At 38.6% G+C, this 110,040-nt stretch overlaps 2 protein-coding genes across 3 annotated transcripts; both read left to right on the top strand.

Moving 5' to 3' along the window:
• Window positions 1–40,052: 40,052 nt before the first annotated feature.
• On the top strand, window positions 40,053–67,488 carry Cpb1 (carboxypeptidase B1). The gene is made up of 11 exons (XM_034500859.2): window positions 40,053–40,167; window positions 40,259–40,334; window positions 47,384–47,508; window positions 53,379–53,478; window positions 53,571–53,672; window positions 54,499–54,600; window positions 56,124–56,234; window positions 56,316–56,406; window positions 57,272–57,474; window positions 64,929–65,013; window positions 67,124–67,488. Exons 1-11 carry the CDS (start codon window positions 40,103–40,105, stop codon window positions 67,309–67,311), a joined length of 1,248 nt encoding a protein of 415 aa, XP_034356750.1. The 5' UTR covers window positions 40,053–40,102; the 3' UTR covers window positions 67,312–67,488.
• A 3,633-nt stretch (window positions 67,489–71,121) lies between these two features.
• Window positions 71,122–92,568, top strand: Cpa3 (carboxypeptidase A3). Of its 2 annotated transcripts, XM_034500928.2 has the most exons (11): window positions 71,122–71,250; window positions 71,351–71,426; window positions 72,998–73,122; window positions 78,156–78,258; window positions 78,364–78,465; window positions 79,999–80,100; window positions 82,387–82,497; window positions 84,829–84,919; window positions 85,848–86,050; window positions 88,337–88,421; window positions 92,192–92,568. In XM_034500928.2, exons 1-11 carry the CDS (start codon window positions 71,183–71,185, stop codon window positions 92,377–92,379), a joined length of 1,254 nt encoding a protein of 417 aa, XP_034356819.1. In that variant the 5' UTR covers window positions 71,122–71,182; the 3' UTR covers window positions 92,380–92,568. The 2 variants fall into 2 exon arrangements, with proteins under 2 accessions (XP_034356819.1, XP_076788299.1); XM_076932184.1 differs by lacking the exon at window positions 88,337–88,421 and having other exon boundaries at window positions 92,192–92,360.
• Window positions 92,569–110,040: the final 17,472 nt, after the last annotated feature.

Here is a 110,040-nt window from a genome sequence, read left to right as displayed (position 1 = left end):
ATGGGACCTCAGAAAATTGCAAAGCTTCTGTAAGGCAAAGGACATTGTCAATAAGACAAAACAGCAACCAACAGATTGGGAAAAGATCTTTACCAATCCTACATTCAATAGAGGGCTAATATCCAATATATACAAAGAACTCAAAAAATTAGACCCCAGACAACCAAATAACCATATTAAAATGGGGTACAGAGCTAAACAAAGAATTCTCAACTGAGGAAACTAGAATGGCTGAGAAGCACCTTAAGAAATGCTCAACATCCTTAGTCATCAGGGAAATGCAAATCAAAACAACCCTGAGATACCACCTCACACCAGTCAGAATGGCTAAGATCAAAAACTCAGGTGATAGTAGATGCTGGCAAGGATGTGGAGAAAGAGAAACACTCCTCCATTGTTGGTGGGATTGCAAGCTGGTTGGTACAACCACTCTGGAAATTAGTCTGGCAGTTCCTCAGAAAATTGGACATAGCACTACTTGAGGACCCAGCTATACCACTCCTGGGCATATACCCAGAATATGCTCCAACATAAAACAAGGGCATATGCTCCACTATGTTCATAGCAGCCATATAGCAGTTATATATATATATAGCATATATATATATATATATAGTTATATATATATAATATATATATAGTTATATATATATATAGCAAATATATATATATATATATATATATATATATATATATATATATATATATAGTTATATATAGCAGTTATAATAGCCAGAAGCTGGAAAGAACCCAGATGTTCTTCAACAGAAGAACTGATACAAAAAAAGTGGTACATTTACACAATGGAGTATTACTCAGCTATTAAAAATAATGAATTCGAGAAATTCTTAGGTAAGTGGATGAAACTAGAAAATATCATCCTGAGTGAGTTAACCCTATCACAAAAGAACACACAAGGTATTTACTCACTGATATGTGGATATTAGCCCAAAAGCTTGAAATAGCCAAGATTCAACTCACAGACCACATGAAGCTCATGAAGAAGGAAGACCAAGTGTGGATGTCTCGTTCCTACTTAGAAGGAGTAACAAAATACTCAAGAGAGCAAATGTGGAGACAAAGCATGAAACAGAAACTGAAGAAGGGGCCATCTGGAGACCATTCCACCTGAATATCCATCCCAGGTACAGTCACCAAAGGTAGACTGATGTAGGTGTCAGAAAGTACATGCTGACAAGAGCCTGATATAGCTGTCTCCTTAGAGGTCTGCCAGAATCTGACATATTCAGAGGCATATGCTCACAGCTAACCATTGATCTGATCAAGGGGTTCCCAATGGAGGAGTTAGAGAGAAGACTGAAAGAGCTGAAAGGGTTGGTGGCCCCACAAGGATAGCAACAATACCAACTAACCAGAGCTCCCCAGGGTCTAAACCACCAGCCTGAGAGCACATAGGGATGGACCCATGACTCCAGCTGTATATGTAGGAGAGGATGGCCTTGTTGGGCATAGGTGGGAGAAGAGATCCTTGGTTCCATGAAGGCTGAATACTGAGTGGGGGAGAATTCAAGGGTGAGGAGGTGGGAGTGGGAAGGATAGGTGGGGCACATCCTCATAGAAGCAGGAGAACGGGGGGTGAAATAGGGGGTTTCTGGGTGGTGGGAGGAATGGGGTAAGGGGATAAAATCTGAAGTGTAAATATAATATCCAATTTTTTAAAAAGGAAAAAAAGAATATCCCTTTAAGGCAACATTTCTCATCTGGAAAGATTTAACTCTATGAGCCTAACTCTATAATGAATATTTTTGGAAGGATGGCCTGGAGAAAGGATCTGGAAAATACAAAAGATGGGTTTGTATTTTGCTGTACTTCTCATATGTAATAAACCATTTTATGTAGCTAAAAAAGATATACTTATTGACTTAACTATAAATTTGAAAGGATATTTAGGTATTCAATGGATCTGTTTTTCTAAAAATTATAAAAGCTTTTTTGTAAGTTTATATAAATGTATCACACATTTCATAGTTTTATCTGTTGCTAATCATATCAAAAGAAATATAGGTTCAGAAACTACTATAAGAGAATAATAAAATATTCTATAGATACTATAAAAAGTTTACAGTTATAAACATTACTCAGTGTTCTCTAAAGTGTATAAAATAATTTATAATATTGCCAACTATTTGACTTCACAGCGTTCACCAGTGACTACACTGTATAACCTTTTGCAGGAGCTTAATAGATTTATTAACTTAACTCAAGAAGTAACACTGCTCTTCTAACACAATTATTCCACAAAGCAGGTGATTTGAATAAAGTTTATACACAATGTAGGGAGATGGTAAGTGGGGACACTGGAAAAAGACAGAAAAGACACATTGTAGGTTATAAACTGGCACATTATCTCGCAAATGCATTGCAAGTAAGTCCCATGGCTTAGTGGCTTCCTCTTTCTTTTCTTCCCCAAGACTGTTAACATTGGCACTCCTGCTATATGAATTTGATGTTTTTCTTTTGTGTAGGATAGATCTATGTAATGTATATCTAGTAGTATCCCTGGCTTCTATATCCTGCATGTACCATTCACCTCCAAGTTGTCACAAACTTGCTTTTAGATACGGTAAAATATTACCTGAGACAGTTGTTTTGTTATTACAGTAAAAGTGATCAGAAGCATTTCAAGTTTACTAACCCATTGGATACTTATATTCGATAAAAATTTCTTGAAGATAATTATATTTATTTAATCCCTTATCTGTTGTATTAACAAGTATGAATGTCATGCTATATGTTTCACTTTTTAATTTTAACAAATTGCTCAGAGAAAATGGTAGTCTAATAGCAGACCTTTATCACTCTTTCTTTTTCATATTTAGTCCTCCAGTCTCATCCTCAGTTTATTAACAAACTAACAGTTAAGTTGCTGATTTATTATCTAGCTAACAATGTTGCCACTTCATTTTCAAAGAAATGTAGTAATTATCCATTCTATTTTACCTTAGGACATATTTTGTCTGAGAGTGGGGGGGGTCAGTCTTCCCATTTCTATTAATAATGGACTCACAGATTGTCTCATGTCAGAAAAATGACATTTTGTGTAGAAATGATTTTTTAATATATTCTTGTAAGTATGGTCACATATCATTTTCTTTTTATTTATTCTTTTCTGACTACGTTCTGACTACAATTCCCTTTACCTTCCCTCCCCCAAATTTCTCACCCCCTACCTCCCTTTTCCCATGGATCCTCAACCCCTTCACCTCCCATCAGAAAAGAGCAGGCCTTCCAGGCTCATCAACCAAATATGGAATAACAAAAGACAACAACACAAGGTACATATTCTTATATCAGGGCTGGACTAGGTAACCCAGTTGGAAAAGAAGGCTTCCTGAAGGCAAGCAGAAGAGTAAGATACTGCTCCACTCCTACAAGAACACCAAGCAACACAACCATAACATATAAGCAGAGGATGGAGGTCAGCCCATTCAGGGTCCCTGATCTCTGTAAGCACACTTGAGCTTAATTGATTCTGTGGGCCATGTTCTTGTGCCCTTGATCCTTCTGACTTCAATCCTTCCTCCTCCTCCTGTAGCTCCCACAGCTCTGCCTAATATTTAGCTGTGGAACAATGCATCTGCTTCCATTAGGTGCTGCATGAAGTCTCTCTGGTCTTGATTATGCTAGGCTCTAATGCCACCACATCCTGTAGGCATGACAAACTGTAGGTTGGAGATTTCATGGCTGGATTATTGGTTGTTTTTGTTTGTCAACTTGATGAAAGCTGGAGTTATCACAGGAAAAAAAGCCTCTCTTGAGGAAGTGCCTCCATGAGATCCAACTGTAAAGCATTTTCTCCATTAATGATCAAGGGTGGGAGGGACCATTGTGGGTGGTGTCATCTTTGGGCTGATATTCCTGGGTTCTATAAGAAAACAAACTGAGAAAGCCAGGGGAAACAGTCTAGTAAGCAGCATCCCTCCATAGCTTCTACATCAACTCCTGCCTTTAGGTGCCTACCCTATGTGAGTTCGAGTCCTGACTTCCTTTGGTGATGAACAGAAATGTAGAAATGTAAGCTAAATAAACCCTTTTATCCCCAACTTGCTTCTTGGTCATGATGTTTTGTGCAGGAATAGAAACCCTGACTAAGACAGTTGGCGTTCCAATCCCTCTACTTGAGGCCTGGCTGGTTATGGTTCTGGCTCCCTGCTCTCCATTACTAGGAGTCTTTACTACTGTCACCCTCACAGATTCCATGGGTTAGAGTTACTATTTCAAGACTCAGCCATACCACTACTGGGCATATACCTAAAGAACATTGCATCTTAACACAAGGACATTTGCTCAAGTATTTTCATAGCAGCTTTATTTTTAGTAGCCAGAAACTAGAAACAACATAGATGTCACTCAACAAAAGAATGAATTAAAAAAACAAAAATGATACATTTACACAATGTAGTATTACTCAGGTGTTAAAGAAAAAAGATGAAATCTGCTAGAAAAAATGAATAGAACTAGAAAAATATCTTGGTGGGTGAGATAATCCAGACCCAGAAAGACAAACATGCTACACACTCACTTATAAGTAGAAATTTGCTGTAAAGTGAATAGCTACAATCCTCAGCCCCTAGAAAGGCTAGTAGCAAGAAAGGTTTTGGGAGAGGATGCACAAGAATCTTCCTGGGAAAGGAAAATAGAATAGATTTTACAGGTGGACTTGGGTTGGGTGGGGATGAGAACAGGAGAAATCAGGTCATGGAGCTGAAGAGAGAGAATACTGGGAGTAACTACTGAAATTACAGAACACTTCAAGAGCAAGATAGAAACCTAGTGTGGTGCAAATGTCATTTTCTAAGAGAAATACACTATCGTGAATATATCAGCTATTAACATGGGTGTGCAAGCATGTCTATAGCAGGATACAAACCACTTGGGTATGTGTGCACGAGTGATATTGTCAAGTAATGCAGCCATCTCTTTAGATTTCCTTTGACAAGTCTCCAGACTGCATTCTCAGTCACTGCACTAGCATGCACTCCCCACAGCAGCATGTAAGACTTCAGTTCTCACCATAGCCATGCTAGCATCTGTTATCATTTGTGTCCTTGATGATGTCCATTCTCACTGGGGTGAGATGAAAGCTTAAGTTGGTTTTAATTTGAATTTCCATGATGATGAAGGATGTCAAGCACTTTTAAAAGTGTTTCCTAGACATTTGCATTTTTCTTTTGATAAGTTTTAATTCCATAACATATTCTGTAAAATTGGCTCCTTTTCTTTTAAAAATTTAACATTTTTGTGTGTATTCTAGAAACTAATGCTCAGTCAGATTAACAAAAAGCAAAGATCTTCTCTCATTCTGTTGGCTATCTGTTCCCTCTCTTCAGTTTCCTTTTTCTGTACAGGACTTTTTAGGTTCATGAGATCCCATCTGTCAGTCACTGATGCTATTAGAGTCTCATTGAGAAAGCCCTTACCTGTACTTAAAAATTTAATGGTACTCTCTACTTCTTGTGCTAGAAGTTTTGGGGTATCAGATTTTATATTAAAGTCTCTGTTCATTTGGAGCTGAATTTCTGCAGAGTGAGACATGAGGATCTAGTTCCATTTTTCTCTATGTTAAGCCATTGTCTATTTAATATGCTGCATTTTCTCCATTGTATGCTTTTTATATATTTGTCAAATCAAATAACTTTAATTGTATGGTCCTCACTAAATTTTGCTCTATATGTCCTTTCCTTATGCTGATATCATACTCTTTCCATTGCTATGACTCTGTAGTATGATTTGAAATTAGATAGGATAAGACCATCCACAGTATTTATTTAGTTAGTATCCAATGTTAAGTTTGTTTTTGCCTTAACAGTTGTTATTAATTGCTATTGTTTGTGCTTAAAGATGTTTATACTTTTAATATACTATGTTAGGTACAGCTGTATCTACTAGGGCCAATTTGACAAACATATTTAGGAAATTAAAGAAGATGGGTTTTAATATGATAAACACTAGATTGTGTATACATGCCTTCAAAAGTCTGCTTCACTGTGCTGGGAGACTAAGTAAGAGTGATGACATATGGAAGGAAGAGCCTGAGCATTTCAGTATACCATCTGTATGGCATTTCAGTGGAAAAGAAAGATTAGGCTGCATAATGTTAGGCAAAAAAAGTATTTTTTGTTTTTTATTAGTATATAAGGAATATATGTAATAAATGGTCTCATTACTTTTTATACATGCATATAATGTATTTTTCACCTTATTAATTCATTTCATCAAGAAGGGACAGGTTTTAAGTCACATTGAGGCTCAGAATTCCACATTTCAAACATCAATGGGCTTCCATTTTCAACCTGTCTTACTTTCAATGCTGAATTGACTTATCTGCAGTAAAACAGAAGAGCAAGAAGGTTAACTCTAATATCAATGGTGCTGATTACAATTCTAGAAGAGCCAACAGTGTAAAATAACGTAGAGATTCTAACAAATCCATATGAAAGCGCTTTCTATCTGGATAATTGATTGTTTTCGGCTTTTGTTTATTTCATAATGGAGATGATTCAAGATCTTCCCATATACTAACATGAATTTGATGAAGTACATTAAATTTGTTTCAGCCCAGGAAACATTGTTTTTATCCCAATGGTTTCTTACTATTAATAAAGAACTAAATAAACAGACCTCATGGAAGATTCTCCCTTTGAATCCTGTTTGGTCATGGGCCACCATTTATTTCCCAAGGAAGATGCTAAGAGGCAGATGATGCATACACAGAGTGAAAAAAATCTGTGCTGCCCACCCACCTCACGTCTCTAAGCCAGGACTGACGTTTAGTAAAGAATTGGATGCTAAAATAGTACAAAAATTACAGTTTTTTCAGTAGTGCTAAATCCTAAGAACATGAGTGCTTTTCCCCCTTCCATTTTGGTATACAAAATCTTGGGAGATTGAGTAGACATCATTGTAGGCTATTGTATTAGCATAAATAACATTACTAAGTGTTCTAGATGGTGCTGGCATATGATTCTTTCCACTAACTTGGTGTTTTAGTTAAATTAATTGCAATTTAAATGTCTGCTGGATAAGAATGATGTTAAGTAAAAGACAAGGTCTAAGTATCCCAGACCATTTTACAAGTCATTTTCAATGAAAAAGAAAGACATGATAACTATGCAAAACCTTAACCACTCATTCTGATTTTTATTTTTTATTAACATATATGAATTATAAAAGAGTTTTACTATGACTTTTCATACATGTATATAATATATTTGGATCACATCGACCACCTCTTGTGCTCCTCCCCATTTCTATTGAGCTCTTCAAATATATGGTTTCTTTGGAGACTCGGTTGTGTCATGTGATGTTTTTCTGGAAACTGTCTTTTGAGTGGATGTTTTGCTGAAGCAAACACATGAGAGGATGTTTTGATGAGAACAGACACGTAGTGTTTTTCTGTAAGCTGCCTGGAAAGGGGCCATGTGACATTTTGCTGGAGCAGATGCTTGAGAGGAGAAGTGATGTTTGGAAAGGATGTAAGTATAACTTAACAGAGCAACACTCTGGCATTGATTTGTCTTGTCAGTCTTTGCTTGTCTTCATTGGGCTTTACTGTGCTGATCTTCACTGATGACATTCTGACATTGGTTAGCATTGTCTTCTTTGTTGAATTTTACTTGTCATGACTTTGTTGAGAAAAAATGCACCAATGGACTTCTTGTGATAGTGACAGAGCCTCACAGTTTCTTTGAAGTGGTAGTAGATTAATCTGCTCTAAACCCGGCAGGTGTGCGTGCACTCCTCACTGCCCATCCAAATGTTTTAGATTCAGAATGAAACACACAAACACACACACACACACAAAACCTTATTTTTAAGCCTTATTTTTAATATGCCCTAAGCAGCTCAACAATTAAGCAACTCCCAACTTTCATATTGCAAACTCCTCCCCTATAATATTCCTGAATTATTATTTACTAAAATCTATATTTCATCTCTGCTACCCTAGGCCTAATTGATGAGGTGGCCCCTGGGGCTGCTCTTTCCCTATTCTTATATGGCTGGTTCTGTCTTCCTCAGCAATCATGCTTGCATCCTATTCTTTTCTTGGCATGGCGATTCTCCTCCTCCTTCATGATCCTTGCCAGGGAACCTCAAATTCCCCTCCTCTGTCTCCCTGCCAAGACATTGGCTGCCCACACACAACCTTGTTTACCAATTAGAACTACCTAGGGGCAGGGACTGTCAGACGTGTGAATTCTCATGTAATTTGGAAACCCAATTAAAGTAATATAAGCAATAAACCAAATCTATAATATTTCTTCTGGAGGGAACTGCCATTGCTGATTGGCAAATGGTGTTTGTGAGTGGATCAAGCTACTGCCGCTGATTCATGTGAACTAAACAGCCCCAGCAAGATTGTTCACCTGAGATTTATAATTATATATTTTTTATTAAAAGTATAGTGAGTGAATAGCGCTGAGATTTCTAAAAAAAAAAAAAGGGGGGGAGTAAATAAGACAAGTCACGTGATGTGACTCCAGCTTAGAAACTCTGAACCAGCAAAACTGCCTGCAGATAGGTCAGACAGGTCAGGCAGGTTGCCTACTACAAAAAGTTACAGGCTGTCCTGAGACAGAGAGCCAAAAGAATAGGCCTCCATTTTGATATAGATACAAATTTATACTAAAAAATAAGTTAGTTATCAAAGCAATAGATAGGCCAGGATCCCTCAGACACCTAGATTTAGTGCCCAATATAGTCACCTAGATAAATCTAGTAGAAGAATACCCTTCCCCCCATAAAAGCCTTTCTTCTGCAAGACCCTTGTAGGTTCTGGTCTTCAGGAGTGAAAAACAAGAGAGGACACCAGAAAAAAAAATGTTCCCTCAGACATAGGGACCCCATCAATTGATCAGGCTGTGGGCAACAGAGGGTTACAGAAGGTAAAGGACACACAAAGGCCCACGCCAGATCCCATTGATAGATCTTGTGTAAGAACATGAGACCCTACTAATTTTGACCAAGGCACATGAGGTTAAACAGGGAGACTAGAAGATAAGTCATTAAAAGATTTAGTGTAAGTTACTGAGAAAGTCTAGAAGAAAGGAGTGGAGAAGAGGAGTGAAGAAGGTTTAGTGTAAGTCTAGAGAAAAGGAGTACAGAAGAGGAGTGGAGAAGATACAAGGTCTAGTGTAAGTTGCTGAGACTAGAGAGAGGTGAAGAAAAAGAAAGGTAACAGGAAAAGAATCAGAGAAGAGGGATTCCTATCAAAGGGAATAAGAAACTCCTTGAAAAAGACCAGTGTGCACATTGCAAGTAAAGGAGCTAGCTTCAGGGTCCAAGAGGGCCCTAACAAATAGAAGCCAGGGCCAGGAAATCCCAGGCCTTGAAAAACACCCCAAATAGCGAAGATATTGGCTCTGTGTGAAGACAGCTATTGAGATAGATGGGTCGGCTTGGAACCACCCAACTCTTGATAGACACAGGGTTCTCCTTTAGGCCAATGGGCCAAAATGTATTCATGGACTACCCGAAAAATGGTGGAATAAGATGGGCTGGATATCCCATTCATTTATGGTCATCCTAGACTGTTCCTACCCATTGTTGGGTCGAGACTTACTCCCCCAAATTGGGGCCCAGATATACTTCCTACCCCACAGGCTGCAACTAGCTGACAAGAACTTATGGGTAGAGGAAAGGCTTCTCCTACTGACTCCAGCCAGGAGCCGAGGTAACCTGCTTTACAGACAGGAGCAGTTTTCTCCATGCTGGTCAGAGACAAGCCAGCGCTACTGTGGTGGACATGAATGTCATCTGGGCTGACTCCCCACCCCCAGGATCGTCGGTGCAGAGAGCAACCTTGGAACTTGGGTCTGACAAGAAAATCAACATCTGCATGGACAGCAGGTATGCTTTTGCCACAGCCCATGTCCGCAGGACTATATACCAAGAGAAGAAACCCTGATGAAGCCAAAAACTGTAAATATTTGTTGCCCAGGACACCAGAAGGAAGGAGACTCAGTGGCCTGAGGCAATAACCAGACAGATCAAGTGGCTTGATACAGGAGCCCTTCCCAGTTTTTGGCCTAAGAAACAGCCTCACTTAAAACACAGAGTAAGAGAAAGAACTCAGATTGCTAGCCATCCTGCCAGCTACTATCTAGAGGAAAAGAGGCAATGGTGCACACAAGAAGGGAGAACTATACTCCCCAGAAAACAAAACACTTACTAAGCTAAATGCACACATGGACTCATAAGATATGAGTGCAACCAAGCAGCCAAGAGATTTAAAACATATAATGGACCTCAGGTTTTGGGCCAGAGAAATAATATGACCGTGTAAGATATGCCAACAAGCAAAGGCTTATGAGACTTAGAGTAAATAAGAAAATACTTAGGAGAAAACAGACTAGAATAGGGACCTTCCCGAGGTTTCAAGTGTCCTAGGTAATTAAATCAGATAGCAGTTTTACTTTTGTTTTTAAGGTAAGTCAGGAATTGTCAGAGATATTAGAGACTAATTAGAGGCTCCACTGTTTGTACTGTCTCCAAAGCTCAGGACAGGTAGAGAGAATAAACAGAACCCTAAAACTAAATTGCCCTCAGGAACTGGCATTGGCTAGAGTGTCCCTTGTCCTTGTTCCACACCCAAAATGTCCCTTTTGTGTGAGAAATGATTTTTCAGGCTACTAAGAGACTGTTCCTGGCGCTGGTGACCATCTGACCTCCTTGAAGTTCACCAACACCACCTGTGTCCAATGCCAACTGAAGAACATCCAGAACAACCCCCTGTTGTTTAGCTCAAGGTCTTCTGCTATTCTACAAGGCCAAAGAACAGCAGGCCTTGACTCCTGAGACATCCCACCCTAGAGGCACAGGGGTAATGCTGCCTTAGAGGGTGGGGCTTAGGGTGTGTACACCCAAGGTTAAATGACAGCTTGTGATTCCAAGATTGAAATCGAAATGTGAATCTAGAGTTATATAGATTTGTTCCTTTTGCAATTTCTCTTTATTATATATGTGATTTTATATATATGTAGACAACTATGTGCCACAAAATATGTAAAAGTCAGATGACAACTTTGAAAGTGTGTTTAAAAAGAATAAAAACTTTTTGAGACCCCCTAGCCAATAAAATAGAGCCCAAGGACCCCTGCTAACAGATACTTAGTGCCTAAGATTGATAAATGGTGAGCTTGCAGTTCAAGATTAACCCTTTATATATCTACTTCTGTCTTAGATGAGGCCAAAAATTATTATATACTTGTCCAGCTAGTTCCCCGGTTTTACTGCCACCCTACAGGTACTCTTGAACTGAGTTTGAGATACACCCTAAACGCTTCCGCAGAGAGCCTATTTTCCTTGACTCTAGCTATTACATTGAGACTAGGAGTGGTTGCAGGTGTGCTGCTTAAGATGACTAGACTTGCTGTTTCTTAAAGAAGGAGGTCTGTGTGCTAATCTAAGAGAAGAATGTTTCTTCTATATAGACCATTCAGGAGTGATTAGAGAGTAAACTCAGAGAAAGGTTAGACCAGAGACAGAAAGATAGAGAAGAGCAGCAAAGTTGGTTCAGTAAGTCCCCTTGGATGTCAACCATATTACCCTCCCTTGCTGGACCTCTTGTGATTTTACTCTTGCTTTTAACCATAGGCCCTTGCATTTAAATAGATTAGTAACTTTTGTTAGAGGAAGGATAAGTGCTGTTCAGCTTTTTGTGTTGTGCCATCAATATCGAGCTTTAGGTCAAGAAAATGATAATTATGATGACACTGGAGTTTAAACTTTTCTAAAGATCCACATCAGAAAAAGTGGGGTGAGAATGGGCTTATTAATAATTGAGTTTTATGATTAAAAACATAACCAAATTGGAAAAAGTGGGGATATCGAGTGACAAATTATAAAGACCATTTTATGAAATATATACAGGCTTTTTCTTTACCATAGACCTGAGCAAAAGAATGCAAGTTCCAGAAAGCGGAACTGGATGTAAGATTTCAGGCCTTCACTGCCCTGGGACACATTCTAGGTGGAGGCCATTATCCCTGAATCAGAGGACACTTGTTGGATTAACATTCCTCAAGCCTCAAGGTGGGGAAGGCCCAAAGCAAGAAGACATTCCTGGCCACAGAGAAAGATGCAAGTCATCTGGGTGGTTCCAAGAACTAGCTAACTTTCCACTGTTCTTGGTTACCCCCCCCCCTTTGAGGTTTTCCCAGTGTTACAGTCTGCTTATGTTCAAAATTTGTAAAACAACCAATCATGTGTAACCACGTGAAAATGCAACCAATCATGTGTAACCGTGTGAAAATTCCTTCCTTTCCCCACCCCATGCAAAAAAAAACAAAAACAAAAAAAACAAAAACAAAAACAAAACAAAACAACAACAAAAAAAAACAAAACAAAAAAACCCTCAGCTTACTGGCCGGGGTCAAATTCTGTTCCTGCATGGATGAGCAGTTTTGACCTTGGCTAGCCAACTCTCCCCAATAAAACTCTGCTGATTGCATCCAGAAAAAAAAAAGAAGTAGGCATCAGACATGAAAATGACTTTGGGCTAGGACCGGAAAGTAGGCTCAGTTATTTTGGTCATCCTGATAAGCCCTTAGAAATAGTGTTCATGGGAGGTATTATAGAACTTTGTTTATTGCCTTGCTTGTTCTTGACTATGTGTGTTTATTTTCTTGCTTGTTCCTTGCATCAATTGTATTGCTAGTTCCTCAACCTAGAACTGACCTTAATACTTGCATATAATTAAAATAGTATAAAAGCTAAAGGAGGAGGGGGATTTGATAGGGAGCTTATGAGTAAAATGGGGAAAGGGGTAACATCTAAAATGTAAATACATAAAGTATCCAATAAAAAAGAGATATCTTGATTACATAGGGAAGAGCCTTCAGGAGAAGAGCAGTACAGCCCATGAGCTGCAAAGTTCAAGGTTGGGTGCAGGGTCTGTGATGTATAAACTGAGGGATGCTGGGAGAACCTGGAGGCCAGGTCAGCTTTGATATGTAAAATATGCACCTCAGTCCTGGGTCCCAGAATCTGAAACCAAACAAGTATGTGGAAAGGATGAGAAAAGAAAATGGAATGAAGAGAAAAAGGAAAGAACCTAAGAACAATGAAAAATGGCTACAGAGAGACAGAGAGAAAACTGCAGGATGAGAAGAGAGTTGTGTGGCTCACCATAATCTGTGAATACAGGAAATCAGAAAGGCAATAGAGAATTACTCTATAGGTTCATTCCCCAAAAGCAGAAATCTTTTTTTGAATATTTTATTTATTTACATTTAATATGTCATTTTTTTTTCTCCACTCCCCCCAGCACCACCACTGAGGAAACCCCCATCTCACGTTTTTGAACTCTTCAGGGCAGATTCCTTCTCCTGGGTGATTTTATTTTCCTATCCTTGGTACAACAAGTCTCCAGGTTGTGTCCATCAGAAGTGGGTGTATACTTGCAATCTGTCCATTTTATAGGTTCTATTGCCTATAGAAGATGACCCTCTAGAAAGGAATGAGGAAACTGCAGATATCTCTGATAAAACAATGTTCCTGAGTCATGGAGTTTCTAACTAATGGTCAGGTTGAGTTTCTGTTTCCTCATGGTCATGAGGAAATGACTAAGCTCAAGTAGCCAATCTAGGTTATTAATAGATGTCCCACCATCTTAGGGACATTCTTTGTGACCTAACAGACCTAAGTTGAAACCCATAAAAGTCTAGGTTCCTCTAGGAACTCCTTAGGCTGCTGAGGGTGACAGTGGGGACCTAGTCTCTGATTCATGTCCCATAAAATTCTAACAGTCAGACTAGTTTCCCAATGAGGAAATGGAATTGACTGAATGTTAAATACTTAATTTTAACAAGTCACATGTAACAACTTCATTTATAAATTCATGAAAGGTCACTGAATTAATTTTATAAAAATAACAACAAACTCAACAAACTAAGTAGGACACTATCTGGAAAACAGAAGAATTAATAAGAGTGTAAACTGGGGAAATTTATTTACAGTTATACTACCTACCCAATAAAGAAACAAGAACAGTTTTCATTACTTCAGTTTGCCAAGATAGATTTTATGTTGTATTGATTTTCACAATTTATCATGAGATGAGGTCAACTGGGAAATAAACACTTGTGTAAAAGTCACACCTGAATCTTCTCGTTTGTCTTTTTGTTTTGTTTGTTTTCTGTTTTGTTGTTCATTCAAACTTGAACAGGGTTCCCTGATGTCTGAGCCAAGTATTGGCATCCTTGACCAGATATGTGACCATTAGTATTTTGATGTTTTGTTGTTGTTGTTGTTGATGATGATGATGATGAAGATGAAGATGATAGATGTCGATGGTTGTTTTGTTCATTTGTTCATTTGTAAGGCTTAGTTTCTTCAAATATTATATATTTGAATATTATATGTTCCGAGCCCCTCCATGTCCCCTTCGCCCGCGAAAGAGACACGAGAGGCAGTGTTCTGTTGGTTACCACAGTGAGGCCTTATTCTTGTATCAGCAGAAGCGGAAAGACCCCAAGCCCAGAAAAGGCACTGCTATATGTACCCTAGAGTGGCGTGTTCACTTCTGATTGGCTGTTTACTCATTACCCATAATACGCCCCGGGATGGGCAGTGACTTTGGCGCACTTTTGGCTTTTGCACCTGCGCAGTTAGTTGTTTACTAGTGGGAGGACAGGATGCCCGTGCCATCTTGTAATGGCGAATGCTATCACGCTCACGCGGCTCCTAACAATCAAATTCATAAATTATGAAAATCAAGTTAATTTTCCACATTCTGGTACTACTAAGACTGACACAGAGTAAGTTCTGAATAAATAATATGTGGGTGGTCTGTTGTTGATCCAGACAACTGACTGGGTAATGTGTCTAACCATAGGGCTTGGCATGGTGGTTCACACCTTAATCCAAGCACTGAGAAGTCAGAGGCAAGCCCATCTCAGTTAGTTTTAGGCCAGCCTGGTTTACATATTGTGTTCCAGGCCAACCAAAGCTACATAGTGAAACTTTACTTCAAAATAAGTAATTAATCAATAATAAAGTAAGTAAATATAAAAACAAAAAATATAAAGAAGTAAAGAGAATTAAACTTTATACAATATGGGATACCTTTTGCTTATTTTGAAGCCTATTTTGCTCTTCTTACATTTGCTATTGTATGTGCCAAGTTTCCTTCACTCACCAGGATGGTAGATATATGATTTTGGCACCAAGGGTAAGCAGGCTTATAAAATGTTTAGACTATGATGTACCATAAAGAAAGAAATCACATCCATCTGGTTAATTCACCCCAACATTTCTAGTACAGAGAATAAATTAAACTTCTCTGATTTCTTTGTTTTGAAATCCACACAACATTCGTTTAGCTAAGAAGATCCAAACATAAGTATTATAAATAAAGTTGTATAAATTATGATCTTTAAAACAAAGAGGTTAAAAATCTATTTCTCCATCTCATTCAAAAATATCTATAAAGAGCTGTGTGTTATAATAACTTCTTACTTTCACGTCTCTTCTTGTTTTGGTTAATTCCTTTATTTCTCATCCTTCATAGAATTGGACTAAAAAGAAAATGTGTTTTATTTAGCTGATTTTCATTCTGGAACTTTGCTAATCCGTTTAAGTGCACTTTAGTGATGTTTAGTTTTTAACCAGGGTTTTACTGCACTATTTGCCTATTATTCAAGGCAGAAGCACTTAGCTGGGCAAGCCAAGTCCTCCACCTAGCCAGCATTAATTTATGTATAACAGAAAAAAATGATGTTCCCTAGGCCCTGATTCCTTTGGTATTCAAAGCTTCTACTTTGTCTGGCCTGTGGTAGTGAGGCTATGTTTATAGAACTCAGACTATCTCTTTTTTTTAATTATTGGATATTTTATTTACATTTCAGATGCTATCCCCTTTCCCCATTTCCCCTCCCTAGAAAACCCCTATCCCATGCCCCCTTTTCCTTTTTGCTTTTATAAAAATTTTTAAAAATATTAATCAAAGGCTTTATGTTTGGTAGTGCTCAATCAGAAGTGTAACCCAATACCCAACCTAGATATATAAACTATCTTTGACTGGTGGAGACACGTGAACATCTGCCTCCATGTCCCCCCTCTCTTTCTGTCTCTTTCTCTCTCTCATCACCTAGCTTCTCCTCTCCTTCTTCTTCTCCTCTCCTTGCTCCTTCTCTTCCTCTCAGTACTCCTCCCACCTTAGCTCTTCCTACATATCACCCTTCCTGTTAAAATAAAACTTTTCTCTCAAAATACAATTAGAGCATAATTATGCTAATTTGTACCAGTGAGGTACAAGATAGTCCTAATACCCAGTCCATCATTTTGTTGACTAACCAGAACCTCTGTTGTCTCTCCTAACTAAAACACTTAGTTTTGAAACTGGCTTTTTTTTCCTTGGCTTTAGAATGAATGTCAGCTGAAAACCATTCACTCAGATCTTTTCTCTTAAAGTAAATAGCCAGGATTGGCTATACGAATATAAGTTTTCAACCCTGTCAGAAATCCAGAATGACGGAGTTAACTAAAACTATGGGAAGCACAAAGCATACCTTCTAAAACTTAGCCAATTTATAGAGACCGCTGAACACATGGACAGTCCCTATACTGCAGAACATTGAAGCATCAAATCCTCAGCCTTCTGGTCCAGGATCATCTGACAGACCTTAGTGCTGCAGAATTATTAAAGGCTGATTACTCTGTCTAGGCAGATAAAATCAGTCAACTATTCTGTAAGTGTGTCCTTTTCTAGACAATAATTTGTCTGTAGATGGAAAGAGGCAATTCTTGCCTAGTGTCTGTCTCACCACAACTGGAGTAACTCCAAAGATGCTCAATTTCTTCTTAGAATCCAAGACAGGAAGCTGTCAGGGGCAGACAGGTCTCTAATCAAAAAAAAAAAAAAGAAACATTACTGCAGAAATGTTTGTAATGTCAATTCTGTGGACTTCTGACATTTTGAAAACCAACTATCCATGTAAGGTAATCTGGACTGTTGTCTGTTAACTCCACTCAGCTATTTCTAAATAAGACATAGAAAACACACTAACAATAAACTCCAAGCCATGAATTTGCTATAGTCCCTTAACTCAAGGGGTGACCATCTCAAATCTGTTAAAAAAGTTAAAGAAGAACTGGGTCTAAGCCTTGTATTCCTAAATGTGTTATACAGGTATAATGCTCATGAGAGTATCAATATTCATCTCACTTTTATATCAATAAGAAGCTCATACCAATGAAAACCTTAAATTTGTAATCAAAGCAAATTTGTGCCATTTAGGAAATTGTAACTTCATCTTGATAATAATTGTACAGATTTCTACCAATAGGTTATGGCTATACAATAAATCCTAGCTAATTTTCCCTATTCCCACAAAACCACTACTTTTCCCTAGAAAGACAGTCCAACATTTACCACCTTAGTCCCCAAGCCCAGGGAATAGGGGCACTGACTCTTCATTAACTTCTTCAAGCTGATTATGGGCATTGAGATATTAGAAGAGGGGTGGGGGGTGGGGAAGAGTAAATTGATAAGCCTCTGATGCTGTGTCTTCACTGCATCCAGATGGGAATTCCAGGAGCTCAGAGGTTTGAGCAGGTCTGCTCAGCTTGCTTGATGAGTAGATACACCAAGGCTGTGTATTCTGCAATATACAATTCTCAAAACAAATTTTAGTATCAAGATAATTTTTTAAGAGGGCTGACATTTTATTAAAGATGTACACTTCTAATTGAGTTTGTGTTTTGAAATCTGGCATGCCAGTTACTAAAATCTACCAACCAGCTTTTGTTTTAGTGTCCTGAGTATCACAGAACCTTAGTATTTTATAAATAGCTTGTAAGTGCAGGAAAAATGTCAGGCTTTAAGCAGAAGCAATAGGGTAGTGGGCTTGATTACTGTTGGTATAACAGCTTTAATTCCATTAATTGTTAATACCACTGCTTCTGCAATTGCTTTGACACAAGAAGTTAACACAGCTACTTTTATTAATCATTTAGCAAAAAATGTTAATAACATGTTGAGTATACAAGAGGATGTAGATAAGTGTTTGGAACAATGGATTGATACTCTTTTCCTATTCAAGTCATTGGAAGAAGGTTCAGAATTAAGGGTAAGGAGCCATCTTGAGCCATCAAGCCAAATACCATTGGATTCATGTTAGTTCTCAAATTTACAGTGGTAGTTATTATAATTAGGAAAATGTTTAAAGATACTTGCAATGTATTTGACATAATTCTAACACCTCTCGGAATATTTAAATATACATAGTGAGCTTATAAATTTAAAAAATCTTACTCAGCTGAGCATTGATGTGGTAGATACTGCAGATAAAATTACCCATGGCCTGAGGTAAGTATTTCTACTTTGATCAAGCTTCAAGAATGGCATATATAACTTGATCATGCTAGTCCCTTTTTTCCCTGGGAATACTTTCATTCCTGCCCATGGTGTTAAAGCTTGTCTTTAACAATATCAACATGTTGGCAACCAAAGTACATGGCTTAAACCTGAAAATGGATCTCCAGACCGAGTTATTAAAGTAACAGGCTGGCAAGCCAAGTACAAGTAAGATTCTGCACAGACCTTTACCAACCTAAGACAGAAATGCATTGCTTTTGATAATGCATATTCCATGACAGGTAAGGAAGGCATTCTTGTCAGAACAACCTAAGACAGGCTCAGTCTTGTTTATAAAATAAAATAGGGGGAGATGTGGAGAGCCTTTGGGACTGCTTGGCAAGAAGCTGACATGGGCCAAGGACAAGGAAATGTGCTGCTTGGCAGGAATATGACACTTGCCAAGGACAAGGAAGTGGACTTCAGGCAGGAATCTGACATTAGGCTAGAACAAGGAAGTAATTTCAGGTAGGAATCTAAATCTTAGGCTAGAACAAACTAATTTCAAGCAAGAATCTAAATATTAGGCTAGAACAAAGAAGTAATTCCAGACAGGAATCTAAATTTTAGGCTAGTACAAGGAAGTAGTCTTCAGACATGAAAATGAATTTGGGCTAGGACAGGGAAGCAGGCTCAGATATTGTGGTCATCATGATGAGCCCTTAGAAACAGTAATCATGGGAGTGTTCATGGAATTAGGTTTAATGCCTTGTGGTTTAATGCCTTCCTTATTCTTTGGCTATTTGTGTTTACTGTCTTGCTTGTTCCTTGACTATTTGCATCTAATGTATTGCTAGACCCTCAACCTAGAACTGACCTTAATATATGCATATAATTAAAATGGTATAAAAGCAAAAAGGAGGAGGGGGATGGGGTGGGGTTCTATGGAAGGGAAATGAGGAACGGGGATGATATCTGAACTGTAAATAAATAAAATAAACAATAAAAAATAAAATAAAAATAAAAAAGAATATGAAGTTTCATTTAAAATTGTTATATAACAGTTATGTTTTTACTGATAAGTCATAAATATTCTTTAAAATTGGTCTTAGGGCTTTAGAACTATAGAAATTGCTCACCGATTAAGCAGGTACTTGCTGCTCATTCAGGAAACCTAAATCCAAATTTTAGAATTCATCTTGGGCATCTCACAATACTTTTAACTTAAATTCCAGGAAATTATATGCTCTTTTTTGGCATCCATAAGCGCGCGCGCACACACACACACACACACACACACACACACACACACACCAGTAATGCAGATACTCACACACATAGCACAAACATACACACATGTGCACAAACACATGCATACAGACAAATAATAAAAATAAGTCTTGAGAAAACAAATCTGTGCTATACATACACAGAATTAAAGTATTTATTACAGTGAAAGATTTACATACTAATGAAATGGGTGTGTATATTTTTACATGAAAATTTGATGATAAGGATCATTAAACATCTTCAACATTTTTCCAAATTGATTCATATTTTGATTTATAATAATCAGTGCTGAGAACCCTGCTTCACATACAGTATAAAATTATAGAAGAATGTTTAAAACATTATCAGAAATTTAGGGGGATTATGCCTTAATCATAATTCAAAATTCATTCCATTTTTCTCAGTTTTTAAAATCATATTCCACAGATTAATTTTAACCTATAATTTGAGTTTTAGTACTAGTATAACTGGCCTGAGTTTTCATTAACTGTATTCAGAGGCCAAAGCCACTGAGGATATAGTGGTTGGCAAGATTGCCAAAGTTTGACTCTTGCCTGTAAGTCAGCTATGTCCTGGGGAACCAGAAAACAGGACATATCTACAAAGGTCCTATAGCTCCAGTACATCCCTGTCCTCTTGATCAGAAAAAAAGAGACCCTAGCAGTTGAATTCTAGCCAGTATACATTCTACAAAAGTACAGGGTGGGAACGTCAACACTGGGAATAATATCTTCAGTGTTTCCAATGGAAGCTGCAAAGTCAGAAAGACCTTGACCCATAACAGCAGATGAAGAAAAGTAAAAGGACCATAGAGCTCCTTCTAGTTCTTAAAATTAATCCATTCAGAGCCTCAAGCTGACCTCAAAAGTAAGAAAAGAAAATGATTAATTTGGGACAAGTGTATAACATCAACGAAACTATATCTAAAGAATAAAATGACTAGTAATAACTCAAAGCAAAACATTAACAAGACTTTTAAAAGGAACAAGCTAATTCAAGGCTCATAGGTCTTCCTATTAAATCTGGTGTACCAGTTGCTAACATGGTAGGTGCATCAACTTAGCTACAATTCAAAGGTAAGTTCCCACTTGCTTTTGTTTGAGTCATTGTTTGGGGTTTTGTTTGTTTGTTTGTTTGTTTTTGTTGATGTTGTTGGCTTTTTAAAACTATTAGTCATTGGTTATAGCTTCACACTCTATTCCTTTTAGTTTATTCTACTACTAGACTCTTTTAAAATTGTTTGTTTTATTTTGCCACATTCTCAATAAATAACTATCAATAATTTTTAACAGTGCAAGTGATCACATCTCCAAGAATAAGATACCCAAGAAGGGCTTTCCTGGTTACCATCCTTTCAGGAGTTAATGGTTGGCAAATAATAAAAATTGTGTCTTCTAGAATATTTGATAATTTCAAACTCAACTCCTTATAATACAGGAATCCAAGTCAATTCTTAAGTCAGAAAATGCAATAAATAAAGTAATGAGAGAGTTTTGTGGTAGGCACAAAACTAAGCAGCTAGTGTGCCCATCATCAGCATGAAAATAGTTATAAAAAATTAGTTTATTGTCCTGGAAAGATGGCTCAGCCAGTAAAGAAAGGTGTTTATCATACAAGTTCATCTTCAAAATCCACTAAAAGGGGGAAAAGAGAGCCAACTTTATAGCATTGTCTTCTGTCATCTACATGTTTGTTATGCCTACATACACACTAGAAATAATAACAATATTATTACTAATAATAATAAATACTTTTTAAAAAATTGATTGATCAAGGATCTGTGACAGATGAAACAAGCCAGTTGATAAAACAAAACCTTACACCCATATCTACATGAATTACATGAAACAAATAAAGCATTCACAAGAAAGTCCCTGATATACAATCAAAAGTATGCACCACGTTAATGAAAAAGCCTCATGGCTTATGTGTACTTTTAAGCATGTTCTTTTTTCAAACTGTATTAATCTACTCTATTCTGGGCCTCTTCCGTGTCCCCTTCGCCCATGAAAGAGACACGTGAGGCAGTGTTCAGGCAGTTACTACAACGAGGCTTTATTCTTGTATCAGCAGAAGCGGAAAGACCCAAAGCCAGGGAAAGGCACTGCTATATGTACCCTAGAGTGGTGTGTTCACTTCTGATTGGCTGTTCACTCATTACCCCATATTACGCCCCGGGATGGGCAGTGACTTTGGCGTGCTTTTGCCTTTTGCACCTGCGCAGTTAGTTGTTTACTTGTGGGAGCACAGGATGCCCGCACCATCTTGTAATGGCAAATGTTGTCATGCTCACCGCGGCTCCTAACATCTCCCCCTATCAATTTTATTAAGATGGAACAGCCTTTTGCCTATCAAGCGCAGCACCAACTCAGTGAGGGAAAGCAGAGGCCTGATCCCCTGTGCAAAATGAGATATTGTAATGGGTTTCTTCTCTTGTCGTTGTGCAATGAGTAATACTTCCCATACCCATCTCGATGCCTTTTGATGGGGAAAGGGAGCCTTCGCCCTGGGGCGCCACCAGGAGAGGAGGTTTTTGGCATCAAAACTTTGTGCAATCAGGCATACTTTCGGGAAATCTATCCACACTCGTGGAACATTCCCTGTCGAGTACCCACTCCCAAACACTTCTAAATATTTAGGTACCACAGTTATTCAAGCAAGGGCTGGCTAGACTTAGACCTCTCATCAACCCAGTGCAATGGGCTGAACCCTTGGGGTGCATCAACTGAGGGTCTCAGTCATCAGATACTTTCTTAGCATAGATAGCCAAATTCCAGGGGAAGATCCTTGCTCCAAGGCTACGAGTGCTTGGGCGATAGTGACCTTGTCATGTTTTTGTTGGTCTCTGAGCTTGCAGACCAACCATAACATGAACACTAATCCACAACATAGGGATGCACCAAACAGACCTATCACCACGCTTTAAGAAAGAAAGAAAAGGCAGAGGTAAGCCAAGAAGTAAAATCGCCAGGGGTAACAGGGTCCACTCGTGTTCCATCAAGGCTCAAGATTGGGATCTGCAATTGCTGCTGCATCTGGTCCAGCTCCCTAGTCCAATTCCCTTGTAAATAAGCAGAAAGATTATGGCTTTGAATAAATGTATCATTCACAAATCTCAGAGGTGTAATACATAGATGTGGGGTTGCTGACACGCAGCTCATTTGAACCACATCCGTGAGCTGCTCCACATGGGCTTGGAGCAAATCAACTCTCTGATTGACCAACAGGATGCCTGATGTCAAGTATGCATCCACTTTCTGTAGAGTGATCAAAGCCTCAGAGGTCTTTTCTGAAATTTGATTAACAACAGTAGCTGCTGTAACCTGATCAGCCAAGGCCATGCCGGCTGTCACAGCTGCAGCTGCAGAGATGGTAATAGCAGTGATAATGGCTGTAGTAATGCCAAAGTCTCTTTTATGTCTTATTAATGATGTAATAGGGAAAGTTTCAGGATCGGCTTCTACTGGGATGGGCACAAAGGTAGGCACGTGCACAACCAAGGCTAGGTCTAATGATCCATTCCAGCATTGTGCCAAAAAGCATGTAACATTCTTATAATCCAAGATATCAGAATTATTTTGAAAGTTGGATAACATAAAGAAAAATGGGGGGTCCACACACACCGACACCGGTTGTGCAGATGCATTCCTAAACACCTTATTAATTTTAATGTTATCCAAATGGCTAGAGATATTAGATCGTGTAGCTGAAACATTTTGTACTTCATGAAATATACCATTCAACAAGGCAAAGGCAGATACACTGGCACTAGCTCCAGCCTCATTGCTCAACACCCAATGATAAAAGGGCCAAATATTTTCTATGTCAGTGCTCTTACCTGTATTATTCATTATAGCCAAATCGAGAGGAGGGGATAAATTAAATCCTCTGGCAATTTGTTTCTTGGGTTTAATCTTAGACTGGCAGGTGAAAACACCACTGGAAAGGACAAATCTGGATAGTACCACGGTATCATCTGTTGCGAAGTGGCATTATTGGTATGCCAATTGGACCTCTTAATTATAGTAACATTACTTCCAATCATGGTGGTGGTAATGTTTATAGGTGCTGATTAATTCAGACCGATATTTCCCGATCCTTCCATCTGTCCTGAACTAATCTGATTCAAGACAGCCCCTAGCACTCCTGTCTCTACCTTACTGTAAGTCACAGGATCCACCCAATTAGCAAGAGTAGCTTTCTTAAGAATCTTACAAGGTGTATGTAGTTTACTTGTCTTATTATCCTTGTTTGCTGCCACAAAACAAAGTGTAAAGTTTAATGGAAAACTTGTAGCATTATAAAACTCAGGCTGCTGGTGGGTGCGCCGAGAGCACGGGGCATCCATGTAACACTCAGTAGCTGTAAACAGCGGCAGCACTGCAGAATTTGAATGTACTGGCATGGGAACAGGCCAAGATCTAACTATGGCCCATAGTGGTATACTTATCTCCAAATCAGTATCAGGAGAATCAGAGCCATCATCCTGCAATCTAGCTTCATTCTTCACGATCTACACCAGCTCTTGGGGACCCAAATTGGATTGTCTTCACCCTGTGGAAAAACACAGACAGCTCCCCTCCCCGACCATGGTGGAGGGTCTATCGCGTCCCTGACCTTGGAGAAGGACAGCAGCCATCTCTAAATTTGCTGCCGCAAGTCCTGCATTAGTGAGGAAACCTCCCAAGCCGCGACAGATTCCTAACCATTCTTGTAATCCCTTGGCTCTCCGAGGAGCAATGGCTGCACGGCATTCAGCTGTGGCATTTTCAAAGATCATCTGTTCTATCAATGGCATTGCCTGCTCTGGTTCCCCAAAGATTCTGCCAATGGCCTCAGTCATGTGGGCCACAAAGTCAGAGAAGGACTCATTAGATGTCTGAATTGTCTTGGACAAATAAAGGTTACTGCCTTCTAGCCTGGGGAGAGACTTCTGGGCCTTAACAGCAGCTGTTGCTATTTGTGCGTATACCTGCCAAGGGTGAGCGGTCTGGTCATTGGCATGTGCGCCAACTCCAGCCAGCATGTCAAAAGTCCATAATTGTTGACCCTCAATGCTTGCATTAGCTCTGGCTTGTGCTTGTAACTGCTCATGCCAGAGCGTTTCCATTCCAAATATTGGCCCATATTGGTAAGTACAACCTTCACTGTGTCCTGCCAGTCTCCTGGCGTCATAGCAGCTGTACTTAATCCCTCTACTTGGGATACGGTAAAATTAGCCCCAATTCCATATGCACGTACTGCCTCAGCTAATTCTTTGACCTGCCTATACTCTACTGGGGCATGAACACGTGCTCCTTCTGCCACTTCAAAGACCGGAAATGCCAGCTGTAGCTGTCTCCGATCTCCTGGGCTGAGAAATGAATTAGAGACGCTGCCCGGGGCATAGGTCGGAGGCAAGGGCGTGGCCGAGGGGCTCAAGGTCTTTCTTAGTCTTATCCCAGAACAGCTATCCTTTGCACAGGCAGCTGCCTCCTCCTCTAGGCTCTCCTCCTCGGAGCTGCCAAAGTCTATAGAGGCAGGCTCCTTAATGGGATATAGGGGGGTCCCCCCGAACTCCACTCTCTCTTCACCAGCCAGTGAAGGGTCCTTAACCTTAACAGGCCCTGCAGTGGCCCCTGTTCCTTTTGAGTACTCTTTTCTTTGACCAGGATCCTTGGCCTATCTCTGTTGCCCAGGCTTTTTTGCCTGCTTCTCCTTTCCAGGCTCCTTGGCCTGATCTTTTTCCCCAGGCTCCTTGGCCTGATCCCCAGGCTCCTTGGCCTGATGCCGGCTAACACGCTCTGTTTCTGATACCCTGGAGTGGACCTCTCCTGAAACCTCTTGACTTGCCCTAATAGCTGTGCTGCAAGCTGGATCCTCACAACACAAATTCACTAAAAGCGAAAGCAACGTGAGCAAGAGGCCAACTAGTGCAGCGGGGGCAATGAGTGAAAATCCGCTCGAAACCAAGGCTTCCACCCCAAGCATACCTCTCAGAGACGTACCTCGATCCTGTAGTCTTTTAACCCGCCCCGAATCTTGGGGGGTCTCCCGAGGCGCCTTGAAGATCCCGGGTTTCGGCGCCAGATATTCTGGGCCTCTTCTGTGTCCCATTCGCCCACGAAAGAGACACGTGAGGCAGTGTTCGGGTGGTTACTACAACGAGGCTTTATTCTTGTATCAGCAGAAGTGGAAAGACCCCAAGCCCGGGAAAGGCACTGCTATCTGTACCCTAGAGTGGTGTTTTCACTTCTGATTGGCTGTTCACTCATCACCCCATATTACGCCCCGGGATGGGCAGTGACTTTGGCGTGATTTTGCCTTTTGCACCTGCGCAGTTAGTTGTTTACTTGTGGGAGCACAGGATGCCCGCACCATCTTGTAATGGCGAATGTTGTCACCGCTAACCACGGCTCCTAACACTACTCAAAGTTTTAGCAGGGCTTTTCCTTCTTCATAAGCTGCCTTTTTATTAGAAAATCATCTCTATTTCTATTGCCTTATTGTATGAAGATGGTACAATTCTTTGTTCTGGGATACAAGAATCTGGGAGCTTTAATGATGACTGCTGAGCTCAGATTCATTCCTGTAACACTACCAATGGATACAAGACACAAATGAAAAGCCTATTTATAGACTAATAATGATGCCACAGGCATTTCCAAAGGTTATGGAGATCCAATCCCTATGATCTAAAAGTCCATTCCCAGGCATAGCCTAGGAAAGTAAAAACCATTGTATTCACTAGCCATTAAGAACTATTTATGTGGATAATCTTCCCCAAAAATGTGAGATGATTCCACTCACATACCAGATCATTTGTGGCACAGGACTTGCAGATTTTTTTCCAACATAAACCAAATGCAGAAAATGCTAAAATGTCAAAGCCCCTAAAGACCTAGGATCTCACCTTCAAGGGGGGTATGGAAGAAGATAACTTTGTGTCTCAGCTTTTTAACCTATTAAAATCACCTGTCTGATAGAACAGTTGGTGAAGGTCAAAGAAAATCTTGACTGGTTGCAAAGTCAGGTTCTCAGGATCTGAGTCAAAACAAACAGGAAAAATGGCTAGCCCTAAAACTATAACAACTTGGTAACTTAAAACAAGAGTCAGAATTCAACCTAATTCTCACAGTTGTTTTTCTCCTGCTCATATTAGTTCAGAAAAATATGGCCCAAGAAACATCTTCGTTCTCCTCTTCCAACTTAGCATTATAGGTGTGGTGGCCTGAATATGCTTGGCCCATGGAATGGCACTATTAAGTGTGGCCTTGTTGGAGTAGGTGTGGCCTTGTTGGAGGAAGTGTATCACTATGGGCATGGGCTTTAAGACCTTTGTCCTAGCTGCCTGCAAGCCAGTCTTCTCCTATCAGTCTTCAGATGAAGATGTAGAACTCTCAGCTCCTCCTGCACCATACCTGCCTAGACATTGCCATGTTCCTGCCTTGATGATAATGGACTGAACCTCTAAACCAGTAAGCCAGTCCCAATTAAATGTCCTTATAAGACTTTTTTGTGTCTGTTCAGAGCAGTAAAACCTTAAGACAACAAGCAACAATATAGAAGATCTGATTTGTCAGTATTCCAGTGATCCCACCTGCACAATCTGAAGAAGTAGAATGTCTTAGAAAGGTCATCTCACTGTAGAAGAAAGAATAATGCACATAGTTCTTGTGATATACTGGAATGGGCATTATAAAAGATGGGTTAGTAAAGACAATAGATACTTGCTAATGTAAATGTTTCATGAGTACCCAGGAATGACAACCAGAGTATAAGTTTAGCTGGCTTTGTTTTTTTGGCTGGTTGGTTGGTTAGTTGGTTGGTTGGTTGGTTGATTTTTAGTTTTTGGTTGGGTGGGGGGGAGGCATTGGTTGGTTTGGTTTGGTTTGGTTTGGTTTTTGTTTTGTTTTGTATTGTTTTGTTTGTGATACTAGAGATGGAAACCAGAACCTGGTACTTCCTGGGTAAGTGCTCTGTCACTGAGCTTCATCCGTAGCCCCAGCTTACAATTTTAGCTAATAAAGTATCTTCACCAAACAACCGTACATTTTAAAAGAAGTAACAAGCTATAGCCTCAAAGGTTCCAGGAGTAAGAACTGTAATGGCATAAAATAATGAACAATAGGATTCTTCAAATGAAGGGCGAGTAAGAAGTCAAAGCACTGCTCAGTGATGAATCTTCATTCTTTTTGGTAGAATGAGCAAATACAAACTACAAAATATAAGAAAATATAAATATAGTTTTTTGGTATAAATCTGTTTGTGTTTTCAGACTAAGAGAAGCGTTAGACACTCTTCTGTATCTGCTTGCCCTCAGTTCAATACTGTATTTTAAAGTCACATATTGTGGTCCTAATACAATGATCCTCCATAACCTCTTTTCTCTACATTTTACCTTGGCCTCCACATTCAAGCTTTACCTAAAATACCCTCACTTTGTAAGAAAAACAAGCATTCACTTCAGGCTTAAAGCACTCGCTTTTAAAACACTTAAGGAATAAACATGCATTCTCAAGAATTTTATGGGATAGAGAATACACCTGAGGTTGGCAGAATGCTTGCCTAGCAGACATGAAGTCCAGGGTTTGATTCCCAGCACCACATAAACTGGACATAATGGCATAGGCTTATAATTCTCACACTTGTGTGAGGAAGGCAAGATGATCTGAAATTAAGGGTCTTTCTTGGCTATATAGAAACCTCAGGGACCGCTCAAACTGCATGACACCTTCAAAAAATGAAGAGTTAGGCAGAGAAAGACAGAGGAGAGGAAGAAAAGAAGAGAGAAGAGTGAAGAGAAGAAGGGATGAAAGAAATGGAAGGAAGCAGGGCAAAAAAAGAATTCTGTAACACGGAAATTAGCAAAATTACACTGATTCAAGAATTTTATTTTTTTAAAAAAATTACATTAAAAGTAAAATAAAAAACAAGAAAAGCATTTACTGCCTGCACAGATTTCTTTTCTCTTATTTTTTTTAAAAACTAATATTATTAGGCAGACCCCCCTCCCCCCCCAAAAATATGGTAAGGTCATTGGGCAAATATAAAGACTAACAAAATGCACAAAAACATTTCATTGGATCCTAGAGAGAGAAGAGGTCGTTAATGAACCTCTTATCTTTACTACACTCTGGGGAATATAGACTCATAACTGAAACAGGAAGGAAACATATGTAAGTACCCAGTTGTTTATTTTCTTAGCCCCACTTGTCATCCCTTGAAGAAGGGGACAATTGAGCCCTGGGGAGCTGAGGAAAAAAAAAAAAAGCACTGGCCACATTAACTGTAATCCCAACTTCCAGACCCAACTGGGCTGTTGGGGGGTTGCGAGGGTGGAAATCTCTCTTATCCCGAGACACTGTCAGCACTTGCAAATGTTCACAGAACAGTACCAATGGACCTTAAAACAATGAAGTTACCTCCGTCCAGGGAAATTCAGCAATGTCTGCCTTCTCTGGAGGCCAAAAATCAAAAACCAAAACCTGCTGTTGCTTTCCAAGTGGTCACATGTCAAGTTTCTTTCTTGAGCCCTGTGCAGGGCTCAAGATTAATGACCATGAGTAAAGTTTTGGGCCACTTTATGTCCCTGACTATCACTTCTTTCAAAGCTACAGACCTCTCTGTGCTTCACGACTCAGCTGCAGTAGGCATCATCTTCATGTTATCTTTCAAGCAACTCGTTGTCTCTAAGGTTGTATTGTCATTTAATGGCTTCACAGGTTCTTAGGGATGGTGATGGAACTATTCAAAAATCCAGGGACAATGTGTGTGGACACAGTACATAAATGTATGGGTATGTTTAGTCCTGGGCAAACATTTTTTAATGTCTGAAGATGCCATTGGATATCACAATTTGAGGTGAGAAGGTTCAGGATATGGACAAAGGGACTGTTTACCATTATCAGTGACAGGGCATAAACACAGGAAGAATTAACTAGCCTAAGTTGTCATCAGTGCTAATGTGGAGAAACCCTAAAACAGACTAACAAGGAGTTATACAATGAAATAATAACTTTATTGTTATAATCTCATTTCTAACTTTTCACACATTCTTAGAGTGTAAGGTTACAGTTCTAGACATCAAATTTTTAACAATAAGAAAACCTAAGTGTGAGCTTCCATGTATACATTCAAGCCACATAGTTTGCCAATGTAAGACACTGATTCATCTGAAAATGTTGTTTCATTTTATGTTCATATCCCCCGATGCATGTAAGCTATTAATATATGCAAAACATTATCAATTCATTTCACAAGTATAGGAAACAGAAAAATTCTGGCAGTTTTTCTTCATTACTTCTCCTAGTGATATTGTCTCTGAGCCATTTCTCATACTTCTTACATAAACTGTGCCTTCACCTTAACCATAAGAAAATTTGTAATTTCTCTCAAATCTCAGTAGATCTTTGCTATAAATTTGGCTTATGTAGGTAGAACAGGCAGTGTATTTTAGATTTTTCTTTTGCCATTTTTAATGTTCCTGTACTGCAGCAAAAATTAAATAATTTTATTTATGGCCATTTGTTAGACAAAGTAAAGCACTAAGAGGAAACATTTGTAAACAAGTTATATTGTAAAGGGTATAATATTGAAACAAAATCATGGAAAAAACAGAAGCCTGGAAAAAGACAGATACATATTTTTATTAATATCTGTTCCAAAAAATGATGCAGGCAAATGCTTGGAGTATGTCTTTCAGTCTGTCTCTTCAGTTCTACCACTGTCTAATGTTTGTGACTTAGTCCTGTATTTATTTTGAAAAATCTACCACTTTGTAAGTAATTTTTCCACCAAACAAAAGTTTTATAAATTGCAATCTTTATGTCACTGGACTTAAAATAGCTATTCTTTCCATCATGTTATACTCTGAAATAAATTATATCTGAAAATTACCTCATTGATTTTAGTGAGAACCTTATATAAACAACTTAGTGTAAATTTCAACTCCCTTTGCAGAAAGAGTTCTGTTTCATTTGTTCTAAATGTCTGCCAAAACATAAACCACTATGTCTCAGAATGCTACCAAAGATTCCTGAAATCAATAATGAAAAACAAACTGCCCCCAGATAAGACCATCAAAATGTATTTCCATGTGTGTACACTCAGTTTACATTAACTTGCTCAATAGACATACATCTATTGCGCCTCAAAGGATAGCAACTTTATAAAATATAGATTGTGAAAGAAGACTAGGGAAGGGCCTCTACTATTTGGGCACAGGGGAAAAGTTACTGAACAGAACACCAATGGCTTATGCTCTAAGATCAAGAATTGACAAATTTTGATTTGGGTAAGATATTTTTTTTATTTTTGTTACAGAGCTTTCAAGTGTGCTATTAATTTGCTAGTATGAAATATTCCCAGGTTTTTTATGTAAGCACTTAGTGTATGAATTTGACTTCATTGTGTCCCACAAGTTTGGGTATGTTGTGCACTCATTTTCAAACAATCCTTAAAAGTCATTAATATTTCTGAATTAAGAAATATTTTCATTCAATAGAGAGTTATTCAGTTCCCCTGAATTTGTAATCTTTCTGCTATTTCTGTTGTCCAGCATGACTCTTTGGCAGTCAGAGAGAATAAAGGGTGTTACTTCAATTTGATTGTATCTATTGAGCCTTGATTTCTGTTCAACTATGTGTTCTATTTTGGAGTAAGTTCCATGAAGTACTTAGAAGAAGATATATTCTTTTGTGTTTGGGCTAAATGTTCTGTAAACATCTGTTAGGTCAATTTGGTGTATAATATCAACTAACTCCAGTATTTCTCTGTTTGGTTTCTGTCTGGGTGTCCTGTCTATTGGACATAGTAAATTATTAAAGTCTCCCACTATCAATGTGTGGGGTCAATGTGTGATAGTTATTAGTGTTTCTTTTACAAACTTGGATGCTCTTGTCTGTGAAATAGATTTTAAGAATAAAACACATCAATGTCTTCTTGGTGTATTTTCCTTTGATGAATATGGAGTATAGTATTCTTCCCTATCTTTTCTGTTTAGTTTTTGTTTGAAGTCTATTTTCTTATCCTAGTTGCTTTCCTGGTCAGAGTAGCCTGTAACTGCTGGAGTTGTGGAAAAAAACATTGTTGGGGGGAAAATATTTGGAAGGAAGATCTGTGTAATCTAATGAAGATGGGTGTAGAGGGGGAAGGGAGTCTACAACAGGTGGTGTAATGCTGCAGAGCTGGAGATGGGACTGGAAGATGTGATTTGGAGGAGCAGAAGGAGAGGTGAAGTTCTCCAGTCAGCCTAACTTCTTTTCTGGACAGGGTGGTCTTTGGGTTCTTAGAAAATGCCTGCTGGAATTATGGGTTTGGATAAAGCAAAGAGTGGAGGGACAGGGGTTAGAAAGGAAAGACCTGTGTGGTCACTGAAGATTATGGAAGGGAGGAAGGGAAGTCCCAGCTGGTATTTTGCTACAGAGCTGTGGATAAAACCGGGGGATTGGACTTAGAGGAATGAAAAGAAAGGTCTAGATCTGCAGTTAGCCTACCTGTGTTCCTAGCTAGAATGGCCTGTGGGTTCCCAGAAAGTGCCTGTTGGAGTTGGTGGCTTCAGTAAGGCAATATGAACAGGTGGAAGAAGGTTTTGTGGCTGCATGAGAGATGAAGGTCTGGTGGGGCTACAGCAGGTGTTCTGGGGTGGTATTCAGTGAATAGTGGTGAATGTAGATGCATGGCTAAAAGTGACACTAAGAATGAGTGACAGGTGAGTATGCTCAAAGCTAAACATATAACATCCTTTTGGAGGAAGAAGTAGGAAGAATATAAGTAACCAGAATACATCTGTATAAAGTTGTCAAACAGGAGAAGGGATGGTAAATCCCCCAACCCCCTTTTGGAAAGACACAATTGTGACTTTAAAGCAGCTGTGGTTGCCTACTGGCTCTACGTAGGAATGAACTATCAATGGCAAGAAATGGATGGAGGAGTGCTCAAGAGCCTTACCTTCCACTGCTGATAGATTCAGGGAGATATTTTACTAATAGATTCGAGACAAGTGGAAATCATTCTTGTTGGGTCCCATTTCGGCCCTGGTTTGAGCCTTGTGGACAAATCCAAACCTGGCTCAAGTTTTGAGGCCTATCTTAGTCACCTCCATACTGGGGTGACTCAACAAGACCTGTTTGACCTTGCCTCCACCCCACTGTTGCTGATGTAGAGCTTTGCCATTGGCCCTCTGTCACTCTTCCCTGTCCTCTATGTCATCTCCACCAAAATCCCTCCTCTCTGTGCTCTAAGTTTATATGAGCAAGAGGCTGATACAGTAAAGTTCCTGCTTCCACAAGACTCTCCGCCTGATGTGTTTCCTTTGGGCCATCGACACTCACCATCCAGGTCAGCCCCCAGGAGACTCAGCAGGATGGGGGTTTCTTGCCTCTCACCTGGACCTGCCAGCAAAGAGCTGACACATTGCCTTGGGTTATGCGCTTGCTCATAATCCCACAAGACTTCAAGAACTATTTCCAATTTAAGGGTTGCAAAAAATGGTCCTGGTTAAAGTAAATCTTTCAAAAACCAAAACCCAAAATGAAGAATCTAGACAAAGATCTGGAAGGGAGGAATGAGGATTGATAGGATGGGTGGTAGGTAAAAGAGAATAGGGGTAAAGAGTAACCAGACTACAGTATACATGTGTATAAATTTGTCAAATAAGATTTTAATTAATAAAAAAACAGAAGTCAATAGGGTCAAATATTAAGTGAGTCATGAACTCAGTTCAGATTTCAAAAACTGTGCCCAAAGCCCTGTTTTTGAAGAAGCTCATCCATAGCCAGATGTATGCGGATGGGAGACTGAGTTCCATTGACTTCTTAGTTTGGATCTACTCAACCAACGCCAGCCACAGCTGGGAGATGTGTTCTGGAAATATTGCATGCCAGACAACTCTTGGTGATTTACAGCACATACTACAGGCCCTGAGAAATCACTTGAAAAGGACCTTGTTTGTTTTAGATTAAAGAAAACATATTTGACCTCAGAAACCCTTTGTGCTTAATATTATGGGATATGTTTATGGAAAGATTTTCTTCCAAATATTTAAAGATTATATAGAATGAGTTATAATGCCAGGGAGCAATTTACAGATTCTCCAAAAATCTCACACAATTACAAAAAACACAGACAGATACAAAGGTGCCTCCTGCTTTTATAATCACCAGAATTATACATACAAATGACTATGCTTCCTCCCACTGGATCATTCAGCTCCTTTGTTGAAAATCAATTAGGCACGGATATTTGAGTCATTTCTGAACTCTGCACTCCATTCTGTTGGTCTATACGCTGGTTTTTTTTTTTTCTCCCTCAATAAACTGACTCAGAAACAAGTGAAGTAGTTTCTCTAACTTTGTTCTATTTTCCTCCCAGAACTACTACATGTACTTTGAATGTATATATACATTTTTTAATAATCTTGTCCATTGCTTATCAAAAATTATTAAGGAATTTGATTTGTTTAGGAGAGTTAATGTTGTCAAAGTGATGAATCTTCTAATCCATGAACATGGTGTCTTTTCTTACTCCTTCACATCTTTTATAAATTTTATTTCTGAGCAGGAGAGCTAACTCTGCCTCCTGCTGATGGCAGCATTGGGTAGCCCAGCTGGAGCAGTGCTGGAAAGCATACCCTGGTGATGTGATGCAGGAAAGCCAGAAGTCTGAGCATCTCAGCTAGCTACTACCCAGGACCACCCCAAAGGCTACATCATCTGTCAACTGCTGGAGAACATGAAAGGGCCCATCCTCCTGATCCAAAGCTACAGGATCTCCACCACACAGAGCAGCAACAGGATAACAGGGTGGAGTACCAGTGAGAGTCCAATGTTCATGGTGTGATAGAAGCCAGAGACAGCAAACCAGACATTTGCAAGTGAAGATATGTGGACAGGAACACACTGTGACATACTACAGTTGACACAATGAGATGTTTTCTATGCTGTGGTGTGTGTGTGTGTGTGTGTGTGTGTGCGTGCGTGCGTGCGTGTGTGTGTGTGTGTGTGTGTGTGTTTTATTTTGAGGGGCAGGTTTCACGGACAAACAGCAGCTAGGAGGGGGTGTAGAAATGAATGGGACTAGGATGCATGATGTGAAACCCACAAAAAATCAATAAAAAGTTTTTTGAAATGTGAGAAGAAAAGGGTAATTTAAAATATAAACATGAGACATGTCATATCTATAAAAAATTATGGAACCTAATTTCCTCTATTTAGATTTATATAACACTAATTTGAGATGAACTCTTACAGTACAGTGTTTGGTGAGTATAATTATCAAAAAGGTAGCTCATACCTGTGAGCCTAACATTGTGGTGGCTAAAACAGGAGGATTGCTGTGAGTGAGCCTGAGGCCAGTGTGGGTGCACAGTGGACCATGTCTGAAAAAGAAGAAATAGAGGGAGGGATGGGGAAGGGAAAGGGAGAAGGGAAGTAGATTCTAAGAAGATTCTCTAATGGAAACTGACAACCCTAAGAAGGTAGACACCGGAGGAACAGGATTATGATTTGAGATAAGTTTTTAATTTTTCTTTCATGTAACTTTTTATATAGTCATTAAAAAAGAGAATTCTAGAAGGAATCATTACTATCAATCAAAGAGAAGAACATTTGCCCTTCCTGTAAAGGACTACCTGTCATAATAAGAATCTTCCTATAATGGTTTATTGAGCAGTACCAACATAATTGGGATTTTATGGATACGTCAGACTGTTATTTTTTTTATTTCTACTCATCAAAGAGCTCTGTACCTACTACAATATAAATTAAAATGAATAAAATTTGGAGCCTGAGGCCCACATAATGGAAGAAGAGAGTCAACTCCCTTATTCATTTTACATCTACATAGAAGCCATGTGTCCTGGCTAAAGTCATCTGAAATGAGAAAACCTCAATTGAGAAAATGCCTCCATAAGATCAGAATACAGGCAAGCCTGTGGGCATTTCCTTAATCATGATGATGGCGGGCCCCACCCATTGTGGTTGGTGTCAACCTTAGGCAGGCTCAGCAAGCCATGTTAAGCAACCCAGAAATCAGCATCGCTCCAAGTCCTCTATCTCAGCTTCTGCCTCCAGGTTCCTGCCTGTGTGAGTTTCTGTCCTGGCTTCCATCAATGATGAACTACAATGTGGAAGTATAGGCTAAATAAACCCCTTTCCTCCCTTAGATGCTTTCATCCTGATGTTTTATCATGTCAATAGTAATCCAAATTAAGACACTGTAGCATGTACACACACATGCACATGAACACACACACGCACACACAGACACACACACTATACATAAATGTAGTTAAAAAACAAAGTCACCAAAAACTAATCAAGATCTATTTAATAAGATTCAGTCTTATTAAGTCTATTTAATAAGACTCTCTGTCTGGGAGCCTGCAATCCTAGTAATATGAGAATATTTAAAAATATTCAAATATTCAACTTTGCATAGATAAAAGCAAAACATTAGACGATAGTGTAAAGGAGGGAATATCTCAAAAGAGAGAAGCTTTTCAAATCAAAGTAGCCTAAATATTCAAGTTAGTATTTAGTTTTGTCTGTAAAGTATAAGTATATGAATATGAATATATTTATATTCAGGATGCTATGTAGTTGAGATTTAATTGTTTTTATTTTTTAATGAAGTTATGACAAATATGGAGACAAAGAAAAACTGACTTGTACTCTTAAAATGTCAGTGATATTAAAGATATATGTTGACATTTGATTCTAGGTTTAAAAAGACTGAAGAAAGCAACAACAATCAAATGTTACCCTTTGTTGGAAGCTAACTCATTTTCACATAGAGTGCTTTGGATATCTTGGCTGTAGAAGACAATAAAGTCAATCCTACTCACCAGTCAAGGATGTTATGGACCATAGAAGTGATTTAGATTTTCCTCTAACAGACTGTAATAGAGTTTGTTGTACCCAAGATCTACTAGATCTTGTATCCAGAATGAACAAAAAGGAAAGCAGTCAAAGTCTGAAGCTTGAGGAAGCTGCCCAGTTTTAAAGGAAAGAATTTGCACTTATTGGGCCTAATACTTTGGGGAGGCAGCTCTAAGGTCAGTGTTATAAACTAGCTTCATTCCTACCAATATTATGCCTAATTGGTACCATGTTAGTCAGACTGAATGGATTTAGTTCCAGTTTTTATCAGACTGATCAGTGCTTAACCAAGTGCAATATTAATGGGAAGGTTTGTTAAAGAAGGTAAAGAATACTTTAGTGTCATTGAGAGCCAATTTGATGTGAGTCATTCTTTCCCCATTTTTAGAACAGCTTTACTCTGCTTTGTCCCTGTATTTTGAACATCAGAAGATAGAGATGCTGTCTCCTATTTTGTCTTTCTCTAACACACAGAAAAAGGCTATTTGATAACCAAGATAAAAAGACTATTATCTCCTTTGGAACAAAGCAGGCTCAAATTTGCAAGCATTCCCTTCATGAGATGGCTTTCTAAATTCAGTATGCTTTTAATGTGATACAGCCTGTGTACAAAGTATCTAGTTGAGCAGATCAACTCAATTCCATCCCACCAGAAAGTGATACTGATACAAATGTAACTCTTGGGTTTCGGACTATATCAGGAGCAATGAACTCCTTTGCTTCTAATTTGAGTTTCATGTCCTTTACCAACTCTTTTGGGACTAGCCAGGGCAACTTGCTATCTTGTGGACAGAAACAAACAAACTACAACAACAAACAAACAAAAAACAAAGGTTTGGACAAAGACTGAACTAATGCAGGCAAGTGTAACTTTTATGAGATAAATGACCCAGTATAATAGGTTTGATTTATCCTCAAACTTGTCTGTAAACTTTGTGCAAAGTTTCCCAGTGAAAGTAAATTTTTTCATTAAAAATGAAATTAAAATATATGTAAATGTAAAGTTCTTATCAGAACTAAAACAATATTATAAAAATAACAAAGTTTCAGGACTAGATTGTCTGATCTTAAGGCATGCTTTAAAAAATACTAATCAAGACATTGTGTGAGTATCTCACATTAGGCCAATAGGTACATGGAACATTATAGGAAGTGCAGAAATGGCCTCATGCACACATGGTGAGTAAATGTTAACAAGAATCCAAAATAATTCATCAAAGAAAGAAAACTCCATCTACTGGATATCCACATCTTTAAAAAATTGATAGTGCCATACCAGAAAAAAAAAAAAACAAAACAAACAAACACAAAAACCAAAACAATAAAAAAAAAAAAAAAAGCCTACAATAGCAAACCTAGAAGAAAGCAGATCTTTGACACCCTGGAATATACAACAATTTCTTTCAGAAAAAAATCTACAGACTTTACCTATAAAAATTGGAAAAAAGTGAAACTGTAAAAAATCATAAAATTTTAATTCATCTAAAGAAAACATTCACTGGGTGGTGGTGGCGCACGCCTTTAATCCCAGCACTTGGGAGGCAGAGGCAGGCAGATTTCTGAGTTCGAGGCCAGCCTGGTCTACAGAGTGAGTTCCAGGACAGCCAGGGCTACACAGAGAAACCCTGTCTCGAAAAACCAAGAAAAAAAATTAAAAAAAATAAAGAAAACATTCAGTAAATGAAGATGTGAACTATGTTAGGAAAGAAATTTTTACTCCATACATTTCTAACAGCAAACCTGTAATCAGGGACCATTAGTAGCTCAGAAGATAAAAGTTACTGTTGCATAGTGACCTGGCTTTTGTCCTTCATAACCCACAGTGGAAGGAGAGGACAGATTCCTGAAAGTTGTCCTCTGACCTCATATGTACATTGTGGCATGCACATACCATTGCACTCACATGTGTGCATACACACAAACAAAATTTTCTTTTTTTTTATTAGATATTTTATTTACACTTCAGATGCCATCCCCTTTCCCCATTCCCCCCCCCTTAGAAAAGCCCTATCCCATGCCCCCTTTTCCTTTTTGCATTTATACATTTTTTTAAAATAATGTTAATCATAAGCGTTATAAGTTTGGAATTGTTCAATCAGAGGTGTAACCCACTGACCGACCTAGATATAACAACTATCTTTGACCGGTGGAGATACATGAATATTTGCCTCCATGTCTCCCCCCTCTTTCTCTCTTTCATCACCTAGCTTCTCCTCTCCTCCTTCTCCTCTTCTTACTCCTTTTCTTCCTCTCAGTACTCCTCCTACCTTAACTCCTCCTACACATCACCCTTCCTGTTAAAATGAAACTTTTCTCTCAAAATACAATTAGAGCATAATTATGCCAATTTGTACCAGTGAGGTACAAGATAGTCCTAATACCCCATCCATCCTTTTCAAACAAAATTTTCATAGAACATATATTCAAGCTATGTAAAGAAGCAAGCCCTAAAGACACACACACACACACACACACACACACACACACAAATAAATTTAAAAAGTTTTAAGTACATGAATTGAAGATAATGTAAAGAAGTCCTACAAAAAAAATGAAGAGAAGAAACAATCAAGAAATTTGTTTTCAAAACAGTTCAGTAGATACTTCATAAAACTAGATTTACAAATTGCCATTAAACATATGAAAGGGTGTTGACCATTTTCAAGCATTGGGAAGATGCAAGCTACAATCACTTTGAAGTCATTTTATAGTTACTAGAATTAGCAAAATGAAAGATGATCAATGTAGAGAATTTAGAGCAACTAGTCAAAGCTTAAAGTCATGTAAACACTGTGGAAAATGCTTGGTAGGATCATGTTAATCCTGTACCTAAATTACTATTTATCAATTCTACCCAGATAGCTATATGCTGTGCAAATGAAAGCATATGCCAGCAAAAGGACTTGTGCAAAATGTTTGTTCAAGTATTATTTATGATAGCCCAAATTCACAAATGATACAAGTATTCACTAACAAAAAAAAAAACAGAAAAATTAGAGTATGCTCATACAGTGAAATGGTATTTGTGAGTAGAAAAATATGAATATTTTAAATAAAAAATATTAATCTCAAAGACATAATAGAAGTCATTATACAAAGGAATGTGTATGGTAAGTATAATCTCATTTATGTTAAGTTTGAATGGACAAAATTAATATAAAGACAAAAACTTCAATAGAAGTTACTTGAAGAAACTATAAATATATTTGAGGAAAAGTGCCAATGGAACTTCAGCTAGGAAACGTCTTCTGTCTTTGTGGGCAGGTTAATTAATTTGCCAGCACTCATTAAGCATACTTAAATCTATCTCACTGTACATCAATCTCAAATCAAAATGGAAATAAAAAGACTACAACATAAATCTTATTTAACACCCCTGCACACTAATTATTCTAGGCTAAATGCACAAGTGATTCTAGGTTAAATGTGAACGTGAGATCATTTGCTCTTTCTACAGGTGCTCAAAAGATAACTTCTTAGACTTTAAACACCTACCAAAATAACTGTGCCAGGAAAATTATTAATCAAGATCTGATAGTGCCCATTTTTTTTCAGTCTGGAGAAGAACAGAAAGAACACTCTGGGCTATAAAAGCAGGAAGGGCCCAGGTTGCTCAGTAGTTCAGAAAGACACCATGTTGCTGCTCCTGGCCGTGGTGAGTGTGGCCCTGGCTAGTGCTTCTGAGGAGCACTTTGATGGGTAGGTCCAAAATTCCTTCCAAAGTAAGTTTTGCTAGCTTTTTGACACATTGCTGAAATTTAAGTTTCTATTCATTCTTTTTACCATTTAGCAACCGGGTATTCCGTGTCAGTGTACACGATGAAGATCACATCAAGTTAATTCAGGAACTAGCCAACACCAAACAGGTACAGTATCAGTTCTCTGCTTTACACTAACTTCAAAGCCTGAATTATTCTGATTCTATCAAAAGCAATGACATGAAATATTCCCTGAAGGATTTTTAAAAGTAAGAAATAAAACTTGGAAACTACTTAATGCCACAGTGCTTTCTTCTGCTGCTTAAATTAGCTTATGTCAAGCCATGTAGTGTTATAAATCCACACAACCTTTGAGAAGAGCTGACAGTGACAGCTAAGTGAGTTGGCTCTGTCTTGAAGGCCGTAGATCATCTAACATGCAAGTCACTTTTTTTCTAAGACAAAGGAGGAAATGATCAATTTGGAAATGACTGAAAAACCGGGCTTTTTTCCAACTTCAAATTCATTTCCATAACCCATGTGTCATCTTTTTCCTTTGATTTTCTTTCATTCTTAATCAAACAACTTGAGTTTTCCTGACCTTGATTCTGGTTGTTTTAATGATATGACTTGAGGGAGAAAAAAAAAAGGTAGACTGCACAAGCAAATTCCATATTATTTTTTTGCTTTAAAAAAGTGAAATTATGCTACTCTAAATAATATCTATGGGTTAGAATATACAAATTTAATTACATGTATAATGTGGCAAAAATCTACTCCTGAGTATAAATAGTACCACTTTGGTCAATGTTGTTTAGTCTTGAATATATAAACTAAAACACTATCCTAGTTCCTAGGTATCAGTCTGCCAATCTACCCTCCCACCCAATCTAATGCATCCATCCATCCATCATTTACCCAACCTTGTATCTAACCATCCATCCATTCGTTTACCTATTTATCTATTTATCATCTGTGTGTCTTTCTCTTTTAGCTTTTAAGGCAGACGTAGCAAAATAAAGTAAAAATTAGAAGGTATCATAGTCATAAATGTGAAGTCTTGAGTAGAAATAGAACATAAAGTCACCTACTCTAACCTGTCTTTCACATCTGAAATTTCTTCCTGCATAGTGGCATCTCTGCCTGTCAGCCTTCACTGTGACTTGTTTTATTGTTGCCAGAGTCATAGAACACTTCAGAGTCTAACCACTGGTTTTCTTTAATATTTTAAAATTAAAGGTGCCTTCCTTCTATTATTGACTTATTAGAACCAAATGAGTAAAAAAAATTATCTTTTCTGTGCCTTTCTATTGATTTTCCTAGTTTTTAAGCTTATAAAGTCTAGAGCATTCTGGTCAAATCTAGAGACAATTAAATCTTTCTATTTCTTTTTGAAAATGTATCTTTCAGAATTTGCAGTAGGCTGGATACATGCTACAGGACAATTTTCTGCCTTCATTTGTGTAACAGACATGTGTTTCTGTGGCCTACCACACGTTTTCACATCTTAAGGATCCTAGAGCACACACTATTTCTTCTAAACTTCAGTCCAATATGAACCATTTTTTTTTCAAACAAACCATCTGCAAATGAGTTATCCCCTCTTTTCTGTGCTTACATTTTTTAAATATATTCAAGATTTTAGATGTGGTTTTGATATATTGTATATTTTCATTCATTTTCAACACACTGAAATCCTTTGAACAAGATCAAATCCTCCAGGACTGGAGTTACAGGTGATTGTGAATCACCACGCAGGTGCTAGGAATCAGACCTGGTTCTCTGGAATACATAGTTTGATGCTGTCTGATATATTGCTTTAGTCACCTAGATTCTCTCCTTTTTTTGTGGTCAAGCACATGGGTTAATCTCAGATTCACAGGACTTAGCTTCTGGCCATATCAACTGTAGAGAGCCTTGTGCTTCTATCCTCATCTACCTCAAACCTCAGTGTTCTCTTTGGAAGTTAAAAGATAATAGAAAAAGTGAAAGCCAATGAGAGTTAAACAGTCAGCTCTCCTACAGCTGCGGCAGCACAAGCTAGCTCAATGCCAGAAGGTACATGTTTCTTATATTTTTTTCTTTCTTTCCAACATAAATTTTCAAAAGATTTAAATCCTCTGTAGTGATCATGTGGGTGCAGTGTATTCTGGGATGTAGCCTTCCTGATAAGATCATCAAAGGGCATCTCATCTTTTTGTTTATCCTTGGCCAGTGTGTCCTTCCTCCCAGCTTTTGAAGGTATCCTTTTAAGACTTCGATATATTGGAAGGATCAGAGCTACACTGCATTCAGCACTTCCTCTCATCCTTCGTAATTTCAGTGTCAGGGTTTGATTTTACTTCTTGCACTCACATTATATTGGTCCTCTCAACCAACATATTTCTAAATGTAAAACATACTCTGTCCTCTGGGTTTTCTTACAGTCCCTGTTTCTGGAGTTTTAAGTTTATTTTTCTCTGTCTAGAGTAACATTATTACTATCTTCTTTATTGTTGACATAGCAGAACTTTTCTTCCTGCTCTATACATTAGGCCTACAGTAGAAATTCCTTTACTTACACACAAGAAAACAAAATTCTCAAAATACATGAGAGACCTACTAGGTGTTTGACTCCCAACCACACATAGTGTGAAGCAAATTTATGCATATATCTGAAAACTCAGAGGCTCTCAGCACTAATATTTCTGATTTTATCAGCAGAACTTACCCTCCAAAGACTCTAAAGAGAGAGACAGGGACTCATGTAGCCCAGGCAGGCCTTGATCATGCTATGTAACAGAAAATAGCTTTGAACCTATCTCCCTGCTTTCAACTTCCATGTCCAGAGATTACATGTATTTGCAGTCATGTATAGTTTTATGCGGTGCTGGAGAAAAGATCCAGAGCTGTGTGTCCAGGCAAGCCTTGTACCAACTAAGCACCATACCCATGCTAAATTTTAGATTTATACCTTAGTTTATCTTGTCTTTGTGTTAGTGCATTACCTTATTTTAGTAAGGATTCAAGTTAACTATCATCTGGCTGGCCAGGCTGATACTCTCATAACACTATAATTTAAGGATAACCCTTTGTGTTTCATGTGAATTTCTGTCACTTGGTGCTCTGTAATATAATTTTTACCTTCAATTTTATAGCAGTGGCTGGTATAGCTCAATTTCTCATATTTTGTGTCAAGCATTTTACTTCATTTCCCTATGTCTCTTTCTCAAGTCACTGTAATTCCTGAAATCCACACTCTCTACTTATGTTCTTATTTGAGTTTCTCATTTGTAACCACATGGTGATTGGTAACTACTGTGGGAATGTGGTGCTGCTACTGGTTCTGTTTCTTAAGAAGCAATGATTCTATCTCCGGGACTGCAGGTCTGCATCACACTTACAGTGCTCCACATGGCCACGTGGATGCTGACAGGTCTGCTGCCCACACCAATCTTCTCTACATCAAAGGATATATATATTGTTCTTGTCTTGTCTTGTCTTGTCTTGTCTTGTCTTGTCTTGTCTTGTCTTGACTTGACTTGACTTGACTTGACTTGACTTGACTTGACTTGACTTGACTTATTTTGCAGGGTTAGGGAAGCCCAGACCTTTTCCTATGTGTGGCAAGTACTCCAATGCTAAGTTATGTTTAACCTTTCAAACTGAACATGTGTGAGGGGCTGTAGCTCGCTCATGGGCGTGGGTCCTGTTGGGCTGAGTTGTAGATCTCATGAGTTTGTTTCCCCAGGCATCTGGAACAGTGGCTTAGCGGGGCAGAAGCACAGGGATTTGAATGTGCTTACTCCACGCTTCTCTAGGTAGACCCTGGGCTAGAGTAAGCCACTGGCCTCCACTCCAAGCATGGGGAAATCACAGTCTGAGACCCGCAGGGGCAGAACTCTTTGGTTGGGGGTGGCTGGCCAGAGACCAGCTAGTCTCAGCCCTTGGGCTCTCAGGCACCACTGGGAGACCACAGAAGGACTGAACAAGAGTGGGGGGATATGAGCTGGATCGTCTTACAGCCCCTCAGGGTAGATGAGATGATTCGCTTGGCTGGGTCATTGCTGGCTCAGCTAGCCTGCTTGAGTTGATGGGCTTTATAGCTGGAATGCAGAGAGGTCCTCAGTTGAGATTAGGCAGCGGCTCATTGGTTGAAGGCTCCCTCTACAGTTCTCCATGGCGGGCCCCAAAGACAACAGGAAGTACATGCTTTTAAAAGGTTTATTGTCATGGCAGAAAGTGGATGAAGCTGTACCCCGTGACCTTATGTCAGGCCTAAGGTTAAATATCTTTTGCAAAGAGGAGGGTCTGAGAAGGAATGCTTAATTGGCTACACCCTCTGGCCTTTAGGTATCTCATGAATATGGCGATCTCTTGAGGCTCTGCAGCCTGTAGTCACGCCCTCTACCTGTGATACATGACCTAAGGCCACAAACCTTTTCTTTGGGAGGGGCTGTGAATAAGTGAAAGGAACCAGGGCCCAGGAGCAAGGCTGAACACCTATTTCCCTTTAGGGTATCCGGAATTCAAGGCCTGCATTCGACTAAGTACCCAGCTGCCTCTCACAGCCCACCACCCCACAGATGTGGAGGGGCCTCAAACTAGGTCTGCAAATGTTGTCAAACATTATAATAACCCCTCTGAAAGAATCCATTATTCTTATAGAAGACATTCAAGGAAATGTTACACAGACACTAACTATAGTGTTGTAATAGTTGACTGGGCCATCACCAAACATATCATGCAGACGTTTGTTGCTCTGAGTAGAAAGTTAACATCTTGATAAACTCTCTTCCAGAACAGACCTTGATTCAAGAGTAAAAGAAAACTAGCTCACTTGAAAAAGTGCAGTGAGCACCAAAAAAACATGGGGGAGTAGTGATAGAGACAAGGGAACATAAACCACTGTCACAAAGAATAACTGTAACTTAACCCACAGGGAGCCTTCAGGAAGTGTTACAAACCACACATTTCAAAATTATCCCATCAGTGGGATTAATACGTTGGAAACCCAGACAGTTATCTCCCAGGGTCATGTGTTCAGTTTGGGTTCTGAATTATTTCTGTAGCCCTTCCTGTCAACTTGGGGATGTATTTGTCTGTTCAAAGTGGAGTTCTGAGCACACTAAAAGGTCTCAGTAATTATGATTGAGACTGGCTCTGCCAATGTTGTCTACAAACACTTTGAGGACTCCAACGCTAAACCCCTGTGTCTACAACTCAGATGACATTGGGAGGGCAGGAATGCAAATGTAAAGCCAGTGCTCAAAAATGGACTTTCTAAGTCCGGTGTGGTGGCACACACCTCTAATCCCAGCACTTAGCAGACAGACACAGGAAGATCTCTGTGACTCTGAGGCTAGCCTTGTCTACAAAGGCACACAGAATCCTTGTCTCAAAAAAAAAAAAAAAAAAAAAAAAAAAAAAAAAAAAAAAAAAAAAAAAAGACTTTTTCTTCTACCAACGTTGCTTTTCTATTGTCATTGCTTTTCTCTGTGTCACTAGACCTCAGCTTCCTCTGTGCTTGCTGTAGTCTACATTCACACTGCCCCCAGTCTGATTTTAGCTCCAATTCTCCCCACTTCAACTTTCTTCTTTAGCCAATCCTTTGCTACCCAATGATGTAATTAGTATGCTTTCAACCATCCCTTATAACCATATTCTCACTCTTCTTCTGGTTCCCTCTTGTTGAAATCACATGTCCCTGTCTTCTGCTGACCTGGCATCCTCGATAGCCCCTAGGGTGGCTCAGCATCCATTGGACTAGTACACTGGTTTCAAGTCAGCAGAACCAGCTCTAGTTAACAGGATTCCATTCAAGTACACCAGAAACTTGATTACCTTAACACCTTCCTTACTCAGCTATAACATCTTTAAATCTCCTCAGTTTTCCTTACAAGTTTCCTAGAAATGGTCCCAAGTATCATTTGAGCCAGCACTGCCACAGTGTGCAGAATTCACATTTGCACTCTGAGCTTAGCTTATAAACATCTAAACAAATGAGCAACAATAGAAAATCAAGACACAATGTCAGATTTATCTCAGACTTCCAGGCCTCTGCTCAATGTAAAGAAGGAATAGAGAAACATACATACAAAACACTGAAGAACCTAGCTGACATTTTTCCATAAAATTGGATATTTGTGGTGATATAGACATAAATAAAAGCATTATAATAATCAAATGTGTCATTCACCGGACTATTTCCTATTTTCTCTAAAGTCCTCCTTAGGAAGACAAATTACTGTATGATTTCACCCACTCTTGCCTGTTTCATCCACCTAAAGCCCATTATGTAATAAACCCCAATAACAGTTATGAATAAAATAGAAATCTTAGTGCACTGCTAGATCCCCAAGCATATTTTGTTTCCAGCCACAGTAGAGAGCACAGCAGGAAGATGTTCTTGGGCTTATATTACTGTGACTTTCATAGAAATAAAGTTCAAAGATTATGAAAATAAGTCTATTAAAGTAAAGGAAAGCTCAGTTTCTCTCCACTACCTTTTTGGACTATAGTGTATTTATTATTGCTTGGCAGCTTTATCTATTACCATAGATACTGTTGTCATAATAAGCAAGTGTTGCATAAAACTGAAAAACAGAAAAGGGTAGCTAGAGAATTCTGCAATTAACTGGAATTATGAGAAATAACCATGTTCTTCATGCTTCTTGCTAATCAGTTTTAGTTTTGCATGTATGTCTGCATGTATTTGTGCGTGAGTATGTGTTTGTGATAATGCAATGTGTACTAATATATATATATGCCTATCTGTATACAAAAAGGCCAGAGTGAGATGTCCAGTATCTGCTTTATCATTCTCTATCTTAATTCCTTCAGACAGGATGACTCATTCAGTCTGGAGTGAGGTTAGTGTCTGGTAGTCAGCAAGCCCCAGTAATCCTCCTGACTTTGCCTGCTATCCACCAAACAATGAGGTTAGAAGCACATACAACTACACTCAGCTTTTCTTTGCAAAATGTGTTCTCAGTATTTGGATTCAGGTCCTCATGTTTATGCAATGAGCATTTTCCCCGCAAAACCATATCTCTAGCCTTGGAAACATTTTTATTGGCATCTAGCTGATTGGTCCTTATTAATTCAAATGAGATATTTATAAAAGAGTACCTGAAATATTTAAGTTTTAAGACAATTATATGGAGTTCATGTGCTCTCAAATCCTAATTTGATATTGAGCTATAGATGCTTATTCCAAATGTTTTTTTTTTATTCAGATTGATTTCTGGAAACCAGATTCTGCTACACAAGTGAAACCACTCAGTACAGTTGACTTTCATGTTAAAGCAGAAGATGTTGCTGATGTGGAGACGTTGCTGGAGGAGAATGATGTTCACTATGAGTAAGTTTATTCTTTACAGATATTAGAATTCTCTCCCCTTTTCCCTAAGTCTGTTAATGACCCAGTGAAGGTAAAATGAGGATAGACTATGTTTTTCCCATACAAAAAGGTAACGGCAGAGCTAGCACTATAGAGTAAGACTTAGTGATTTTTCTGTTCAGTTGTTACACTAATGAAAATGTTCTACATTCTTGAACCAGCCAAATATGTGACCTAATATTGCTTTAAAATGATATAGAGAGTAAAGGCCAAACATGGACACTATTATCATGTTGGCACAATTTTATCCTCAAATCTTCTCTGGGTGACCAACCACATCTCTTGTGGGCAGTTAGGGCCCTCATGTGCCTTTAGTTTAAGAATAAGTCTAGAGATACTATATTCTTTTTAAAGACCCCATTCCTAGTATCAGGAGACACAAAAAATGGCCAAAAAAGGAGCATGGACTCTAAATAAAAGGAGTAGAGTTGTCTAAACTGTTCAGACTGCTCCTTCCAAAATATTACATTGTTAAGTCAACATCTTTCAAGTGAGAATGCCCTTCAAAGAAGAGAAAGTTGTCCATTGGTTGATACCCCAACATAGATATTAAATGCCTGGGTACCATAGATATGCAAAAGGTGGCTAGGACTTTATATATATTAGGAGAAGATAAACATCAAGTGAAGGAGTTCAGTGGTGTATGATAGGAATCAGAAAGAGCAGAGCACTAGGGAGTAAGCAGAATGAATAAAACTTGGCTCAGGGAGAGATGACCTGGAAAATCAGGCTTTAGTTGAAAATTACATATATATGAACTAAAGGGTGTATAGGCAGGGAGCAGATGAAGTACGGCAGCTTGAAGTTAAGAACCAGACCATGCTTCAGGGGCAACTGCAGGACAACCCAGAACATTTTATCCAGGCATAGACCAAGGACAAACAAAAAGAACTCCAATTCAGTATGTTCAAATGCCTATTCAGCAACCCATGACCATACATGCACATCATCATTTTGTTTTAAGGAAATAAGATCTACAGAACTTTAGCATCAGAAATTACTTTGTTGGTTTGTTTGCATATTAAAAATAGAAAAAAATAGTAATCGTGTTTAAGGAACATGTCAGCAGTCAACTGTACAACATGTGCCAACATCAGAAGTGGCACAGACAACAAGAAAATGCTTTTGGAGGAACCAAACAAGAACCTATCATTGCAACTTACTGTCGTGAGACCTTAAGAACAGCCTAAGCTTCCCAAGCTTCAGTTTCCTAACCCACAGGATGAGGATATATGAGGAAAGATGACACTGATAAACCAACAGCATACTATTATTTGCACTTAAAAATATTACTATTATTGTGAGTACTATCCTGGTTTACTGTTGTACAAAGAGGGAAAATGCACTTGCCTTTTTATTTACTTATTATTTGAAAATTATGTATATATGTATGTATATGAGTGTGGGTTTGTGTATATGAGTACAGGGCTCACAGAGGCCAGAGAGACTGTCAGATTTTCTGGAAATGGAGCTACTGGCTTTTGTGGACCTCCTGATGTGAGTGCAGAGAGCCAAACTCAGGTCTTCAAGAAGAGAAGTGTCTTCTCTTAACTGCTAAGCCATCTCTCCAGCCCAATATGAAAGCCTTTTAAAGATGTCACAAAACTGCTATGTTTCACGCTATTGTCATGATTTATCTGACTTATTTCCCTGATCCTTACTGAGAAGAATATTAAAATGCAACATGGAACAGACAATCTTTTTTAAAACAAAATATAACTTTGTAAATTGCAAATTGTGATTAAAGACATCTCTGATTTTTTTTTCTTATTTTCTAGTAAGGGCTTCTAAAATCTCAGCTTGAGATGCCTTAATAGCCTACTTAAAGATGGGCTTCTATAGAATTCTTCCAGAAAACAAAGAAAGGGCAATGCCTATAAGCTATATTTGGAGATACTGAAAGGATGTCTTGATTTTGTTCAATAAAATCATTCCAAACCCCCATCAGTCCTCACTAACAATATCAAGTAAAAGATTCTCTTCCTTTTTCTAATTGCAGACTTCATTCAATTATGGTTGCATGTTGTCTCCTGCAGTATAGAATGGACCTTGGTCTTAGATCTTGTTAATGTTTGCATTTCTGCTGAGAGTTATATTATATTGCAGCATATAATCTTCTGAACAATAAATAAGTCCACAGGAATCTTGGGAGACCACTCGAGCAATAACATTGCTAGTCAAAAACAATCCATAGAGACCCTATTATTACTCCACAGGGTAACTAGTTTGTACCAGCTAGTTTCTCACTGGCAAGAACTTGCAATTAAAGATTTTGTGTATACAGAGACCATCAACGGCATTCGCTTCACCGTAACTTGCATCATTCAACAATTTCCGTCATGTGTCTAATTTCAAAATGTGCACAGAAAGAAGGAAAAATTGTAGTTCCACGTGCCAAGATTGTATCTTTAAATACAGAAAGACTGGGAATTGAACAGTACCAATGTTTAGTTTCTAGTCTGGAGCTAAGTTGACAGAACCCTTCTGTGAACAGTAAAAGATTTTACTCTTTTGTAGTCTACAAAATTGCTTCCTAAAGATTCCAAAAATGGTTATTTCCCCCCTTTTTCAAATTATAGTGGAATTGTTTGTTGCTAACTGCCTGTACCATCATTTTTCTACACATTTGAAGAACTGTGTAGGGCTGGAGAGATAGCTCAGCAGTTACAAAACTGGCTGCTCTTGCAGAGAACCTAGGATTTAATTCCTAGTACCTAGATGGTGTTTCACAACCATCTGTAATGCTAGTTCCAAGCAATCTAATGCCTTTTTCTAGTCTTCATGGGCCCTACATGCACATGGAGCATAGACATACATGCAGAAAAGATATGCACATTACATTTTTTAAAAATCTTTAAAATAATTAAGCGGGTATCTTCTATAAATTACATGAAGTCTTTCTTTCCTTTCCAGCCATAAGATTCTGTATTTTATTGAAAGTCACAATGATCTAATTTGCTAACTTGTCTTTAAAAATTGAAAAGAGATTGGATGAAACTAACATAAAAGCATATGAAAGTATATTGTGTATTTTAGAGACACAATGATGTCCTTAAGAGGCATTGTTTTAATCATTTACAATAGCAACTAATTGTTTATAAAAATGTTTTATTACATTGCTTTATCATAAATCTAATAAAACCAACTAACCACAAGACTGCAAAGGATCATTTGAGGTAGGCCCCAGCCTTCAAGCAGTTAGCAGTGCATTTCAACCTGATTGACAATATCCAGTTCCCAGTATCTCTATATTTAATGATACAACCTTGAATGTAAAACTCCAATTTATCTTTCTTTGTGCACAGATTTTTTTAATATTTTCTCCATGATAATTCATGATCTGACTAAAAGTTTTCTGATGCCCTTTCTCAAGGTGCAAAGGCTATTTTTACTATTAATTACTATTTTTTATATTACTAATTTAAACTGGTTTTTTACACCTTGTTGTCATGATTAAAATGATGACACAGTAAGAACTCTAAAAGAATGTCTCTTCCTGCAGCAAATCACCAGCAACAGCCTTTCACAGTTACTAAGCCTCTGCTAAGTCGTTTGAGCTTGAGGTTGGCTATGTTAACAGGAAAGCTGTATGTTGTTCTGTGAGCTTTGCTGTTGCCTCCACCCAACACTGACTGCTGAATACCAGCAACGGCCATGACTATAGCTTTAAATAAGATGTGTCTATGGAAACTCTTACATCTGTGGAATGCTGAGGAGCAATTAACATAGGTTATATTTCCCCTAGGCACCTAGTGAGAAACCATGTAAGTTGGGTATTATGCATATTGTATTTTTAAAACCTAGGGATACCGCTCAACTGTATGTTCACCTTGCACATGTAAGGCCCTGGGCTCAAACCCAAGCACTGGAAAAAGAGAAAGTTAAAGTATGCATCACCTGCCACTTCTACTGGATCCTTCTCCCATTCAGAGGTTTTCACCTGTGTTTGGCAGGATTTGTTCTTTCTGTTTAATGGTAATGAAATAGAAGTGTTTTCTGCCAGTTGGTTGTTTTGTTTGTTTGTCTATTTTTATATTTTTGTTTTGTTTGTTTTGTTTTTGTTTGACGATGTTTCTATTACAAATTTTCCTTGAAGATCATTTTCCAAATCTTTTCTAGCCAATGGTTTAGTATCTCTATGTTTTCTTAATTTATAAAGGTTGTAAATAAGGAGTTTTTTCATCTATTTCAAAGGAATCTATGTAAATGACCAAGATCAATTTTATCTCAGAATTAAAAATGTCATTGAGTATTCTCTAATCAAAATCCCCATTCTAAAACCATGGATTTAAAGCCAAGAAGCACATGATTTTTCTGAAGTCAATACATAAATTTAGCCAAATCATTACCTTGACCTTTTTATTCCCAATTGATGATTCCTTCTACTTCCCCTTCAAACTTTTCCACATTGATATTTTTCAACACAGTGATACCTGTATGGGATTCCAGAACCATACACTGATAGGCCCATGTTGCTTTAAGGTGGAATTCCAGAACCGTACACTGATAGACTCATGTCACTTTAAGATACTACATTTGTGATGAATTGCAAAAGACTAACTCACTAATTAAGTTTTGATAACTGTTTCAAAGAAAAATTTCTTTGCTCAGACAAATGCTAAGATATGCTCCTTTTCATCTTTTAAATGTTAAGAGAGTTAATTCATAAGAAAAAATTTGGAGAGAACTCAAATAAGTCATTTAGTATTAGTTTATTGCATTTTCCATAAACAGATACAAGCTCATACCCAAATTCACCAAAGGGAAGGGGAACAAATGAGAGGTTCAGAGAGTCCCTGATAGGTGCCCTGGAGTCTAAGAGAGGAAAAGAAGACTGTATGTGTGCCTGCAATTCTTTCTTGTCAGATAAAACCAAGAGAAAGCTTAACTGTGAATGGCAGAATTTTTGCAAATTGACCTTGTTCTAGAATATTCAGTAATCAAGGATATTAGTGATAAGATATTTTTCCCTTCCATGCATACTTTCCACTCAAAATAGTAATAAGAAATAAAAACAAATACACAGAGACAGACATACACATACCATATGTAGGAATTTTCAATTGAATTAATATGAATAGGCAAGTCTCTAGGGTTCTGTCTCTTCAGTTCTGTCTCTTCAATATTGCATTGCTAATGGAACTATTTGATTATCAAGTCGGCCAAACAGCAGAGAAGATACTAGTTATTTAAACCCAATGTCATTTACCTAATAAATATTTAGTGCTATTAATATTTCTAAAATTCCAACCAGCAGGTTGTTCTCCTAAAATCCTAAAGTCTGGCTCTCAGTGGTCAACTCTCATATTACTTTGGTTATAACGAATAGGTTTCTGGGACATGCAGCATTTAGTGCTAAAATCAGGAAAATACCTGAGGTTTAAGAAACAAAATAGGGCTGGAGAGATGGCTCACCAATAAAGAGCACTGGCTGCTCTCTCAGAGATCCTGAGTTCAGTTCCCAACAACCACATGGTAGCTCACAACCATCTGTAATTAGGATCTGATGCCCTTTTCTGGTGTGTTTGAAGACAGTGACAGTGTACTAAAATGATTTCTGTGTTTAGAGTCACTAAGGTATGTGACGTATGGACCCTGGAAGATTCCATCTTACTCATGCCCCCTAGGTGTCCTCAGTGGCTAACTTTTTGTGATTGATACCAGAATCTCCATCAGTAGCTCAGCCCGAAGACCTCAATAAAAGTCAAAAGGCAACATGTGAGTCAGTGGGAGGTACCGCGGCATCTTCTAAAGCTGTGGCTCTTGGCTTCATGTTCCCTGGGGAAACAAAACATACTCAAACTCACAAACACCCATTTTTACTCATCCAGGGTATTGATAAGCAACGTGAGAAATGTTCTGGAAGCCCAGTTTGATAGCCAAACCCGTACAAGTGGACACAGCTACACCAAGTACAACAAGTGGGAAACGGTATGGGCTGTGCCTGATTCTGATACTTTTTTGAGGGCTTGGGAGTTTAACCGACAATGTCACATTAATCCAGGAATGGTTCTGTTTGGTAGATAGAGGCGTGGATTCAACAAGTCGCTACTGAGAATCCAGACCTTGTCTCTCAGAGCGTCATTGGAACCACATTTGAAGGACGTAACATGTATGTTCTCAAGGTAACAGTTATTTTATTGCATATCTTCCTTATTTACATTCCAAGGAAACAATTTTTAAACATTACGTAAGTGATTTAAATCAATGAATTCTGATTGACTAGCATTTGTTTCACAGACATGCTTATCAAAAACAAAAAATCTCTATAGCTCAGATTCCTTGGATTCTTTTATTCTATATGCATTTTTACATACTTACTTTTGATTTATCTAAAAATAAAATCCAGTAAAATAAGAGAATTCTTATAAACTTTACCACATCCCTGTAAACAATCTAAGTAATGGTTGGCTGTAATGAAATTCTTCTCTCCTAGGTGTGGTTTCTTAGTCCATTTGAAAGTCACAAGCTTTTGTTGGCAAGCTGTAAGGCTATTGTCATTTATCAGACCACATTACAAAGAACACCATTTGTTTCCATCACCCTGAATACCACTTTTGTCATGAAATTTCAGTGACAAAATGAAAAGACAAGAAACAAGTGGGGAGAATAGAAATTTCCATAAACTTAGCAGCAATCATAATTACTTATAATTAATTGTCAATTATCATAGTCACATCACCTAATAACGGTAGCTGAGAATAAGGGCTATGGGAATGCACTTACCAGCAGGATACCCAATCCTTTTGTGGCAACATAGGCTTAATAAGCCTAATAGTAATGCAAGCTTTCAGCTTAAACACAGTGACCGCGCAGAGACAAGAACAGTTTGAGTACTGGGCATCACCAGATGCTGTCAGGATTCACTTATAGAGTCCAAAGGGAGTGGATGTTAACCCCTGAGTGCCATGTTGTAAATAACGCTTCTCCTTTTCCTTTTTCTCAAAATAGATTGGTAAAGCTAGACCAAATAAGCCTGCCATCTTCATGGATTGTGGTTTCCATGCAAGAGAGTGGATTTCTCCTGCGTTCTGTCAGTGGTTTGTGAGAGAGGTAGGTAGACAGAATAATTTTTGATGGAAGAAATAGAAAGTATTAATTTCAATTAATTCCTTTATAACCTAATATAAAAAAATGACATATGCACACATACATACATACATATACACACATGCACACACAAAAGAACACACATACACAGACATACACACATAATCCATAATTCCTAGTTCCTATTGGGATAAATTAGTTTTTAACACTTGTCAACAGACCTTAGTATGACATGCATTCTTTAAGTTAGAAAATTGGATTTATTTCAATTTCACTAAGTTACACTTTCTCACCTGCCTTAGGTGGACTAGCTGACAGCTAAAATAGTGTTTCACACCTTAAAAATGGATCAGTATGGATAAATCGGCAACTGTCCATTGAATGCTCCTGATAAGCTGAAATAGTCAAGTTTTCAAATGTGCATGCATTCACATTGATACAGATATATTTCATAAATAAGAAAGAAAAATAAGTATTTCTTATAGGATAATTACAAATAATGTGTCCACAAATAATGATCAAAATCACCTTTAGAATATCATGGTGATGATTTTCAGCATCTCCATTGAAGGGCACAAAACTTAGTGTATAAAACTTTAAGAAGATACAAGACATTTTCAGAGCCACAACGTATGTTCCACTCAACACATATTAATTACAATGTGAAAACTAATAATGGAAAACATTTTTTTAATTTAACTAAGTTCTTAAGAATAATATCACCAGTGTTAAATAAAATAGTAATATTGTGTAAGACAGGTCACATTTGTAGCCCTCTCTAAATATATAATGTCCCTACAATTGCCAAACAAACTACCCTGTGCTTTTCTACAACATGAAAGTTATAAAAGATGAGAAAATATTGAAACTCATCGTACATCAGTGGAGAGGGAGGAAATGTGACAGCTGTCTATTCTGGCACAAGCCTATAATCCCAGTGCTTGGAAAATAGAGGCAGAATGATAAGCAATCCAAGGACAACCTCAACTTCATAGCAAGTTTAAGGCAGTCTGGGCAACATGAGACTCAAGAAAAAGAGAGACAGAAGGGGGGACAAAGTGAACGCTATAACCATAAGGGAGTACTGATTAAAAAAAACTGTGTAGTCTAAATAAAATCTAAAATTTAGTTTATAATATTGTGTCCATGCTAATGCCTTTACTTTAATACCTATACTGTAATTGCAAAAAGATGGTAACATTAGGAAAAGCAAAATAAAAAAAAATGTGTGGGAACTCCCTGCATTATATTACAGCTCTTTTCTAAATATAAAGCTTTACATTGATATGCTCTTAAAACGCAAGAATTTATTATATGAAACCTAATTTCCTTTGCTCAAAGGACTTCTGAATTAATTTGCAACGCTTTATCCAAGAAAACCCAGGAAAATGTTGGATTTAAATGCAGGCTGGCCATGAGGCAGAGAACCCTTCTATTACCGAAGTCAACTGCACCCAGACCATGTAAATTTTGGCAGCATCATTCATTTTATTGTTGTGTGAACTCACATTGTTATCCACATCCAGGCTGTCCGTACCTATAAACAAGAGATCCACATGAAACGGCTTCTTGATGAACTGGACTTTTATGTTCTGCCTGTGGTCAACATTGATGGCTATGTCTACACATGGACTAAGGTATTTGAATTCAGAGGGACTTGTGACATTCACACTGTTACTTCCTATAGTTTTTGATCTAACTATATAATCTTCTTTCAGGACCGAATGTGGAGAAAAACCCGCTCTTCTAAGGCTGGAAGTTCCTGCTTGGGTGTAGACCCCAACAGGAATTTTGATGCTGGCTGGTGTGGTGAGTATATGTCTAGCTAACCATTTTGCATACAACATTAAAAAGCATAAGTGATAAATTAGCATGAGAAAACATGAGGTCAATATTCAAAACAAGAAAAACTATCAAGTTTTATGTTTTACAATTCTAACTTTCTCAAAGCACAGAAAGTAGTTTATTGAATCATTTGATTAAAAACTATGGTGCCAAGTTTGTGTGATATATTTACAGAATCAAATCAAATGACAATTTAGACACAAAAATAAATAAACAATCATTTAAAAATTAAAATGCAATTCAGTAATTATAGTAACAGGACTTTTTCATGGTCATGAATAATAAGTATTCCAGTTAATGACAGATCCCACTGTCTTGATCTCACTGTATATGGATATATACAGTACAGACTGGGGTACAGAGAGCACAGAGATACAACCTGTCTTCATAAATATTGATGGTTTTTAATGTAATATTAGTGATTTCATGTATAATTTCTTATTATATCAGTTTAAAAACATGCCATCCTAATATATGCATAGATAGATGGATAGATAATAGATGATCAATAGATAAATGAATGATAAACAGGCAGATAGATGATAGATAATAGATACATATATTATAGATAAATAAATAGATACACAGATAGATAGATAGATAGATAGATAGATAGATAGATAGATAGATAGATAGATGATAGATAGATAGATAGACAGACAGACAGACGGTAAACAGATGAAAGCTCATGAAGAATAGTTAAAAAGAGTGCTAAGAAAACCCTTACATTATTTAGCTTCCTAACTGAAGATATAAAATTGCTAATATTGCCTATGAGAGCTTCAGTAGGTGACTATTGGCCACTAATAGATATACACATTTTTTGCAGAAGTGGGAGCTTCTCGGAGTCCCTGCTCTGATACTTACTGTGGACCAGCCCCAGAGTCTGAAAAAGAGACAAAGGCCCTGGCAGATTTCATCCGCAGGAACCTCTCCTCCATCAAGGCCTATCTGACAATCCACTCATACTCACAGATGATGCTCTACCCTTACTCCTATGCCTACAAGCTGCCTGAGAACTATGAGGAGTTGGTGAGTGGGTGCAATGAGAGGGAGACAACTTCAGTGTTGAATATGCTTTTCATTCTAATTCTGAAAAATTTGTCAGAACAATTCCTTATTAGTTTCTGAAGTAGAAAGTGTGTGTGTGTGTGTGTGTGTGTGTGTGTGTGTGTGTGTGTGTATGCATGTATATATGGACATATATACTAAGGAATTAAATTCATAGATAAACTGGATGAACTAATGGAATTTTGACATAGAAAACAATTTCACTTGAATGTAGCTTATTTACTAATAAGGAAAATGACAGTAGCCCCATTTTGCTATACCATAAGAATGATTGTATTAGTTACCGTTCTATTTCTGTGACAAAATATCCTGACAAAAAGTGAGTTAAGAAAAAAAAAGGATTTATTTTGGTTTACAGTTCCAGAGACAATAAAGTCTGTTGTGTCAGGGAAGGCAGGACAGAAGGATAAAGCTGGTCTGGCAGTGAGGAAGCAGAGAAAGAGAACAGGAAGGGAGGCCTGGCTACACAACCATGTACGGCTGCACTTACCAGATATGGCAAATAGCACAATCTTTGGTTGATATACACAGACTAGTTAACAACAATAATAAATAATAATAATATACTGCTTCAAAATGAAAGGCAGGAAGCTAGAAGAATATCAGCTGAGTACCTTGCCTCACCTCACACACTGAGACAGAATTAAACAGAGTGAACCCAGAACTGCCAATCCAGGACACAAGGATCTTTCTGCATTAAAAACTATAAAATAATCTTAGAAATTCTCTAGTCTGTTTCTCATTTTCCAACCTGGAAGGCTTAGACAATTTGACACTAATAGCTCTGAGTCACTAGAAAATTTCCTAGCTTGCCACAACTTCCAAAGACACACTTTAAATTTTTTTCTTTTATTAAAAATAGATTTTCCCATACCATATATACTGATTATGTTTTACATCCCTTTGCTTCTCCCAATTCTTCACCACTTCCTCTTCCAACTGGATCACTTCCTTCCTGCCTCTAATGAGAAAAAAACAAGCTTCCTATTTGTTTTAAAAGATAATTGAAATATGACAAAATGAAACATAAATTATAAAACTATCATATATGAGCTAGACAAGGCAAATCTACAGAAGAAAAGATCCCAAGAGATGGCACAAGAATCAGAGACCCACATGTTTGCATACTCAAGAGTTCCACTAAACACACTAAACTGGAAGCCATAATATATACAGAGGACCCACTGCAGACCCATCCAGGTCCTGTGAATGCTGCTTCACTCTGAGTGCTTAGAGCTTTAATCATTTTGATTTAGAGGAACTTATTTCCTGAAGCCCTCCATCCCCTCTGACTCTTAAACTTTTTCTGCCTATTCTTCCTCAGGGTTCCCTGAGCTCTGAGCTAAGGGATTTAAAGTAGGCATCCCATGTGGGGCTGCAAATATCAAGGTCTCTCACTCTCTGAATAATGTCTGCCTGTGGGTCTCTGTATTTGACTGCGTTTGCTGCTGCAGAAGGAAATTTCTCCGATGATGGCTGAGAAAGTCAATGATCTAAGTATAGCAGAAAATCATTATGAACCAGTTTATTGTTACTGTTTTTTAGAACAGTCATATTTAGTTTTACCCTAGGTCCCTAGGTTGTCTAGTGTCTAGTTCATAATCATCCAAACAGTGTTGGAAGCGGGTTCCATTTTGTGGAGTGGGCATAATTGAAATTAGATATTAGTTGATTACTCCCACAAGTTTCGTGCCATTATTGTGCTAGCATATCTTGCAGTCAGGACACCATTTTAGATGAAAGCATTTGTGGCATTTGCATTTTGTGGTAGTGTGCAGAACTGTTTGCACAAAAGATGCTAAAGCATAAAGATGAAGGCTCTAAGTGGCACCAGTCGGAGTTCTCAGTGTTCAATGCATTGTATAAGTGTTGTATTTAACAATGGGACCTGCTGTCAGTTTGTAGAGAACAATCTATTGGCTTAGAAACATCCTGGCTGGCTTGGGAATTCCCATGTGTCTTACTGCCCATTCCCACTGACACACTTCCTCCCACAAGACCACACCTACTCCAAGGAGAACACACCTTCTAATTGTCAAATAGTTCTACTCCCTATGAGACTATGGGGGCCATTTTCAGTCAAACCTCCACACCATGGGACCTAACAACCCAGTACTGGTACTAGAAGCTTCATTTGATGACAAGAATGTATATACACATACATATACACGTACACGTGCACATACACATTCTTCTATTGCATTAGGTTTCCACATTACCCCTCAATGGTCCATAATTTTAGATGTCCCTTTCCATATTCCCATGATTGTCTCCCTCTCCACTCCCTTTTCCAACTTGATTCTTTCATTCTAGTCCCTCCCCCGTCCACCCATAACTATCTATTCTATTCCCCTTTCCTAGGAAGATTTATCTGTCCCCTCTACGCCCTTACTCTTATACTTAACTTTGGTAGTTCTATAGATTGAACCTTAGTTATCATTGACTTAATAGCTAATACCTCCAAATAATCGGATTCATATCATATGTGTCTTTTGGGGTCTGGGATACTCCACTCAGCATGATTCATTTTTCTAGCTCCATCCATTCGCCTTTGAATTCCATGATGTCAGGTTTTGTTTTGATGGCTGAGGAATACTTCATTGCACAAGTGTACTAAATTTTCTTTATCCCTTCTTCTGTCTAGGAACATCTAAGTTGTTTCCAATTTCTGGTTATTATGAATACAGGAGCAATAAACATGGTTGACCAAGTGTTCTTTCCATAGGGTGAAATATCATTTGTGTCTATTCCAGGAGTGGTATAGCTTGATCTTAAGGAAGATTGATTCCATCTTCCTGAGGAACCTCCACACTGATTGTCCTAGTGTCTTTACAAGCTGTATTCCCACCAACAATTGATGAGCGTTCCCCTTGCTCCACGTCCTCCACAGCATGGGCGTCACTTGTTTCATTGATCCTGCCCATGCTGACAGATATAAGATGAAATCTCAAAGAAATTTTGATTTGCATTTTCATGATGGCTAAAGATGCTGAACTTTTCTTTAAGTGCTTCTTAATCATTTCAGTTCCCTATTTGAGAATTCTCTATTTAGATCTGTATCCCTTTTTAAATTGAGCGGGTTTTTTTTATATATTTAGATTGAGTTTTTTTTTTTATTTATTTATTTATTTATTTATTTATTTATTTTTACACTCCAGGTTTTATTCCCCTCCCATTCCACCCTCTGACTGTTTCACGTCCCATACCTCCAACCCACCCCTGTCTCCACAAGGCTGTCCCCACCCCCAACTCCCACCCCACCTGACCTCTAAACTCCCTGGAGACTCCAGTCTATTCAGAGTTAGGTACATCATTTCTGATTGAACACAAACCTCCTCTGTTGTATATGTGTTGGGGACCTCATATCAGCTGATGTATGCTGTCTGTTCGTAGCCCAGTGTCTGAGAGATCTCAGGGGTCCAGATTAATTGACACTGCTCGTCCTACAGGGTCACCCTCCTCCTCAGCTTCTTTCAGCCTTTCCCTAATTCAACCACAAGGTTCAGTAGCTTCTGTCCATTGGTTGGGTGTAAATATCTGCATCTGACTCTTTCAGCTGCTTGTTGGGTCTTTCGGAGGGCAGTGATAGGTCCCATTTTGTGAGCACTCCATAATCTCAGTAATAGTGTCAGGCCTTGGGACCTCCCCTTGAGCTGGATCCCACTTTGGTCTGTCGCTGGACCTTCTTTTCTTCAGGCTCCTCTCTATTTCCATCCCTGCAGTTCTTTTAAACAGAAACAATTATAGGTCAGAGTTTTGACTGTGGCATGGCAACCCCCTCCCTAATTTGAGGCCCTGTCTTCCTGCTAGAGGTGGGCTCCACAAGTTCCCTCTCACTACTGTCAGGCATTTCATCTAAAGTCCTTGCTTTGACTCCTGGGAGTCTCTCACCTCCTAGGTCTCTGGTGGATTCTGAAGGGTCCCTCCAACCTCCACCCAAGGTTGCCTGTTTTCATTCTTTCTGCTGGCCCTCAGGGCTTCAGTCCTTTCCCCTCACCCAATACCAGATCAGGTTCCCCTCTCCTCCCCCCATCTACTTTCCCTCCCAGATCCCTCCCTCCCCACTTGTGATTGCTTTTTTCTACCTCCCAAGTGGGACCGAGCTGTTCTCACTTGGGCCCTTCAGCTTACTGACCTTTTTGTGTTCTGTGGACTGTATCTTGGATATTAAGTACTTTTTTGGCTAATATTCACTTATTAGTGAGTACATACCATGCATGTCTTTTGCAGTCTGAGTTATCTCACTTAGGATGATATTTTCCAGTTCCATCCATTTGCCTACAAAACTCAGGATGTTCTCATTCTTAATAGCTAAGTAGTATTCCATTGTGTAACTGAACAACATTTTCTGCATCTATTCTTCTCTCATGGGACATCTGGGTTGTTTACAGGATATTTTTAGGAGCCAAGGTGCCAAAGACAGACCTGCAATGCCATCAGTTGAAGACACCTTTAAAAACTTGTCTTCTTTTGTAACTTTTCCCCCAAATGCTCCTCAGCCATAATTGTATGCTTTTCCTCACTTTGAACTAATTTGTTACCTACTTCTCCCCAGAGAAGACATTTGGTAATGTTTGTGAGATGTTTTGACATACTATGGGAGTTTAGTGACATCTCGTGGTAGAGGCCAGTGAATGTGAATAAATATCATACAGGATACCAGGAAACTTACTCCCACTCCAACACACACACACACACACACACACACACACACACACACACACACACACACACCAGGCCCAGCTGTCTTAAATCAGTTGTTTCCCTGACTTCTTTCCTCACTGCAATCAGAATCCTCCTTTTCCTTAGATTCACCTTGGTGTTTCCCACTTCTGAATTCTTTTCTCCTTGGTGCCTGCTTGAAGCTTAAGATCTCCTTAGGCACCACAATTATAAAAGTAACATTTCTTACTGGTTCCTGGGTATAAATTAGCATTATCACAGGACAAGAAGAAGGAAACTATCTTTAGGGTTACTGGAGGCTCCCATTATCACATGGTACCACAGGGTACCCACTTTAGTCTTTAAGTTAAATTATTTAGAATTATTTCATACTTTTGGTTTGCTTGGGAGCTCTATTTTTTCCATGCTGTAATAATGGACTACAGACAGTTAGCCCACTGTGCCTACTCTGGCAGTGTGCAAGAGACTGGAGTAAGGGTCTGGTGCACTGCAGTGAGGCAGGGACTTTTTTATCCTCTGTTACCTGGGGACACAGGTCTTTGGAGCTGAAGACCTTCCTCTCTCTACTTATTCACCCCACCAGGTGAATAAGCCCACGGCCCCGTGAATAGTGCACTGCTTTTTCTTTTGCTTCTGATGGTTTGAGTTCTGTGTGACATTTTAGATTCTGTCTTTTGCTATAGGTTCTCTTAAGTTAAGAAAACAGAGGTGACCCTGCATAAGATATGGTAAGAAATTCATAGCTAAGGATTGATGTAGGCCATGTTGTCCCTTGACAGACATCAAAGCTTTATCTAGGTTGATGAGTATTTAACTTCCTTCAGTTCTTGGAAATCAGTAAACCAATTCCAACATTTCTTTTGGAGTATTTGAAGGCTAGGAAAAGTGGAAAAGAAGGGTAAGTAAACGATGTCATAGCTTAAGCTAACCACACTTGGATGCATGCTCTTGGGCATGTTCTTTTAGTCTCTCTGCACTTTATTTCATGCTCCTAGAAAGAACTCTTTGTAAAGTGTAAGACATGGGAACATTAGTCACTATTTGGCCCCTGTTCCTCAAGTGGCTCCAGAGAAAGTGTCAGCTGAGTTTTGAGTTGTGAATTCTCTTCTGCATTGTTCCTTAGATCTTCTGGCATATATAAACATCTGACACTGACGAATGCTAGAATCACACCTTTATCTATCCAAGTTCTCAACAGTCACTCAGCTTATTTCGAACATTCCCCTTGAATGTGCTGTTCCGCATGGCACTCTATTCTGCTAGAAAATTCTGTGGTGGTGAATGTGGATGGATGATATCTGGAAGATAAATGAGGATTATTTGAACTTTCCAAAAGGAAAAATTGCAAGAAATATTATTAAGATAATTGGATTTTTAAATGTAATATTTTAGCTGCTGAATGTTTATTCTGGGTTTCTTTTTTCTGTCTCTTGACTTTAAATGAAATCAGAGAAATTGTCCATAGGTATCTTCCTTTGTAATTAATGTCAGCATCTGAATATGACAGCCATCAACCATAAATACACAGTATAACTAACTGTCCACCTCCATACAGTCTGCAGTCTCTACTCAGAAGGCAACAGTCCAACTTTTGAAAAGTTCAGTATTATGAACCCCAGCAAATGACTCAGTCAACCAACCCATACTGAGTTATCTGCTGAAGATTAAATGAGTATTCTGACCTAGACATGAGAGTCTTAAGTTCAAGGCCAACCTGAGCTATATAGAAAGATAATAAACAACAAAATTTTAAAAATAGCCACAAATCCAACAAGGAACTACTATAAAATAATATGTGCCAAAAGAACCACTTTAACAGAGGGAAGGAACTCTGATAGACAGAAGCTGCTACAAAAGAGAGGTGGTGTGAAAGTCAACCTGAAAGAAAAGAAATTCTCTGTTTACATGAAGATAGGGAAGACCATCCCAATTATGGAAGAAAAGTAGCCCAAAGCAGTGGTAAGAGGAGGAAGAGAAGTGTAAGGGTCTGTTCAGTAAATCCTATCTCAGAGCAAACGTGAGATGAGACTCAAGACCTCTACCATGGGGTTCATAATGAGTCTTTTTACCAAAAAAGGAAATTGGACCCATTGAAGTTACATGACAAGGTAACCCTAAAAATGGTGCATGGAATTAGATAACTAGCCAGATGAGAGGGCGGTGAACACCAAGGATAGCAGAGGGTGAGGCACAAGCTAAATGTCCCTTTAATGTACAGTAGCAATAAAAATAACAGCCTTTCAAAGCTAATGTTTGTCTCAGAGCAATTTCCTCCAAAAGACTTGTCTATACAATCATGTGTGTTTATCTGCTGATACCCCAGCCCTAATACACACCATCCTGGATGACTCAATTGGCTTTTTACCAACCACATTGTCAAGTCATGGTTGTTTTCAGGTATGTGTTGGTTTTATGCAATGACATCAATAACCTCTGTGCATAGCATAAGGATTTCCTGGTGTTTGCTTTGCTCTTACACCCTGCAGAAATGAAATGAAAGAAATTCAGCATGAGTGCTTGTGGAAGGCATTGGGAAAGACATTCTTTCACAAGATTTACTTATGAATCTCAATATGACTCATCTGGAAAAATTGAAACAGACATTGAAAAAGCATAAAATGTGCTTTTGTCCAAATGTGCCATATGTCTTTGGTTTTTGACACAAGTATACAGGGCATGTTTGTTTGGCGTTGTTGCTTTTGTTTATTCACTTGCTGATGGTTCTTCTACAGAATGCCCTGGTGAAAGGTGCAGCAAAGGAGCTTGCCACTCTACATGGCACCAAGTACACATATGGCCCAGGAGCTACAACAATCTGTGAGTCATGGGTTCAGAACTATGCAAAGAAACTGCTTTTCTAGAAAGGAACAATACTTCCCACTCTCTTTCTTTTCTCACCATTTAAAGCACTTTTGCCTCTTGGCATTTTTTTAATGTAGTATATTTTCTACTCAATAGATAGATATAAATAGCCTTTCCAAACCACAGTACCATCTGCTTCCTGGGTGAATTTTTTAGGTATCTACTATGGACCAAGCTCTCAGTAGGTGCTAAAATAAAAAGAGAGAAAGGATGCAGAGGAGAGCATTAGGAAAGAAAAATTGGAGGAGATAGACTGAGGCAATCTTTGAAGAATTAACCATAGGGAAGCTTGGTACTAAGAGGTACAACACTAGGTTACAAAGTAAGAACATACCCAAATCAAGAGCCCTGTGTTTGGATATCTTATTTCTAGGGTTGTGGCTTGGATGTACCACTGAAGGATCATTGCAGAATGAGAACATGGTAGGGAGTAATTTCTCGATAAAAAGACCATGGGTAAGAAGGAGGATTGAGGAAATAACTCAACCTTCAGAGGAACCCAATTCTTTTATCTGAGCAAACAAGTAAAAGAAACACATGGCAAGACAGTACAATACAGTAGAATTTTACTTAGCCATAAAGAAAACTGAAATCATCCAATTTGGAGAAAGAGTAGTAGAACTGGAAAATATTCCATAAAATAGGATCACCCAGACCAGAAAGACAAAGGCCATGTGTTCTCTCTTAGGTTTACATACACAGGTATTTGCATAATTCAGGTATTCTAGACCCAGTGTCTATACATTCCAGGAAAATAGAGACAGGCTCAGGAGAGTAGGGTAGGGAAGAGGTCATAAGAGAAGGAAGCAAAGGAGGGGACTGGAACTCATATGATAGGAGAACAAAACTGCTCTTACAGAGAACCTGAGCTCAGTTCCCAGCACCTACATGGTTGAGTCACAATTACCTGTAGCTCCAGTTCCAAGGAATTTAATACCATCTTCTGCATACATGCAGAACACATAAAAAGACAGCAGAAAGAGCTAAGTGGAGCTAGACCCCAGCATTGTGGTCACCGTTGACTGTGAAGTTCTATTAAAAGACACATTCTGCAGGACCACCTTTCTATCTGTCTCCACTTTCCTCTGCCTTCCACTGATTTCATTTGACCAAGTTCTGAAAGGATCAGAAATAGACACAAGGAAAAAGACCCTGTCCTGTCATCAAGGGGCTGTTAATGACTGCAGTTGAGAAGGCTCTGGCCTGAGCTGTTGAGTTTGCTAAAGCTCGAAAAACTTATAAAGTTTGTTAAAGAATAGTGCTTCCTGTGGCCTTGTTTAAGGTGTCCTCTTAAGGTGGTGCTGACAGAGACGACTTGCTTCTTCACCTACTTTCAAACTGTGGGTTTATTAACTCGAGTTTAATTAGGCTTATTTTGCCACTGTCTATAAGCCAATAAGGGTAAATACAATGTCTTTCCTTTGTCCCAGCATCTCTCAAGATGAGCACATGACTGGCAGTTCAGTGGGGAATGTTCAGTTCTTGATTAAATAAATGAACAAAAAGATACATTAGTGAGAACAAAATTATAATTGAATGATTTAACTAAAAGAAATAATAACTATGTCAGGTGCCAAAGATAAAACGTGAAAACTTAGGAACCAGGGGGGTATAGCTGAGTGGAAAGTCCTTGCCTAACATGACCAAGGCTCCAGATTCAATCTCCAGCAGTGAAAAAGAGAAGCACCCTTGCTCTAGAGCGGTCAAGCTTCATAATCCTGAGGTTTCTACAAGCTTAGAGTGCTGTCCTCTTACCACTCAAGTTTCTCTGTTGGGAGACATTTACTCTTTAGTGACATGCCCACAATAGACTTCTCCACTACATATAAGTGCACTAAGAATTTAATATTACTAAAAACATACTTCTTGAGATCATTCTCTCAAAAATAATTCTAGGGCAACTTAGGATTAATTTTTTTATATACTTTACTTTTCTGTTGACTAGACAGCCTATTCGTAATATTTTTCACAGTGAAAAATTCATAGTTAAAAAAAGAAGCTGGTGATTTCTTTTATCCTCCTTGCTAGAATTGAAGATTTTCCTCCTGCTGTTTTCTCATTTCAGATCTTGCTGCTGGGGGATCTGACGACTGGGCTTATGATCAGGGAATCAAATATTCCTTTACCTTTGAACTCCGGGATACAGGCTTCTTCGGCTTTCTGCTTCCTGAGTCTCAGATCCGCCAAACCTGTGAAGAGACAATGCTTGCAGTCAAGTACATTGCCAATTATGTCCGAGAACATCTATATTAGTGAAGAACCTGGACCTCCTTATTTCAAAGTGCTTAGTGTTCATTTCTTGTCTGTCTTCACTTTGTTTGTTTGTTTGTTTGGAGGCTTGCAAATTCTAATTTTTTCCTCTTAATTTTCTGGGTGTGTTGACCAATTGAACCTCCAAAAACATCAATAAAATCATATCATTATTGGAAACCATAGCAGATTGCCTACTTTGGGAGGGAGAGTGACTGTGAACAGTGAGCCAGCCAGCTGTGTGCACGCACCAGTATTATCATCTGTGGAGAAACCATCCCTTCTAAAGTCAACCAATACTGACAGAGAACTCTGGTTATAATGGGAAACTTATGAATAGGAAAAAATACAGTGGGCTGTGAAGATTGTAAAACATAGTAGAGTTGGAAAAGTGGCATCCTGGCTTACGTTTTATCTCAGCTCATTCAAGTGACATAATGAAATAGCTATAGCATACCAAGAATTTTACTAAGCAACCAAAGACAGAAAAATAAAAGAGAATGATTACACATTTTCATGTTTATATATGTATATATATACGTATATGTATACATATATATGTACATTATATAAAACAGACACTGAATAAGTAATCAATAAAAATAATATATAAATACAGCATATTTATATATACAATAAATAATATACAATATAACATATTATGTTATATATAAATAATATATAATAAAGTAATAAAAACTAATAAAGAACATTATTTGCTTTATACTAAATAAATGAGCTCTAGATTGCTCAAAAAGAAAAATGTAAAAACTATACATTTTGGTGTGGGGAGAAGGCTTTTGAGACTTGTTATAATATGGGTAAATGAGTCACAATACACTGTACAAAGTGACACTCAGAACTTCCTGTGATCATTCAAATGGTAATGAGAGTCGGTGAAGAAGAAATTGGGAGAGTTGGAGAAGGCACAGGTAGGCTTCCAGGTGAAGAGAAGGGCCACATGAGACAGAGCCAAGATGCCATGTTTACAACTTGATACACTGAACTTAGAACCATGGGGAAAAAAATGGTGAGTGTTGGATGATTTTACCAAAGTCTTGGAAGAGCTGATTGTAGCAAGCAGATTGGAAGTAAGACAAGAGATGCTAGTCGGACCAGCTAGACCAATAAAAGAAGCGAAAACCACTCTATGATTTACACATCACACATGAATTGATATTTCCTAGAATTAGAAGAAAGTGAATTAATATATGACACCAATTCAATATTTTAAAACAGAGTAATATATACCAAATTTATAACTTCAAAACATCCTGTAGAAAAAATGTGGTGCCAGAAATATTTCATATGCAGTGTAATATGAACACAATATGTTCAAATATAACAATGTTCTAATACAAAACCTATTTGAAGTCATAGCCATTTGGGACTTGAAGAGCTGTCAAGCCAAAAACTGACTAATGCCCTGATTTCCCACAAGATGGCAGCAGTGCAGCCATTACATCTTCAAAGCAACTTAGGAATCATCATAATGTATTGTAAGATATAAGATGAAATAACTCTTTCCTCTCAAAAAAAAATGTAGCAATATCTTAACATGTGCTTAGATTAGCATGACCATAGAAGTCCTGGGATCCCAGAGGTCTGAAGGATAGAAATACACTGCTGTGTGAAGTATTAAACTGTAATGTGAGGTGACTCATTTAACCTGAAATACCACCATTTGATATAGTCTATTCTGAAATGGCATTATTCTCACAGCTATTCATCCTGCTTTACACACAGGCCAAGTCCTTTTATAAACTTTGATATGATGATTATGGTGATAGGAAGCTACTTTGAACTCTGTATGCCAAGAAATGACACACATTCTGAATAAAAATTCAGGAATATTTCTGAAATCTATTGTTCTTTGCCTCGGTAAGTGGAGAGTTAGGGAAAGTGACCCCAAATGTGTATCAGGTCACGATATTATTCAGAAACACTGACTTATCAACATGTAATGAATATTACAGCTCAAAAGACATGCATTATTATCAGAATTCAGTCATGAGGTTACCACTTGCTTCAAATTATCTAGATCCCTAGGAAAATCAAGCCTCTTCCCAACTTTATACAAAAGTAGTGTGAGGTTGTCTCAGGACTACCAAGGTGAGTTGGTTCTCTCCTTCTACAAAGTGAGTCTCATAGATCCAGCTCTGATCATCAGGCTTGGTGTCAGGGTTCTAAGACCAAAAGGGAAAAAATAACTTAGACTACTGAAATTAAAGGAGATTTCTTTTTCTCTATTTTCTTATATAATTGTCAACATTATTTTCAATGGTCAATTAGAGGCTTTTAAATCTGAAAATGAAGTACCTAGAAACAATTCTGTTTCTTGAAGTAGGAAACATCAACATAAACGCAGAGAGAAGTTTTACCCCTAAAGGTTACTGCCCTGAATCTATCACATGATACATGTTGATACTGATCAGTTCTGCAGCGTGACAGTGGCCAACTGTGAGTTTCCGTTTGCAGAACCTCAAAGTGAGCCCATCCTTTATAGTCACTTACCAGATGCTAATTCCTGTACATACATTATCTCGGTCAATCCTGTCATTCATGACAGCGTCTTCACAGATAAGGAACTAAGGGAAGACACTGCTCACATGGGTACAGCTGAGGTTTAGGACCTGTTTTAAGTTTGTATCTGTCTAAATCTAAAACCAAGCTTTCCTTTTCAGTTAGCTCTTGTCAAACACATGTTCAGGCAAAAGCAACAGATCAAGCCTCTGCTCTGAGAGTTTCTAGTGTTGGCAACATTGACCAATGAAGACGTGTGACATTTTACAAAAATTTCCACTTTATTATCTTTAGAGTTAAAACAAGATTTTTTGGAAGAATACATGAAATTCTTGGATGTAGTATATATTGTTGCTCAGATGATAAGGACATCTTTCAATAATAATATTTTGATAATTATACGTAACCAAGTTGGCATTGTAGCACACACTTACAATCCCAGAACCAATAAGGCTAAAGCAAGAAGTTTCTGAGTTCAAAGCCAACCTTGAATTCAGAAACCCAACTCAAACATAGCATAGCATCTTGTCCATCCAACCTCCCAAAGAAAGAAAGGGAGAAGAAGAAGAGGAGAAAGAAAGGGAAAAGAAGAAGAGGAGGAGGAAGGAGGAAGAGGAGGATTTCATAAAGTTTCATCACATAAGACTATGCACCAAAGTTCTGTGGCAGTTACTCAAACTCATTTGAGGTTATGAATGTAACTTTTAGAATGTAGGATAGAGGTCAGTGCAGTGAGTCAGTGGGTAAAGACACTTACCACCAAGACCCATGACCTGAGTCCAATTTACAAAAACCCATATGATTGAAGGATAGAATTTGTTCTCTATTTAAGATGTCCTCTGGTCTCTATACATATATCACAGCATGCACAAACTACACTCCAAACACATACTCACAAAAAATTAACAATATTAATATTTTTGTATTTAAAACCTATGAATATGCTTTATCTGCTGTTTAATTCATGCTTACTGGGAGGCTAGTGTTTTAGAACAAACACAGCTAAGTTACTGTCTTACCCCTGTAAATAGACTCATTCAATCACCTTGGGCAAACTACTTGCTAACAGGATTTTTACCAATATTTTTTAGAGAAGTGTATTTTTTTTTTATTATTAAGAAAGTAGAGGACTGGAGAGATGGCTCAGCAATTAAAAGCTAGGCTCAGAACCAAAAATATAAAAAAGTAGAGAGAGGCCTGGATATTCACAAGCCTGCCTCCGTCCCAACTGTAAAACTATGAGGTGGAAGGGCTGTTCATCCCCAGAAACCCCAGAGGAAATCAGCTGCTCCTTGAGATAAAAACTGGGGTATAAAACCCGTAAAGGGGTCAGATCAAGCAAAGAAAAAACATGAGGTTCTTCTTGCTTATGGGTGTCATCTACACCACACTTGCAATTGCTCCTGTCCACTTTGACAGGTAAATTTCCCTTCTTATAGTCCATACTCTGGATGAAGAAAGAATTAAGGACTATGTCTTTAAAATTCACTGAGTTTTTGTTTCTTTTATCTACTTGAAGGGAGAAGGTAATCCGTGTGAAACTCCAAGATGAAAAGCAAGCAAGTATCTTGAAGGACTTGACCCAAACCATTGAGGTAAACCATTCAAGAGGGTCTTATATCTTTCTTTTCTATTCTCTAAGAGATATTCCTTTTATTTTATCTTCATGCCCACAGGCTATGAAAGGTTGACTAACAGTGAGAAATGACAGGAACAATTGAGATACCTCAGCCTGGAGCCAGCACCTCACTTATCTTGGTGGCCATGGTTCACTGCTTTTCCTTCTGGCTTTACAAGCAACAGCTCCTAAGTAAATCTGTAAAACAAGGGACATTCTTGGCACCTTTCTCATTGCCCCCTTTTGCTCCTATCTGTACTCTGAATCCCCCCACCCCCAACACACACTTCAGTTTCTTCTATTGACTTCTGTTCAAGTACAATCTGATGAGAATAAAGTACTGGCTGATGGTAGCTTGCCAACAGTGAGTACACTTTCAAAAGAGACCCTTAGGTGTAAAGCAGTATCTTGAAATCCAAAGAAAAAAGAACATTTTTTTATTATGGGTTCGGGCACTCCTTTTACATAGGTCCCAGTTACCTTACTCTAATTTCATATTTACCATCAGATTTACAATGTAACACCTTTAAAACAGAGAACCTGATGTAAAAAGATAGTGAGACTGCCAACATTATACACCAGATTTAAACCCAGAACCAAACCTAGTTTTCATTCCAGTCACACTCTTTTCTTCAGTCAAACCAGTCAAAAGCTTTGCCTATAATAATCACTAAATAGTCTTCACACCCACACTATCATCACCTCTGAGCTGCTCCAGCCTGCCTCGGACTGGAGCAATGCCGGTGTCTCTTCTCTAGAACACCAGTGTCCAGCATTTTAGTTCTGCCTACATGTTCACTGTGATCTTTAAACTTGACAACTGTGCTTCTGCATTTGAAAATGTCCTCAAGGGCAGCATGTTCTTCAGAGCCAGATGTAAGGGTTCAAATCCCAGTTCTATAGTGGCTTTGTGGCCTTAAGCAAGTTACAGAAGCTCACAGGCATCCTCTGTGACATGTAGCTGATCATCACCTGTTCTCCAGCTGTATAGGAGCCTCACTAAGTAGACACAACAACGAATATCACAGCCTTCTGTGGGAAAAAAAAAAAGCCTATTAAAGCATTTGAGGGGTGGTTGGTGTGGCCAGAGTCCTCCATGGTTTGCCATATGGCTACCCTCTTTAGTCTCTAGCCTCTCTTCTCTGTTTCTTTCCCTAGAGATCCACAGACATTACAACTTCACCCACTTGACTTCCCTTTTTTCACAAGGAATGTTATTTTCTAATTCTTTATCAGGCTAAGTCTTCCTGTTTCTACAAGACAGATTGGTTAATATCTCCTGCAGGAAATTGCCTTGTTCTTTCTGGTAGGATATCCTTCTGCTGCTGTTATATTCAACAGTTCTTAAATACATTTGTCAAACAAAGATCCTCATTAGCTTATTAGTTATGCAGAACCCTACATCCCTTTATGGTGCACAATGGACGGCCATTGTGGGTATAGAATACATGCATGCTATATAGTGTTTCGCCTCCTGTGTGAGAGAGTGTATAGCTTGTGTGTTTTGCAAACAAACAAGCCAAAGTTAACAATGGTCTTATCTTGTAGCTTGACTTCTGGTATCCAGATGCTATCCATGATATCACTGCTAATATGACTGTGGATTTCCGAGTTAGTGAGAAGGAATCTCAGACTATCCAGTCTACCTTGGAACAACATAAAATGCATTATGAGTAAGTCCAGAGCAAATATCCATCTATGTTTTCTGGAGTTCGGGTAAAATCTTTAGAATTTTTTAAAAGTCTTTGAGGCATTGGGGTTGGATTTTATACATGAGCACACTGAATTTCCATCACTTCCAACCTTCTCTCTATCCTTCATCTCTTCCTGTGTCCTTCCATCCACACCCTCTGGAATTCATGACTTTATATTCTATAATCATTATTGATAAACACCTAAGTACACCCTTACTGAGTCCACTTAGTGTTGCTTGTATGTACATATGTTTAAGGATGGCCCCGTAGGACTAGATAACCTATTACAGGCTTCATCTCTGAAGAAAACTGATAGTCCCTTCTTCATCAGTTATTGGTTTCTTGTAGATTTTCATCTAGTCATGGGTCTTGTGAAATTCGTCCCATCCATGTTGACATACTGACTGGTATGATTACTATGCAGATATTGTAGAGGCAACTATATTGTTTGGATTTCATGAATCTCATGGTAAACCTGTTGTGTCTAGAAGTTACAGCCTTGTATTGGGCATCTGGTTCCTCCAACTCTTTCAGTTCTTCTTCCCTGTCTTCCAAGGTGCTTCCCAAGCCTTAGGTAGAAAATGTATATCCTAGATGGTCAAACTGGGGCCAGGATGACTGACCACAATCACTTATGCTCTGCAGTGGTGACCAGACATGAACTTTTCTAAGTTTCCATTTCTTGCAAAATGAAGCTTCTTTGTGAGAGGTAAAAGGTAAATCTGTCTTTGGGTATATGGATAGCATATGGGTTTAGCATATAGTAAGAAACTATACTGACTTAGGGAAATGCAGTAATAGGTTGTCCAGGGCAGTGGTTCTCAACCTATTGTGGTTCCTTTGGCAAACTTCCATTTCTAAAAAATATTTACACTACAATTCATAACAGTATCAAAGTTACAGTTATGAAGAAGCAACAAAAATAATGTTGTGGTTGGGGTCACCATAACATGAAAAACTGTATTAAAGGACCATAGCATTAGAACAGTTGAGACCCACTACTTTAAGGTTTATGATCTCTCCAGGCATGAGTCTACAGTATCAGACATGAATTCCTTCCTACTGAATGGGCTTTAAGTCTAATTAAACAGCTATTGTTTACCCTTAAAATAAAGGTGCAACTGGCAGGACATGGTGGCACATGCCTTTAATCCCAGCACTCTGGTGGCAGAAGCAGGAAGATCTCTGTGAGTTCAAGGACAATCTGGTCTACATAGAAAATTTCAGGACAGCCAGGACTACATAGAGACAGACTAGGTACTGTCAAAAACACCACCAAAAGAGCGAGCAAGCAAGCAAGCAAGCAAACAAGAAGAGGGGAGGGGAGGAGAAAGAAAAGAAAGGAAAAGAAAAGAAAAACAGAAGATAGATAAAATGTGGCTATGATAAATCATCACTATTGTACCACTGGGAATATCTTGCCTTGCCAGAAGATCATTGTTAGGAGTGAATAGATTTACAACCAGGTAGGATTGTTTAATGTCTCTCTCCTGTGACAGCATGAACAATACCTCCTGATACGGTAAAGGGATTATTTCAGGGAGAATGTTTTCACATCAGTTTCATCTCAATTTCTCCAAGTCCTATATCTTAAATGTACAGTGTCTTCAGTAATACGCTCTTACCTTCAAGTTCTGGGAAGCAACCAAGGGCAATGGCAATGGCAATGGCAATGGCTTATGTTGATTTGGGGGTGCCTTTGACCCCTAGCCTGGGGGTTGTGTTAGTCTGTGGCTTTTAGCAGGGGATCATTATCACCTCATGTGGCAAAACCCCACTAACTCTATGGTAACCCTGTGGGTATGTTTAAGTAAGTTTATAAAACAGTGTTTTTCCCTATGGCTTTTTCAAATACTCTTGGTGTTATTTATTCTTTCTGCTTCTACCCTCCTTGAGTAAGCACTTTCCCCTCTTCATTCCCTTCTCCCTTTCTACTTTTCTGCCGTCTGCAATTATTCTAGGTTATGTACTCACATTTAAAGAGTTGACACTCAGTATCACAAATAGAAGAGAGCATGGGTTACCTCAACCAGTAAAATATTTTCCAGTTCCATCCATAAACTAAAACTGTTTTTAAATTGGACCTTCTAAGTACTAAAGTGCTATCTATACAAAATAAAATTCACAGTTTCTTTCAGACTATTGGAGTATGTTTGTAAAGGTGATAAGGTTATTGAGAGTTCACACTCGATTTTATATTTTTTCTAATCTGATCTAAAAGCAAAAAGTTCAGATGTGAGCCAGCAGGACAGCCTAAGCAGTGGCACATTATTGATTGGTCCTCAGCCCAGGGTACATGGGTAGTGGCCAGCACTCTGTGTGTGTGTGTGTGTGTGTGTGTGTGTGTGTGTGTGTGCGCCACACACATATCAGATTGAGAGAGAATATAATAGATCAATAAATCTTATTTCTAGGAGAGAAAACTGACCTCATCAAAACAAAATAAAACAATATGAACAAGACTTAAACTACAGAAAAGTGAACTTTAAATAACTGAAGTTGTAGAGTGATTCATTCTGGCCCACAGAACAGTAAAAGGGACATAAAATTGACTGAACAACTGTGAGCCTCATAGGCTACAGTAACTACCAAGATGTGTTGGACCATACTGACCAACATCTAGGACAATGTGCTCACTGTGTCCTGTTGTCAAATAGGTTGACCCAATATGGTTTGTTTTAAGACAAGTCATTTTCCAGTAATTCATTCTATCTATCCCTTTTAGGTTAAACATAGATTTTAAGACTGTATGTAAAAGAAGCAAAGTGGGATGCTTGGAAATCTTCTGCAGCTACAATATAGTATTTAATACACTCAGAAATGAGTAAGAGACATCAATGTCACTTTGTGTTAACGAGCAATAATGTAAAGTTAATCTAAGTAGACCCTTCTATATCAATCCCAAGTGGCTTTCAACATCATGTTTTCTGGTGGGAGATAGGCTCTCTATCAAGAGGAGAATTTAAGAAAAAATGCCCTCTTCCAGTTCTATTATTTTTCTATGTTTTGACAATTTAGCCAATACAACAAGGCAAAGAAATAGTAATAGGAAAAGTAAAAAAGAAAATGCAGTTACTCAAAGAACATTTTGGATATACATCTGAATACATAATTAATATTTAAAAGTAAAATGCCATTAAAAATTTAAATCCATTAATATGGGTAACACATAAATGTAACCAAAACAAATATATTTCATATGAATAATAACAAATTAAAAAGTTTCCTAGAGAATATGCCACTTAAAGACTAGTTTTAAAATACATGAAATGGTAATCAAAATATGTAAAATTCTGCTGAAGTATCAAAATAACTAAGTCTGATTTTAGCAAAATTCTTCTCAAACTGATCCATAATTTAGTATTGAGATTTTTAACAAGAAATCACTTTCCTGACAGTTTTATTTTCTAAAATTATTTTCACAAAATATTTTTTGAAAATAAGAACAAGGAGATACTATACCTCCAGCATTGAATTTTGTCATATGTAAGTACAGTTTCTTACTACATGAGTTTAAAAATAAGTTCATGAACCCTGGTAGTAAATTGACAAATAAACAAGAAACGCATTAAAATATTTGTGTGCATATTGAAAACTGAACTTTTGTAACAAAGCTAAAGAATTTTGGTTTCTAATTCCCAATTCCAAATACAAACACATGTTAACTATAGGGCTGGTAATGTGGGGATGTGGGTGAAGGAGTTTGCTGACAAGTCTGACTAACTGAGTTTGGTCCTGGAATTCCAACTGGGAGGAGAGAACTGGCTCCTGTAAATTGCCCTTGACCTACACCTGCATACAAAATAAATAAATAAACAAATGCTAACAGTTAAAAATTATAAATATATAATCTTTCTGAGTGATAATTCCCTCATTAGTTAAGTGGTAATAATATTGACAGGATAAATAATGTATACGAAGCAGAACCTGGTCCATATTAAACAAATTTAAGGCAGAGCAGAAGAGACAAATGGCTAGGAAGTTTGGTGTGTTTGGGAGAAGTCTGGGTTAGGGGTCAGAGCTGGAAAGTAAACGCAGGCAGAGCTCAGGTAGCCACTCATTCTCCAGTCTGTGAGATCTTGAAATCACGAGATGGGTTGAGTCAAGAAGAGATGAAGACTGAAAATGGAGGTATAAACGTTTTGAGACCAACAGTGCCACCCTCTGATAACTTTTCCTGACTCTTTTCACCCTCTTAAAAGCACCCTAGGCAGATTCTACCTCTATCATTAGACAAGGTGTTTGAATGCAATGTGTGTCAAGTTTTATCAGTAAAATGAAGTTAAAGCATCTCTTGTGAAGACAAAATGACTTAATGTATGTAAAAGCTTAGAGAAATATGTGGCTTGTGCTAAGTCAGTAGTTTTATTACCATCATTGTTGTTATTCAAGTTTCATCCTTAGTTTCAAAAGCTAAAGTAATACAATTCCATTCTGTAGATTTGTGCACTGCTGTCTGTGATACAGATATGCACATGTGTGCTTTGGAGAAGGATAGGGACATTATAGTGATAAAGTATGAGTCAGATATATGACTTCAAACATACTAGTATTTTATTGTAAAGGAAAAGGAAATAATTAATTAATAATAATTAAAATAGGTATATCTCATTTTATTTAATTAACTTTATTCCCAAATGCTATTATTTAATCATATAACCAATATAACATTTATTGGTGAAATATTTTACATACAATCTTTTCAAAATTTCATTCATAATGTGCGTTCACCACAATCTCTACTTCTGGAGAAAGCTGTTTAAAAGTTCTGGGTAGCAACATGATTCCAAAGCTGTCATAAAGTTCAACATAGCTCAAACAGATGGGGTGTCAGAAACCATCCAATGGCTTGTCTAATAGAGATGCCTAGGGCAAAGAAATGAGGAAGTGGACTTTATTTCAGATAAAGAAGAGGAAAAGACATTTTCCTGCAAATGAAAGATAAAATGTCCTCCTTCTTATGATAAAATTTTCCCGTGATAAGTATATTTTATCATTCTTCTGTCAAACAGAATTCTGATACACGACCTACAAGAAGAGATAGACAAACAGTTTGATGTGAAAGATGAAATCGCAGGCAGGCACAGTTATGCAAAATACAATGACTGGGACAAGGTAGGCTATAAAATGTCTATTATCATGTTTTTAAATTTCTTTCTTCCTTGGTTCTTATGCAATTTTCCTCTATTTTAATTCTTCAAATTTGATTTTCTTCTTAAGATTGTTTCTTGGACTGAAAAAATGGTAGAAAAACATCCTGAAATGGTTTCAAGGATTAAAATTGGCTCGACTGTCGAAGATAATCCATTATATGTTCTCAAGGTAAAAATAACTGAAGAACCATTAATTCACTTGTTACTTCAAAATATGGACATGAAAGTCACTTTGTGGAAGCTAAGCTTAATTTGAAGTTTCAGAACATGTTATGTTTGGAATATTTAAACTCTGGATATCAATTAAGAATATAAGTATCAACAATCTTCCACGCAATCAGAAGTTTGCTAGAGATTGCAAACTGAGCAAACCTATTTCACAGAATAACTGTGTTACAACTCAGTTTTCAGTGTATTTTCTGCACACTCCTTCCAAGTCCATTAAAATGGAATGAAACTAGTACATGAAAATCGTGAAAAGTTAACTATAACACATAGGTCACACCAGAGCAGCAGTTAATGTGTCAGAGCTCAGGGTTAATGTACTGTCAGACTTTGTAGTCCCCAAGATTCTGCTCTCTGGGCAGCTCATTAGTAATTGGAAAGGCATTCACATCTTATGTCTCCATTCACTTAGTGTCTTCAACCACCCAAACAAAATCTGAACTCCATTTAAAACAAAAGCTATCCAAACAACAGGTGACCCAGTCTACATACAGCACCAGGCCTCACCCAGGCCAAACACTTCCAGTTTACAATCTAGCTTTGTAATCCATATCTCAACATGGAACATTAACATTGGAATAAGAAAGACAATACATTTTACTGCTATTTTATTTTTGAGGGAACTTGGCTATTTTTTGACACAGGTTTTAGTTTGCTACAGGTTGACCTAAAAGTCAGGAGTGCTGGGATTCATGTGGCATTCTGTCCAAGAACAAGTTATGGGTTTTACATTTTTTGTTGCTTTTAATTAAGTGTGTTTGTATGTATGCGTGTGTGTGTGTGTGTGTGTGTCTCTGTGTGTGCGTGTCTGTGTGTGTGCATGCATGTGTGTGTGTGTGTGTGTGTGTGTGTGTGTGTGTGTGTGCAGTAACATGTGTGGCATGGTACATATGGATGTCTAAGGACAAGTTAAGGAGTCTGTTCTCTCCTTTTTGTCTTGTGGGTCCTAAAGTCTGAATTCAATCAGGCTTAGCAACAAGTGCCTTTATCAACTGAGCCTTCTCACTGAAACTAGATTATGCTTTGTGAAGACTTATTTTATTTATAAAGGATATATTTATATGTATGTTTGCATGTGGATGTATACATGTGAGTACCCAGAGAGGCAAATGGAGGACATTGGTTGCCTTGAAGCTGGAGTTCAAGACAGTTGTAAACCATTAGATATGGGCACTATGACCAGAACTGAGCAAGTACTTTAACTGCTGAACTGTCTCTCCAGCCCCAGACAGTGTTGGTTTTTGCTTTGTTTGTTTGTTTGTTGTTTTTTAAAAATCCAAAACAGCTCTGAACCTTGGAAAACTTCTTGAAGAAGTATCCTGTAACAGAAGATGAATTATGAATAAACAGGATAGTCTGCATATGTATAGTTCATATTCAACAGTAGACAAGGAAAATAATTGCTTGAGAAAATGAACTATTGATTGACGATGGACTAATATTTGAACTAGTACAAAATAATCCCTTACTTTAATAGATTGGAAAAAAAGATGGTGAAAGAAAGGCTATCTTTATGGACTGTGGCATTCATGCACGTGAATGGGTTTCCCCAGCTTTCTGTCAGTGGTTTGTCTATCAGGTAAGTGAACCAATCACAATCAACAACTTTCTGACCAATCCCCAATGTCTTACTGACTGACAACATTACTTTCCAACTGTGAAGCACTCTACCCAGTTAGAGCCTACATTTACCTCTGCCAGTACATACAAGGCCTGAGTTTGATTCATTCTTATAGTTTTATAGAAATTATATCTTCCTTCAAACTCTGTAAACTCCACCTGAGAGTTGACATGGAAGCAGCTGACTTTTATCCTGCAGCTAAGTAGATAAAAATCAAATACTCCTTTCACAAACTACAAATTTAATTTCATTTGATAAACTCAGAAAATAAACATTCAATTTTGCTTTATATATTTCTTTGGTCACTCACAAATTTGGGATTTTCCTACTTAATTTCCTTTCAACTGAGAAATAAAATATTTTATAAAAAGTAGATCTGGTTCATATGTTTCTGAATATCTCTTGCTAATTTATTTTGACCCTTCTATTTTTAACTTTCTCTACCAATTCTGCCACAATGCACTTTGAAATGGTTATTGAGCCACAGATATGTTCACTAAGATGCTTCAGAGTATTGACTTATAACTTTGGTGATTTTTGCCCTTCCAAACTAAATGCCAAAATCTTCTCTTAACTTTCAAAGGAGCATAAAACATTATGACTGCAAGAAATCTCTTGTATGCCTGAAATCACATCACTGGGACAGCTGTGGAAGGCAGGAGTACTGGACTGAGGCCATTCTGGGGCTACACATATTTTTCCCCTATTCTCATTCTCTCTCTCTCTCTCTCTCTCTCTCTCTCTCTCTCTCTCTCTCTCTCTCCATCCCTCTCTCTCTCTTACACACACACACACTCACACACACATATATATACATACACACACATACACACACACACACACACACACACACACACACATATATATATATATATATATATATATATATATATATATACTCTGTATCAAACTATACAAACGCTTTTTGTTTTTAATACTGGTGTTCCTGAGAGAAATTTTCTAAGAAATGAGGAGGGGTTTTGGTTTGGTTTGGTTTTGAGAATTTTGATAGCCACAGAAAGCTCAGATAATTAGAGGAATTTATGCCAGAAAATAGAACTGACAGGTCAATCTCTAAATTTGTGAGATTTAAAATTTTATCTTATGATTGCTGAACATTGTATGCAGAGCTTTGTGATTACCTGAGCCCTACACCACTGCCAGCGGTTTTTATTAATTGTCTGAGGCCAGAGAGATGGCTGAGTTAGTAAAGTGCTATCAACACAAGCATTAGGATCAGGCTTCAGCCCTCAGCATCTATGCAAAACTTCTGGGCAGAGCACATGCCTGTAATCCTAGCAATGGCAAGGGACTGGGGAGGGGCAGAGATAAAGGATTCCTGGGGCCTGAGGGCAGCTACTCTAGCCAAATTGTCAAGCTCTGGGGTCAGTGAAAATAAAGAGAAATTAAAGCAGTCACCTAAAGTGTCTGTCACCCTCTGGCCTTCACACACAGGTACACATAGGTATACCTGCACATACGAACACTGTGACTTCCTTTGGTTGAAATTATGGCTCAGCAGTAGAGAACATGTTTAGTTTGCACAAGAATTTGGGTTGAAAGCACAAAACTCTGAAGGTTTTCTTCTTCAATCATCTGTATGAACCCTCTCCAGTGCTCCTATATCCCCGTGCTCACAGGCTAGATCTATAGAGCATGGGAGAATGAAGTCCTCAAGTACTTGGTGCTATTAATTTCTACTTGGCTATGTTTCTTCTGTGGATCTGATTAAACAAGTTACATCTGGCAGCTTAAGTCTTGGTAATTCAGTGAACCTTTAAATAATGTCCATTTCAGTTCATGTTCCTACAGTTAATACTTGAGTTTATCTATATGAATCATTTATTTTATGTACCTTAAAAAATGTTCACATGTCTCCACCAGTCAAAGATAGTTTATATATTTAGGTTGGGTATTGGGTTACACTTCTGATTGAGCATTACCAAACTTATAAAGCCTTTGATTAACATTTTTAAAAATGTATAAAAGCAAAAAGGAAAAGGGGGCATGGGATAGGGGTTTTCTAGGGAGGGGAAATGGGGAAAGGGGATGGCATCTGAAATATAAATAAAATATAAACAAATAAAAAATAAAAGTGAAAAAATAAAAAATAATAATAATAATAAAGAAAGAATGAAAAAAATGTTTAAAATCACTTAACCTTGGAAACAACTCAAACAATGGTAGCTATGGTTAATAGGATCTAGTTTTCTCCATAATAACGTATCTTCCTATCCCCTCTAGGCAACCAAGAGTTACGGAAAAAATAAAATCATGACCAAACTTTTGGACCGGATGAATTTTTACGTTCTGCCTGTATTCAATGTAGATGGATACATTTGGTCGTGGACAAAGGTATGTTCTATGCACAATTGCTGCGTTTAAGTGACGTGTTAGCTGCTGGCTTTAATGTATACTCGTTGTTGCTCATTGGGTTTAACGTTTGGGTGACTACTTGGTTTCCAATGAAGAAAAATTTATTTTTCATTTTTTTGATATGTAGTACACCATTGTACATGGTACCATAATTTACTTAAATAACTCCATCAAGGAAAACTTGGATCATTTCCAATCTGTTGCTATGACATGATTATGTTAAATAAACTCATACAAACACTAGGTAAATTGAACAGATTCGCAGAAGGGGGATTGCTGGGTGAGTTGAATAATGCGTCTAGCATCTTGGGAGCTCTTGCCAGGCTCTGTGTGATGAAGAAGCATCATTTTGCATTCTCAGGACATTGCAGGAGGACACCCACTTCCTACAGCCACACCAAGGTAGCATGGGGACAGGCCTCAGGGTGTGAGCTGATCTGAGGACTCTGGAACTCTGTGTCACTGTGTCTTTTCATTTGCATTTGTCTCCTTGCCAGCAAGGTCAAGCACCTGTCCATGTATTTAAGGATCATTTGCATTTTGCCTTCAATACTATGTCCTTGGCTCATTCTTTTCTATTAATTGTTTTTTAATTTTTTAAAATAACCTTTTTATTTAATCTCTTAAATTTCATACAATATATTTTGATCTTAAGCATTCTTTCCCAACTTACTAGATTCCCCCCCCCCCCGACTTTCTGTTTTCTCTCTCTCTTTAAAATAAAAAAAGGAGTCCAGTTTGTGTTAGCCAAGTATTGTTGAGCATGGGGCGTGCCCAGAGTGCTTGATATACCACATCACTCTATTAAAGAAAACTTATTCTCCTCCCAACAGCAACAAATGTCAGTAGCTCCCCAGTTAGGCACGGACTTCATGCCCACCTCCTTACTTATACTGAAATTTTTGTCTGGCTTGAGCTATTGCAGATCCAGTGCATGATGTCATGTTACTGTGACCTCATGTATGTATATGCCCTGTTGTGTCTAAGTAACACTATTTTCTGGAACTTATTTACCACCTCTGTCTCTTCACAATCATCCCTATATCTTTTCCCCATAGATCCCTCACTCTTGAGGGAAAGATACGATTGCAAACATCCATTATGGCTGAGTGGTTACTCCAGCTAAGCATGCCATGTTTCTTATGTCCATTGGTCAATTGAAATGTTCTGATTGCACAAGTGCCATTAAAATAATGTAAACTTTTGCTGCTTTTGGTGTATGTAATAGTCATTTTCTTTCTTTTTTAATTTTATTTAATCTTTCTTTACACTCCAGATTTTATCCCTCTCCAGGTCTACCCTCTGACTATTTCACATCCCATACCTCTTCCCACCTGTCTCCATCCCACCCCCCAAACCTCCCCACTTCCTGGGCCTCCAGTCTCTTGAGGGTTAGGTGCATCTTCTCTCACTGAATCCAGACTGAAAGTCCTCTGTTGTATATGTGTTGGGGGCCTCATATCAGCTGGTGTTTGCTGTCTGGTACGTAGCCAGAGAGATCTCGGGGGTCCAGGTTAATTGAGACTGCTGGTCCTCCTACAGGGTCGCCCTCCTCCACAACTTCTTCCAGCCTTTCTCTAAATCAACCACAGGGGTCAGCAGCTTCTGTCCATTGGTTGGGTGTAAATATCTGCATCTGACTCTTTCAGTTGCTTGTTGGGTCTTTTGGAGGTCACTCATAATAGGTCCCTTTTTTGTATGCATACCATAGCCTCAGTAATAGTGTCAGGCTTTGGGACCTCTCCTTGAGCTGGATCCCACTGTGGGCCTGTGACTGGACCTTCTTTTCCTTAGGCTCTTCTCCATTTTTGTCCCTGCAGTTCTTGACTGAGTTTTGACTGTGGGATGGCAAACCTCTTTCTCATTCGATGCCCTGTCTTTCTGCTGGAGGTGGGCTCTACAAGTTCCCTCTTTCTACTATCAGACATTTCATCTAAAAGCCCTCCTTTTGAATCCTGAGAGTCTCTCACCTTCCAGGTCTCTGGTACATTCTGGAGAGTTCCCCCAACTCCTACTTCCCCAGGTTGCCTGTTTCCATTCTTTCTGCTGGCCTTTAGGGCTTCAATGCTGTTAATCAACCATTTTTAAACTTATTGAAATTTTCATCAATGATAAAAACATTAATATTAAAACTATGCATCTGAAAATATTAGAAATTGTAGGAAAACAACATTCCTGGGTAATAAAGGAGCTCAAGTTAACTATAGAGATTTCAAATAAACTTGGAGACAGCTACAAAGAAAAGCTGGGGTGGTAACAGGGGAAAGTGTAACTGGCCATGTGTACTCACTCTGTTGTCCCTTCTGGTAGGATCGGATGTGGAGAAAAAACCGTTCTAAGAACCGAAATTCCACCTGCATTGGCACTGATCTCAACAGGAACTTTGATGTCTCATGGGACTGTAAGTTGCAGATTTGATGTCAAGAAATTGGCTTTACATTTAGACCTTGAATTTAAATAAACCACCTACTTATTTCAGTAAAAATAGGAATATCCTGAGTGAGTGTTGACTTCCTTATCTGTTAAACAGAAGATAATCATCAATAGCCTAGGAAGGTTATGAAGGTTTCCTGTGAGATGAAGTGGGGAGAAGATGTTATGTGTCTATCAAGCCAACTTTTACAGAACAGTAAAAATGAATTACAAGTCAGGTAATCTGGAATGATCTTGGTCCTTCCTCTTCCTCAGCTGATAAAAATTGAGAAATACCAGTGGTTACAACGAATTATTTGTATATGTAGTAATTCTTCAGATGCTTGACCAAGAAACATTTGGGACAGCAGGCAGTGAATGTGTCTAATACACTTTAGTACAATCTGCTACTTCATATGATAGTATCATCTCTACACAACCACAACTTTACATTAAAGACTTTTGGAGAGACTACACCTCTGCCCCTATTTGTGCATTTCTTCTTTGTCCAATTTGGTTTTTAAAAGGTCACCATATCTTTTAACTCTATTCTACTATAATGAATGTTGAAATATTAGCAACTAACACTAATCAAGAGAATTATCCTGAAAGAAACCGAAGAAACTCAGTCTCAAGACAGGTGATTAATGCCAGTTTCCCAAGAGTCAAGGCTGGGGATAAATGGGAACTGATGTGGATCTGGCTCTAAGCCTTGAGATGATTGTGACCTAGAAAGGAGAGAAAATTAGGTTAAGAATTGTCCCTCAGAAAGTCTTTGCACATATGTACACAAAGCCTCTAGTAACTAGGTAACAGGAGATATCTGATGTTTTAAGCATCAAGTGAACCCACATCAGAAGAGGCAGCAGAGGAGTTAAGAGACAGCAATTCTGATCCCATTCTCATTTCTTCTGTAGCTTCTCCAAACACCAACAACCCATGCCACAATGTCTACAGGGGACCTGCACCAGAGTCTGAGAAAGAGACAAAAGCTGTCACTAACTTCATTCGAAGCCATCTGAACTCAATCAAGGCTTATATCACCTTCCATTCCTACTCTCAGATGCTATTATTTCCTTATGGCTACACATTCAAACTCCCACCCAACCACCAGGACCTGGTATGTAAAAAAAAAATCTGTGGTGTGTACATTGACACCATCATTGACTTCCAGTCTCTCTGATAGATAGATAGATAGATAGATAGATAGATAGATAGATAGATAGATAGATAGATAATCTGTGTGTATACATATATACACATATACAGATACATACATATACATATATATATAAATATATAAATATATATGTATACACACACACACACAAACACACACACGCACACTCTGAGGTATGCTGAACTGGCTTCAGTTTGTTTCTTTGTTTCTTTTGTGAGAAGGTCTTACTATGTAGTTCAGGGTAGCCTTGAACTCTTCAACGTGACCCAGCCTCACCTCACACTCACCATCACTCAGTCTCCATTTCCCAAATCCTAGAATTACAGTTTTGCCACCACACCAAGGCCTCACATTTTAAATACTATAAAAAAAAACTAATAAAGTTTACTCTGTAGTTAAAATGATGATCTTTAAATTTTTTAAATTGGATTATTGTAAACACATATTCAGATGTGATTCTAAGAAAACTTCATAAGGTAGTCCTTAATACTTTCTTTCGGTAATACTCTAAAACCATGCAGGGCAAAAGCCTAATTGAACAGTAAAGACAAGCTAGTTCTAACCTCTGAACACCAGATTTGAGAAGATCCATGATCTTTTTCTCTATTAGTAAACTAAAAGTAGTAATTCTTTCACTAACCAAATACACTGTGAATTTCACAGTGTTCTGTCAGTAAGAATGTGGTATCATTTCAAATCTATAGTCCACTGAGCATCATCTTTCTTTCTATGCAAACTGATTTGATCACATAAGCTTTAGGAAGAACTTTCTGCACACATAGTTGACTTGCACACATACGTAACTATCGTGAATTGCCATAGGAGAAAAGATAGGCAGCATACAAGGTCTGGTAACCCAAATTCTACAACAGTCAACAGACACGGCATATGCAGTCAATGCTGTGACTTGGATACTTCCTAAAGCCAACTTAGAGAAAAATGGGTCATGATATTTATCTTGACATCACTCGCTTGTATTCATCACAGTCACATTTAATAATAGGTACATCCTGATTTCAAGCAGCCATTAATTTCACCTGTGATATACACATGAAGAAAATGGACTAGTATTCTGAGAACATGCTGTTGCTTATGATCCAATCTAGCTAAGAATCTGAACCATGAGTCGATTAATTTATACAGATACAGCAAGGCAATTGCATACGATTAGGAAGGATGGTATGAATAAAAATGCACACAGTTATACAGAACAAGCCATTTTGAGTAAACTAAAAGTTTTTACCCAGCAGCTACATCAACTCATTTATATGATAAATAAAATATATTTCTTAATTATATATATTTACACATAACATTTACACATAACAATGGAAAAAACATTCATTTGGAGTACAAATGTTAGAGGCTACATTCATTAATTTTCATTCCAACAACTATTCTCCTACCACACAATTGATTAAATATGATAAAATGCCATCTCAGAAAAGAAACCCTATTATAACAGAACCATTTTAAAGACAGGTAAGCCATGCTGGACATGTAGTTTAGTGGTCAAGTATTTGGCTAACAAACATTGTTTCGTGTTCAATTCTAAGTAGTGCACACACATACATGCATGCACACACATTCACACATACACACACACACACACACACACACACAGAGAGAGAGAGAGAGAGCAGTTAATGAAGATTAAAACAAAAATGTGTCAACTACTTTTCTTCTCTTAGCACAAGTAGAGAAAATTCTGCTTCACTAAAGGACCTATTACAGAGAAAGAGACGGGAGAAATTATTTTGAAATGATCAAATATCTGAAACCAAAAAAAGTCCAAAAGAAAGGACACACCAGGCTGGAAAGATGACTTTGCTGTGTAGAGCACTTGTTCTTGAAGATAAGTGAGGTTTTATTCACAGCCCCCACATGCTGTCTCACAACCATCTGTAATTTCAGTTCCAGGGAATCTGTTACCCTCTTCTGACCACCATGGGCATCAGGCACCCATATGGTGCTAGTGCATACATATAGGCAAAATATTCAAACACTCCTATACATAAATGAATATATTTCAGACGTTTTTAAATAGTAGGATGCAGAGAGAAATGAAAAAAACACAATATAATTACATATAACTGATCAATTGCACTTTGACAATGTTTTTGCTTAATCATTTATCTTAGTTTGATCTTCAAGTACTAAATAACCTGTAAAATTAATTTGTAACGCATACAGCATTCTGTAATCCCCTCTCACTTTCCTCTCCAGTTGAAAGTTGCAAGGATTGCCACTGATTTTCTCTCAACTAGATACGAAACCCGTTATATCTACGGCCCAATAGCATCCAAAATTAGTAAGTTTTTTCTGTCATTTACTGCAACTATTTCTGTACATCTTAGGTGAATACTAACAAAAAGTATCAAATTTGTAGTTTTTAAACTCCAGCTTTTACAAGGGATTCTGCATTAAATGTGAACCCAGAAGATAGAGTGTGCTTATGTCCTGAGATAGAGCTGTTTCTTTTTAAAACAAATTACAATTAACTTTTATAAGTCTATAAAATTAAGACAAATTGTTAAATCAATGGAAGTTTATAGCTTAATTCACCTACTTTCTTGTTCTCTGATATCAATGTTTTATATTCAGCAGAACTAACAAGTATTAGTTGGGGTAGAGGCAATATCTGGTTTCATCTATTCAACTTGAGTTGAATTTTTCTCTTCTTTAGCCATGTTTCCATTCTGGCAGTGTGTTATCACTAATCTATGTGGGTGGTGTATTGCAGTCATTTTTGGCATGGACTCATATTCTCTTGTCTTATCTGTTCTTCCTGTTATAGGCAGATGAATCTGTGTGGTAGTGTAGGAAAAGAGATCCTAAGATGTGAGTTCTCTTTTTGTTTATATTCTCAGCACCATGTCTAATTCTTTGGTGTTTTACAGGCCTCTATGATTATTTGCTTTTTGCTTAGGTTTTCAGTAGATTGACTTTTTATTTCTTATTCATTACACACTGAGTCAGAAAAGGTTTTACAAGGTAAGCTATTTATTTAGACTTTAAGGCCAGAATAGCCTCTGTTATGACTACTCAACTGGGGCATTATAATTCAAAAGCAGCCACAGATAACAGGTAATGAATAAGCATGGTTATGTTCATATAAAGCCCCATTCACAAAAACAGAAGGAAATAATTTGTCAAGTCTCGGACTGTGTTCTAAGCATTTCCTGTAGTTGTCCATTGACTCACAAGCTGGTTACTGGACTCAGCATTTGATTCTCATGATCTAAATCATTCTTCACAAAAACACCCCAAAACATGAGCAAGTACAACATACCTGTTCCATGGAATGGCAAAGGAATGACAAAGTCAACATTATAACAAACCAAAGTCCTCACTGCCGTGCATATTGCTTTCTTCATTGAGTTTTTGTGACTAGCCAAGATTTTCTATTCTCAAGAAATTGACAAGAACATTATTGTGGTTTTGCCAAAGACAAGACTCTGTGAATAAAGATCATTTCTTTATTATAGCAAGTGTTATAGTTATCAGGATGTCTCCATCAAACCCTCCCCTCAAGTCTCAGGTAACCCTGCAGAAGAGGAGGCAGAACCAGTGTAAAGCTAGAGTAGATGGAAGACAGCAAGGAAGCAAGGTAACGGGTCCTCGAAATCAATAAAAGCAAAGCTCATACGAACCCACAGAGACTGAAGCACTTGCATGGATTTGCACCAAGTCCTCTTGTATGCTCTGTGGCTCCCAGTTTAGTGTCTTTATAGGCTTACTGGGTGTATGAACTCTGAGTCTTATGCCTTCTTTTGGGCTTTTTTCCTGTTTGTCTTGTCCAACTCCAATGTGTTAGTTTTTGTTTTATTCTATCTTTTTGTTTTGTTTATTATTATCCCTTAGAAGCCTGTTTTTTTTTCTAATGAAAAACAGAAAGGGAGTGGATCCAAATGGGAGAGGAGATGAGTAGAAATTTGGAAAAGTAAAGGAAAGGGAAAATGTAATCAGGATATATTATGTGAGAAAAAAACTGTTTTCAATAAAACGAAAAAATACAGAGTTATAGTCCTGTTACTATATGTATGTTAGTCAGCCTCTCAGAGCCCCTAACACCACAATGCAGAAGATGGAACAAGAGCGGAATTGACCCCTATAAACTTGTTTCGTAACTTATCCAAAAATATTTACTTGACTATGTTCTATTTGAAATAATGGTAATAAAAAATGTAATCTCAGATATTCAAATAAAAGAATTAGCAAGCTTATGTTCTAAATATAAGCAAATGGTGACATATACAATGGAAACAGAGAACTTTGTACCTACAGATCTTCCTTTAAATTACTGCTAAAGGAATCTTTCCAAATACAAAGGAAATAATAGCAAAAAGAGCTGGGAAATGCAGAAAGGAAGAATCGTGGACTAAGAGTAGAGAGAAGATAGGTATGTTGGTAAATAATAGAAACATATGCATACATTCATACATAATATAATAATAACCTGTCTTCATTATTGAATCAAAATTATTATCCCATAGGACATTCAATATATATGAAGACTTGAGATAATGCACTGATATTTATCAATGTACAATCTATATGAAACATTCTAATCTAACTCCACAGGCAGGTTGAAATAAAAAGGGTACAAACTAATCAAAATGAAGGAGAAAGATATGATAAATATCAAATAAAGTACATTTCAAAGCAAAACCAAAGAAACATTAGTAATAACAAGTAGAGCTGTCTACCAACTAGGAAATAATCCTGAGCGTCACCTGCACCCGTAATGTTGGTCAATAATTGAATTTGACTTCCATCTAATTCCAATGGTACAGAAGCTTAGATGAGGCAAGGTGTGAGGCCGGTATTAGCTACATGGTGAGACCGTATCTCAAACAGAAAAATTAAGAAACAGAAACAAAAACCAAACACAAAACAAAACCACACAATCTAACCAATCAAATAAACCCCAAACCAATAGATTAATTTGTCCCCAGAGAGGACAGGCAAGACAAGGTTTCAAAGATACATTGTGGCTTCAGAATCTTGCAGTGTAGAGGCAAAACTAAGGTGGAAAATCTTAGTAAGAGCACATGGAAGGTATACCTCCTGACAAGAATTCAAAGGAGAAACAACACTGTGCACCTTCCCTGTGGTATTTACATGTGTGCTGATCTTTATTTTTTTAACCAAATAATAACATCTTAAGAACGTTTTACAAAAATTGATAAAAAGTTTGAATCAAGAGTTTTAAACACATCCTTTAAATAGTTAGCTTTCTTAGCCTTATAACTATAAACAATCTTCTCTGACAGCATAGACAAGAGATTAGAAGTGAGAAAGAAGGTGATTTTGCAGTTGATGGGTGCAGTTTTCAATGACCAATAAAGTCCCTTCAGCTGTTAACACTCCCTCAAAATTCCTCCAGCTAAAGCAATGTGAGCCCAGAACGTAAACTCAACGTGGTACTGACCCACAAGAATATAATTCATATGACATGAAAACATAAGGAAAAAATCTGAATGGAAAAAGGGTTCCCCTAGAGGCAAGGGGATGGTGAATGGCAGTAGAACAGAATGAATAAGAAAAAGATATAAGGACAGAAAAAATAGAAAATTTAAATGAAGTGCATGTTTAAAATATACAGTAAATTACAAATGCATTCAGTACCATTTGCTCTATTTTGTCATTACTGCAATTAATTATACATATAAATACTTTTATTATTCATTTTATACATGAAGTTTTAAGTGCATGTGTGTGCACATTTGTGTTTGTTTGGAGGGGCCAAAGGCTAACTTCTTTCACTATTGTTCTATATCCTTCCCCACCCCCCTTTTTTTTCTGAGAGACAAGGTTACTTAGGAAACCTGAAATTCACCAGTTGGCTAGACAAAATGACCAACAAGCCCTGGGGATCCTCTTAACACTGACATTACAGACATGAGCCACCATGTCTGGCTTTTTTGTGGGTGCTGAGAATTCAAGCACAGGACTACATGTTTGCACTCATGCCCTGAGTCATCTCCCATCTTCTACACCAGAAATTCTCATGTCTTGAAAACCAAAAATGCCTCAGTATTCACCTCTAATAAAATATTTACTGATTCTGTTTTGCAGACAAGACATCAGGCTCTTCTTTAGACTGGGCTTATGACCTGGGCATCAAACACACATTCGCCTTTGAGCTTCGTGATAAAGGAAAATCTGGTTTCCTTCTTCCAGAATCCCGGATAAAGCCAACATGTAAAGAAACCATGCTTTCTGTCAAATTTATTGCCAAGTATATCCTCAAGTATACTTCCTAATGAATTGCCCTTGGTTTGTAATGTGCTAATCAATCCTTGGGTGGAATTTTTTTTTTCTTTGAAAAGACAACCTTCTGCATCACCTAGATCTATCCTTCTCTAGCTCATAAAGTCCTGCATTATTTTCCTCTTTTTTTATTTACTCTCAACAGCTCAACAACAATAAAGCTTTAAGTAAATCCATTTAAATACCTTTCTTGTTTGTAAGTAAAAATTTAGCCTTGTAGAAAGTATACTCTGAAATGAACATTTTGAATACTCTGAAATGGTATGTAGTGAGCCTGAAAATGGAAAATTTGTTCCTCCAGAATCTGATTGACTTCCTTCATGCCACATGATAACAAACTGAAAAGTAGGTTGTATTCTGATGCTTTACAATGGTATCCTCTGTTTTTAGTAAACTATGCTCTCACCATTTCTCAATTTGCCTTAATAGTCTATATCAATGGTTCTTCAATCTGATGACAGGAAAGAGTATCCTCAATTTTCAAATACGTAGTTTGCCTTACAAACATATATTTTCTGAGAGGTGTGAACATTCTTTGTATATTCAAAATAACAAAAGAGCAATTGGGTAAATAAAATGATTAGTGGAGAGATGAATTTCTGAGCTTTAAACAAGCAATTCGGTTTCCATTAGTACAGTGTTCATTAAATGAAAAATAGCCCACCAACACAGGCACTGCAGACCCTTCTAGCCTTTGAGCTCCTTGGCCTCCTGAGGACTGATAGCTCCCAGACTCTGAAACCTCCATCACATTCAGCAAGCCCAGGATAATGCTGTAGATAAGTCTATCTCACTACTGATAGACATGGGTGAGAGTCGAGGGATACCCTCCCACAGCTCCTCACCCCATTCCTCCTCCACTGTCTCCAAGATGTCCCAATACCTCCACCCCCAAGCCCCTTGAGGCCTCCTGACTCCCTGAGGCCTCAAGTCTCTCCAGGGTTAGGCACATCTTCTCTCACTGAGGCCAGACCAGGAAGTCCTCTGCTGTACATGTATCAGGGGCCTTGGACCAGCTAGTGTTGGCTCCCAAGTTGGTGGTTCAATGTCTAAGAGATCTCAGGAGTCCAGGTTAGTTGAAACTGCTGATCTTCCTATGGGGTCTCCCTCCTCAGCTTCGTCCAGCCTTTCCATAATTCAACCACAGGGGTCCCGACTTCAATCCATTGGTTGGGTGAAAGTATCTGCATCTGACTCTTACAGCTGCTTGTTGGACCTCTCATGGAGGACAGCCATGCTAGGCTCCTATCTGTAAGCACACCATAGCATTAGTAATAGTGTCCAGGCCTTGAAGCCTCCCCTTGAGATGGATCCAAAGTTGGGCCAATCACTGGACCTCCTTTCCTTCAGTCTCTTCTCCATTTTTGTTCCTGCAGTTCTTTTAGACAGGAACACTTCTGGGTCAGACTTTTGACTGTGGAATAGCAACTCCATCCCTCCATTTGATGCCCAGTCTTTCTACTAAAAGTGGACTTTATGAGTTCCCTCTTCCTACTTACTGTTAGACATTTTATCTAGGGTTCCATCCTTTAAGTCCTGAGAGTCTCTTACCTCCCAGGTCTCTGGTACTTTCTAGAGGGTCCTCCCACCTCCCACTCCACCCCCAGGTTTTCTCCTGATCCCCTCCCCCATACCTGATCATGTTCCCCTTTTCCTCTCCTCCTCCCCTCTTCCACCCAGGTTCCTCCCTCCCTCTGCTCCCATGATTGCGTTCTTGTCCCTCCCAAGTGGGATTGAAGCATCCACACACTTGGGCCCTTCGGCTTGTCAACCTTGAGTTCTGTGGATTGTATCCTAAGTATTCTGTACTTTTTTGGCTAATATCCACTTATTAGTAAGTACAAAACATGCATGTAATTTTGGGTCTGAGTTGCCTCACTCAGGATGATTTTTCATTTGCCTCATGAACTCCTCATTCTTAATAGATGAGTAGTATTTCATTGTGTAAATGAACCACGTTTTCTTTTTTTAAAGTTTTTATTTATTTATTATATGTAAGTACACTGTAGCTGTCTTCAGACACCCTATAAGACGGCATCAGATCTCATTATGGGATGGTTGTGAGCCACCATGTGGTTCCTGGGATTTGAACTCATGACCTCCAGAAGAGCAGCCAATGCTCTTAACTGCTGAGCCACCTCACCAGCCCCTGAACCACATTTTCTATATCCATTTTTTTGTCATGGAACATCTGGGTTGTTTCTAGCTTCTAGCTATCACATGGCTGCTATGAACATAGTGAAGCACGTGCCCCTGTGGCCTGGTGAGGCATCTTTTGAGTATATTCCCAAGAGTGTATTGCTGGGTCTTCAGATAGATCTATTTCCAATTTTCTGAGGAACCTCCAGATTGATTTCCAGAATAATTGTACCAGTTTGCAATTCTACCAGCAATGGAGGAATGTTCCTCTTTCTCTGCATTCTTGCCTACATGTCACCTAGGTTTTGTCTTAGCCATTCTAATTGGTGTAAGGTGGAATCTCAGAGTCATTTTGATTTGTGTTTCCCTAATCACTAAGTACTTTGAACATTTCTTTAGGTACTTTTTAGCCATTTGAGATTCCTCTGTTGTGAATTCTCTGTTTATCTCTATACCCCATTTTTTTAATTGGGTTGTTTGGGTTTTTTTGTGAGGTTAGCTTCTTGAGTTCTTTATATATTTTAGATATTAGCCCGCTATCAAATGGTGTCAGTGAAGTTTTTTCCCAATCCATAGGTTGCTGATTTGTCCTTTTGATTGTATCCTTTGCCATACAGAAGCTTTTTTGGTTTCATGAGGTCACATTTATCAACTCTTGATCTTAGAGCCTGAGCCATTGGAGTTCTATTTAGGGAATCCCCTTCCCTCCCCCCGCCCCACGCCATGCCAATGAGTTTGAGGCTTTTTCCCACTTTCTCTTCTATTAGATTCAGTGTATCTGGTTTTATGTTGAGGTCCTTGATCCACTTGGACTTGAGCTTTGTTCAAGGTGACAAAGATGGATCTATTTTTATTTTTCTACATACAAACAACTAGTTAGACCAGCACTGTTTGTTGAAAATGCTTTCTTTTTTCCATTGTATGTTTTTGGCTTCTTTGTCAAAAATCAAGTAAGTGTTCATAAGTGTGTGGTTTTACTTCTGGGTCTTCAGTTCTATTCCATTGATCAAACTGTTTCTGTACCAATTCCATGCAGTTTTTATCATTGTTGCTCCATAGTACAGCTTGAGGTCAGAGAAGGTGATTTCCCTCAGATCTTATTTTATTGTTAAGAATGGTTTTCGATAACCTGGGTTTTTTTGCTTTTCCACATGAAATTGAGAATTGTTCTTTCCATGTCTTTGATGAATTATGTTGGAATTTTGATGGAGATTACATTGAATCTATAGATTGCTTTTGGTAGGATGGCCATTTTTACTATGTTAATTCTACCAATCCATGAGTACGGGAGATCTCTCCATTTTCTGAGATCTTCTTTGATTTCTTTCTTGAGAGACTCGAACTTCATGTCATACAGATCTTTCACTTGTTGGGTTAGAGTAACCCCAAGATACTTCATATTATTTGTAACTATTGTGAAGGGTGTTGTTTCCCTATTTTCTTTCTCAATCCATTTATCATTTGTATAAAGGAAGGCTACTGATTTATTTGAGTTAATTTTATATCCAACCACTTCGCTGAAGTTTTTTATCAGCTGTAGAAGTTCTCTGGTAGAATTTTGGGGGTCACTTATTTTTACTACCATATCTTTACTTGCTGGATGTCCTCTTAGTGGGCCCTACCCTGGCACCTCTTTACAGACAAGAGGGTGGGAGTGGCCACAGGTGTTTCAGCTCAACTTGTTGGGCCCTCCCATGGGGCCCAACAGCATCTTTGTCCAAACAGCTAGATCCCACTGTTCATGGATGGCAGTCATGTTTGAGAGCCCCAGCATCACTGGCAGAGCACACAGGAAGTTCTCGAGCTCACCCCATTCCAGCCTATGCAGTATACCCATCACCTCTCAGACCTCCTGAGTCACTCCTCGTCTTCCCTCCTGCTGGCCTCCAGAAAAACCCCAAACCACTTGGACCTCCAGTCCTGCCCTAAACCCTACAACCCTTGTCTCTGTCCTATTCCTCTCTGATACCCGCTCTCACTCCTGTCCAGAAGCTGTGGAAGCCATATGCTCACCCTTGTCTGGCCTTGTTGGAGAAGGTGTGTCACTGTGGGTGTGGGCTTTAATACCCTTGTCCTAACTGCCTGGAAGCCAGTCTTCTCCTGTTTGCCTTTGGAACAAGATGTAGAACTCTTAGCTCTTCCTACACCATGCCTCCCTGGATGCTGCCATATTCTTGCCTTGATGATAATGGACTGAACATCTGAACCTATAAGTCAGGCCTAATTAAACCTTATCCTTATAAAGGTAGCCTTGGTCATGATGTCTGTTCACAGCAGTAAAACCTTAACTAAAACATACCAAGGATCATCTGACAGACCTTAGTGCTGCAGAATTATTAAGGGCTGATTACTAGGCAGATATAATCAGTCGAATATTCTGCAAGTGTGTCCTTTTCTGGACAGTAATTTGTCTGTAGATGGAAAGAGGCAATTCTTGTCTAGGGGCTGTCTCACCACAGTTGGAGTAACTCCAAGGGTGCTCAATTTCTTCTTAGAATCCACGACAGGAAGCTGTCAGGAACAGACAGGTCTCTAATCAAAATGAACATTACTACAGAAATGTTTGTAACATCAATTCTGTGGACTTCTGACGTTTTGAAAACCAACTATCCATGTAAGGTAATCTGGACTGTTGTCTGTTAACTCCACTCAGCTATTTCTAAATAAAACATAGAAAACACACTAACAATAAACTCCAAGCCATGAATTTGCTATAGTCCCTTAACTCACAGGCTAACCATCTCAAATCTGTTTAAAAAAAAAAAGTTAAAGAAGGACTGGGTCTAAGCCTTTTATTCCTAAATGTGTTATACAGGTACAATGCTTATGAGAGTCTCAATATTCATCTCACTTTTATAACAATAAGAAGCCTGTATCAATGAAAACCTTAAATTTGTAATCAAAGTAAATTTGTGCCATTTAAGAAATTATAACTTCATCTTGATAATAATTGTACAGATTTCTACCAATAGGTTATGGCTATGCAATAAGTCCTAGCTAATCCTCCCTATTCACACAAAACCACTACTTTTCCCTAGAAAGACAGCCCAATATTTACCACCTTAGTCCCCAAGCCCAAGGAATAGGGGCGATGACTCTTCATTAACTTCTTCAAGCTGATTATAGGTGTTGAGATATTAGAAGAGGGGTGGGGGGAAGAGTAAATTGATAAGCCTCTGACGCTGTGTCTTCATTGCATCCAGATGGGAATTCCAGGACCTCAGAGGTTTGAGCAGGTCTGCTCATCTTGCTTGATGAGTAGATACACCAAGGCTGTGTATTCTGCAATATACAATTCTCAAAACAAATTTTAGTATCAAGATAATTTTTAAGAGGGCTGACAGATTCTCCAATGTTTTGTAGTATAGGGAGTGTCCAGGTGTTCAGAGGTCTCTATAAATTGGCTAAGACTTAGAAGCTATGCTTTGTTCTTCCCACAATTATAGTTAACTCAGTCATTGTGGATTTCTGACGGGGTCGAAAACTTATAGTCTCATAGCCAATCCTGGCTATTTTCCTTGAGAGGAAAGATTTGAGTGGATGCTTTTCAGCTGACATTCATTCTAAAGCTAAGGAAAAAGCCAGGTTCAGAACTAAGTGTTTTAGTTAGAAGAGATAACAGAGGTTCTGGTTAGTCAACAAAATGATGGACTGGGTATTAGGACTATCCTGTACCTCACTGGTACAAATTGGCATAATTATGCTCTAATTGTATTTTGAGAGAAAAGTTTTATTTTAACAGGAAGGGTAATATGTAGGAAGAGCTAAGGTGGGAGGAGTACTGAGAGGAAGAGAAGGAGTAAGGAGAGGAGGAGAAGAAGGAGAGGAGAAGCTAGGTGATGAGAGAGAGAAAGAGGGGGGAGACAGGAAGGCAGATGTTCATGTGTCTCCACCAGTCAAAGATAGTTGATAATATCTAGGTTGGGTATTGGGTTACACTTCTGATTGGGCATTACCAAACTTATAAAGCCTTTGATTAACATTTTTTAAAAAGTGTATAAATGCAAAAAGGAAAAGGGGGCATGTGATAGGGGATGGCATCTGAAATGCAAATAAAATATCCAATAAAAAAGCTGAAAAAAAATGCACACCCACATTCACCGTCTTTGTGGATGGGAGCTCTCACATAGACAGATCAGGAAACCATGAGGCAGCTTATGTTGCATTCACCTGCACTAAAAAATTTGAGGCAAACCACCTCCCAGTGGGAACCTCTTCACAAAAGGCTGAATTAATTAATTACCTTAACCAAGGTGCTTGAAAAAAAAAACAAAAAACAACAGACTAACATCCATATTGACTTCAACTATGCTTTCTTTTATTTTATATTTATTTATGTACTTATTTGATTTTTATTTATTCACTTTAAACCCCATTACTGCCCCCTCCAAGTCACCCACTATCACAATCCTTCCCCTATCCCTTCCTCCCTTGAGAGGGTGGGGGCCCACCCTGTGTATCCCCTGACTCTGGCACATCAAGTCTTTGAGGTGCAGCTTTTAAGTGTGCTTTCTTATAGCTCATACCCAGGCTATCCTTTGGAAGGAAAGGAGCTTTCTCACCACCAAGGACATGCCCATTGTCAATGACACCCTTAAAGCCAAATTTTTGGAGGCTCTCCAACTTCCAGCTGAAGTAGCAATAATTCACTGCCAGGAACACCAAGCCTCCTCAGAGCCAGTGGCTCTGGGTAATGCCAGAGCTTACTCAGTGGCCCAAAGTTTTGTGTCTAGCTTCTCTAGACCCAGGGGCACACCCTTTCCCTGACATCTTCCTACAAACCTCAGTATTAGCCAGAGGGTGGAAACAAATTCCTCGATAAAGGAGCCACACAGGCAAAAAAAAAAAAAAAAAAAAAAAAAAAAAAAAAAAAAAAGATGGCTTTACCTAAATAACTGCCTTGCTCTTCCCCCAAAGCAGGCACTTTCTATAATGTCTGACATCCACCAGAGCCTACACATTAGTCCCAAGGCCCTATTCTAATTTCTAGAACCTCGTTTCGCACCCACTGACCTCAGAGCCCACACTTTACAGGTCCATGCATTCTCCCAGATGTGCTCCAAGACCAGCCCACAGGGGACTTTCCAGTTAATGCAGCCTCTGCACCAGCTCCAAGGTTACCAACTGGGTGAGGACTGGCAGATTGACCTCACCCACATGCCCACTCATAAAATGCTCCAGTATCTCCTAGCCCTTGCAAACAGTTTCACAGGTTAGTATGAGGCATTCCGCACCTCCAGGGAAACCGAGGATGGATTGGTTCAAGTGCTCCTTGAACACATAATTTCTCAGTGCAGCATGCTGCAGACCATCCAAACAATGGTCTAACCTTCCCCTCCAGGATCATCATGCTCAAGATCAGGGGATGCTCTTAACATCTCTGAGAAATCCCACATCCCTTACCACCCACCATCCTCAGAAAAGATTGAAAGAACCAAATGATTAATTAAAACAGCAGTTCACTAAGCTTTCTAGAGCTCAGAGGACCCAGCTGCTCCTGAGTCCACCCCGCTCTCTCCAGGGGACCACGTACTCCTCAAGGAGTTATCTCCCTCTACATCCTCAGTAGAAAGGACCCTTCACTGTGATCTTCACCATGCCTTCAGCTGCCAAGCTCCTGGGACACCAGTGTTGGTATCACCTCTCCACACTCAAGAGAGCAACTATGCAAGATGAATGGTCTGTACCCAGCTGAAACATTCCACCCTCTGGTTCTCTAGAAAGCCCCAAATGAGGGGCCAAGATGGCAAAACCAGGGCACCTCCCTCCTCAGTTGGCAGCAGTCTCCCCTTTTCCAATGGTTCCCCCTGATAATAGGTCCCCTCATTCTCATTTGCCTATCTTTTCTTTATACCCCCTGCCTTCCTTGCCTTCTCTAGAAGCAGATTTGAGAGGTCTCCTAGCTAATAATCAACCAGATATTTCTTCACCCAAACCTTCCCTTAGCACTGACACACCAACTCCCCACTCAACAACTTCATGCCATCCCTTCCTAGCAGGAAGTAGCCAGATATGAACCTGTACCCATACACCCAAAGATGTTCTGTTGGAGGCTCCAGCTTGCTCCCCTCCCCCACATGGTCCAACAAATTCCACTCCTCCCTCTCTCTCCAACTCTGCCTATTAGGGAAAAAAAGGCACCAAAAAGCCTAACCCCACATTCCTGACAGCTGTCTACTACAATGTGAGTTTGGAGGCTCTTGCTCCCAGCTAAACTAGGCTTAGGAGAGTCTTGCTCAGAGTCTGTGAAGACCCAGATGTTGAAATATAACCAGTATATATATTCTACAAACCAGAGAGTCAACACAGAAGGTTAAAAAAAAATGTCCTCAATGATTCATTCCAAAGACTCACATTGTAGTGGGTTGGCCTTGTACTGCTATGTATTCAAATTCTCGGTGCTGGTCTCCAAGATCTGGTTGCCCCGGATGAGTCGATCCTTGAGCACAAGGATATTTTTATATCAAATGATGCTTTGGATCTTTGCTCCAGAATCACCGAAGGTCTCCCATCCAATCTTCCCATTCTTATCACAAAGAAATAAGGGGTGATAATTTCCAGAAAGGAATTTATATAAAATTACCCTTAAGAATGAACTGTCTCAAGAGAGAAAGGCTAGCAATCATGAGGGACCATGACCTGGCCTTGAGGTGGGAGAGTATTCGGAAGAACTATGCCTAGAAAAGACCTTCATTAGGGGCGGTAACTTGAAGATGGAGAGTAAGAGAAATAGCCACTATGGACCACAGGATTGGGGATCTGAAGGAGAAAACAGTCTTCAGAAAAATCTTGGAAATTAAGGCAGTATCTGACTTTTACACGTTCTTAGGGGCTGGTAAGAAATGCCACACCATGTGACTTAGTATAGATGACTTCTGGCATATAAAGAAGCAGGTAATAGATAAGATTATATATATATATATATATATATATATATATATATATATATATATCTTGCTGTTGTGTGTGGTAATGAATGTGAACTATAAGGTCACAACACAAGAGTGCTTCTTAACTGTGTTGAAAGACAGGGAGAGCTGCAGGGGTCATGATTTCTGGGCAGGGCAGGTAGAGGAACTGTGAGCCAGCGCTCTAGATTTGTTGCTGTTCTGTATGGGGGGGGGGGGTTGTGGTGACACATGACTTTAACTCTAGCACTCAGAAGGCAGAAATAGGCATATCTCTGTCATTTTGAGGCCAGCCTGGTCTACAGAGTGAATTCCATGACAGACAGAACAGGGCCTCACACAGAGAAACCTGTCTCCCAAAACAAACAAACAAACAAACAAACAAACAAACAGAAAAGTATAACTACAGAAAAGAAGGAGGAAGTAGAGGAAGAGGCATAGGGGATAGTGGGTGCTGGATTCAAGTGTCTGGGTCCTCCAAAGCAGACTAGGAAGTAGCGAGATTTGGGTAGAGCCTCTTCATCCCAAGCAGGTAGTCAGATGTTGGTCTCTGCATCAGAAATGGGTATGTGGATTTGGGGTTAGGAGGACATTGTCCGTGTGAGTATGGAACACACTGAACATCTGTACCATCTGGAGCAGAAGTCCAGATAAACTGACTCAACAAGTAGAATAAGGAGGGGCTATGGGCACAGGAATCAAAGCAGTTGTTCAAGATCAACCACATGTATAGGTGAAGAGGTCCTTGAGCAAGTTTAAACTAATCTTGAATTTTTTGAGAACAAAGAAATCAAGAGCAAAGAGTCAATGATAGAACACGTACTCTGAAGGAGGGAGTATACATATACCTCAGACAGGTTAGGGGAGGTTTTGAGAAAGGTATCAGAGTATAAAAAGACAGGTTATATTATACTGTTTGAGGATTTCACACATGCATCCAATGTGTCTGATCAAGTCCACCCCAGCTCCCTTTTCTTCCTAAATTCATGCATTATTTTAAAACTCATTGAGTCTACTTGGTATGTGTCTGGGGATAAGAGTGCCAACTGGGACATTGGCAGTCAACCCCTCAGGAGCTCCATCTCTGAAGAAAACTGACTCCTCCTCCCCAAACAGCCATCAATTAATGCAGTGATCATTCACACCAAGAAGTATTACCGAATGGAAAACATACAGACACCAAGTATAAATATCACGAAGAGAAGATCAATGTTCATAATAATAATAACTTTATGTGGCATTCAGATAAAAGTTCAGCTTAAAAGTCAGTTTTAAATAAATTCTAGTCTGTCATCTTCCCCAAGTAGTAATTTTGATTAACCATAATCCTTTCAGTCAGTGTCAATGTTAACATCAAAAAACAAAACTAACCTTCAATCATTAAACATCTATCATCTTTAACCCACTGAAGTGATATGTGAAGTGATTACATCTGATTACATGACGGGGCAAAAGACAGAGTAAAGGCTTGCATTTGGGCAAATGGTAGGAACTTGGGGTAAAAGTTCCACTGCTGAGATGGTGTGGCTGGAAACCAGTTAGCACACTTTTACACTTTGTGGGGAAGACTCCATTACATATGACTGGGAGTTGTACCATAGGTACATTATGGGCCAGTCAGAGCTCTGTGGAGCTCCTTGGGTAGAGAGGGAAGGGGACCTGGAAGTAGCCTTAGAGAGAAGCATCTCCCTGAGAGTCTCACTCACCTTTTGGTCTTCAGCATAACTGTGAAGAATCACATAGGCCAGACATAATAGCTGAAGTGGGAGCATGAGGGTGAGGGGAGCGTGGTTTTAATTGTCCATGAGAAAGTCAGCTCTAAAAGCTAGCCATGACCCATTGCATCATTGTCTCGGGGATGGAGTCTTGTCCTAGAAGTGGGAAACTCAGGGATTATGATTGAGTCATTGGTCACTGGGAGAAGCTTCCTGGAGAACCAAAGATGCAAAGTTCTAAGTACCACTCTCTCTGTGCTGAAGAGATTGCTCAGTGGTTAAGAACATTGGCTGCTCCTCCAGGGGACCCAGGTTCTAGTCCCAGCACCCACATTCAGTTCATAACCCTCTGTAACCCCAGTTCTTCTTCTGGTGTACAGTGTATATTTATGCAGACAACACACACATACACACATACATATACACACACATACATATACACATACATACATATATACATACATACACACATATATACATACATACACACATACATATACACACACATACATACATACACACATACATATACACATACATATACACATACATATATACATACATATATACATAAATATATACATACACACATACATATGCACATGCATATATACATACATACACACATACATATATACATATATACACACAATCATATATACATACATATATACATGCATATATACATACATACACACATACATATGCACATGCATATATACATACATACACACATACATATATACATACACACATACATATACACATACATACATACATACATACATACATAAAAGTATTAAGTAAAGACAGCTCTTCCCTCACAAACAACACTGCTATACTTTTCCTCATACCCTCGCCATTGTCAGTTCTGTCCTTTGACAACAGCCTATAGGTCTCTCATGCCAGGGCCTTTATTACAAAATCTTTCTGTCTCTGACAGCACACAAAGTAAAGGAATAGGGTCTTCACCGCTCTTAACTTCCGTGTTCATAGAACAGACTCGCAAATACCCACAGAAGTTACCTTCAAAGTGAGACTAGTATTTTATTATGATTGAGCTGAAATAGCAAAATACTATAGGCAACAAAAAATATTTTCTCACTTCTATCAGATTAGGGGTCCCATTGCAACTTTAGAGACTTTATTCACAAACTCATCAAGTCATTCAGTCACGCCAGGATGGGAATATCTTCGAACAATGGCAGATCTGAACCACAAGGTGGCGCTGCTACTCAACTCCTAAACCTTGTCAGGCCCGATTTTCTTTCTCTCTCTCTCTCTTTCTTTCTTTCTTTCTTTCTTTCTTTCTTTCTTTCTTTCTTTCTTTCTTTCTTTCTCTTTCTCTTTCTTTCTTTCTTTTTTATTAATATTGTTTCTTTTTTTATATTTTATTTACACTTCAGATGCCATCCCCTTTCCCCATTTCCCCTCCCTAGAAAACCCCTATCCCATGCCCCCTTTTCCTTTTTGCTTTTATGCAATTTTTTTAAATGTTAATCAAAGGCTTTATAAGTTTGGTAATGCTCAATCAGAAGTGTAACCCAATACCCAACCTAGATATATAAACTATCTTTGACTGGTGGAGACACGTGAACATCTGCCTCCACGTCCCCCTCCTCTCTTTCTTTCTCTTTCTCTCTCTCATCACCTAGCTTCTCCTCTCCTTCATCCTCTCCTCTCCTTACTCCATCTTTTCCTCTCGGTACTCCTTCCCCCTTAGCTCCTCCTACATATCACCCTTCCTGTTAAAATAAAACTTTTTTCTCAAAATACAATTAGAGCATAATTATTCCTAATTGTACCAGTGAGGTACAAGATAGTCCCAATACCCAGTCCATCATTTTGTTGACTAAACAGAACCTCTGTCATCTCTCCTAACTAAAACACTTAGTTTTGAACCTGGCTTTTTTCTTGGCTTTAGAATAAATGTCAGCTGAAAACCATCTACTCAGATCTTTTCTCTCCAAGTAAATAGCCAGTATTGGCTATGAGACTATAGGTCTTCAACCCTGTCAGAAATCCAGAATGACTGAGTTAACTGAAATTATGGGAAGCACTAAACATAGCTTCTAAGTCTTAGCCAATTTATAGAGACCGCTGAACACCTGGAAAGCCCCTATACTACCGAACGTTGGAGCATCAAATCTTCAGCCTTCTAGCCCAGGATCATCTGACCAACCTTAGTGATGTAGAATTATTAAGGGCTGATTACTCTGTCTAAGCAGATATAATCAGTTGACTATTCTGCAGGTATGTCCTTTTCTGGACATTAATTTTTCTGTAAATGGAAAGAGGCAATTCTTGCCTAGTGGCTGTCACCGCACAACTGGAGTATCTCCAAGGATGCTCAATTTCTTCTTAGAATCCACGACAGGAAGCTGTCAGGAGCAGACAGGTCTCTAATCAGGATGAACATTAATATTGTGGTGGTGCACACCGGTAGGATTTGCTGAAGGAAGCATAGGCAGGAGGATCACGAGGTCAAGGCCAGTCTTTCTTTCTTTCTTTCTTTCTCTCTTTCTTTCTTTCTTTCTTTCTTTCATCTTCTTCTTCTTTTTCATCTTCTCCTTCCCCTCCTCCTCCCCTTCCCCCTCCTCTTCCTCCTTCCTCTCCTCCTCCTCCTTTCTTCTTCTTCTTCTTCTTCTTCTTCTTCTTCTTCTTCTTCTTCTTCTTCTTCTTCTTCTTCTTCTTCTTCCTCCTCCTCTTCCTCTTCCTCTTCCTCTTCCTCTTCCTCTTCCTCTTTCTCTTCTTCTTCTCAAACCTTCAGAATTTGAGCAACACTGAAAAGCTGGATGATTCTTTCTTGAGTTGTCACCACTCTCCCAATGAAAAAGGTAGATAAAACTGAAGACAGGAACCATGTGGTTCAACAAAGACTTTCATCTCCATAAAAAAGAGATGCGATCTTTCATGAAGAAAATACAATGTAAGACCACACTTACGTGCATAAACAAACTTGTAATTTATACAGTGTATATATAAGCACAGTGATGAGCTGACTTCTCCAGACAACTGGCCTCCACAGCTAGCCTCCATGATTTGCATTGTCTTAGTGTCTAGGTTAAAAAGCGAGGAAAGTAAGGGTGAACTCCATCCGGCCTGGATCTCAGCAAATCTCTGGCCCTTCCTCCCTCAGCCACAGAGTCCCTGGGCTTGGACACTTCCACAAACATGGAACAATTCCTGTTAGGAATGCCCATGGAGAAAGATAATGAGATCCAGAAGCTCACCTAAGTTTCCTCCATTTATGTTGTGGGCAGACATCTAATCGCCTGTTACCCTACACTGGCTCCCATTTCTTTCTCTCCCTATGAGGCTTCAGTTACCACATCACAGGTTCCTCACAGTTTCACCCTTGACTACCATTTCCAAGCAAAAGTTCGTGGCCTATGCCTTGTGACAATTCACAATTCCCTTTGTCATGTGACGCATGTGAAGGGCTTTGGAGATTTCCACAGAGCAGGTGGATTTTAGATGAGGAACTACAAGCATGCACACTTCTCTTTCAGTTAAAATTGGCTCTACCTAGCTGATGGCATTAGCTTGGTTTTGATCACCACCCTTCTACTCTGTCACCTCCCAAGATTTATCTCTTTGCCTAATATTTCAAAATTACATTTTTCTTGTTTGCGTTACCCTCATCGCTCCTCCAGCCAGAAAAGGCTAAGTTCAAAGTTCAGATCTGCCAACTTGTATCCATTGTATAAGAAATTGATTTATACCATACACAACAGCTTCTGAACACAGGCTGAGTCTTTGACAATGAAAAGCATTCTTTTACCTTAAAAGAATAATAATCTTCTCAAACAGGTTCCTCGTGGCTCACCAGATTTCTTTTGGGGGAAGATATCGGCAACCTAGAATATTGAATGCAGACCAGGAATTAACTTGTAGGGAGCCGCAGAGATCGGTGACAACATTTGCCATGATGATAAAATGGAAAGATGTTTTGACTGGTCAATGGAAAGGCCCGGATCCTATTTTAATAAGATCCAGGGGAGCGGTTTGTGTTATTCCACAGGAAGAAGTCAACCCGTTTTGGTTGCCGGAACGCCTGACGCGACGCCTCACGGTTATGGACGATGATTCCTCAGCGGTTTCCCCTACGAATGCTTTTGATCACTACATGGATTCTCCAAGCTTGGGTTCCTAGTATATATAGTGAATTTAGATGGCTATCCTATCTGCTTTTCCAAAACCTATGCCCTTGCCTTCTTAAAAGGTGTCGCTTCTGCTAAACAGAATTTCTCCTATACCTTTAACTATACCAAGGGAATTAATGCCTCAAATACAAACGGTTCTAAAGATATTATTAATGGTACTGGATTGGTAAATCATATGCTCAAAGAGGTGACCACCACTCTTAAGATAGGACCGACTCCAGTTTGTGTGTAGTCTCCATTTCTTTTCATTTTATCCAACCACTCCTTTAATACTTGTACCAATGTAACTTGCCTTATGTCCCAGTGCTGGTCTGCTCTTGTCTATAAGCAGGCCCTAATAGCCAGAATACCACAATGGATCCCTATCCCTGTTCAGACGTCTGGGACCTTGACTTTATTTCGACAGAAGAGAGACTTTGGCATTACTGCAGCCATTATCACTGCTATTACCATCTCTGCAGCTGCAGCTGTGACAGCTGGCATAGCCATGGCTAATCAAGTTGCAACAGCTACCGTTGTTAATCAAATTTCAGAAAAGACTTCTGAGGCTTTGACCACTCTACAGAAAGTAGATGCACACTTGGCATCAGGCATTCTGTTGGTCAATCAGAGAGTTGATTTGCCCAAAGCCCATGTGGAACAACTCACAGATGTGGTTCAAATGAGCTGCATGTCAGCAACCCCACATCTATGTATTACACCTCTGAGATTTATGAATGATACATTTATTCAAAGCCATTATCTTTCTGCTTATTTACAAGGGAATTGGACTAAGGAGCTGGACCAGATGCAGCAGCAATTGCAGATCTGGATCTTGAGCCTTAATGGAACACGAGTGGACCCTGTTACCCTTGGCGATTTTACTTCTTGGCTTACCTCTGCATTTTCTTTCTTTAAGGAAAGGGTGGGGATAGGCCTGTTTGGTGCAGCCCTATGTTGTGGATTAGTGTTCATGTTATGGTTGGTCTGCAAGCTCAGAGCCCAACAAAAACGTGACAAGGTCACTATCGCCCAAGCACTCGCAGCCTTGGAGCAAGGATCTTCCCCAGAAATTTGGCTATCGATGCTAAGAAAGTAACTGATGACTGAGATCCTCAGTCGATGCACCCCAAGGGTTCATCCCATTGCACTGGGTCGATGAGAGGTCTAAGTCTAGCCAGCCCTTGCCTGAATAACTGTGGTACCTAAATATTTAGAGGTGTTTGGGAGTGGGTACTTGACAGGGAATGTTCCATGAGTGTGGATAGATTTCCCTAAAGTATGCCTGATTGCACAAAGGTTTGATGCCAAAAACCTCCTCTCCTGGTGGCTCCCCAGGGAGGAGGCTCCCTTTCCCCATCAAAAGGCATCAAGATGGGTATGGGAAGTATTACTCATTGCACAACGACAAGAGAAGAAACCCATTACAATATCTCATTTTGCACAGGGGATCAGGCCTCTGCTTTCCCTCACTGAGTTGGTGCTGTGCTTGATAGGCAAAAGGCTGTTTCATCTTTATAAAATAGATAGGGGGAGATGTAGGGAACGGCGGCGAGCGGTGACAACATTCGCCATTACAAGATGGTGCTGGCATCCTGTGCTCCCACAAGTAAACAACTAAACTGGGCAGGTGCAAGAGGCGAAAACGTGCCAAGCCACTGCCCATCCTTGGGGCGTAATATGGGGTGATGAGTAAGCAGCCAATCAGAAGTGGACACGCCACTCTAGGGTGCATATAAGTAGTGCCTTTTCAGGCCTTGGTGTCTTCCGCTTCAGCTGATACAAGAATAAAGCCTCGCTGTAGTAACTACCTGAACACTGCCTCCAGTGTCTCTCTTGTGGGCAAGGGGACTCGGAAGGGGAGCGGAACAATTAACTCAGTTACTGTGTTTCTAAAACACGCTCAGGGTAATCTGTGCAATCGTCATCTTCATATTGTCTTCTATGGCCTGGTCCATTAAGAACAAGCCTGCCTTCCATCAGATTCAAACATGGTATCATCTGCCCTGTACCAATTACATCCCTCCTCTCATCCTCCTTTCTAACCAAATTAAAACCACTAGTCTCAGGGACCTATCTCCTGTTCCTTCTAGATTGCAATAGTCTAATACAAGCATAAATGAAAAGCTGTGACACATGCTGAACTGTCAGGTGATCTGAGTGACTGAATTCTGATCCCTTACCTGGGGTGTATGAGATCTGACCTGAGGAATCCACAGATCCTCATAGAAACTATAATCTTAGGATATATTTGCATGCTGGCAAAAGAGATCTCTTGTTCTATTTCATTTTTACTACCTTGTCCCATCTAACATCTATTTGGGATACCACACAATATTTGAACATATTCCAGAGTCAGACATAATGGTGTCTGTCTAAACAGTGGGGACGATAAGGAGAGATTGCTTTCCTATCAATTCAAAACTAGCCTGGAAAACATAACAATAACCCATCTTTAAAAAGCAAGTCATTAAAGACATATGAGGGAACCAGGTCACCCCCCTCAGTCTACAGAATAATAATAAAAAAAAAGTATTAAACCCAGTGTCTGAATGGTGAATGACCCTTGCTCACTCTCAAAAACTAAATGCAGTTAGAGACACAAAATTAGAGTATACACCTTTTAAAGTTGTTTATCAACAGTCCCCATAAAGTTATAAGTCATTCATTGTGACAAGACCCTTTAACAAGAAAGTGTGACCTTAGGTTAGTACAGACATGAGAAGTCTTTAGAACAGACTCAAAGA

The sequence above is a fragment of the Arvicanthis niloticus genome, chromosome 4 (assembly GCF_011762505.2).
Source record: "Arvicanthis niloticus isolate mArvNil1 chromosome 4, mArvNil1.pat.X, whole genome shotgun sequence".
Classification (NCBI taxonomy): domain Eukaryota; kingdom Metazoa; phylum Chordata; class Mammalia; order Rodentia; family Muridae; genus Arvicanthis; species Arvicanthis niloticus.
This window is presented reverse-complemented; position numbering and strand designations above follow the sequence as displayed.

Coding starts and splice junctions, on each gene's coding strand:
- Cpa3 (XM_034500928.2), top strand. CDS start 71,183: ATGAGGTTCTTCTTGCTTATGGGTGTCATCTACACCACACTTGCAATT. Junction 80,101..82,386: donor GTCAGTGGTTTGTCTATCAG/GTAAGTGAACCA, acceptor TATCCCCTCTAG/GCAACCAAGAGTTACGGAAA. Junction 82,498..84,828: donor ACATTTGGTCGTGGACAAAG/GTATGTTCTATG, acceptor CCCTTCTGGTAG/GATCGGATGTGGAGAAAAAA.
- Cpb1 (XM_034500859.2), top strand. CDS start 40,103: ATGTTGCTGCTCCTGGCCGTGGTGAGTGTGGCCCTGGCTAGTGCTTCT. Junction 40,335..47,383: donor AACTAGCCAACACCAAACAG/GTACAGTATCAG, acceptor TTTTTTATTCAG/ATTGATTTCTGGAAACCAGA. Junction 65,014..67,123: donor CCCAGGAGCTACAACAATCT/GTGAGTCATGGG, acceptor TTCTCATTTCAG/ATCTTGCTGCTGGGGGATCT.